The 121,896-nt window shown below is 45.1% G+C and overlaps 2 protein-coding genes across 3 annotated transcripts; both read left to right on the forward strand.

Moving 5' to 3' along the window:
* The first annotated feature begins 7,033 nt into the window (after positions 1-7,033).
* Positions 7,034-14,556, forward strand: LOC126540810 (uncharacterized). The gene is made up of 4 exons (XM_050187645.1): positions 7,034-7,241; positions 7,594-7,731; positions 10,142-10,256; positions 14,223-14,556. The coding sequence occupies exons 1-4, from the start codon at positions 7,034-7,036 to the stop codon at positions 14,554-14,556; spliced, it is 795 nt and encodes a 264-aa protein (XP_050043602.1).
* Positions 14,557-39,527: 24,971 nt separating this feature from the next.
* Positions 39,528-121,436, forward strand: LOC126540310 (beta-hexosaminidase subunit beta-like). Of its 2 annotated transcripts, none has more exons than XM_055075958.1 (14): positions 39,528-39,630; positions 83,453-83,594; positions 85,115-85,436; positions 86,054-86,169; positions 89,114-89,224; positions 92,430-92,531; positions 97,604-97,712; positions 100,173-100,377; positions 103,949-104,035; positions 105,019-105,091; positions 105,334-105,505; positions 113,142-113,232; positions 117,623-117,727; positions 120,972-121,436. In XM_055075958.1, exons 1-14 carry the CDS (start codon positions 39,608-39,610, stop codon positions 121,033-121,035), a joined length of 1,722 nt encoding a protein of 573 aa, XP_054931933.1. In that variant the 5' UTR covers positions 39,528-39,607; the 3' UTR covers positions 121,036-121,436. The 2 variants fall into 2 exon arrangements, with proteins under 2 accessions (XP_054931933.1, XP_050043064.1); XM_050187107.3 differs by lacking the exon at positions 39,528-39,630 and adding an exon at positions 75,778-75,877.
* Positions 121,437-121,896: the final 460 nt, after the last annotated feature.

Here is a 121,896-nt window from a genome sequence, read left to right on the forward strand (position 1 = left end):
TTGCTGCCTTATGATCCTTTGCAACATGGTCATCGTTACGCTGCTGTCCTCACACATGCATACACTCACTACCCACACACAACTACTCAATTTACAAAAACTCACTCATCCACTTGGTTTTGCTCAGTCAACCTCCAAAGAATGCTCAATCGGCAGGTAGCTGCAAAATGCTTTGCGTAACATCCGATTTTCACACTGAATGGTATCTGCACAGCTTTTTAGTAGCTGACAATGCAATAATTATATCACTCATATCTTGCTAAAGCTTCGAATACCACATAACTAGCATGCAAGGTCCTGGTGGTATCAAGATATAGTGGGAAAGCAATGACTAGACCTTCAAATTACTAGTGCTCAGAAATACTCACCCTTTGCTTGCGAGGTCCCAGCTGATCTTCAACCTTTATTAATCGGGGAAAAGGTTCGCTCATTTTTTTTATTTGGCGTTCAGGGCTTCCAGAGTGTCTAAAACCAAAAGAGCACCACAGTTCACTGGTTACATTTAACTGCAGTCAACAGCCAACAACATCAAATGCATGCAGCTACAGATAGATGTACAACCTAATTGAAAATTTAAGAATCGAACTGCAATCAGCTGGCCACAATTATATTTATGACAATTTCCTTGAACTACCTTTCTTTCACCCAAATTCCATGATTACCCAAATGGTTGCGGAGACTAACGGCCACTGTGCTTTTCAACTCTTTTTTGCAGACTGTAATGTACAATCAAGGTCAAATGAAATTGAAAGAACAAAATGTGTGGCCGAAGCGTACCTGTAGGGAAAGAGCATGCCGCTGGCCAGTCATAGTGCATGGCTGCTTACACTACTGCTTTGTTCAATGCTCGTTTTACATTTCCCAGTTCAGCAATGCCATTTTCACTTGCCAATATAGTTAGAGTGGATACAACTGTCACCACTCGTGCTGCGTGATATGGCTCGCACATGCCCTGTTTTTTTAACCTGCATCACTGCTTTTGCTCCCACAATCGAAGAGCTCCAAGTTTCATAGCACCAGGAATACATTCGCACTGCAAGAGCAGCAATGATGCAGGAGCAACAACGAATCATAACTATGCTTGTGCCACATGACCCCACGGTTCGCATTTTCCTCACTCTAAATAGTACCAATTAAGTTGTTGTAGTTGGTTGTAAATTATTAAGATAACAAAATGAAGAGAACAAAATTACTGCTGACTGCCTGACTGCTGCCAGTACAGTCTCCTGAACTTCAAGAGAAGTCAGTAGTCTGCAAAACAGCAATCTATTTTCAGTGTTGTCACAATCACAAGAAGCATAATGGCTGTTAGTCCCAAGGCGTGTGACAACAATCTGGCTAAACTATTTCGTCTCCTGCCATAAACACCAGACATTTGCCTGCTTATGTCCCGGCAAACCATACAGGTCACCAAAGATCTGTCAACAAATTAGCCTGAATTGTGCTTATTCATAAACAGCACAAAGCAGGAAATGCACGCCAGCGTTCGTGTTGTCCTTCTCTTCTCGTCCGTGTTTAATTGTGCGCTGGAACGATGTTTCATAATGCCAATCACAACCAACTGGCCCAGCTGCCCACACTTAGGAAAAATTGTAGATCTTACCAGGCCTTGACCTGCTTAGCAGTTACTAGCATTAACTCGGACAATCATGACAAAGAATGATCAAGCGGATAAAGATCCCAAGGCTAAAGAATGCAAAACAATGAAATATGAAAGATAAATAGAGAAAGTTTTGTTGAAAACATATCCGGAGACCTGTTTGCAACAACCTTAACGCTCAGGAATAAGGCATTGACGCGGAAGTCCTGTACATGCAGAATGAAATTCCTCTGACAGTCGTTTCGCTCAACTGTCCACGTATGCATGACCACATGAGAAAGCAGCGATTTCATGGAAAGCAGAAATAGGCTGGGCACGTCCCAAAAGATGGGCACGTCCATCTGTTGAGGCTACGCGATATTGCGCGACATCAGTGCAAGCAGACAATACCGCAGTGCAAAGGTAATACGTTAATGCCTTCCGGTACGATGCCAACACCTCTCTTGCACGTCAGGCGCTCCTTAATTCCATAAGAATGAGGTGCTACACTGCCGCTTTCGAACAAAATTTCTACTGGGCCCCTTTACTAATCCCTGCGGTGGTTCTCGCAAGCTTCGCAACTTTTGGTAAAGATAACAGCCCTGCCATGTGGACCAAAAAAGCTAAATATAGGCAGCCGAGTATCGATGGAAACTTCATAATACCAAAAAACTGCGCAATGTAATAATATAAACATCCGCAAGCAAGGCTTACTCACCTGCGAGGGCATGAACAAAGGCCGGCTAATAGCCTTCTGTGCTCCCATCTTCACTGCACCAGTGCGCTTGAAGTTCAGTTGCTTTCGAGAAATCTCGTTCATCTTCCGGCTCAAAAGATTTGATGAGCCGCACAGGTAGTATCGCTCGATAATTCTCACGGTATTTGACATAAGCAAGCAAGCATTGTAGACACCGCACGCTACACCACAACCACACAAGACAGCGCCACAACACACACCCTACACGGCTTCGGCTACAACTTTGTCTTCACCCGTCTACGACGCCACATGCATGGACACCCTTCAAGCGAACGTTGCTTCAACCCTGCCTTGATGTACAGGGTCCTGAATATTTCGCAGCACGCGTTCTCAAAAAGATTTTGCGCTCACCGCTGTACTGTACTTGCTAAAATTTTGCAGAGCGATTGCATTTTGGTGTCGACTTCGTTTAGAATAACACTTGATACAGTTAATTCACTAGTTTTGCAGAAAACTATACAAATTTGCCTGCGCGTATGAAAGCACAAGCGGCAACCGCGACGCGGCAAGCATAAATTTGTTTCGCCGCCTGCCGTCAGTTGCAGAAAGCAGCGTTTCAGGGAGGGCAGTCGCCTGTTCCAGGAGCGGGCAACATGTGGCCGCCCCTCCGGAAACGCTTCTTTCTGCGGCTGACGGCAGGCGGCGAAACAAGTTTATGCTTGCATATTGCTGGCAGCAGCTTGCATCCCCATAAACGCAGGCAATTTCGATTTTTTTTCTACAAACCAGGCAATTAACTGTGCCAGGTGTTATACTAAACAAAGTTGATGCAAAAATGCGATCGCTCTGCAATATTTGAGCAAGAACAGTGCAGCGCTGAGCGTAAAACCTTTTTTCGAACGCGCGAAGCGAGATATATTCTGGACACTGTACGTTTCTCTACTCTTGCCCTTACCCCTCGCTTACAAAAAATCAAAAGAAATAATGACATTTACTATGGTACCTGCAAGGTCTTCCTTGTTGTAAAATGCACTGAGGACTCCTCACATACTTGCTTATTGATTAGAGTGGTTTACGTATTGCATTTATGGGTTAATCATTTATGTAATAACCTCCAAAATTTGCTACGGCCCGCATCGCCATATTTCGGAGGATATGTTTAAACGCTTTTTCTTCGTTACGTGAAACCATAGTTTCATACAATACTAATGCTAGGACACTCTCTGCGTGAAATTGCTCGCGTGCGTTTTGACACACGCACACATGTGCATGTCGGTAAGGACATTGAGCATTTGACGAGTGCTTCGAAAGAATAACACTACTAAATACGTAGTTCACTTCGCGTTTGCTCATTGCCCATGCACCTCATTGTCATCGTACGCATATATTTTCGCTCTTGTGTATGATTTTGGCCGTCCATTTAGCTAGTTATAACGCCGCATATGCATAAAACCGCTCGACTATTTTTCTTCCCCGGCGCTTTCTGTAAAGGTATGCCGCCTCAGAAAGTACGACGATTGCGTTTCGCTGTTAAATATCTTCTTCCCTTCCTGCACCTTGTAAATCATCTTCCTGACTACCGACTGCAGGGTGGTAAAGCGAACTTCTTTCTGGTTATCATATGCCTGCCATTTCCTTTTGTTCAAGACTACAATAAATTCATATCAACCAACAAGCTTGACGTCTCATCTACATCTCCTCAGCCCCCTTATAACACATGCAATTTTATTGAACGGTACGTGTCACATCGTTGAAGCCAAACACCTGTACGGTTTATATATATATATGTAGGGTGTCTAAACTATCACGCACCAAACTTTAAAGATATGCAAACGCCACGTAGCTGGACAGAACCAAGGTAATGTAATGTGCCGTCGCTTAGAGATACTCAGATTTTCTGCATACCGCCTGATTCCATAATTAGTCTGAATTAATCAACGTCTTATATATTATGATTCCATTAAAAGTGTCAATGACAAAATTGTAGAGAAACACTGAAAACTCCCGATACAGCTTTCTGTTGCTGACTTCGTGCTACATTCAAGTTTTTTCCGGAGCATGAGAGAAGCCTGCGAATAGACTCTAGATGGCCGTGCGACTGACCGCTTGAGAAACTTTGCGTGTATTCGCAGGCTTCTTTCACCCTCGGAAAAAAACTTTCATGCAGCACGTACTGAGCAACAGAACGCTGTATCGGGAGTTTTCCATGTCTCTACAATTTTCGCATTGACACTTTTAATTGGATTATAATGTTATAGAAGTTGATTAATTAATTCAGATCTAATTATGTAATTAGGTGCAATGCAGAAAATAATCTCAGTATCTCCTAGCGACGGCAAACAACATTGTTTTGGTTCTGTACAGCCACATTGCATTTGCATATCTTTATATCTTGGTGCATGATGGTGCATGATGGTGCATGGTGCACGCTGTATAACCTTGTATAACCAACCAACTCAATTTCACGAGTAGTGCGAGACTTCTATCGTACACGGGCATAAAGCCCCCTCGGTGACACGGCATACGCTGAGGACAGAAAATAATGTTGCTGCGGACTGGCGTGTTAATGACAATTTTAGATTGTCAGCGTCCGACGTAGGTTATCGTCGTCTTACATCCGCCACGTTACAAATTTTGCTGAGATAACAAAAATTGAACGACCATGACCCAAGCTCAATGCCTATATATCTGCACATGACAGAAACATTCGTAGTAATGCAAATGTCACAGAACATTTCATCGCTGATAAATTACAATTTCGCGAAAATTCGGTTCATTGCATGAGTATCATGCAGTCGTGCCACATATATAGGCCTTGCCGCCTGTAAAATGTGCATTTCCTGGCATATCGTCTAAACGTGACACACACATGTCGTCACTTCGTGAAACTTAATAGGCTCCTCTCTGAAAATAATAGACCGTTCGGAATAGGTACTTAGGTCATTTTGCTTAAGATTTACCACAAAGGAAAGGCTCATTAATATGCGGTTAGCGATTTGGTGGCGCCAAATATACATTGTGGGGAAATGAATTCTTGTCAGGTTCGAAAAAACACGAATCACGGCTAAGAAGCAGGAGGTAAAAATACAGTGCTTCGTGGCACACGCCGCCCCTCTGTTATACAGAGGACACTCGTCATATCCGTCTACAGTCGCCGTTCTTGGTCGTCTAGTTGGTGTAGTGGTCTTAGTCACCACTTTGGTAACCTTATTGAGACATATAGTAGGAAAGAGCATCGCGCAACACAATTGAAGCCAAATTTGTCGGCCCAGCACGTGATAGCATGTGAAAATGCGCAATTGGTTTTAGTGTTCTTGCTCTTTAAGCAGAGCCACGGTAGAGCAGCTGAATAAGCGTGCACGGAATGAAAACTATTGGCATACTATAGCTACTGGCCACCAAACGTCTCCGCAATACTCGATTCTTGCTCCGTGATCTCGACTAAAGAGGTCACGTGCTGGGCCACTACTGAGCAAATGTATGGGCTTCACGGAGGGTTTGCTTGCCAAGGCTGGCTGCATGACGTAAAGCTCCCTAACTTTTTCTTCTCCATGGGTAACGCGACCCTACATGACCCGGCCGCTTTCCGCGTTGTTTATTGTGTGCTGGCGACCATTGCTTGCTCGTTTAGTGTTCTTTCTCAGCTTAGCGTGTACTAAAAGAAAGCGATGACCGAGACTTCCGCTAAAAAGCGGCGCAACGTATACTTAGAAGGGGATGGCTACTTCGATGTGCCGGACACTACTTTGCAGAGGCATGAAAAGGCGCACGCCGTGGCTATGGCCGCCGCACCGGCAACCCTACGAGCACAATCTACGAGCGTCGGCCCCAGTGCTCAATCCCAAAGCGCGACACAGGCTTCGTCTGACACATCGCAAGGTGGGTCGAATGACGGGGACGACAGTGAAATTTATTCGGACCACAACAGTAGCGACAGCTTCATACGTAATTGTGGTGAACCCGACAACGATGAAGAATCCGACGATATGAACAGTGCAAGAAGTGCAAGTGACACTTGCGAAAGTGCGGACAGCTTTGACGGTAGTGACGAATACGATGCCAACAGTTTCTCTTATCATAGCACGTTGCCGTCTTGGTTTGCGCAGTACGGCGGCGAAAGATTGCCTAACTCAAATGTAACGAAGGCGGCCGCAATAGCAGCAGTAATGTTTGCGGTTTCTCATGGGTTGACGTGGAAAGCCCTTGGCGACCTAGCGAAGCTGATAAACTTTATCGTGCGCACAAATGCATCGCCTCAGAGCAAATTCGCTTTTCGGGAGCTCTGGGCAACGGACATGCATGATGTTGTGCAGCAACACTTTTAATGTGAGCCATGCAAACGCGTCATGGCAACGCATGGCAATTCCTCTGAGTGCAGCAGCTGTCACAGTGTGAGAACTACCCAGTCATTGAAAAAGGAAGGTAGCTTTTTCTTCATTCTTAACCTTGCAACGCAACTCAGCCATATGATCGAACGGACTAAAGAGAAACTGCATGAAAGCCTTGAAGCACTTAAACAGCCGTCATCAAGAATCACTGATATTATGAAAGGTAACTGCTATAGAAGACTGAGGGAAGAACAGAACCTTTGCCCTGATGACTTGACACTGACAATAAATACTGATGGGAGCCCTGTATGGAAATCTTCGAAGACGTCAGTGTGGCCCCTGCAATTTATTGTTAATGAACTGCCACCACACTTGCGATTTAAGCACCCGGTTCTCGCTGGGCTGTGGTTCGGTACAAAACATCCAGAAATGCAACTGTTCCTTCAGCAGTTTGTGAATGAAGTGAACAGCCCAGGGGTAGTGAAGTGGGCTCACAAAGGCGACATTCAAATGTCAAAGCCTTATGTATTGTGTGTCTCCGTTGATGCACCTGCAATGGCATCAGTGCAGAATATGGTCACTTTCAATGGATATTTTGGTTGCACATGGTGCCTGAGTCGAGCAGAGCACCGGGAAGGTAAGGAAAAATATATTTTTTATTAGTCTCCAAAAATTCCCTTATGATGTATATTTCCTTAAAATTCAAAGCTGCTGTATATAATGCATGGTGTATGTTATGTACACATATATACAGATTGTAAAACATTAATACTTGCATATAATGCAATTATAATGTAATGTAATGTAATTATAATGTATAATATAATGTATTGCAAGTATTGCATATAATGCAATACTTGCAATAAGCATATAGATATGTACAATGTATGGTATAACGTAAGATGCTTACACAGGCTCTAGATGTAAGCAACAAAATTTTATCTTGTTATTTTCACTAATGTTATTGTCGCACTCTTTTATGTGCATAGGGAGCATGCACTACACATTGGTGTCACCGATTGAACAGAGAACTTCAGACCGTGTCAAGAGTGAGATGCATCTGGCAAGCAGGATTAAAGACACCATCAATGGCTTAAAGGGACCGTCGGCCTTGATGAATCTGAAAGGTAAGTAAGAAGCATTTATGCCATATAGCTTTTCCCAATGGCAGTAATTATATTACTGAGTCACATGGACACAAAGACCGTTGAGTCGGAGGTAATTGAAAGTGGCGAACTCTATCAAACTTCAAGGAGTTGTGTTACTGCAACACAGCACTTCTCAACGGCTATTGAGAGTTTCATTGTCATGTCACGAACGAGTGCCACGTTGGTTGCCACACTAAAGTTGCACAGAAAGCAAGATAAAAAAAGTTTACCATTTGCAGCACTATCAGCACATACATAAATTATTTTTAATTAGACGCTTGCAATTTTCGCTCAGCTTTCAGATAATGTTTTCATAGCAGGTATTTCTTTTTGATGTTGATTCTAAAATGCTGCTATGATGGCACGACTGCCATTGCAATGCCTTAGAGATTTTGAGGATGTTGCATTAAACTGTGCTGGCTCATTTTCTATCAAATCTGCCCGTGTAGCAGCACCCAAATGGCCTTTATGACCTAAGACTGTCGGTTCAAGAGCCTTAAAAGTGCATATGGATACTAATATAGATTCCTGGCTTCACAGCTTCGCTGCTTCTATGCCTGTACGAAGTGTAAATAACTCACTGCTGTACATGTGTCCATAGCATAAACCACATGCTTTAGTGACGATTGTCTTCAATGCGGAAATGTATGATTTAAGACAAACTGATAAATTTTGTCTGCAAACAATTCATGGTGCTAGCAGACATCACATCTTGTGTGACGTCTGAGTCAATATTTATGTATAACGTGATTTCGCCAATTCACTTCCTATGTAGCAACATTAGGGGCCATGTATTGGGTTTTCTCAGGTGCATGGCAGAAGACCTGTGTGCACAGAATATGTATTTGTTAAAAGGTGTTCGCAAGGGCCTTCAAATGACACCAGTTCTGAAGAAAGCAGACTCAGAAGTCGACGTTTAAACTAGTGCGACATGCACAGGGCAAAATTAAGCCACAGACAACACGAGGGCTATACTTTACAATTGAAGTTAAAAGGAAGCCCTCCACACCTGGTTTACAGCAATGCATGCCCAAAAATAACCTCAATCACTAAAATTTGGATGGTACAAGCTGATAAAACACAAGCTTAATATGACATGAAAGAAGGACGAGGTATCTAAACTTGGAAAGAACCATGAACATGGCCCAAAAATCTGTTTCTTTTTTTCGAGCAAGAAAGGCTGTCACCAGCTGAGCAAGAACAATTCCTTCTCAATTATTGACACAGATAGCATACTAACAGTTGTGTCAGGCCCCTGCCTACTCATCTGCGCTGCCGCAATTTCATCACACGAACATTCTACATCACACCAAAGAAATCGTCTCCACTGCACAATTTTATCATGCAAACGTTGTACACCATGCCAAGAAAAGGAGGCAACATCAGGTCTTTGAGCGGCTCCTTTTCGTGAGGAAGCAAATTAAAAGGAAATGTGTAACCAAAATATGCATCTTGTATCTTGTATGTCACAGCAAAGTTGTCTACTTGATCAGATGGGCATGTACAAAAGGCTATTTTAAAAGCATTCAAATTTCTTAAGCGATAAATTGCCAATGATTGTAGCAAGTGCAAGTGTCATCCTGAAGATTTATTCTTGGACGACAACTTTCAGCGATTCTATCCCTTTATGTGATAGAATCAGACGCAGTATCAGACATAGTACATGGCAAGTTTGATGACTCGAGCAGTTTTACTCATCCAGCCAAACAGTGTATACTCTGGAATATCTCCGGAAGTGACCGTCCAATAATATGTCCTCAAATTTCGACTGGTTCCTTCACTGTACAAAAATATTGTGAGCAGAGCACCTGGAAAAGGTTTGATGCATTTTGGTACACAAAAAGGCTTCATTGTAGTGCACAAAATCTTGGTCTCACAAACACAATCTGAAAAGGTGACGGCCTTCTTTTGTATGTTAAAATATTACAGATAAGACACAGTGAGTTAGCTTTGACGTTCATATTACGAGCTGATGCAGAAAGAAAGAAAGGGCAAATGTAGGCATAGAATGGTAATGGAGACTCCTGTGTGACGACTCGCCGAGGGGCAATAAACCAAACATCAAGTTTTGGGGCGACAGCAGTCTTTATTTCAAGAAGCATGAATGGTACACAGCTCGCACAAAAGGTGGCTGCCAGTCTGTTCTGATTTTCATGAGACAGCTTCCTTCAAGCCTGGGAGAGAGGGCCAGAGCAGGCATTAAGATGTTATGTTCGAAACAAAACTAGCGGAGCCCTCTCAGTTTAAGCTGAGGACATGGTGCCCATTGGGCATCACTATCCAACCTGGGAGAGTGCCTTGCCACGTGACCATGCGTTAAAGTTCATAGTAAGCATGATAGTAAAATTTCGTGTTGTGTGTATGCTGACGCAAAATTCTGTTTGTTCAGGTCTGGACCTTGTGAACGGATACAGCGTTGAATATATGCACTGTGTACTACAAGGTGTTGCAAAGCAGCCGACGGAAACAATTCTATCAAGTTCGAACTCTGATCAGCGTTTCTATTCTCTCTGGTAAATTAACCTTTTCCATTCCCATTTATTTTGTATTATACGGCTTACAAGGTGAACCTAGAAGATGCTTGACTTGTAGAATATGGTGGATTCACACAGCAGGCAAAATCAATTGGAATTGTCTGAAAATGCGTTATGGGACTTTGCATCATCAATTTGATACTTCTGCATCTAGTTCACAATTGGCATAAATACTTAGGTGTGTTTTCATTGGATAATTTTCATTATCATCATTTATTTACCCTTAAGGGCCCCTGGTGGGGCATTACATAAGGAGGGGGTGTAACAAATGGTAAGCATGGGTCACAAAGATAAAACTCATTAATACAGATTGCAAGAACTGGTAAACACAGTAAACACGTGAAAATGAAAAAGCCGATAAAAGGGCTTGCTACTGGGGCTGTGGACAAAACTGGTGTAATAATAAGAGTTTAAATTCTACAGAATTTGTTTCACTGACGATAGCGGCAGGAAGTACATTCCAATCTGATATGGCAGTCAGCAGAACTGATTTATTGAAAGCGTTAGTTCAACCATGAATGCGTTGAACACTGTGACAATTAAACAGACGTGGTGCATAATAGTGCCCTAGTCTTGGCTGCAAGCATTTCTTTGACATTCAAAAAGGTGCATTGTTGTCTTCATTGCCTTTGCATGCATCTGTTGATATGCATACCTGACAATCCTCCCTGGATCCAGACACCTGGATTCCGAGCAATCCCCCTGATTCTATGGGCACACGTATAAATCTCCCAAAAAATTGTTCCCAACCTCACTGCAAAAGAAAAAATGCATCATGCAGCGCAGCCACTACGCAATTACAATGATTTGCTAGGTAGCTAGCCAACATTATATTTAAATACAAGCCGTTTCTGTGTAGGCAGTGTAGGCTTTACTACCGTAAAATTCCGAGCAAGCGCCCCCCCCCCCCCCCCCCAGCAAGTCGAAATCACTGGCAAAGTAGGGGGGCGCGCTATCCCGAAACGGCGCCGAAATTGAATATGGCGGCAACATTTTCCCGCGAGAACAAAAGAAGCACAGTGCACATGCATTTAACATTTTGTTTACTTCTAGGAACATGAACTTTATTTGAGCGAAAGATTCATGATTGCTATGTCAATCACTTTCAAAACCATCGAAAGACTCCTCCGAGTCAGTCGCAAAAAAAGGTTCACAGCATTCTGCTTCAAGCCCACCCTGGTCTTCTGGCGCCACGGTTCCAACATCTGCCAGTCCGCCATGCAGGTCGCCGTCCTCCGAGCCATCGAGTGCGTTAGTAACGCTGCATCCCTTGAAGGAGCGTGCCACAGTCTCCTCGGGTACAGCAGCCCACACCTCGGCAACAAAATCGAGAGCATGCTGGCGCGACGGCTTCTTCAGGTTTCCTTTGGCCGACCTGTCTTCTTCGCGCACATATTCTTCCCACAAACGCCGTAGGGTGGTCTTGAAAGGCTTGTTCCAGTAGACGTCAGCCGGCTGCAGCGTGCTTGTGCAGCCAGCAGGCACATAGAGCACGTCGGTATTGGGCGCCTCGAAAGCATTCTTGGCAGCTTACGTTTTATGGATGGGCGCCTAGTCCAGTACCAGTAAACACCACATGTCATCGACGTTTGGGCCCCAGATCGTCGACAGCCACTCCTGCATCTCTACCGATGTCACCCAGCCCTTTTCTGTGGCGCTGAGACGAACGTTTGCTACGAGTGAAAGAAAAAAAAGTCAGCGTTTTGATAGAACGAACGTAGCGACATCGTGTGATTCCTCACCCCATTAAAAAAAAACATTCTCACTTGGTATGCGAAGGCTCGCGAAGACCCTGGCTGGAATTTTCCCGGTTCCTTGAAACTAACGAATCCTGGGAGCTTGTGGCCGGTGGCACGCGCGGCTAGGCGAACCGTGAAGCCTCTTCGGGCACATCCAGTGTTTGCGATCTGTATGGTGCTTTCGCCGACTACGTTGTTTGTCCTGTTGGCTGGGTTGTCTATTTGGACCATCACCTGGTGCATATTGGCGATGTTGTACAACATGTAGTCGCTGCGCCGTCGCAGGGAGTTTGCGGCAGACCAAAGGCACTTGCTGCCTCCGAAAGCTCTTCGGGCGTCTTCTGGCTCTCGTTCGTAGAACGGCGCATTGACACGCCGAACTGCTGCTTCCATCTACTTATGTAATGGCTGGAAGCTACAAAGTTTCCTAACTGCATGTTGTTGGCTATTCTGACAGCCTCTTCAGAGAGAAGCCGGTTACTAACGGCATGTCCTGCCGTTCTTTCCCGCTCGAAGAACTCGAAGAGCGCATCGTCCACGCATTCACTGAAAACTGGGGCGCCGTTACTCAGCTTTCTTCGACGTTTTGCTCTCCCATAGTTTTGCTGAAGCAACTTCTTGAAATTACTGTCCCATTCCCGTATCCGTTCGCGGTCGAGCTCGAAATGTTGGAATGTTTGGTGCACGTTTCTTCCGTTTTCTCCATGCCATTGTACGACCTCAACTGTCTTCGCCCCTGTGTACAAATGCATCGGCATCGCGAACTTCACAACGCCAAAACAAGACGACAAATGGTGCGTGCGAACGAGCATGCAAATGGCTTGAAAGGAAGGATTGGATTGGATTAGCTTCTTGGACTTGATAGGGCAGACCAGTGTTTCTCAGGCGCGGCGCGTGATAAGGGCGCGGGCGGGGGAGGGGGCGCTTTCCCGAAACGGTGCGGAGATATGAAATTACAGTAAAGTTAGGGGGGGGGGGTCCTTGCACACGTGGGGGCGCTTGTTCGGAATTTTACGGTGGTCTAACTGGGTTCACTTCATATCAAGGAACACATTGAGGATTGCGCATGTGGCAATGGTGGAATATGTGTTGTGTTATAGCCGCGTTTTCTAAAGTCAGTGTTGCCGCTGTATATGAGTGTTATGTGAAAACACAGAAGCAAAATATTGCAGGGAAGCGTATCAAGACGGGGAAGGCTCCACTGTTGCAGAACATGGCCAGTGCTCCTTAATGTGCATGCACATATGCACTGTTTTCAGTCACAGTATGAGTGCTGAAACTTCTAATAACTGTACTGCCAGTCATTCAGGCGAGTCTGTGACGTTACTGTAGCCCTGAAAAAAAATTTGACTTTACTACTCTTTTTGTCGTCGTTACTCCACCCCCCCCCCCCACACACACACACACATTTCCCCTAGGTGAATCTCCCGAATTTTGAAGTCCATAGGTTGGCAGGTATGAATATGCCTGCAGTGTTTATGAGCCACAGCATTAGCAGCACTGCCCACTCAAGCTGTGGTATAGATGATCTTTCATTTCACAGTAATTTATTCCTAATTAAGTCACTTTCTAAGGATTTTTGCACTTGTCCGGATTCACACTTACAAAAAGTGGCAATTCTTAGCGTCATAACATGTGTGCGACGCTACCTTGCGAAATATCCAATCAACCTGGGCTGCCGTATTTGTTTGTACATGCAGCTCTTTCGGAAAACTGAAATGAATAAAGCAACCTAAAAGGTCACCATTGCAATGGCTTAGCTTCAGGGGCGTAGCCAGGGGGTGGCACACTGCCAACGCCCCCGGTTAATACGGGGCCTGATCCTCGATCAAGTTGGGGCCCTTCCTCCCTGTCCCCCCCCATAAAAAAATTCTGGCTACACCACTGCTTAGCTTCGTTTAACATCCACACGAGCACTGCTGCAATCAGTTACTTTTCTTTTATAGTTTTTCATCTATGTTTTCCACCAATTCACTTCCAACCCCAGAAACAAATATATATATATATAACATACAAAATATCTCTTAACTGAGCCCTAGCTAGTTTTAATGTTTTAATATGTCCTCAGAATCAAATATTAGACCTCCTTATGACAGTTTTTGGGCATGTAATGCTGTTTATTTTGATCTGTTTTGAGCACTTGTTGACCCACATTTGTTGTGACACTGATAAAATTAACTTTCATGGCATTGCCTTTTATAGGTGCACCATCAGCACTTTCCCGAATACATCTGCGGCTGCTGTCCATCAAGCCACCTCACTGCATCACACGACTGCCACGGTCCATTCAAGAGAGAATCCATTGGAAGGCATCTGAATGGAGACACTGGCTCCTTTTCTATGCCTTGCCTTGCCTTAATGAGATTCTTCCTCAAGAGTACTGGAGGCACCTCTCCAAGCTTTGCGAGGGTATATATATGCTGCTTCAAGAGGAACTTACCAATTTCGAAATTGACAAAGCCGGTAAGGTCCAAAAGCAAGTGCCAGTGCATGCATACAAGCCAAGTTGGAACTCAAAAGCCGATATGTGAGAACATCTTGTTTTCACGACAGACAGAAGGCAGGAAGAACAGGACAGTGCTGAACTCGCAACTTTATTAGAAAGTCTACACATGCTTAAGTACTACAACCTATACCCACGTGCTCTCCCATCGATGGCATCATTATCAGTGCACAGGCAAACAGAAAAACCCTGTAATCTAACGCTAGACTATGAAGCGGTTTAAAAATGCAAATTCACTGTCATGCAAATTTAATGAACGCATGCTTACACAATATGATCCTTTTTTCCCAATATCGTAGGCCTTAATAGTCTCCGTCATAGTGTGATTGCTACGTGCGGAAAGAGTCATGGTGTTTTCATAGATTGAAGCCATAGATCTATACTCAGAAAATAGTTTCACAGCAATAGACCTGGAGCCTGCTAAAGTTAAAGAACGCGCACTGTCGCTGCTCCAGTCACAACCTTGGGCAGCTAGCTTCATCAGTATAAAAAGGGAAAAGGCTTAACTTGGATATTTTCTTCGCTGCAAAGACTCACAAACTTGACATTCCAATTCAAATATAGTTGCAGGAAGGGATATGTGGAAGCCGATTGTGTAGGCCTATTTGCAAAGGCATTTGCAATCATTAGTGATCAGATACCCTTTTGCGGTCTCATTAGCTATGATTTCGTTAGCTTCATCATTCAATCTAGTCCTGCTGATTGTAACGTTCTTAGCGTCAATGTTCAAGACCTATACTATAACACACCACATGATGATTTAATGGTAAGTGTTGAGCTGTGTATCACCGAGGACAACAATGAGCTCAAATTTTCTAGCGGCAGTGGTAACTCGAGATTGTCTTTTTACTTAGCTTCAACTTTTCTTGAATGGAAAGAAAGTTTATACCAACAAAAATCTGGCATTTGGATTGGCTCCAAAGTTGCTCCTGTGCCAACATTTTCCTAGGCAGGGTTGATACAAGTATAAAAATTAACCTAGATGACCAAACGATCAAAGTGCTAAGATATTTGATGATTTTCTGGTCTTTGTGAAGAATTGTAATTTCCAACAAACGGTTGATAACGTAGCTCCAAGTGTTCCATAAATGTGGCTCAGGGTTAGAATTCACACATGAATTGCCAGCTAAGAACCAACTACAATTTTTATATACGAGGCTTAAGCTAACTGATAAGCATGTGTGCTGCATGTATTGCCCAAAGTCAGAAAAACCGATTTTAAGTTTTAACTCCGCACATTCAAAGGTGGTAAAAAATTGCATTGCATTTTCGATCCTACTTTCCGCACTTTTGCAATCTTTCCACCAGACTTCTGAGAGTTCTTTAAAACTACCTGAGGGTTCGATAGCAGCAGTTTTCAGTAGCACTCCACCCGCGTGACCATGCAGAAGCTTGTTAAGGTGTAAAATTAGCAGCGTCCTCAAAAATGATTAATTCAGAGCCTTCCAAAAAAAGTAGAAAAAGTAATTGGAATTCCACATAGAGAAAAACTATCGCACAGCCTCATTAATGTAGCAGGAAGGTTTGATGCAAAGGTTCTTTTTTCTGCAGCTAACAAGATTAGAAACATTTGCAGTAAGATTGATAGGTAGTTGGCACAGACTGCCTCCACTGTTGCTAGGAAAGGCTTCACTGTTAGCACACGTCCCCGCCTGGACACTGTGAATGGTATGCACAAAGTTCATTACCGGCTTCTGTGTTCCTGCAGCCACGTCTGAATCGGCCAAACAAGTTGATGCCTGAACATTAGAATGTCGGAACATAGGCGCTCGCTAGCGGGTGATGCCTACTCACATGTCGCGCGGCATTGCTCTGAGTATGGGCGTGCTCCAATCTGTGAACCACCACAATTGTTTCCACACATAGCAATAAGACTATGAGGGAGAATATTGAGGCCTACCATATCAGGAAAAAAAGATCGCGTTGTGTTATCATGCCTTTATTAAATTTGCATGACAGTGAATTTGCATTTTTAAACCGCCTCATAGTATAGCATTAGATTAGAGGGTCTTTCTGTTTGCCTATGCACTGATAATGGCGCCATCGATGGGAGAGCATGTGGATATAGGTTGTAGTACTCAAGCATGTGTATGCTCTCTAATAAAATTAGTTGCGAGTTCAGCGCTGCCTTGTGTGTTTCCTGCCTTCTGTGTTTGTCACCTTGTGCTGCCCATTCAAGAAGTTCAAACAGTACCAACTTGCCCAAATGTCGATTCTTCTACGGCCTATGTGAGCCTATGGTACTGCCTGCAGGTACTCCATGCTGTACATAGACTATCAGCCTACTTCTTGTACTGCTATGAGCTAACCTGCTAACTTTTTTCGCTCTTTTATGACCAAAACCATGTGCATCATAATCACTGCTTTATTCAGAGTTAGCATAGTGAACATATACACGCGTCTGACGTGAGGAACCTTCTTACACATAAGAAATACACATTACAATTTAATTATATGGCATGCATAATGCCTGAGAATTTTTTTTCTGCAATGTGGCAAAGAAATAGAGAGGTCACTAATACAGGCAGTGGCCTTCTTTGTTGTAAGGTGCACCTGTACGAGTTCCCTGAATCGCCATAGTTCCACTTTTTGTTAGCATCTTGATTTCTCAGGAGTGCGACCGTGAACTACCAGACCGGGAACGTGTTTTGTAAATGTGTACCCCCATTATTCCTGATCAACAGAATGTTCTCCCGTGCACAAACTCAGTGGCCAGGATATTTAGGATATTCTCAGCAAATCCAATCGAACTGCTGAACCTAATATGTTAACTCGGTAACTATAACTGCCTTGCATTATGAATGGCACAGCCTCAGCAGCATGGACTCCATATGTAGAGTTATATTGGAGTGTATCTATCATATGGTAGCATGGTAGCAGACCTCTCTGAGCCCTTGTTTGATAACACAAACGAACATGTTCTCAGGATACCTCCAGGTTGCTGTACAATTATTGCAAAAGTTATTGTTGAAATAGCTCACCTATATATGAAAGTTAGTTGTGTGTTTAAAAATGATTGGAATTTATTTTTTGTTCGTATGTCAGAGTAAGTTCTGTTAATACATACGTAAGAACTTTGTAAGACCTTGTCCGCGTCAGCACAAAGGTTGAGAAGTTGCACTGCCTGCGCATGATAAGAAATGAACTGCAAATGATATTTAAAAATATTTTATTGGAACACACTGTGTTAGAGTTTGTCATCCGCTGTTGGAAAGTAAGAGAATTTTTTTATGATTTGTCATGTTTGTGAATTGAGGGATAGGCCGGTTGTGTGAGCTTGCCTTTTCTAGCTATCTGTTATCTTACGGTGTAGGGCTAGCGTAGTTATAAGGCGAAAGCATTAGACGGCTCACGGGACGAAAAATTCGATGTCCGGCGTTGTGCCGTCCGGCGGTGAGGCACCAAAATTCATAGGAAGTCGAACTCTTGCCCTCTGATAAGAGTCGAGCCCCGCACCTGTGGTGTTAATTAAGGCGGATTTAATTAGGATACACGACCTTTGGTGTTATTTAGGGCAAATTAGGCCATCAATTTATAAGAAAGCGTGAAGCCGAGGTGAAGAAGAAGCGTCAGCACGATTTGTGGTAATTAAGGTGAAGGTAATTAAGACACCGTTAATTCGGATAGATTTAATTAAGGCACTCGAACATACGACCTTCGGTCGAAATCTAACTCCCGACTTTCGGTGGTCAAACCCGAGCTTTAGTGTGAGTCGAACCCACTTGGAGATATGGGCGAACCGGCCATATCTCCAAGTTGGATGGCAATTGACATCGTGAAGGCCAAAAGTTGAGCCTATGATCTTTGGTGTCATTTAAGGCGAAGTTAATAAGGCTCGGATAAGTAAGAGAGAGGTAATTAAGACACTCCAACCTACGACCTTTGGTGGCAGAAAATAAGTAATAGGAAGGAACAACCCATTATGAGGATGTCAAGTAATGTAATGAATATGTCATGAGCGGGCATGCTTCCTTCATCCTCTTTAACGTATGCTAAAGTGACTGTAAACTCTTTGATTTCATGCAAAATGTACATGAACCATGTAAAGGTAACTGCCAGAAATTCAATCAACATGAAGTATCATCCACTCAAAATTGCATTGAATGCTTTTGACCGTTTTAGGATTCACGGCATTTTCATGCAACAAATTATAGTTGTGAGGGAGCATGTGATACTTGGTGGCAATGCCAGGCCAAGTTGATTTGCGAAGATTAGACGACAGAGTTTGTGCACTAGCTAGTAGGATTTAGCTACGTGGTTTCTGTCCTGGTTGTCATACCTATAAAAACTACACAAGGAGCAAGTCGAAAATTAACGTGGTATACTTGTCCGTTTGTCATAAAACGGCCTTAAAAGCAAGTAAGCTTGTATGTGAAATTTTAGCATTCCCGCTCGGTATGATGCAAAACTGTTGACGTGTGTTTTGTGATAGGGCTCACACCCCTCTAAGCTGGTAAACTAGCAAACATTTCATGGTGACGCACCTAGTTTAAGAGGACCTGTCGTCCTTACGCTGACCATTGAGCTTCTTATGACTTGGCGTGGACAGATTGCCTATGCCAAGCTGTCATGTTTTACAAAATAAGTAGGTCATGGTATGGGACCTGTGTTGTTAAAGTATGTGCTTTATTAAACAAAAGTTGTGAGACATCACTGACGTGTGATAAGCCACAGCTCACTGGTATCGATTGCAGTCCGTGCCTTATATTGATTTGAATTCTACGGCGGTAATATTCGCGAACGGGGTGGTCGTTCCCTTAGAGCAGCATCGCGCAGGTTGGTTTTAATTCAATGAAAATAATATCTGAGCCAGGTTATGCGGCCAACATTCGACAGCCGCCACCAAGCGAACGTGTTTATAAGCGGTGAATTTTTGCAGCTGCGGCGTTTCACAGGCATAATGGCTGCATGGCTTCCATCGTTAGTGATCTACCGCCTCTGGCCACATAATGACGTGTTTCTTGAAAAAAAAAAATTTGCTAGCTCTCGCGTAATTGCTGGAACCGAGCACCGTCTGCTTGGTGACAACCCCAAAAGCGGATTAACTTCGCAGCCTCTGGGCGTGCATCGGTGAGTAAAAAATGGCTGACTTAGCTAAGGTTAAGCCCAGGATACGAAGCATACTAGCCTTTATTTTAGTTGTTGAACCACTGTTTAGCCTGGTGAACTGCTGTTGCTTGGCTATATTTGGTTCGGCTAGTAGAAGGAACAACTCATGCGTTACTCTGCTTCGCCTTCAAGAGTGGAACGCGACAGCGTTCCCGTCGACCCGCCAAGGGGCGTAAGACAATGGGCTACGGCGCAGCGACTACGCGCCCCGCATTGGACGCGGTGAGCGTCGAGCAACGCAGCGTTCGGCGCGGCAACGAAATGTGCGCCTGAGCAAGCGACGCACGCCTGAGCCTTAGAAACAGCTCGTTTCTAAGGCAACACCGCATTAACTAGAGGCGCTTTTGTACCGCTTCGAAGCATCGTACTCGTGGCTCAGTGGTAGCGTCTCCGTCTCACACTCCGGAGACCCTGGTTCGATTCCCACCCAGCCCATCTTGCAAGAGTTGAGCCAAAGCCACCTAGAAAGCTCTAGTAATATGCTTCGCATAAAAGCGCAGCTGCTTATATACCGCCGCGACGCCGCGAGCGATGGCGCGAGTTGGAGCCCCGTTTCTCCTCTGTCGTGACGTCACGGTGTCACGTGGTATTGAAGGCGACACCACCGCGCCTGAGGAGCTGGGTTGAGCTCTAGTAATATGCTTCGCATAAAAAAAGCAGTGCTTTCCATTTCCAATTTCTTTGCATGCGAGGCGGATAAAACGGATTGATGTTGTCATTTCTTAAAAGAGGAAAATAACAATATTTTATCGTTGTTGCTCTTTAAAGGCAATTCCAACGAGGTTCTCGTTAATATGCCCCGGTACTAAAGTTCCTAATACGGAGCAAAGCATAAATAAAAATTACGGAGGATTCTTAGAAACTTCTAAGAATGTAAAACCGAAAGCATAGTTGGACCTACTGTTGATCTGCTGTGGAAATTTCTATTTAACTTTCTGTTGATCTTTCTGCTGATGTTCTGTTGAGCATTCTGATGAACAGCCTGCTGGTCGGCTGTTGAAATTTCTGACGAATGCTCTGCTGACCTGCTGTCGAACTTTTAGCTGGTCTTTCAGTAACATTTTATATTCTCATTTCGCTAAACTTCGTGTTATGCATGCGAAGAATTTTTCATTGACGTTCATATGCATTTTGCTCACAATTATACACTGTTGTATTGACGTTTGTAAAGTTTGAAGTATCGTTTATGTTACCTTCTGCCAGAATATGGAATTGATGCTGTACAACGATCACGTAGGTTAAAGCGCGCACGTTAATTGTGAAAACACTTTCCCTTTGCTAAGTTTCAATGAACTCAGACCATGCCAACTCTTTTGTTTACTTGCCTTTTTAATCGCACCCTATCAGATCCAAATATCCCAGTACACACTTCAATCACCACAGCACCTATCTTCCACATCCACGGACAAAGACATATAATTGTCCTCTTGACGCACAGCACAAGTCCACACACCATCCCCAGGAACACTTATCGGGCGCTCGGTATAGCCACATTCACAAGCAACACCTTATAATCTGTAAAGTAGCATGAAGTATAATGTATCGCTTTTACAGATTGTCGGTTGTGAAATGCCAAATCGATACGCATGCCTCTATTAGTAGTTGCCGCTGTCTTCGGAGTTGCCAATCCCAATCTCAGAGACAGACCAATCTTATCTAAGAAATGCGACTTGGTCTGGGCGTTTTGATTGACGTATCATAAGAGGATCATCGGGTTCTGTCTCATCTTAGAAGGTATGTTATGGATGTCCAACTCACTCGCCCGTGCTTTGCCGATGTTAGGAGCGACGTAGGAGCAGAGTATGTTACAGCCTAAAGGTAGTTGAATAGCACACATTTGACCGACATCAAACCTGCCAGTCAGTTCAGGCGGCGTTGCTTCAATTTCATTTTTTACATAGATAGCAATTCAGCAGCTACTTTAGTTTCCCTCCTAGCGGCACACACGAAGCGATACCCAGTAATTTCACTCGCGTCATCGGCTCCCATCCAAGTTTCAGTCAGAGTACTTGAGCACGTCCCAGATTGAGTTCATGCGCAACGACTGAGCGATGTTTGGCAAGTGAACGCACATTAACGCAACCCCCTACAAAGACCTGGTGTCATTTCAGCGCACTTTCCTGTGATCGTTTCCAGGTGCTGCTGCTCAAGACGTCTGCACTCATCTGTAAGGGACCTGTACGTGTTCTTTCCCATGATGGGGCTAAAAATCCACGGACTTGTCCGTAAAGTACAATCCTTGGATGGACGTAACTTGGCTCAGCGCCACGTAACCCAACTTCTGCGGATGATTTTTCGCATAGTCCAGGAGCGCACATTCGTACGTCCCTCCAAGGGGTTTGTGGATAGTGATGGCGCTGGCCTGCACAGCGGGGAGTTGAGTCCACCTCAAGTGCACATGGGAGACATTCCTTCCTTTCAGTTGGCAGGACACTTTGGTTGGTTCAATCGGAACCCACTTTAGACTTATTGGAGGATCTCCGACTCGAATTGAGCGTCCCTTTGCGCGCGCAACGTCGCCAGCTATCCGCAGAAACTTCATCCGCAGTCTGAGGACCTCTTCGTTGACATTAAGGACGACGACCTCTCCGTTGACATGGATGAGCCTCAACTTCCTCACGCTGCCATTCACCGGGCCGTCCGCCACATCTATATACTTAACGACCTCATATGGCTTTCTCAGACACAGCGTAAGATCCTTTACCATAGATGCGGTGTCGACTTTTGTCAGGTGTTCCGCGTTTACTTCGGCAGACTCTTTCTCTTCATTGCTTCCATGTCCGATAACGGCGTCCCGCCCCCTCTGAATGACGAATCCGAAGGCGTATCATTCTGCCACTCTTTCTTTATACATAGTCCTCAGCATCTTTGCTCGAGTAGTACAAAAGCACTGCATCAGGACACACTCGCTCGGCCCTTTCCACAGTTACGAACCTACTTTGCAGTTGTTGAATTTCTTCTGGGTCCAAGGCTTTTCCATCTACTACTTGGTCATTGCCGTTGAGAATGTCAGATCACTCTGGCTGACCACTTGTGTAAGTGGGTAGTACGACAGATTATGCCACGGTGTAATGTTCATCCCAAACACACTAGTCATGAACTTTGATCTTTTATATTACGCAGCGGTCGCACCGGAGAAAGTTGCGTCAAATCTCCACAGAGAATGATATGATATCCTCTAAATGGCTCATCAACTCACATCGAGATGCTTCAGAGGTTCTGATCAACGAGAAGAAGTATGTCAGTAGACATCATGCTGACCTCATCAATGATCACGCGGTGGATGTTCTGAAACGCGATCTGGAAGCTGTTCAACTCACTGTTGCTCAAGCCTCTGTCCCGGTCTTTCGTCGAGGTCGTCAGTTTGAAGGCAGAGTGTACTGTTACCCCTCCCAGAGCAACGGCAGCTTTTCCGGTTGTCGCACAGGCCACATAAGCATTCGCTGTCCGATCACAATCTGCTGTGTAGCAGCACCGATTATACAGATTCATGATCAGGCAAAGCATGAATGTCTTTCCGCACCCAGACGATCCAGTGAAGGTCTGTAGCGGTGGACAATCCAGAGTAGTAAGTCAGTGAATGACATCAGTTAGAATTTCAAACGGCCCGGCATTAGTCATACGCATCTTTTTCAAGAATGCGTCCATGGAAGAATGTCGGTTCTGGCCTGAACGGCGGGACATCGAACGGCGAGACATCGGTCATTCAGTTGAGAGGGACATTGAAGCAGTTTGGATGAAAACTAACTTAGGCAGTCGTACAGTTTTCATAGGTGGTGTAAACAGTTACAACTAGTTAGGGAGAGCAAGGACGGGTTTTATAGTACCACACTTAAGCAATTTCATGCAGGAGACCCCGGAAAATTTTGGCGCTAGGGGAATCTTAAGAGTAAGCGACCACACGTGAATTCGAGCCAAAGTAACGATAAACAGGTTCACGGCTTCATGCATTTTTCATGGTCTGTTCTCACGCGAGATAGCGGTACGGTTCCGCACTTTGTAGATTCCTGCGATGGGGCCCCAATAGAGGATATAGTAATTAGTGAAGAAGGAATTCTTAACTTGCTCCTCAACATTAATATGAAGAAATCACCCGGACCAGATGAAACACCCAACGAATTCTTGTACAGGTATGCGGAGTGGGTTTCGAGATATCTTTCCCTTATAATTTACTCATTTATTACTACCGCCTGTTTCCCCAGTCCCTGGGAGCGAGCCAATATTGTACTCATACACAAAGGCGGTTCAACAGCAGACGTCAGGAATTACCGGCCAATTTCCCTAACCAGCGCGTGTTAAAAATTACTGGAGCATATTGTATCAAACCATTTAATTAAACATCTGGATTACCATAAGGTCCTATACAGCCGTCAACATGGGTTCAGAAGCAAACTTTCTACGACAACTCAACTTATAAAAATTGTGCATGACCTCTCCCAAACTATTAACTCATGTGGCCAAACCGACATAGTGTACCTAGACTTTGCTAAGGCGTTTGATAAAGTTTATCATCCTAATTTACTACACAAAAAAATTGGAGGACGCTTAAGCTTCGCCTTCAAGAGTGGAACGCGATAGCGTTATCACACCCCGTTCGCACCGCCCATTCATTCGCTCGGCATGCTCTTGAGTCACACAAAGACATAGTCTTCATATACAACACTTCTGAGTCCACAGCACAACTTCTTTCTAATTATTTGTTCCAGGAGAATCACGCAGACGCATGACTCCTCGCAAGCAGCACGGCACACATCGCAGGGGACGCTTTCCCACCAGACGCTCTACGGCGCAGCGATCACGTCAGAGGCGTCCCGCATCGGACGCTGCACCTAGGAATAGCACTGTGAGCAGAAAGAGGAGCCGCGTCGCCTAAACACGAGAGTTCGAGTGACGCACGCTGAAGTTGGAAGGGGAGAGAGCGAGAAAACTTAATAAATGCAAGGGTATTGGGGCATCCTTGCACCGGTCCCCGCACGGCCCCAATGCGCTCAAACGAGACGAAGGGGAGAAGCGGGCGAGTGGCGCGCCACCTGTCGGGGCAGCGCCGTACATTGCGAGGAGTGGGTCTTCTGTGTTTGCCGCAAGATCGCTCTGCGTGTGCGCCAAGCGCAGAAGAAATGTAGCGGAAACGTACTTCGCTACTCGTTTAACTGCGACTTCTGTAATTTACATGCTCATAATTATCATACACCGCAGTATAACTTTCTACGGCACGTTTCTAAGGCAACACCGCATTCACTAGAGGCGCTTTTGTCACGCTTTGAATCATCGAACTCATGGCTGAGTAGTAGCGTCTCCGTCTCACTCCGGAGACCCTGGTTCGATTCCCACCCAGCCCATCTTGCCAGTTGTTTGCATTTATGAATTGCCTCCTCAGTGGCTATGGTGTTAGGCTGCTGAGCACGAGGTCGCGGGATCGAATCCCGGCCACGGCGGCCGCATTTTGATGGGGGCGAAATGCGAAAACACCCGTGTACTTAGATTTAGGTGCACGTTAAAAAACCCCAGGTGGTCGAAATTTCCGGAGTCCCCCACTACGGCGTGCCTCATAATCAGAAAGTGGTTTTGGCACGTAAAACCCCATAATTTAATCAATTTAAATTTTTTAAAAAACGAATTGCCTTCCAGGATTTTTTGCTCACGCTCAACGCCGCCGACGCCGACGACACCGGCTTTTCTGCGACACGAGCTCCTTAACGCTGTCGCGTAATAATAGATACCGTATTTAAAAATCCCGCAATCACGAAATGGTTAACGTCTTACCTTCAAACACAAGTATTTGGGTCTAACCTTTACATCAGATTTACGCTGGAATGCACACAGAAAATCTGTGCATTGAATCGTTTAAAGCACTGTGGTCTTTGAGGGGGAACCTCAATCGGGCACCCCCCCAAATTAAATGTCTTGCTTACAAAACTCTAGTTAGACCAATTATTGATGCTAAAATTGTTTGGGACCCACACACCATAAGTTACTGTTCTAATCTTGACCGAATACAGAGGCTAGCTGCCATGTTTATGTTTAATAAATAGCGTCCCATCCATTCTCTAACGCAGTTATGTCAATTAGCTGATTTAGCACAACTTAAGCTAAGAACTAAATACGACAGATTAAAATTCCTGTTCGAAGTTATTCACAATCAAGTTGATATTAAACCCAATGATTATTTTGAGCTTCCTATGAACGCGTCAACGAGGCATCGTCATAGTATGTACATTCCTCCTCCACTCGCCCGCAGTGATTGCTTCAAGTTCAGTTTCTTTCCTAGGACGATAAGACAACGGAATTTGTTACCCGACTCTCTTATAAACTTCAATGTCCTTATCTGCCTTTTTAGAAGGTGCTAAAAGCAAGATTTTTTCTAATACCACGTAATGAATTGCCCAATATATATACATTATCTTTTTTGCGTGCATGTCTGGTTCGGCGGGCCCGGGAGACAGCAAGAGCCGCCGGAGCCCTGGACTAAGGGCGCCCCCCGCACAAGCAGAAAGACACCTGCTTGTCCTTTCTTTTTTTTAAATAAATGTTTCTCCTCCTCCTCCTCCTCTCTTATTGTGTCCATGACGACACGGCGCCAAATTGTGAATGATTTCTTTATTACTTTCCCATGTATGTTGTATTTCATACGTCTTTTCCATTCTAAGACAAGCTTTGGGAGTCAAACCATGTAACTTGGTCGCATTCGATGTTTATTTTTCTTCTTTTTATTCTCCAATTCTGTAATAGCCCTAAGAGGGCTGACAGTATAAATAAATGAATGAAAATATATGAAAAAGGGCGTTTCATTGTCCCTGCGCAGTATCGTGCGTGATGTCTGTATTATCTGCCATATCCACTAGACTAACTGCCTCCATTTCTTCAGTATGTGCTTTCACTCGGGCGTTTTCATTCGTAGTTTGTAATGCCTCGGCGGATTGAGATCGCTCTCCTACAGTGAATCGTCCGCAGGCAGCCTGTAAGTCAGCCTCGGTGATGTCCTTAGTGGGATTTTTGCACTCCATGATTTCTGTAATGTTCTCGTCAAAGATGTCGACAGACGCATTGCAATACAGGATATCAACGACCCTCCGAAACAGGTACAAGAGCATCACATGCTCTCGTTTGAAGCTCAGAGTGTCGTTTTGAGGATATTGGTGACACCGCAGAATCGCCCTTTTTCGTTGCTGTGTTTTTCCAGGATGACGTACTTTCGTAGCGTACTGAGCCGAAGCCAGGTGCACCAGTTCTTTCCAGTCTTTGTAGCATTCTGATCCGGAAATTGCGGATAGTAGAGAGCACCACTCAGGTTTCGTTTTTTTTCAAGTCCGCCTCGAACCAAATGCGGTCACACACATCACACACTGCACCGAGGGGATTGTCCACAACGCCTTTCTTGTACTTGGCCGCCGCTCTGCTGTGTCTCCCCGGCATCATCTCCACAGCGGCCAGGCCCGTAACGACTTGACCAGCACCCTGAACAGCACCTTCCGAAGCTCGTTCCACTCGCGTGCCATCAGAAGAAGCCTCCTGATCGCCCCCGTCGGCACAACCACCACTAAAGTCTTGAACGTGCGGCAGCGGCCTTTCTCTCCACCTACTGTGCATTCCCAGAAGGCCTGCGACGCATTAGGACCGCATGTTGCTCTCGTCGGGCCGATGCCGCAGCTTCTTCCATTGCCGCTTCATCCCGATGGCGGTTACGACGAGCGGCATTTCTTGCTGATGTGGCCTCTTCTGCCGTAGCGTACTTTCTATGTCTTTTCAGCCCGTGACTAGGACCTGGTGCGTTGTCACCCATATGGATGACGAATAAAGCTCTCAGCCCACGCGGCGATGAAGGCATGTGAACGCGTGGCGAGCGTGCTGCCGGCGTTGCCAGAACTAAAGTGCCTCTATGTCGTCCTCACCCCGACGGACGAGGAGGACGTCGAGGCACCCTATCAAGAATTCTCTACGGGCGCCCCCGCTGACATTGCCCTTCTCCTCCGTCGCCCTTTCTGAGAACCCTCCACCGGCGCTGCTGTTTCCCTTTCCCGGTGCAATCCGTTTTTCTGTACATCAGAACGCGACCTTGAGACAGGGATCTAAGGCTTTTGCCTTAAAATTCCCAAGTGTCCTTGGGTATCGCCTAAAAGACTCGAAGTCGAAAGCCTTGTCAAGCCTACTGTCAATCACCTTAATCCACATTAATCCACGTTACTTCTCCTTCATCCACCTTAATCCACCCTAGTTCATCCAAATCTATTTTAATCCAATCACTAGTCAATCATTTGTTAACTTTGCTTATCATTGCCATATTTTACGTATCACTGGACATGCTTTGGTTCGCTTCTGGCCTTCGTTGGGTCACGTGATATTTTCTGTACCTCACAACATGATCGCGAGACATTGAGTTCTAAGGCTTTCGCATTAAAAATAATGAATAGTTTTGACTGATTCTGCATAAATCAGACAACGCGATAAATGTCTCTGTATATTAGTGGCAAACGCCCTTCCAGAGATACAGTTAGATTGGGTACATTTCATAAATAACAAAATGGCTGTTTATTACTACTATCTTGCAGAAACAACTGTAATCTAATCGAGGCTTGACTAAGCAAAGCCCACACAAGGACACCCTTGAAAGAAATGCGCACGCAAAAGAGGGTTGTGTGTGTGTGCTTTTTTATCATGGAGTGTTTTGTGTACTGTTTGTCACACTCATCCACACTTTCACCATAGTAATTGAGGCTCTCTTTTCTTTCGACTGCAGCGTCCAAGATGCTACTCATTTTTGTTCACCCCTTTGGACTACTGTTTCTGGACTTCTGGACGTACAAGTCAACAATGAATGTGTTACCAATGGAAGTAAGATCAAGGGCCAGAATCCTCACGAAGTATCTTTCTGAACACTTCACCTCGAACTGTGATTTGTTCATTTATTCGACTAACTGTTTCACAATTGTTGCTTGTATGTTTGTCATAGCTTCTCAATTTATTATTTCAGGAAGATGAACAAAAGCGAGATTATTGGTCTGCAAGCCCCCCACGCCAAGCCATACGAAGCGCAACGGTCACTTTAATGAGAGCAGGTCCTCTTGAACTATGTGTCTAGCAATGAAATGTTTGCAAGTTTACCACATTAGAGGGGTGTGAGCCCTATCAGGAAACAGCAGTCTACAGTTTTGTATCACACCGAGCGGGAATGCTAAAATTTGACATACAAGCTTACTTGCTTTTAAGGCCGTTCTTGGTCCGACGGAGAAGTAACATGTGAAACTTCAGCTGGTTTATTTTCTTGTCATTATAGCCATGATGACCGGAATAGAAATAATGTAGCAAACTCCTGTCTCCTAATGCACAAACTGTGTCATTTGCTTTTCGCAAATCAGCTTGGCGGGCATTGCCACCAAGTATCACATTCTCCCTCACAGCACTAATTTGTTACATGCAAATGCAATGAATGTTGAAACAATCAAATACGCTCAATGCAGTTTTGAGGAAATGACACTTCATTGACTAAATTTCTAGCAATCACTCTTACATGCTTCGTGAACAGTTAGCGTGAAATCATTAGCTGTACTAGCTCACACCGGCCCACTGCACATTTCACAAGCATGACAAATCCCAAGAACAATTTCTATGTCTTCTTACGGCACATGACAAACCTGAGCACATTGTGTTTCCAAAAAGCTTTTGAAATATAATCAAAGAAGAGTAAGTTTGGCTTAATATACAGCCAATCAACAGTGGACGAGCAAGGGAAGTCTTAGCGTCGAAACTTTTCGTCACGGCCCTCACAAATATGGTTGCTTGTTGAAACGTTGGCTCCAGTGTGAGGCTTGCCTTGCTCACCCTTCTTACTTAATTGACGCGTTCATCTCGTTCCAATCTACTTGCCTTTTCTGAAAACATAAATCGAGATTTCTCGTTCACCATGGAACCGTATTTTGCATTTTCCGCGGATCTGTGACCATTAATTGTACTGGCGTATATCTATATTTAGTGTCCTCGTTTATTTGCACAATATTTGCAGAACCCCTTGTAAGCACTGTTGTCTCCGTAACGTTCCTTGCTTTCCTGTGTGCGCGCGACTTGTCTCAATACATTTGATGCCTCACCTAAACATTAAATGTGCTGAAAGAGCATCAACAGCAGACAATATGTGCTCGAAAATTTTCCAGAACCTATTTTCCCATATATTACGTGCCTCTCGCTAATATGTATGACATGAATGGCACATAGCAGCCCGAGCTTATCTTGCTCACACTATATCTTTGCCACAAAAATTGTGGGCATATAAAGCTTCATTTACCATTGACAATAAACCATTAATCTTGCGTGTTTGAAGTACTTTTTATGCTAATTAAGGCCTCTGCGCGCCTGGCGAAATAATAAATATACATCTAGTCATGTTGAGTAAAGTACACACGTATACAGCCGGCACAGCGGTAACAAAACGCCCTAAACTAGCAAGCCGGCAGCAAGACCAGCTCCACCAGCCGCCTCTGCAGTTGCCACACTACTCACTACGTTATGTTGAGAATAGTAGTTTTGAGTTTTGACAGCGCCATCTCTCGGCCGTATACTTTAGTTCATGACGCCACCGCTACTCTAATTTCCGTTGCATTATGGAAGGTACAGTTTCGCTGCTCTATTAGGGTGCTCTGCGGCAAAGCGCGCACTAAGTCACGGCCTGACAGGGCGGATTCCGGCCGTGGGAAAGTTTCACCCCTTTCGCTCTGGCGGCATCGCAGTCCTGCATCGCTTGCCGCCGCATCTACACCATGGCCGACGCGTCGCCTTCTCCTTCGTGACAAATGTGGCATGCGGTCCTTGCGGACAATGCTTCTGGGTCAGAAAGGCCTTCGTTCGTCTCCTTCGGTGCGTCCGATGCGAGCGAAATGAATGGAAGATGCACTACCGGGAATGATCGCTTCAGAGTATCGCCTCTGAATGAAACTTAGCTTTGCTTTTCATGCGCCATTGAGGCTTCTAGTACTTATAATCAAGCAAAGAAAGCATTTTCCGAGCAGATCTTGAGCGGGTTAGTGACTGTGCTCATGAAATGTAGTTTGTGCAATTTCGATCGTCAAATGTAGTCTACATGCTTTGCGCTCGTTGGCTTGTCCGCGTCGCGCTTGCCTATTTCGGCGCGGTGCACGCTTTTACTCTGAAATCTGGGACAGTAAATGTGTGTTTGGGCTTCCTTCGCGCAGCGTCTTTTACTGCACAACCATTGCTCGTGTTCGACTACGTGTTCGAGCACCAGAACTGATAGATCAGCAGTTGTATATGGTTCTGAATCTATCTCCATATCTGCATCGCTGCCGCTCACCTCCGGGTGCACACGTCGTCTGCTTAGGCGCTATTTAAATTCTGCTCATAAGAAGCGTAGACAAAAACGAGTCCTGTGGTTTCGCCAAGATTGCATTATAAGTTGTTAAGCATATATAGGCGACTTAGCCCAAGTGAGATTTCGTTGCTGTTGGCCTTCAAGAACGTTCGTCGCCGTTTTTCAGCACTGTGGAAAGGCTTTTACACAGGCCTTTAGAAAAAAAAAAAGATCGCCACACTTCAAAAAGTTTTCTGCCCTAACCAGTAGAACTGTTTCGCAACAAATAATGCCATCTTCTCCAAAGCATTCTTTTTTTTTGCGTTGCACACAGCACCTATACGTTCCATGTGGTGCGTATTGGCTGACGGGGCTTTCGAAATGCAAGTGCTCACGGCACCACTTTCTGTCTCCTGCGTGGAGCACAAAACTTCACACAGCAGGTGTCAGGTACGTTACTATACCCAATGGGGGAGTTGCAGTGGAGGTGCAGGTGTGATGAGGCACGAAGGGGAAGATGAAATGGGCGGCGGTAAACGTTCAGAACACCAGTGCGCATCGTCGAAAAAGAACACCCGCCGGAAACGCAGAGTGTACTTCGGCTAAAGTGAAACGAAGATTTATGCTTTCTCTTGAAGCGTAAGCGTTGCTCCTGACAAAGGGCGTAGGGTCTTCGGGGGAATGCCTAAAACATGAATGAAAGCTTTATTGCTTCAGTGAAAGTGGCTACCAAGGCGTAGATAGACACAATGATGGGAACGAGAACTCGTAAAGTGCTGTTAACATAAATGCTTCGAGTCAACACGCCAAGTGAACAGTACAGCAATGTTTTTGCTTCGACAGATATGAACAGTTTGGAAAGGGCTCATAGAAGTATATCATGGCTGATTGCTTCTTCTGTGGACCATGTAAAAAGGAACGTTTCATCAACCAGTTGGCGAGTTTGATTATTAGTTTCATATTCGTTATCACTTTAAGGTAAGTCATTATGAGCATTTCATGCTTTCCTTTACTTCAGGGCGCTAAACAGGCGTCCGTACATTCAATGTCGACTCAAGAATTCAGGCCCGCACTGGGGCTTTCGAGATCATGCGCGGGCTGCTTGTGCTCCGTGTTCACGCATATTTGCTTTGAGCTGTGAAAACCACCGCCATGTACCCCATATACTGTTTGTTTTTAATGCTAATAAATCATTATTTGTTTACTTCAGCCGTTTTGAGTCTATCTATCTATCTATCTATCTATCTATCTATCTATCTATCTATCTATCTATCTATCTATCTATCTATCTATCTATCTATCTATCTATCTATATATCTATCTATCTATCTATATATCTATCTATCTATCTACTAGCCTGCGCCTCTAGGTAAGTTCCCCTGGTAGTGATGCCGTCGGGGTAGTTCCGTTGTCGTCATTCCAGCTTCGTGATATGTTACTCCCGTCATGCCGCTGTCGTCATGCATTCTACACCGATCCAGTTGCCCAAGTTGTGTAATAGCTTGAGCCACTAGATATGAGCTCTTGGTCGTGATACTGTTGTGGTCGTTCCACCGCCGCCATTCGAGTTTGTCATCCGACATCGTCATGCCGTCATCGTCCAAAGGGAATTCCTTGACCGTGAGTGTGGCCACAGCTGCAAGGTGTGTGATGGAATGTGGTTTGATCACTACCTCACGGAACTGAAGAGTGTGCGCAGTCCGGAACTGAAGATTGAATCTAGCAAAACGACGAAAATGAGACAAAAGACTTTCATGAAGTCGCCCTGAACACGAGTTCAAACTTGAAAAAACGACCACCAGCTTCGCTGCTTTGACAGCTTTCGCGGTGTGGAGCTGGCTTTACTTTTTGTAATCATGTTAATCACGTTTATTCGAAGCATTCAGCTTTTTACTGGTATTCTAATTTTCATTATTATTTTTACCCTTACTATCGTTAGATCGGCAATACGTGTATATATTCCAAATTATAATTGTGCCACTGTAGCCCTCCTGACGATGTTTCTTTCCGAACATCTACATTAGCGTCAAGATTTCAAATCTGCAACAGAAGAAGAATATAGCCTGTGGAGTCACATTTACGAAAATAATTGGCCCTCAAACAGTAAGGAAGCATCACGTAAGCTTAGCATGTATTTTTGTAAAATGCATTGCTTGAAATACATCTTACAGTCTCAGTGAACACTATTTCAATGTTGCAGTGATAAAAATAGCTGGAAAAACTTGCACCTAACTGTTCACTGGTGCATACGAGATGTCAGGGAAACCACATGTCATCGAAATAACACCAACTAGTACTGCATGGTGGTCATGCAGGTTATTTAAAGCTTTGAAGAAAGACAAGCATAACGAGAATAAAGAAACAAGATATTTGCGTAAAGTAGACTGCTTGCTGAACTGAAACTATGCGGGATGGTATCATTGAATGTGTGTACCTGTAGTTTGCGTCGTTCACTGCGGGCAATGACTTGTTAAACGTATATTTGTAATTTAGGTCTGAGCTTCCGGAGTTTGACGGACACTCAGCATTCACATGTTTTCCGTCTATTGCACCAGGCAACGTGCACATGGCCCACTTTTTTTCAAGCTCTCACGCAACCTGTGGTCAGCGGCACGAAATTCAACAAATTCAGACAAAGCCACATCTTTGGAGATGCGGGGCAGAAATGAAATTTCTTTCACAAACAAATTTTCTATGTGTCCTGGTAATAGGACAATGTAACAATTACTTGTGCGATGAAGTAAGCGTACAGTCCACAGACATTAACCATACATAGACTACAATGAACTAGTAGTTAACTTCAGTCATTCAGTTGGAGTTGACGACCCTGATACGTAAACCGGCGCAAGTACTTCCGAAATCGCCTCGCATACTTCGGCGACAATCATGCAAGCCGCGAAGCGACCAGAAAGAAAACTAACTGAAAGATGAGGAGCGTAGTGTTTCCCCCGAAGCCAAGAACCTGCGCCAAAAGACACGTTAAAAAAAATGCACGAAACAGCCCAAGAAACATGGAAGCAGATATCTGATGTCTAAAAGATGTCTTAATTGCCTAATTCCAAAGTCTTGTAGCTGTCTTGATGTAGACATTTTGTAACCGTGGACTTATACAAGTACTTCAGTAAACCCTGCTAACGTTACGCTAAAGTTGGCTAACGGACATCTTGACAAGAACAACGAAAGACTTTTATTAGACAGTTCCTCAAGTTTTTTCTGGTAGTGGTTACAGTAACACAAAGTTTGCACACAGTTAAAATTTATTTTAATTGAGGCACGGAGTTTATATAGGCAAGTAAGTTTATATTGTCGGATTGGGGGATGCACAGCTAATTTTTCCAGATGTGGACCATGGTTATAGTGTAGCGCGGCCTGATTGGTCGACTAGTGCATTTTGTTTAGACCACTCAGTTAAACACTTCTTGCCACAATTATTTTGCAAATAAAACAAAATCTGTATTGTATGCTGATATTGTGTCGATGTGCCCCCATTGACTGAAACAAAGATGGCACCTCTGCATGAAACACAGCGTTGTTAACAAACTTTGCCCTGCTGGGCCTCCAGCGAACAGAAATTTTTAGCAGGGAAACATTTTGGCAGTAATGCTGCGGTTCAGGCAGACATTACATCCTGGTTTAAGTTACAGGCGGCAGGATAGCGTGACAGTAGTATACGAAGAGAACGCTACGGTATAATGAATTCTTCAAAAATAAAGGCTAGTTCATATCTGGAAAAACACTGAGCGCGCCATTGTATCCGGGAATATATTTTTTTTTTGCTCATGTCCATACCTCACTTAAAAGTAAATTGTAATTTACTTTGTGGGTGCCCCTTGTAACGCATTGCCATATGCTTGCAAAGCATCACGTAGAAATAATGACCAGTTCTTCGGCATAGAACCCATTAATGAAGTTTTTGCACGCTGCATGTTAGCGAAAGTGAAAGATAAATCATAATGTGCGGTTATTTTCTTTCATACGCTGTACGATGTTCTGTTCATGCAGTGCATAAACCATCATTGCAAGCTAAAATGTAGCAAGACATCTACTTCACACCATGTGACAAAGCCAAACTTTACTTCCTAATAAATTAGAAAAGATGCAGTATGTGTAGTTAAGAAGAGTGGCAAATAGCAACAAAGGTGGCCATGCATGGATCTTGAAGATGAGTGCCGCCGCATCCAGAGCAGGCCAGCCTTCGTGGGAGAGCACTGTCTGCCCACAAAGGCTTGCTGTCACACGTGAAGGCTCTTGTAAACAAAGGCAAGCAAATTCTGCACAGAAGATGAAAAAAGAAGCGAGCCAGGAAATGAGATTGTGCAAATTGGAGCTTTAATTACCAATATGTGCCAAGCAAGAAGTTTGGCGCACATTAAAAATAAATTTGGGCACTCCTTCCTCTTAAATTTTCGGGCTCTTAAGGCACATATGTGATGATGTCTAAAATTAGCGTTGTATTTCCTGGCATATGCAGAGCAGTGACACACAGTCAGCCTTGAAATTATTATATGGTCTTTTTTGGCTAAAAAGGCACTTATCAACTTGTCAGAGAAGTCGGAGAACCCCACGGCCAAATATTGTTACTGTCGAAAAAGAGCACAAGGTCGTCGACGGTGAGCACGCGTACCCCGCACGTCCACCAAAATATCACGGGTATAAAACTATTTACACGATGTATTTACGAGCCGTATATGAACAGCAGCTGAGAATTTCGAGATGCTGTTGCCACTTCGTCGTCCTCACCATCGACGACCTTGTCCTCTTTTTCCACCGTGACAATATAATCGGTTTAAAGACTCATCCATGCCGCAGGTAAATGATGGACTCTCTTGATTAAAACAGTTAAATAGCGTTTTATATCGTTAAACAAAAGGCAAGTTTGGCATTTTGCACTGTCTAACTGTTGCCTTTTTTCTTTCAGTTTAATCATGAGGTAGTACAGGGTCAGCAGGTAGCATAGAAACGAGCGGTGATAGAGTAGTATTCCAAAGAAACGCTTCTGCGGCGGGGTCAATCACTTTTTTTATATATATTTCCATGTGACCCTAGTTGGCTTAGGGCAATACTTCACACCAAGATCACATCGCCTTGGATGATATTTCACACAAAATTGAAAGTATCTCATTGATGTGATATAATGAGAACATTGCCCCTTGTTTTAGAACTGTTAACATGCTGGTTGCGCCAGAAAGTGCGAAGTAATTCCTAGATGTAGCAAATTCATCAGTGCATGCATAGCCTCAGGTTTTTCAGAGCACCTGCACTGACCCGTAGTAGAGAAGACCGTACAAAGAAGACGTATTAAAGTAGTGGTCCATGTTGAATAATTGTCCACCTAGTGGGCAATTAGTTGGCCGTTTGTAAGACACCAACCAGCTATTTTGCCGCGAAGTGCTCTCTGGTCTTCACCCATATACAAAGCAATGGGAGGACTAGAGAAGTTACAGTACATTGGCTTACATTGATCCTATTGATGAGGTCCTTTCATCCAGCTTGCGCCAAGAGACAAGAAGGATGTACAGCCGTATATACAGTGAAAAAAAAAATATGAGAGCATCAAATCAGTTGCAAGACAGATGTATAATTACAAATCAGGTGAACCACACTCATTTATCAATAAAAGACAAGCAGTCATAATTGTACTCCCAGATGAAACACTCACTAGGCTACATGTGTTGCAGCTTATTTAGAAGAAAGCACAATGCAATTTACGCATCAGTGGCCGATTGCATTTGGCGATGTGCAAACCAAGTAAGTACTGCAGTTATATTTTTGTTTTGCTATTAAGTGGGAACAGTACAATTTATATACTCAAGGGCATGCGAGCAAAGCGCGTGTCTGTACTGCGTATCGGGCGAGTTATTGTCTCAAAACATGGATCCTACTCACGAGGGGTATAGGCCACACTAGATGGATTGAAACGTACACCCAACAGCATACCGAAAGAGATAAAGGCGAACATTCAGAATTAAGGATTTGGCCACTGATAATAGAGATTTCTAGAGGACTTATACATAACCTAAACAAATAAAAACTAACTAAAAACTGAAAATAAAATAAACTAAAATGTCCCACGGTCTGTACCTTAGCAGCGCAGCCTCACGCTGGTTCATGATTACGGCCAGCGCGGCCTCTTCCAATGCACTCCCTTCGGTTCATTCGTGCTACGTTAACCATAAAAACTAGCGAAACCCTCGCAAAATATAAATATGTCGAAAACCGGCAGGGCAGAAGAGCCAAACCACCAAGAATTGTCGCAGGTAACACCCAAATATATTCAGACATTGTTGCCGAAAACGTAAGTGCAGAGTGGTTCACTTACCGGAAAAAGTGATGTCCGAACATACGACGTACAAAGACGCATCGAGAACAACGAAGGCAGCGAACGCAGATCCCGCCATTGGGGTAGGAAGCCGTCAGCAATAACATGCAATACTGTCGATGTCTCGAAGCACTGACGTAAAACACACGGCAGACAGCTAACGGGCTCCAATTTGAGAAGTTATTTAACGAATCGAAACAAATTTGTTTAGATAATTTGTATTGCCTCTGACATTTTGCTTATAAAACGGGGTGTACCTCGGGGCTCAAAACTGGGCCAACTATTGTTCTTAATTTATGTAAATGATATTGTACGAATAACCGACTCACCTGACGTGGCAACGTATGCTCATGATACCAACATGTTTTTTACATCCAATGACACTTCTGAACTTTCTGTCAGCGTTAACGTGTATCTAAATCGCTTGTCAGTTTGGCTGAGAGAAAATAGTCTCCAGTGTAATACCCCTGTCACACGGCAAATCTAATGTCATTTCCAACAAATTACATTTGTGGCGATTAATGTCATTATAACAGCGCGCTGTCATACGGCGAAAACTAATGTCCTTTGAAAATGATGACAATGACGGTAGTAAAAAAAAAACAGGCCGCAAACCCACTTTTGTCCAGTATTTATTTTCCAATATACTAAATTCCACTAGAATATGTGATCGTTGCTTTCAAGCCGTAGCGTTCGATCACTAATTTGTCGACATTGCCAACGAAGTCGAGTCAAGCCAAGCCAAAGCTAAGGCAAGCAACAGGGCGAAGAGAACGATAGGCGCGACCGCTACATCTGCTAAAGTGGTACGAGAAGTGCAGTTGCATGTCATCGCCATTGTGATGTGCATGCGGGCTCCTAATATCCTCATTCTTGGCGCGTGCCACAGGAAAACACGAGCATGCTTTTACGCCAAGTCAATTGAAGCGGCCGCGGCCGATGCTCCGGTGCGAACCAACACGACTGCTGCAGCGAAAGCTAAAGATGGCTGTCTGGTCACTGGATTGAGAGTAGTTTTCTGTATTTACGCACGTGATGGACTTCAATGTCGTTAAAGCAATAATTAGGTAATAAAATTGATAGAATAATAGTGATTTTTGTTAAAACAAAAAAAGAAGCATGTACTGTTTGCGAAACACTGGTAAACTCGTGGTGTCGAGGATACACAGTCGGTTCCAAACGAATGCGAATGAGTTTGGCGAACTAATTCGTTTGTAAATGTCATTTTCGACGAATGTCATTACGTTTTACCGTGTCACTGCAAACAAATGGCATTATCAGCGAATGTCGTTCGTTGTAAATGACATTAGATTTGCCGTGTGACAGGGGTATAAGGCAGCGAAAACGGACGCTCGTCTGGTTGACCGTCCTGCTTTTCCTCTCGTTGCTTTCCCTCGCTCTCTTTTTACTGGGTTGCCTTGTAGTAATTATGCAGAGCCCACGCACATGTTGGCATCTTTATGATGGGAAAATTTCTTGAAGCGCTTAATTAGGTGCTCTAAATCTGCTCCTCTTCGGCACCGCAGTCTGCAGCCCAGCGATTGCCAGCCCGGCAAGACTGGAAAACGTGGAGACCACCAACACGCAACCTACGAGACTCACACGACCGCGGGATACACTGCATCTGTGATAGGCCCAGTTCGGATTACTCCCATCTCCGCGATCGGCCCACTTTAGTTCGCAAGAGACCGACAATGGGGACATGCCAAACTCCGGGGAACAAGACACAGGAAGCTTCGCCTCAATAAGGGAATTATGCGTTTGGAAATATGTATTCGTTGCCGTGAGAGTATTTAGGTACCGTGTATAGTTTCATTGAGTTATGCCGTGGAGAACAGCGTCGTTCAGCGTGATATTTTAGGGGCAGTACAAACAGTTATACGTGCATAAGCCGATTCGTTATAAATGTGCCATCGTCTGAGTAAGCCATGGAATGAGCTATTCGGCAAGAAAGCAGGCACGGTCAGCTAAGTGCGGGAGCGACTGCCAGGAAAGCTTGGCTTTTAAAACGTAAGAAGGCGCTGGTGTCAGAAGCTGCAACAAAAATTTCACTTTTTATTATTCTGATCTTCGGCAAGTGCTGTGTGCCTGAGTTATGCCACCTCCATTGCGGTTGCGCGTGGTTACGCATGCGCGTATGTGTCTGCCTACTCTCGACAACCCCTTACAATCGTCTGAGCGAAGCCGAAAAGTTTTCCTTCGTTATTAACAGTTTGTCATTTTATGACGCGCAATGGCAGGTGCTTCAGCAGCCGCGGTGCCTCCTCACGATGAGTATAGCGTAATTACCGCGCACCTGCGCGATCGTCCGCTGCGGAGGAGACGACGTTGATATGAAAGCTGTGTGTACCTCGAATGCCGCAAGTCTCCGAGCTCCGGCAAGTACATACGTTACTGAGCATATCGATAGTGTCAGTGTGACCGCTACCATCGCCAGCCGGCTGGGCTCCAGTGAAAATAGGACATTTCAAACAGAAAACGCGGCCACCTATCGGCCATATACTAACGCTAGTCGCTTGCGCGTTTGTGGAGTATGCACATTTCAGGCTAGGAGCTCTCCGAATCGCTAGACCGTATCTATGATCCGTAGCGAACACGAAATTGCTCGGGCTCCCACTTTTGGGTGCGCTGGCAACAACCACTGTTTTAAAAAAGAGATATTATGAAAAATACGTCGTTATTCGGTCTGATTAAGCGGAAAATTTACGCCTCGATCAGCTACAAAAGGAAGATGTTTCACTAAATGCTACTTTATCCACGCTGTGCTAAAGCGATGCTAACACATGAGCAAATTGTTAAGCGGGCTGCACATTGATGCTTCATGAAGAGGTACACAAAATATACCGACACTAGCTTTACCGTAAAGGCCCAACCACACGCGGTGATTCGTGCACGCCTGGCTACGCGTCACGCGTCTGCGAGGCCGTACGCGCCTGTCCTACGCGTCTAGAGAGGGCAGACGCACAGGAATCGCGCGCGTCAAGGAGGTCTTGATCTTGGGCGTCATTTTGAGCGTACACGACGGAAGTGGCAGCTTGTGCACCGACGTCAGGTGGGCCGCATGTACACTTCCGGTGGTTCGGAAAGGTTGTTGAAGTTTCAGAATCGTGCGGAGACGCCGGGAGTCGCTGCTGGTTTCGTGTCGATAGAGCACAGAGGCTATGGAGGTGATCAACAACCAAGCGCTGATCGCCTGCGTTGAGGCTCGACCTGCGCTTTGGTAGCAGGCGAAACACAAGCGCCGCAAGAACAAGCACTTGACGAGGTGGTAGTGGATCGTCATGCCTAACGCTGCCGAACAGGTGAGTGCTCGGAATTTTATACGGGCGTCATAGCGGAGCAGTTTCAATCGCGATCGAGCCCGATCGGGATCGGATTTTGTGATCATGATTGCCTGTACTGCGCAATCTGGGTAGACCCGATCGTGATCGAGAAGTTTGATCCTGCTCGATCGCGATCGAAAGCCCTATGTGGCACTGGTATAAGCTGCCTCTCTCATCAGCCGACTCGCAGATGTCGAAAACACGTTTCATCTGTGCAGATGACGTTATCACAGCGCTGCAGAAGTGATGGAAGTCCGTGGGGAATAAATTTCGGCGCCTGGGGAGACGTTTCAGAAAGAAAAGTGCCGCGCCGTGCCAAACGACGTTCAGGACGACGTCATCTGGCTGTTTGTTGACCAGATGATGTTCGTGCACTGCTCAATGGAGTGTAGACCGTAAGTGATTTTGGAGTTTCCATCTTAGCCGGCGTGTTAAAAATGAAACACGGGATTCTAGTTCTTTTCCTTTACCACGTTGACCGGCGATGCCGTATGTTTGTATTATAGCTGGCAATGCACCGCACTTATGGGAATCGACTCAAAATTGTGCTCACACAAGTAAATCGACGCGCAGTATGCATTATATTCAGCTTTGTCTAATTGGCGATAAAATATTTGTGCGGCATCGCTGCTCCACTTATCGCATATTTCGTTAAATGTGATCGCGAAAGGGAACATACAAGCAGTACAAGGAAAGCTTTGTATATTTATTTATTTAGGTACCCACAAAGCCAGGTTGGCTTTGCAGTGGGAAGCAGAGAAAGCAGAAATACAGGTACAAAATAACAAGTAAAATAGCACATAAAAACGTAACAATAAAGCATAAGACAGAAGTACAGAGAATATCACATACAAACTAGCAGGACGAATAATAAGAACAGAATGATGCACACACAAAAACGAAACACAAAAGATGCAAGTAGTTTCTTTTGATTCTGTGCACTGATCCTAGAAGGCAGCGTGCAAGTCAATGGTCAGTATTTAACCGAGTATTGAATGTTGCTATATTCACGTATGTCTTGGGTACTGCAATGAACAGCTTTAATTTTGCATTTTGTTGCGTGCCAGCAGTGTGAAAATCGGTGCTTCACCACAGACCCTCAAATATTAACTAGCTTGCTTAGGGATTCATTCGGTGTCATCATGCTGTAGGAATAAATACACCATAGTACTGACGACATTGTCAGCTGTGTAATTGATCATTTTTCTTTTTGTGTCTGCTCAGCAGTGCCCTTACTTAATTATCAGCCTGCGGTTATTCTGCAGATCCCAGGTGCTTTGGTTACTGGTTTAAGCGAAGCTTTCACTATGTTTGTGGAGAACGCTGTTCCTGCTTAGCAAAATTTCCAAGGAAAGACTAGATGATTCAGTTAAACACATTCGCACTGTGCAAAAAATGATTATTCAAATTTTACATGCCAAAAACACGATCTAGTTACATTATTATAATTGGTATTTGCACTACGTCCGGTACTGGTCACACGTGCAAGACAGTAGCCAGTAGTCAGCTGCGATGACAATGGTTCAACGACTACATTAATATCAGTATGAGGCATTCAGTAAGAGCTATTTGGCAAGACAGTAGGAGCAGCGGTGGGAAAATCCAGAGAAGAGGCAAAAAAAGCTTAGCTTTAATAAGCCTTCTGGAAGGGTTTGCTCGCTAAGATCAGCTTTACTGGGCCAAAGCACCATTTACAAGGCAGATGGCAAGATGACAAACATTATTATACGTAACTTCCTAAATACAAGCAACAAATGCACTGACTACTATGTACACAGCTTCACACTGTGTTTAGACGTACATTCAGTTAAGAAAAACAGTTTAGAATGAGATGATGTCTACAAAAAAAAATAGAAGAAAACAAAGTTACAAGCCAAGAACGTTTCAAGTAGAAAAACTAGAACAGGAGATAGCCTTATGCTAAAGCAAGACCTAACAATACTACTACTCTATGTTTAGAAAGTGCAAGCGTAGGTCTTTCAACATCAAATTTATTAAGTGGTTTTGCTGATGAAATGTAGTGGAATGCTTGCTGCTGATTACTTCAAAACTGAAACATTCCAAGTATTATGCACTGTTTTGAGTAGAAGTTATCACTATGCTTAGGCATGCAGATCTCATAAGAACTGCTTAAATGCATCACAAGCAAAAACAGAAAAGATACAGAAGCTACACGTAAGTGCATGCAGAAACTGTTCATTCTGGTTGTGTAGGCAAGCCACTTTTGTCCCTACAAAACTGACTCAGAGCTTCGGCGTTCTCTAATAAAATCCTACATTAAAACAAATGTGGTCGGATTTGAGCCTTCATCATATATTTTTGCATTCAGGCTGGCACATTATTTACACATTGACAATATGTGCAAACCTTATTACGCTCACATGCAGGATGTCCGCCAACCTTCCACCAGTGCCCCCATCCAGTGAGGAGGGAAGTGCTGCAGACATCTTAACGAAAAATGTGCCAGTGCCAATCTGGCAACACTTGAAGTGCCATCACCGTCAAGTGAAGAGTCACAAGCGCCAGCATCGACTCTGTCGTCGGTGTCGCATGGGTCTGTGAAGTCTCAGGACATTTTGGAATCTCTTGAATCACCGATGTTTCAAGAAGTTCTGGTTCCCGAGGCTTCTGAGGCACACCACAGCAGGCCGCAGTCACAAGCACCACTGGCTTTAGCAGGCCGTCGCAGGCTGGATACGTTAGGAAGCATTGCTTCTGAAGTGAGGTCAAGAGGGAGGAAAAAGAAAAAGAAAGATGAGAGTCAGTTAATATTAGAGGAATTAGGCAATGTTTCAAGCGCAATCAAAAGATGCAAACCACAGGATGACCTCAAACTTCTGCCGTCTCTCTGCTGCAACAAATGAGAGAGGTCAGTGAGGATAAGCATCTCGATATGAAAATTAAATTGATGCAAGTAGTAAAGTAATTCAAAGATTAGTGTTTTTTAATGCATACTTTTTGTATAATAAAGCCAAGAGCCAATGAAACAAAAGGAATTCATTGATGAATTTAATTACTTTATATCGAAATGGGGAAATAAGGAGGAAAATGAAAGTATATGAAAAGGTAACTTCCCAATAATGGTAGACGAACCCACAACCTTTGAATTATGCTTGCATTGCTTTACCAGTAGAGCTGCAGCAATGGCTATCCCTTTGCAAACTTTCTTGAGCCTGCATGTGCATGTACTAGATTTAACCCTGGTAGTGCTAGCCAGTGTTACTCGTGCAAGAACACTCCAAGAGTCTAAGCTAGTACACATAAACATCCTAAGAAATTGATAGTGGAATAGCCTCCAGCTGAATTGGTTTTAGGTTTAGCTCCCACCAGTGGCAAGTTATATTTTGTCCACTTTCATTTCCCTTCTCCTTGTGATGTCGACATTACAAATAAAACGACAACTATTTTCCTTCATGCTTTACTACATTTCCTTGTCTGTTGTTGTCATATCAAAGCCCCTCAGCTCTTCTTTTTTGTTCATTTTACATTGTCTTGTATCCATATTTTTTGCATTATTATTCAAGAAGTTCATAAAGTTGATATCTGTGGGCCTGGTCGGTTGGCCATTGCTGCTGTAGAGATGTGTGAACATGTTTTAGCAACACACCTACGATAGAGAAGCAAGCACTGACTTGCAACTAAAGGTTTGTTGTTGCAAGAGAGATGTTTATCGCTTTCATCTGTCTTTACTCATTCAGCCTGTCTTGCAGCAATGAACCTTTTTGAGTTCACCACCTGTGCACGTAGAGTTTGTGCATGCATCTAGAGATGCCTGTACATGCCTGTATATAAAAAGAAATGTAATGGACCTTCAACCACTCCCCATTGAAAATTTCGGTTATATTATGCTGCAAGTTGTAAAGCCTGTCGGGGCGTTCTAGCAGCGTAAGCACTTTTCAAATTGTTTTATTATTATTAGAAGAGGTAGAAGAAAGGGAAATGTCTTGCCACCACATAGCCAGGAGGCGAGGTTCACTGCCAACATAGACAACCTCTACCTCTCCCACAACTATCGTCCACAAGCCACATTCCTTGCATTTTTTTTTGTGTGTGTTCCGTGGCTCAGTTCCAGAGCTGGTTTTGCATGTTCTGCATTGGATGTTTGGCCAAAGTCTTTGTACGTAATCAGTGACATTGAAGGCAGTGTGTAAATGAGACATTTATACGTATGACCCTGCTTCTCTGGCAGGAAGCAGGGCTACCTGACAGGAGCCGTGAACAGCATGTGAGCTTTAAAAAAATCCTTAAGCTGAAAAAAATGTAAGGAATTTCTGCGGCTCTCATGCTGTTCTGCAGTTTTTTAATACTTTGCAGGCACGATCGCCACTATACGACTTACACACCACTGCAGAGTCTAGCCGCCTCAATCCCCACACAGTAAGCCAATGCAATGTCTTTTATGTCTTGCCCGGATGCCAAGTAGCTTGAATGCAAGTTGAAAAAAACTTAGTACCCATGTCTCAATTGTTTGCATACTAATTATGATGACATGACTTTTCTTGACAATGATCTGCATGGCTGTGGGTGCCCTTTTTCGGTGATATACGATCAAAATTCATTTGTGTAGCTTAGCTACTACCTTTGTTTAATACTACATGTACAAGCATTCCTCAGTGCATGTTTCACAGGTTGTGCAAGGTCAAAAACACTGAGGTAGCTTTTGTGCGATGCCATTCGATGGCAGTTTTTTTATTAAGTTAGCCATAACTGCTACAGTGGTGATGAACTAAGTTGAAACTTTGTCTCTGTGATCATGTGATCATTTTTCTTTCTGGTATTTCTTTTCACGCGCATTGTCAGTACCTTCATTACTATTTCTCGTTTTGTATCAATATATTGTGTCTCATTTTTATTTGTTCATGAGTTAATAAATATTTAGTTGTGTCTAATAAACTAGATTATGCATTAGTATTTTTTATACACGCTCATTGTCAGTCGTTTCATTCTTTCTTTTGTTTTGCTTCAAGGTTTTGTGACCCCTTCCTGATTTGGCTGCCAAATGGCGGCGCGCAGTATTATGTAAATAAAATAAAATAAATGATAGATTAAATGACAACGAAACGGTGTTCTGTATTCCTACAATCGCACATTATTACTCTAGGGGCAACTATCCTTTACAAACCTCAATGCTACAGCAAGTCGTCCTCCAGGCTCCAGGGGTTTCTCGAATGTGGTGCTGCCGTGTGAGGTCCTCTGCGACAAAGCTCAATAGCTTGTCAAAGAGCTGTGGCGTCTTGCGAAAGAACTTGTAGAAAAATCTGTGGTCATCCTGACGTATCCCCTGCATCTGTAAAAATTTGTGCATTATTACTTGGCAGAAGGACCGTGCCCTGCCCACACACACGCGCAGGTACCGGGAGCTGTACACTTTTCACTGACACACACGCATAGCCCCTAGTCATGATTAACTTTACCCCCTGCTTTGTTTACATGCTTGAATACAAACAGTGGTTCGGCAAAACAGGAGAGCCAGCCAACGGTATATTAAAGAAAAATCGTGCGGCCACTGCCAAGAAACTTCCGAAATTAGTTGCACAGCATTCAAAAACCTGCCAGGTCACAATTTAATTACATTACACTTCATATTCTACAGTCACACTTCTGAGAGACAGAAAATATACGAAATTGTATCTCATCCACAAGCTTCATATACGACAACCAACACGTGTAAAAAGGTGTTGTTGAATCTATGTGCTATACTAATGGCACAAATATAACTAGCAGTCCTCAATTTTTTGTAGGGGTGTGCTAATACCGAAAAGTAGATTTAGAATAGAATATTGAATGAAATGAAGAAAGAAATAAGCCGGATATCAAATAAAATATCGAATAGCAGAAAATATATTACAAAACTTAATCCTTACAAATTTTGTGCAAGAGGGTGCTACCCAAGATCTGTATAAACAGTGCGGTCTACTGTTATTAATGAAGGAAGCTCCAAATTAGTATTATAGATCGTCTGTTAAATAGAATCAAGGGCTTCTTCCCCTCTGAAGCTGAAGAATTAGTGACGGTATGTTGTACTGTATACACGGGTTAGACAGACGGCTGTTGAAACGTCGTGAGGTGTCGTCACCACGTATCCAATATACGATCTGTGTGCTTCCGGCGGCTAATCAGCCCGATCTTCGCCTATGCTTTCGCGCTTTCCGAACTTCACCCTGCTCTTGTCGTTCCCTCTGTTCACGTACGTCACGTGATCGTTTCGATCGGTGCTGTCAACCTGGACGAACCTTGTACCGACGACGCGATGCTGTTATGCGAATTGGGCGTCCGCGCGCTGCCAGTACGATCCCCGCATTGCTACTTTAACCCTTCTTTCACTTATGTCTCCTATATGCGTGCACTTAAAAACGCTGACAAGTAATTGCTGTCGCGACGAAGATAAGTCCCCATGTCCAAACACTGGCTCCTAGTTCTACCACTGTAGATCATCGAAAGGAAAGAAGTTACTCACATTTGTAAAGTCCTTCTTCTTTACGCAGTTGAAAGACTGCCCGGGCCATCCAACGTCGCCGCAGACGCTTTCTGCGCTCCCGCCGCCTTTGCGAGAGCAGCCGCAGCAAAAGCTTATTCTCATGTGGCACGTTGCGGGAAGAGAACGCTGATGCCGGCGAAGCAAGCGGCTAAGCAAAAGCTCGACAGCAACGTCGTGTGTGGTCGCGCGCAGATGTCAGCTGCAGTCGTGGACAAGCAGACGCGCGTGATGTTGATCTTTGATGTAACTTTTCTTGTCATAAGGATGTGTAGATAAAAGCGGCGTGCATTTATCAACTTAGAAACAATGTACTAGCTCTAACATTGACAAATTAAATAAAAATGGCTGGCCATAATGAAATTAAGGATAAATTTTTCTCAAAGCCAAAGACGAACGTTTCCGCCATCGCTGGTCTGTCAGCCAGGGTTGCCAGATTTGGCTACTTTGCGCCAAATTGGCTACTTTTCGAGGCTGTTGGCGGAAAAAAAGTGCCTTGGCTACTTGGCTACTTTTTTGGCTACCTTTGAAATAGCTTGACTATTGTAAAAATTGAATACAAACTTGTGTGGCTCATATTATGCAGCAACATTAGCAAATATTTAGGCCAATGCACGAAGACGACATTTCAAATCTTTTCAAGCTGGTCCATCATCATCGTCAATCTGACTCGGGCGCTTTCATTTCATGCAAAGGATTTCGCACTGGTGACGTCACAGCGTGTTCCATCTTCGCATTGACGTTCCGCGTGAGGCCTTCCGCACGTTAGGCTTCTTTGATTTTCGGAGTTCTGGCAGCCCGCTGGCAGCCAGACGGCAGCCAGCTAGTGCCGGTCCTGATGGGAAGTCAACGTGAGGTGGGATCCTAAGAAAACCCGAAGCCGCCCGAAGTTTGCAAAATCGAACACTCGGACAGCTGACCGCGGGATAAACGTAAACATGCTATACCAGCATGTCAGCGGCCGGTCTGGCAGGCGCGCTCTCGGCGTAGTCGGTCAATTTATGTGTTCCCAGCTTGAAAATATACAGCTGTATTCAAGAATACGATCACTTTTGCGAGATTTCGCGCGACTGGGCATCTCACTTTGCAAAGCGTAACAAAAGGCCTGCGACGCGTCCGATGCAAAGAAGCAAAATCGCACCTAAATAATCGCGAAAGCGATCACTCGAGGATGCCTCGAGCGATCGCTTTCGTCCCTTTGTTCAAAATTTTGCTGACATTGCTTGGCGCACATTCTTCGAGAAATGTGGGCCAAGATTAACTCAGACATTTACACCTGTACTAGGGCTGTGATTCTGATTTGTGATAATATTCTAGTCATATTACATGCTGATCAAAGCGCTCTTAGCTGTAGTCATTTATACACGTTTCATAATATTTTTTGTATGTTCCTACATTTACTAAAAGCAGCTTTAAGTGTTGGCTGTGATAATGTCTGATAATGTCTGTGATAATAAATGAAAATGCAACGTTTTTCCATAACATGGCCACTTTTTTGGCTACATTTCTGTATGTGGCCAAAGTTGGCTACTTTTCTGGCTACTTTCCCAGATTTTTTGGCTACTTTTCACATTTTGGACCTGGCAACCCTGCAGTGTCAGCCCTGTGCTATGCGCAGCGAAGCGCGCACGTGTGCGCGTATCGTGTGGCTGGCCGCCCTTCCCTTCATCACCCACGTACGCGCACGCAGACGCGTACGCTTACGTGTACGCGTAGCAAGACGCGTATACCGTGCTGCGTGTGGTTGGGCCTTAAGTCGAGCGAGAGCCTGCAAGCATGTCAAGTCGTTAGCGCCGACACCGGAAGGAGTGGCCATTATTTTATTAATGAGAAACACAAGGAACGCCCCTCCATGGTGACGTATAGCGGGTGGCCTATCGGGAGCAAAGGTCAGCCTTCCACAGTTCTTAGCGCGAGAGTTGTAGAAGAGCGGTACCGTTCCGTAGGATTCGAACGCTTGGGTAACAACTCCGCCAGCAGATAACGCATTGAAATATTTATTGCAGGAGGACATTCCAGAATTGATGCCAGTTAATAGAGAGAATTTAGCGTGTCAGTAAATGTATTGCAGTTTGCGGTATACAGGGTGACCGGAGACATTAGTGGTGAGCGTCCGCATTGGTGTCGCCATCTAGTAGCAGTGACGGTAACTAGAAAATAGACAACGATATTCTACTTGGCTGCTGCTATAGGGCCTCAGGAGCGCCGCAGTTGTTAGTTAACACGCAGTCTTTACCTTTTTTTTTTTTTTTTTTGGTGAGAACACTCATGTGACCAAAAACAATTCTACTTTGTTGTTGGACAGTCACAAGATGCTGTATTAACGTTGCTACTGCAGCCCGCGGCTCCGGTAAACTGCGGCTGCTACTACCGTTTACGGTAGCTGTAGAAGTCTAATCACCGGAAGCTACATAATTATACAATACCAAATGCATTTTGTAGCGTTGTTAAAGCGTTTTGCAGCTGCCCCCAAAGTTATTAATCTGTACCACTGTTAAAAGCATATTTGTTTCGAAGGCGTTCGAAAGTATAATCTACCGACTCATGCGGCGAATTAGGTGCTGCTGCGTGGGCAGCTATACAGTGGCCGTCCAGTGAACGGTAAACCGAGTCGACGGTGTTGTGCAGCTCTATCGAAGGCATTGGAGTGGCAAAGAACCCTCGTCGGCGGTGTGTTTAGACTGAAGAAAAATAAATTCCTATGTTTTGCGTGCTCACGAAACCACGATCTAATTATAATATATACGCCCTAATTGAGGACTCCAGGTTAATTTTGACCACCTATGCCTTTATCGCGCTCCTAAACCTAAATAAACGAGCGTTTCCGCGCATCGCCTCCATTGAAATTCGGCCGCCGCGACCTCGGGCTAAGCAGCGCCACTCCACAGTGACCAAGAGACCACGGCGGATAGCCCCGTCATTGCACTGAATCACGCCAAGCTATGCGTTCGACATAAAAATGTGAAAGTGAACATAGAGGACAAAAATTGACAGTCACTTTAGCTAACGCCAAAGATGGTCGAGGCGAAAGCTGGCGCGCTCAAGAGACACTCATATAAATTACTTAATATTCTCATTCGAATGAGTTGTTACTTCTTATTACTTGATTTTTTATTATTTGTCCATTCATCCTTTTATGACTTATTACTCGACGTTACCTTAATTAACGGTGTCTTAATTAACTTCGCCTTAGTTAACACCAAAAGTCGTGGGTTTGACTCCCACCAAACGTCGAGGGTTCGAGTACCATAATGAAGTGTAATATAATTAATTGTGCGGTAATTCGCCTTAACGCCAAAGGTCGTGGGTTCGACTCCCACATAAGCTCGAGGGTTCGACTACGCGCGAAGGTTGTGGGTTCGAGTGCCTAAATTAATCTTAACAAGATGATGACGGTGACCTGCACACCATCAAAATTGTGCCGTGAGCGCCTGCAAATAGTTAAGGCACGATGCGGGGTCGGTGTAAATTGCTACACCGAGTCGTCATCGTGTACAATTTCGGACGTATCAGGACGTATCACTCAAGGCTGATGGATGCGTATGGCTTTATTTTCAACCAGCTTGGTTTTTCCAGCCATGCAGCAAAAAGTATTCATTGAATGTGCATAGAATCTGGGCGCACGTGATGTATGTGTGTGCGTGCTCTCGTATACATGATCATTTTTATATATATATCTCATGGCATCACTACAAAATTATATAAAGTGTCTCTGTCACATCATTACTGTACAAAGCCATTGTGTACACTGCATGTATTGAACGTCATTTTGTATATGTGACAATTTTTTTATGTGTAACTGTGGTTTTCCGTGGGTCTATGTGGTTATATGTTAGCGAGTGAGGACTCGGACACTACTTTCAAAACGTGCCGTGTATACAGTCCTTCGTACTTTGTATATGTTATCGTCCTCGTGGAAATGCGCCGTGATTGCGACTCAGTGTTCGTATTGTCTCTTGTTGAAATAAACGTTTTCTGAACAGGACGTCGAAGGTCCACTGAACGGTGAGAGATATAGGGCTTTCGTCTGAATAATTTTTCGTATTGGGCGGAGTGCGGCGGTCCGTACTACGCCGGAATCGCGAACGAAGCATTAGCAGCATCTCTTTTTGTCAGCGTTCTCAAACTAACTAAATAAAAGTTAGCGTGGGGCTGTCAGTCAGTGATTTAACCTAAATAAGGTTTTCTAGCACTATCACGACCATAAATATCAAATGCGTTGTTTAAGGTGAAAGCCTTTCTAGGCTCATGGTGAAGTTTGTGTCCGCAGACCTCACCGCTGGAGTAAAGACAGATTAGAGAGAGATTAAAGAATGAAAAATGATTGATAGTGACAGTTAAGTGAATGGTAACGTTATAATAGAGACTGCTAGAGGTTAATAATGACTAGTAATGAGTAATTATGACTACTAATGACTTGTAATCAATACCAATGACTCTAAACTGACCAATATTTCTAACGATGGCTTTTAATGACCACAATTGATTAGAAATGACTACAAACCCCTAGTAATGAGTAGTAATGACTAAAATGACTACTAATGACTTGTAATGACTACAAATCACTACAAATGACTACAAAATGACCAATATTTCTAACGACGGCGTGTAATGACCACAATTTATTACAAATGACTAAAAATGCTTACCAGTGAGCAGTATTAACTAATAATGAATGATATGACTTGTAATGACTATGAAATGCCCAATATGTCTAACGACGAATTGTAACGACTACGATTGATAAGAAATGACTAAATATGCTTAGTAATGACCAGTAATTATTAATAATGACTGAAATGACTTGTAATGACTACTGATGACTATGACTAGCAGACTATGACAAGGACTTTGGAAACAACCTAGTGCTAGATGCACCAACATATTTGTCACCATTAACTAGCGGGCCCCCCCAACACGACAATGAAAACGCCCTAACCCTATATTTTGCTCACACAGACCTATTTATGTTTTCTTACTTCCCGAGAGCCATTAGGGAGTGGAACTGCCATATCAAAGCAAGTTACCAAACTGTCAAATAACATTTCTGAGCCTGTATTATTGTTGCTTTTTTCGTTGCTGTTTCTTTTGTATTTATTTTGTACTTGTATCGACCACACTGCTTGGACCATGAGTCCGCAGTGCTGTATAAATAAATAAAAAAATATGACCGACATGTCTAACGACGGCTTGTAATGACCGCAATCGATTACAAATCACTAAAAATGCTTAGTAGTGAGCAGTAATGACTTAAAGAAAGAAGAGAAAGAAAGCAGGCTAAGAGAATGAGGCAAATGATAAAGGAAGAAGAGTAGGCTTTCGCTGTTCACCTCTTAAGAGAGATGTTAAGAGACCCTGTAATTTTTTTGATAATTCTTTCGGTACCCTTACTTCCATAGATGAACTATCACTGGCGGCGGAACTATAGTGTACTAGCGCTTTTCTCGCTGTAACGGTAATGCCACGAGCCCTTGGTGTGAGGTTATATAAGGTGTCCCAGCTAACGTTATCCGAGCTGGTCAGAAATGCTATTTAGGGCTTTCAGACCTACATTGTATTGGTCATAGGTCCTCTTCTCCACGAGAATAAATTTCGTGTTCTAGTTATCCGAATAATTAGTAAAGAACAACTAACGCGTTCACACGTTGTATTGGGCAGACCGCGAACTAGCTCGCACCTTTTCTTTGGAGAGTGTTACAGACGCTGCCAATTTCGTGATTCCAGCCAAATTCCACACTTTTCATCTTGCCACTGCAGAGTTTAGAGCGAAGACGGAAAAAACTGACGTGGAAAAATGTTGCGCATTGAAGCTGGCCACGTAAGCCATCTCTCATTTTCTTCTGCGTTTTGGGAATTGTCTGCGGGCTTCGAAAAATTATCCACAAATATAACGACCATGTGAGTATCTCAAGATCGAACTACAACACCCGCTCTCACCGGGTGTCCTCTCTGTGCCCGAACTTGTGTATGGTCGCAAACGTATACAAAGCTTCACGGTGAACGCGTTCGGAACGCTCTGCGCAAAGTAGCCCGCAGCGAGGAGCAGTGCTTGATTCCGTGAGCTCACATATCTCTGAAGAGTTTGTTGCGCTGCCTTCCCCCTCTGTTTATAAGAATGTGGCCGATGCGTGCAAGCAATGGGTGGAGAAACTCCCGGAGAAATTGCATCGAGCAACGTCTCGGACGCCAACTTAAGGAACGACAGGAAAGATGACGTTGCCGGAGTTTAGTTTGTGAGTTCCCTTTGCATTGAAGACGCCGTCTTGCAAGACAGAATGTGCAAAATATATAATTTGCAGGTATCTCTAGTACTGCGGAAATGTGAAGGAAACTGTAAATGAAAGAAATTGTCTTTTCTCTCTCTCTGCCTTCTTCAGGAACAGCAACAACACTGCTGAGATTTGGGCTTATTGATACGTCATTATGAAATCCTTTCGGTGTAGCGCAACCAGGGGCGCTATAACGTAAAACTGTTCCAAACTTTTCTATTCCATTTCTGCTATCAGCCCTCCACGATTGGTCAAAAACTTTTTTCGACCACGCCCACTTCACCTGTCTGTCACGCGACGTCACGAAAACTGCGATACCTCCCTAGCTGATATGATGTGTACACACTGATTATGCATGATTTGACAAAAAAAAGAAAAACAGTTATTTCTGATTCGACCCCTTTTCGCCATTAGCCCTCGGCTATTGGTAAAAAGTTCTCGCGCTGCACCCACTTCACCTGCCTGTAACGAGACGTCACAAAACCGTACAAACTCACCGCGTCAAAGTGACGTGTGCGCGATAAAGATGCATTAATATGCCGAACAAAACTGAATTTTTTTCGGAATAGCCGCAGGCTGCCCCGTTCCGAAAGGAATAAAAGATCGCTGCCGCCGATTGCTGAGACGCTGGCTCCTCGCACCTGCCGGAGAGCATGGGTGTATTTGCGTATAATAAAAGTTCTTGCGTGGCCGTGTAACGTTTTCGAGCCCTTTCGGCACGTTTACCACCTCATTTTGCCAACTCTTCCTTGCTGAGGGTCAGCTTTAGCGTCATTCTTAAGCTTCCATTGCATGCCGCCGTGATTTACGACCAGCCACCACAAGCTAAGTAAAGGAAAGCCGACCAATCGCAGACGCCGGCACCACCCTCTTCATCCGGTTATCGATTTTCAGTGCACTGGCTCTGCCCCAGTGAATCCCTCTCCACTTGAGCGTTCTCCTCGCCTCTTGTCAGCCAATTAGATACGACAAGCCGCTCAGTGTAGGCAATATTACTCGTTTTTCAAGCAAACAAAAGTGACCTCCTATGAACGAGGAGAGCGTTTGATTGGTCTGTTCAGACAACCCTGCGGGTGACCGCCCGGTGCTTGCGTCGGTGGTTACGCAAATTTGACGTCAGGAGATTGGAATAGAAACATATTGGAATAGTGTTACGTTATAGGGCCCCAGTATACATGAACTCAAAAGACGAACAAGACAGACACACAGCGCTGTGTCTTTTTCCTATGCGCCCATGTGATGTAGTGCACTGCACTGAAAAACAACAATGCGTTCAGTAGACGGCCCGAAAGCCTCCTGAATGCGGATAACACCCCAATGCCGCACACTTTTCGGGGTACTTGCCCAAGTTCATCGTGAAAGCTTTTTATAAGGCTTTTCTTTGCGAACCTCATCGAGTATCGTGATCATTGGTGTCCCGGCCTGGCTGTTCTCTTGCCGAATAGGCCAATCAATCACAGCAAGTGCGCGCGCCGCTGTGTTCCTTGCACCAGCAGCTGTTGGCGCTCGCCTCCGCGCTCACGCAGCAGCGGCGGCGCTGGCCGTGTAGGGAAGAAGAAAAATGCGTGGACAATGAAACACTTCTTATGAGTTGTGAATGCGAAAGCATTATTGTCCAATTAAACGCCGCTGAGCGGTCCTTCGAGTTATGAACTCCTCGCGGGCAATCGAGCGTGTTGAGACGCTTCGCAAACGCCTCGTAGATGGCACAAGGCCCGGACAATTCGATCCGTGAGGTCATGCTACCTTGCCCGATTGCGATCAAATCTAATGGGGACGCTCCCGAGTAAGCAGCAGTGATTTTGACGTTACTGATTTCGTCACGCCACGTTTGGAATGGAAATTTCGACCCAGGTACATAGTGTCATAAAGCAGAGTGCACACGCCTTCTACCTAGGAGTCGCTGCTTTAGCCCAGTGGGCAAGACACTAGACTTCCGAACGTGGGTTCGTAAGTTCTAAACTCACTACCCCTGACGTTTTAGGACGCAGCACTTAAGCGCCTATTCCTGCGCTGAGGGTCGGCATGCCTCGGCGTCGGCGTAAACGAGCAGAGCCAAGGATGGAAAAGCGAACGCCGAGTGCAGAGGAGGATGAAAAGTGGAGAGCGCGAGGAGGAAAGCGGAGGAGGCTACAGTGAAGGCATGAGGCGGAAAGTGGAGCAGGAGTGTATGGAGAAAGCGTGAGAATAAAAGCGTAGTTCCGCTCGGCGGCTACGATGGCTATGAGATGGCGCCAGGGTAGCGCGCGTCTGCTGTTCCCGGATGGAATGTGGCGAGCACATCCAACGATACTATATATGAAAACAAAGCGCTGCCTTAACAAAGGTCTCTTTGTGGCAGCTGCGGAGAATCGCGCCCATGCGTCACCCCAGCGCTATATCTCGCGATCTCCGAATTGGCAAGGCAGTCGCGCCGCACTTCGTTCCGGCTGCAACGTGCCGCACGAGACAGATTGTACGCGCGAGCCAATAAATCGCGAAGTGAAAACACGTACAGAACTGCGCTCGAATTCCGTATTAAGGAGCATCGTAATCGTCGTTGATTTTTTTCCTTTCATATTCTTTCTGTCTTTTATATATTAATTTCTTTATAGCGATTACCGAACCAAAGTTAGAACTCAGGCGAGACCTTGGGCGGACAAGAAACGCGAATATAACGCAGGCTCGCGAGAGAGAGGGCGACGTGATGTCGTGGCGATGCCCTTTACCCTCACGGAACACCTGGCGCGCGAGCGTGGCAGCAGGGGTTCACTATTGGCCGCTCTGCTCCGTCTAGGCAAGCACGTGACGTGGTACTGCAGCCAATGGCAATCCGCCTTTTGCGATGCATTGTGCGCCATCGTGCGGTGGCCACGAAAAGCAATTTGGCAGGCGCTGCTGTGCGCCGCGACAGCCGCCCCACGCGAGACTCGCGACCAAACAAAGCGTGTGAAACAAGACCGAAACAACGTGTACGCGCCGTCATATTTTATCATCATCAGCTAGCCATCGAGCCCGCTGGTGAATGCACCCGAAGGTTTCTTCAGCGTGACGAACGGCTGGAAGAAGAGCTTCGGCAACGCTTTACAAGCTCCTCCTTGGCCTGAAACCGCTGCACATGTGGCGTAAAGTGAATAAGTAATAAAACAATGTGAGTACGCACATAAAACGCGTGACTCGAATAGGGCATGAGGTGTAATCCTTAGGGCGAATATCACGTTTCACCACTGCATGCCTTGCTTGATTGTGTGCCATGTGCTAGGTGTACATACAAACACAGGCAGTGGAGAGGCCAACAGAATGCCAAGATGCGTACGTTATTTACCTACATAAAGTCTGTGTACATTTACAAAAATTCAAAAAAGAAACAAGGTCATAATGACCAAAATTGGTGATACCCCCTGTTCGTGGGGCGCCTGTTTTCCTCTTAGAACGCGCCGCGGTACGAACATAGCGGTCGACCGCGTCCTTTCATTTTTTTGAACTGGTGCGTGTACACAAACAGAGTCGGTATTGTCAACTAGTGTGACGGCAAAGAACACAGTAGCAACACTGTGAATGACGAAACTAACTTTTATTGGCCGCACCTGTGCCCACAAAACAGGCCACACTTAAAGTACGACGATAGCAGCGAACACAGTCGGCGATCGCCGAAATCTGATCAGCGGGTCAAGCGCGTCAGCTTTTATACATGAGCAATCGAACGTTCGAGAGTAATACCTGACCGCCGGAGGCGCAGGAGGTGGGAGGCGCAGGCTGGGAGGCGCAGGCTGAAAAAAGACGCACGCCCGCTACAGCGCCCTGTCGTAGTGCCCTATTGGCACCAGGTTTCTCGGCGCCTCAAGAAGGTTGGCGACAGGTGCGGGATGCGTGTTGTGTTTTCAGCACCGGAAAAACTGGGACGAAGGTGTCGCCTAGTGAACGAATCCAAGAAGAAGCCAGCCTGCAAAATAAAGCATACCAAAGACCTCGTTGAATGTGACGTTCGTGCTGTGTATAGTATTCCCCTCGCCTGTGGGAAATGCTATATTGTTCAAACCGGGCGCTGTCTGAATGAACGCCTGCTAGAGCATCGGAGCAATGCTACTTCACTAAGTTGCGCAGGTCATTTAACCGACCACATTCGCCGTTGCTTGCACAAGGCAGCATGCAAGGCGTTTTTCGAACGAACACGTGTGTTACACACATTTAGAACTCAGAAAAACCGGGAAATTTTTGAAGCCTTTTGTGTCTCGAATGAAAACGATTACTGCGTCAGTGCTCCTTCTGTTGCGCTCGGAAAAAAGAACTTGATTATCTCAGGGCAAACGTGTGTGTCGAATCAGCTAGGTAGGGCGGCAGATGAGCAAGATTGTACTTGAGTGATGTGCCAAAAAAAGGATTTTTTTTAACTTTTTCACTTTTTACTTTATTTATATCCTTTTCATTTCTTTCTTTTGGTTTCGACGCTTCTGATGATTGTCGCCTGGACCAAGGAAATATTTTTGGGTATTTCTGCGCACTAGCAGCGCCCCCATTCTCCCCCTGTGTAATAAAGCCCTGTTTTCCGTGAATAAAATTCAGTTGTAGTCTTGCGTTCGTGTTGTCCTTCTCTTCTCGTCCGTGTTCAATTGTGCGCTGGAACGGTGTTTCATAATGCCAATCACAAACAACTAGCCCAGCTGTCCATACTTTGACGCATCTATAAGCAGCAGCCGCCGTATATACAAATAGATCTTACTTGTTCGTAATTGCTCGTAAGGGAAAGCTCCAACCAATCCTAATTCTGGGCCTATACTATTCACGAAAGCGGCTGGCCAATGGCAGAGAGCAGTTACGAATGAGGAGCTGTGAAGTTTTCCGATGTTGGTCCCATGTCCCGTATGGGACAAGGAACCAACATGATCGTAAGAGCAAATGCCCGTCAATTGTCATACTGAACAGATTAAATGTGAAGGCGACGTGCCAATTGCAACGTACGAAAGTTTTGTCAATGCTGCCTCAGACCCCCGAAAGAGTGCACTCATGCTTGGCGGTATTCAAGCATGTTTGTCGTGCACATTGCAGCGGCAAACGCTGTGTAGTCTTTTGAGCACATGTGTCCGTATTTCTGGCAGGGCTTTCTTTTTCCGAGAATGTTGTTTTCTTCCTTCGATATGAAATGAATGAATTGATATGAGAGACCAGCTTCGCAAAAGACTGTTCTTTTGCCATGCGACGATGGAGCTGCGGCCAAGGTGGACTAGCTTTATCACTGTGCGCGTAACTAGATTCAAAACAAAACAAGCACAACGTTCCATCGACAGCCGATTTCTACCAAACCGTCCTACTATCAGGGAACGAATTATCTCCTTCAGGGAAACTACAGTACGTGACTGAATACGAAATGATAACAGCTTTTATGTGGAAAAAAACTACGCATCTTCTATGTATTGTTACGGCTGGCGTCTAGCACCTCGTGCAGAAAGGACTTTCACCCACCATGCCTCGTCGAAATGAAGCCTGACTTCTCCTGTTACGGTTGGCACCTCTTGCAGAAAGGACTTTCACCTACCCTGCCTCGTCAAAATGAAGAGTGACTTCTGCCTTTATGGGTGGCACTTCGTGCAGGAAGGATTTTCCCCCACTATGCCTCGTCGAAATCAAGCGTGACTTCCTAATTCGCCATGGTCATCTCGAGTGTCTGCCGATCTGGCGGAAGCCCGCAGTGTTTTCAGGCCTCTTTTGTGTGTGTGCGACTTTATAGGGACCCTTTCCTGGAACTGTCAAGCTCTACAGGGGAACTTCCACGAACCAGCAACGCCGAAAAGAGAAGGACAAGCGTCTGCAACTCCCGGACCTGAGGTTTGGTATAACCGGTCGCGGGACGCCCTGCTCCTGGCAGCACGCTCGGTATAACCGAAGGAGGAGGGGCCCTCTTTCCGCGAATCAGACACTGTGCCGGTCACGTGGCGTCGACGGAAGCAAGATCCCTCTCACGATTGTAGAGAGCCTATTTAAGGGGCTCCTAAATGTACTTTTGATCAGTTCATTCTCTTCTCATCATCTTTCATCAACCTTGAAATAAACCGTGCAAGTTTCGCACTAGAAATCATCTCGTCCTTGCCCGGTTGCCATGGTCTACCGGATGCCTGCAGCTCGCCGACAACGCCACGCTACCGAACAGTAACGTCGGTCGAGCTTCGATACGCAGGCGTCGCTACAACTCGGCAGCAGTACGATACGCTACTCTGGAGCAAGCGACAAACTGACTGGCAGCGACTGGGATACGGAACCCGGGAGACCCCAACTTGGACGACAACTACGAGATCGTAGCCTCTTCGTCCTGGTGACAACGTTCGGAAGGAAGGGGTCTGCATTCATGACTGCATATGGTGAATGCACGATTTTTCCTCACTAAGATATCACCTAGTTTTACGTATTTTTTTTGTAAAGTAGAGGGCCGTGATCTTTCTTTAACCGTCGACGAAAGTTTTGAGTATGTGAAGGTTGTTATAGAGTGAAGAGTTAGCTGCACTAAGGGCAGCCATGAACTTGAAGGCACTAAAGAAGCCGGAATTGCTGAGCTTGGCCAGAGAGTTGGGCCTCCAATCAATGAGAAAGCCGGAGATCATAGAGGCAATCGAAGCGATCGGGGCAGACGACGATGAACTGAAGGAATACCTAGAGAGCATTGCAGAGAAAGAGGAAGCACGTAAGCGCCTAGAGAAAGAGGAAGAGCGTAAGCACCTAGAGGAAAAAGAAGAGCGTAAGCGCCTAGAGGAAAAGGAAGAGCGCGACCATGTTGCACACAACGCACTCGAAATGAAGCGCCTAGAGATTGAGTTGCTGAAAGCTCAAAATACTGAAAGACCTAGTACAGAGGCACGTGAAAGCGAGCGCAGAATAACAGACTTGATGGCACCCTACGCAGTACGAGGGGGCATAGGTCTTTTTCTGGTACAGTTTGAGCACACGTGTGAGAAGGCAAAATTCGCGAGAAACACGTGGCCGCAACGCTTGCTTACGTTACTGCCACGCGAGGTAGCTTATATCATCGCCCGCATTGGGAAATAAAAAGCAGAGGACTTCGATGAAGTCAAAGCGAATCTGCTTAAAAAGTATAGATTATCAGCAGACGCATTCAGGCGAAAATTCAGGGAAGTCGAGAAGACCAAAAGTGAGTCATACTCAGATTGTGCATACACCTTGGAGGTAAACATGAAGGAATGGCTCAGAGAAGAGGGTGCACTCGGCGACGCCGAAAAGACAATGCAGTGCGTTGCTTTAGAACAGTTCTACCGCTGGCTGCCAGTAAACATCAAGTATTGGGTTCAGGAAAGGCCAGGCGTAGACACTGTTACGAGAGCAGCCGATCTCGCTGAGGAGTACGTAACTCGCCGTGCGGACGAAGGCAACGAAGCTCCTGAGAAGGAGATGAATAAATACAGACCCGACAAGCCAAAGCGATGGTAAAAGTCGAGTCAGTATAAAACAATGGAAAGGTCAGATTCGGTGAAACCTAGTGACGAGGACAGCGAGGGAGAAAAGTAACCACCCGAACGGAGTGCAGAAAGTCAGAAGGAAAAAACTTTCGAGGCAAAGAACCAGTAGTTTGCAACAACTGCCAGCAAACGGGGCATATCTGCGTGGGGTGCAGAAATCCCAAACTAGCATTGATGTCACTAAGTAGTAACCTAGAAAATCTGAACTTGCTGGAACCATACATTCGAGACCATGTGGTAAACGGCAAACCGTGTGGAGTGCTTCGCGACTCAGCAGCCAGAATGCACGTTGTGCATCCGTCCTACGTAGAGGAAGGCCATTTCACGGGAGAATGTGCTTGGATAAGGGAAACCGTGGAAACCTCCAGTGTTTGTCTCCCTGTGGCCAAGATTTGTATCGAAGGACCTTTTGGAGTATTGGACACTAAAGCCGCTGTCTCGGTACATCTCCCGCCGCAGTATCCGTATTTGTTTTCTAACAAATCAGAGGATTTGCTACGACGCAAGGGAATCGGGTTTAGTGAGGGGACAGTGCAAGCCTTAACTTGTTCCAAGGCAAGGGAGCTCGCGGCCAAGGCAGTGTACGAATGTCCAGTGGTGGAGGAAACAGGTTTGGCGGAGGATTCAACCAGTACCGAACAGGACAGCCCTATAGGGGATAATGCGGAAAGTACACCAGCTAATGAAAAGGTCAGGAAAGCAGCGGACCCTGAAATATCTCGCGAGGCGGAATGCAGGAGAAAGTTATTGAACGTAAGCCCTGCCACAGTAATTGCTGAGCAGGAAATGGGTAAGGCACAAAGCAATGCTGAGCATTACTATGACAGGACGACTCGGACGCGACGGTTTGAAGTTGGGAAAAAGGTAATGATCCTGAAACCCTAATTGAAAAATAAACTAGAGGTGCAATGGGAAGGACAGGTTGACATAATTCAGAAATTATCTGAAACAAAGTACGTAATCACGGTACCGGGAAAAGGAAGGACACCACAAGTGTACCATAGCAATCTACTTAAGCCCTACCGGCAGAGGGAGGCCGTTGTGAACATATTCCTTAACCACCCTGAGGAGATGCCTGTCGAATTTCCCGAGTTAACAGCAGCGACGGAGGCAAAAGACATTCACGAGACCATTGACAAGCTAGTAGAGCAGGCGGAGTTGAATCCAAATCAAAGGGCCGAACTGAGGGAACTCGTGTTCGAGCTTAAAGACGTATTTTCAGATACACCGAGCAGGACCACCGCCATCGTTAACAATATCGAGCAGTCACGGCGATCGCACGCTTTTCTAAGCGCTTTGCTGTACATTCTCAGGTGCCGGCCAAGCTATATCTGCGAGCGGTTTGACTTCGGCTATCGCTGGACACGACGACCATCATCGGACCACGTACTTCAAGGGCATTTCCTGGCCTAGTGTACTGCGCCTGCGTGGATTCCTGGCGGAGAGCAGAAAAGCCGGCGAAGAACGCATCGACGCCTTACTTGGCAGCAGCAGTCACGGCGATCGCACGCTTTTCTAAGCGCTTTGCTGTACATTCTCAGGTGCCGGCCAAGCTATATCTGCGAGCGGTTTGACTTCGGCTATCGCTGGACACGACGACCATCATCGGACCACGTACTTCAAGGGCATTTCCTGGCCTAGTGTACTGCGCCTGCGTGGATTCCTGGCGGAGAGCAGAAAAGCCGGCGAAGAACGCATCGACGCCTTACTTGGCAGCAGCAGTCACGGCGATCGCACGCTTTTCTAAGCGCTTTGCTGTACATTCTCAGGTTGGTGAAATTTTGCCCTACTAGCCTGGGAGCTTTTTCGTTTGCCGTGACTGCTGCTGCTGCTGTTGCATACCAACTATCGCTTGTACTTGCTCTTGTGTACTGTTGTTGTCATTGCGTCATACCAACTACCATACCAACTGTCGCTTGTACTTGCTCTTGTGTACTGTTGTTGTCATTGCGTCATCCGAACTGCAAGCTTATTTTCCCCTTTGCCCAGTGGCAATGTCAAAGGAACTTGTTAAACTTTTTGAGGAATTGAAACGAGAACTTAAACAAGAGTTCCGTGAACTACGGGAAAGTCTCGAAAGGGACATAAGAAAGGACATCCGCGACATAAAGAACAGCCTAGGATTCATAAACGAGAGTTATGAAGAAATGAAAACGTCCGTGAACCGCGTTGAATTGGAAAATGGACAGCTAAGAACATCCGTAGTAAAACTAGAAAAGGAACGAGACGCTTTGCATGCTCAAGTTCAAGAGCATGAAGTGAAACTTCTACAAAATGAGCAGCACATGCGGTGTCACAACGTTGAAGTGAAAGGTCTTCCGAAGACGCAAGACGAGAATGTCATGGATATCACAAAAAATATAGCGAAGGCTATTAAGATGCCCCTTGAAAGTGGAGACATCGAGGTCTGTCACCGCGTCCGAACTACGGGGAATACAGAAGCGCCAAATATAGTGGTGCAGTTTGTTCGCAGATCAATCCGTGACTGCTTTCTTGAGAAAGCTCGAAAGCTGAGGATAACGTCAGAGGACATTGAACTTGAACCCAAAACCCCCATCTTCATTAATGAGCACTTGAGCCCTTCCATGAAAAAACTGTTCGGTGCGGCAAATGCAAAGAAAAAGGAGTGCCAGTGGAAATATATATGGACTCGGAATGGTAAAATATTTGTGCGCAGAACGGATACCTCAGCAGTCATGGCGATCACCAAGTTTGATGATTTGCGTCAAATTGTGTAGTTATACCTGCAGACACCTAAAATTTGTTTCTCGACATGGGTTATCAGCCACACGAAATTAAGCATATAGTGAAACCAAAAAAATCTGTTTTGTCAGTTTTTCATTTAAACGTCAGATCCTTAACAAACAAAGAAGATGAATTAACTGTTCTACTCGATACTTTCGGAGTGTCACTTACTGCGATCATGTTAACTGAAACCTGGTACACACCAGCATCAATTGTATTTCACCGTCCCGGCTATCAGTGCTTCTATCAAAGCCGCGAAGACAAAAGGGGAGGCGGCGTCGCACTTCTGCTTAGAGAAACATTGTCGTGCGAAATAGTCGTAGAATACACGACCACAACTGCTGATTACGAAGTGCTCACTCTACGAAGTTCTAACAAACTTTTCTGCGTTATTTACAGGCCACCATCTGGCGCCATTAATCACTTCTTTGAATTTCTTGAAAATATTTTTAGCTACGCATCTGATCAATCTGTAGATATGGTCCTAGGTGGCGATATTAACATAAATATGCTTTCATTGAGTCAATCCCAAAAAGAACTCCAGTATTTAATTGCTGCTAATGGTTTTTTTAGCGTAATAACAAAGCCGACGCGAGTGACTCTAGAAAGTGAATCTTTATTAGATGTATTCATTACAAATGTTGACAGTAATTTAGTAACTGCAGACGTAGTTTATACCGACATTAGTGATCATCTTGGAATCGTCATGATAGCTGATAAGGCTGTACATGTTAATTACAAAAGGCAAATAATTTATACACAATCTATAACGAACAAAAATCTTGAATCCTTTCTTGCTGCGATTAGCCAACAGACCTGGAACCACGTTTTCGAGGAAGATAGTAGTGATACCGCTTACCTTAACTTCATCACTACATTCAAGGCTATATATGATGCACATTTTCCACTAAGAAAGACAGCCACGTCATCAAAAGCACGGAAACCCTGGATGACGTCCGACTTGCTCCAAATGGTCAAGCATAAGAACCGATTGTACGCACAATTTGTACAATCAAAAGATGAAGAGTTGCTTCGGCAATTCAAAAAGTACAGAAATAATCTAACATCAAAACTAAGAATGGCTCGAGACGCCTATTTCACAAATGTATTTTGGAGCCCTGAAGAACAGCGGTCGGATGTAATCTGGCGAAAACTGAATTGCTTATTGCAACGAAATACCCGTGATACTTCCGAAAACTTTCAGCATGAAGGAAAACGAATTTATGGGACCTGTTTAGCTGACGCTTTCAACAATTTCTTTATTTTACAGGCATCTCAGAGTCAGGTAGAGTGCAGCCAAAATTACATTGAATTCATGAAGGGAAGCAGCTGTCCATCATCCCTTTTCGTTGCGCCCACGAACTACACAGAAGTTTTCTCGTGCATAAGTAATATAAAAAATAGCAAGTCAGTAGATGCAACTGGTCTCCAAATAGTGCCCATTAAACATGTTCTTCACCTAATATGCCCCGCTGTTACTCACATTTACAATCTCATATTATCTACCGCTGTATTTCCAAAGGCACTGCAAATGGCTCGAGTGATACCGGTTTTCAAAAGCGGCAACAAGAATTTGATTCCTAACTATCGTCCAATTTCTATACTGCCAGTGTTCTCGAAGGGTATAGAAAAATTAATGCACGGTAGGGTACTATCTTTCTTTGAAAAACATAACCTGCTCCTTGACTTTCAGCACGGCTTTCGAAAGAATCGATCCACTGAAACAGCATTACTGACTCAAAAAGAAATCATTATAGATATGTTTCAAAATAAGGAAATAGGTGCAGGCATATATATAGATTTTACTAAGGCTTTTGACTTGATAAACCACAGAATTTTACTACATAAACTGTCAAACTATGGTGTCCGAGGAAAAGCTCACGATCTTATAAAATCTTATTTGTCGAACAGAACACAATATGTTGACTTTAAAAATTCGCTGTCTTCAATACAAAATATTTATGCAGGAGTCCCCCAAGGAAGCATATTGGGACCGCTTTTATTTTTAATCTATATAAATGATATTGTACAATGTGTAACTGATGGAAAGATTGTATCCTACGCTGATGACACTTCGGTGTTCATAACCGGGAGATCAGAAAGTGACATTGAAGAGAAAGCAATTCAAAACACTGAGTGCATTAAATACATGGGCAAAATCAAATTGTTTGAAGATTAATTCTAAAAAGACAAAAATAATATTGTACTTTCCGAAAGGAAAGATAATTTCTAGGCCGTTGAACGTGTTCTTAAGCTCTGATACTGTTGAAATTGTTGATTCTGTTAAAATCCTTGGCGTTATATTTTCCAAGCATTTGACTTGGAATGATCATGTTGACTATATCAGATCAAAAGTGTCTTCAGCTGTCGGTGTCATGTTGCGCCTGCGCGGTATTCTTCCTCTAAATGTAAGGCTATTGCTATACAACTCATTAGTTCTTTCTCTTTTGCAATATTGTTGTACCGTTTGGGGCACTACGGGTGTCACAAATTTATCCAAGCTTCACCTTCTTCAAAAAAGAGCTGTAAGATGCATTGCTTGTGCTCCTTATTGTTCCCCCACACATGATTTGTTTTTAAAATATGAAATCCTGCCAATCTATAGTTTACACAATTATAGACTTTTAATGATCTATAAACGCTCTTCACAAGGTGATGAACATTATATTAATTATCTGGCAAAACTTCAGAAAAACACGCATATCCTGCAGACTAGACATAAAGAAATTTGGTTAGTGCCGACGCCTAGGGCATATTATACCGAGCAGTCTCTTTCTTATACTGTTCCAGTATTATTAAATAAATTGAACAGAGACTTATTTGACCCCTTTCAGCATTCAAGTGATGTTATTAAGCTATATTTTCTTAACAAGATTACGTAATACTGCACTCAGTTTAAACCTATACCTGTTATTAATTTTTCCGTTTCCCCATGACCAATTATTTGTTTTTCTAATGCCTATGTTTGTGCTGCAATGCATAGCGCTGCCTTTTACAAAGTGTCTTGTTATTTAGTTTCAGTGTTTATTTGGACAATCGATAATCTCTGCCTGTGTACTGTACTGCCGAGTTGATAAAGGGGGCAGGACCTCTGTCAAGCTTACGAGCTTTTAGTCCTGTCTCCTTCTCTGTTCAAGAGAAAAATAAAGACTGAATTGAATTGAATTGAATTGAACCTTGTCGGAGGACCCAGTTCGTTCGAAAGCTTATCGCGTTTCACCTCGTCAGCATGAAGTCATGGCCACTGAAATAAACAAGATTCTTAGAGCTAGGTGTAATCGAGCCAGGAGAGAGTGATTATACCTCGCGTCTTATCTCGGTTGAGGTCCCAGGAAAGGAGCCGCGACCATGTATCGACTACCGCAGGCCCAATTTAATCACGAAGGACCAGGCTTATCCAATACCGCATATCAAGGAAAGGCTTGAGAAAGTGAGCATTGATAATTTCATCTCTACGCTCGATTTAGTCAGAGCGTACTGGCAGGTTCCGTTGACCGAGAGGGCAAGCAGGCTTGCGGCGTTTATTTCCCCGATGGGAACTTTTCGGCCGAAAGTCCTGAGCTTTCGATTGATGAATGCGCCGTATTGCTTCTCTAGCCTTATGGACCAGGTGCTGCGAGGAATGGAGGACTTTGCACTTCCCTATCTCGATAACATAGCAATCTTTTCTTCATCATGGGTGGACCATATGCAACACCTGCGAACCGTGCTGTGTCGTCTACGAGAGGCCAACTTAACTGTTAAAGCCCCCAAATGCCAATTAGGGCGCGCGGAGGTAGCTTATTTTGGTCATGTAATAGAGAAAGGTCATCGTCGGCCTTCCGATTTTAAACTGACCGCAATAGACAACTTCCCGCAACCACGCACCAAGCGGGACGTCTGGTCATTCCTTGGCTTGGCGGGTAATTACCAAAGATATATCCCGCAGTATTCCGAGATTGCGAGTTCTTTAACGGATGCTCTCAGAAAAACAGAACCACATACGTAAAGTGGGATGACGCACAGGAAAGGGTTTTAGTATGCTGAAGAAAGCACTAACGAGTCAGCCAGTGCTGAACGCGCCCGACTACTCTAAGCCATTCGTTCTTAAGTGTGATCCCAGCGACAGGGCTATGGGAGTGGTGCTTTGTCAAAAAAGAAATGACGAGCACGAACACCCTGTACTGTACGCCAGTAGAAAGCTTTCAGTTCATGACGAAGCATACAGTGCCTCAAAAAAAGAATGCGCCTGCGTAGTATGGGCGGTGCAGAAGCTAGCTTGCTATATCGCAGGTTCAAGGTTCACCATAGCGACTGACCACTGTTCCCTCACCTGGCTGCAGTCCACGTCTACGAAAAAACGCCAGTCTTTTGCGCTGGAGCTTGGCACTTCAACAGTACACCTTCGATATTCGCTACAATAAGGGTAAGCTTAACGGCAATGCCGACGGTTTCAGTCGTTGCCCCTAGGGTAACGGAAGCCTCATGCTCACCCGGGTTTCCGTGGCACATTTACGTTCGTTCATACGTCTTTTTCCGAAGTGTAGTTGATTGTTAGCTGATTTTAATAACCACGTCTTGCTTGCTTGCTTGAAAGCTTTTATTCAAAACAGGAAGAGAGGTAGAGCCCTTATGGGGCTCCGCAATGGGTGGAGTCTCTATTCCGGGACCCGATTGGTACGAGCCGCCAGCTTAGCCCTCTGGACCAAGGCCTTTTGGGCCTGAAGGTCCGAGCAACCGAGCAGCGTCGCCTCCCCCTCCTCTCGGGTTGGGTTAGGGTTGAGGGGAAGAGCTGAGTTTAGCTGACAAGCCCAAACCATGTGGTAGTTGTCAGCCACCTCCCCACAGTATTGGCACTTGCCAGTGAAGGAACAATCGAAATGTTTCAAGATTGCCGGGCACAATAAAGTGTTAGTGAAAAGTCGAATCAAGATCCGTTCATTAGCCTTGCCAAGCCCTTTAGCAGGAGTTGGGTTTTGGCGATGCCTATCTTTGTAAAAGGTCGTGATATCTTTGAATGTTACAAGATAAATGCCTTCGGATTCCAGGTACTCACGGTCTAACTGGGACGCCCGGTATATGAGTGCTCGGGCCGCCGTGTTCGCGGCTTCATTCCTCGCTAGGCCCTGGTGGCTCGGAGTCCAGACCAGACAATGGGGGGTAGGATCAATTCCCCCGTTGCTGTAGTTCTCCAATATTCGTTCCGCTAGTGGGGTGATCCAACCAGCTTCATAATTTCAACAAGCCCCGCGCGAGTCGGTTATGATATATTGAGACCGGGGGTCAGAGGCAGCCAGGGCAATAGCTACTTTTTCTGCATGTGTTGAGCCCGAGGCTTTGAAAGTGAGCCCATCTACTTGCTTTCCCTCGTGAATGACCGCTGCCGTATACCACCCCCCGCGGCATGGACCGGCCACATCCACGTAGAAGACTCCGCGTTTGTTGCCGTAGTGGCGTTGCAAGGCGTCCGCCCTCGCTTGGCGACGACCACTGTGGTCTTCCCTATCCATTTTTGTGGGGAGGGGTCGAACTCTGATGGCGCGTCTCCAGAGTTCCGGCACTCGGATCCGCTCCTGAATGTGAAAGGTGCGTTTCAAGTGGAGCCGGTCCAACAAATGCCGTCCCGAGTTTGTCTGAGCTAGACGTGCGTACTGGCTGGTAAGGTGGGCTTTCTTGAGCTCCTGAAAGGTGTTCACTACTCCCAAAGCGAGAAGTCTCGCGTTCGAAGTTGTGACAGGGAGGTCAAGGGCCCTCTTCATCACTTTGCGGAGGATGACTTCGAGTTTGGCTTCATCATGTTTTCGCAGATAGAGATACGGGACCGAATATAGAATTCGGCTTGTTACCAAAGCATGAGCTAGCCGCACAGCGTCCCTGCTTCGTAATCCCCCTCTCTTGTTGGACACACGCCGGACCATTCGGCCCACTTGGTCCCCAACCTTGCGGAGCTTTTCTAGTGTTGTGTCAACTCTTCTTTGATTGTGGATAAAGAGTCCGAGGATTCGGAGCTCCTTGGCCTCGTGTATGGGACCACTAGCCAAAAAGAGATACATTTATGTAGTGTCCTTAGGTGTTGGTCTAACGTGCACAAATTCTGATTTGTTCGGTGCACACGGAAGTCCACAGCGCTCTGCGTAGCAATCCACTACGTGGGCGGCTGCTTGCAGGTTTTGCTCTATATGCCCTGTTTCCCTCTGTGGCCCAGATGGTGATATCGTCGGCGTACAGCGCATACCGCACGCCTTCAATACCGTTTAGCTGGGCCGGGAGATGCACCATCGCAAGGTTAAATAGCAGCGGGGAAAGCACAGCGCCTTGTGGCGTCCCCCTAGTACCCATTTCGTAGGGTCCATATTCAGTGTCTTGGATTTTGACGAGTGCGGCTCGAATTAAATGCGTTTTTGCCACAGTGGGTCTCACGGAGGTGTGCTAAGAGAGTGCTGTGTTTAACGTTGTCGAAAGCTCCCTTTAGATCTAAGGCCAGGACAACTTTGTCGTTGTGAGGGTGCTCCGTTGGCTGTAATATGTCGTGATTGAGTTGTAATAATATGTCTTGTGCCGACTTGTGTGGGCGGAAGCCGAACATGGTGTCTGCAAAAGTGTTACGCTTTTCCAAATATTCTGAGAGCCTATCTCGCACCATCGTCTCCATTGGTTTGCCCACACACGTGTGAGCGAGATGGGTCTCAGGTTGTCCGCATTAATTTTCTTTCCTGCTATAGGAATGAAGGTGACAAGGGATGTTTTCCAATCGAGGGGTATGGGAGTCTCCCCTTTCCATATGGCATTAATGTAGTCAAGAAGGGCTTCATACGCGCGATCCGGGAGGTTGGCCAGCAGCTTCACTGTGACCTTGTCCCGACCGGGCGCAGTGCCTCTTCATTTTGGCTAAGGCTGCCTTGAGGTCGTAGAGTTCGAACGACTGATCCATCTCTGGATTATCTCGGCCTGCATGGAGATATTCCTGACCTCTAGGGTTCTGTTTGGTGCAGAGATACTTGTCCCTTAAGGTTTCTGCCAGTTGTATTGTTGTGCCCTGGAAATTCTGTAAAGCACGTTGTAAGTGTTTCTGTGTTTCTCCTCGAGATTGTGCGGGATCAATCAAGCTTCGGAAGAGCTTCCATGTATTCTTCCCTGACATCTGTCGGGCTGCCGTGTTGTAGCGATCAATCCAGTTGGAATCAGCTAATTGAGAGGCATACTCGGCAGCCCGCTGGGTCAGGTCTGTTATACGTCTTTTCAGTCTTTTGTTGTGTTTTTGTCGTTTCCATCTTTTCGTGAGACTGCGGCGAGCTTCCCAGAGATGGAGTAAATGATTATCCACCGCTGGACACTCCTCCGCGATCTGTAAGCTTTTCACATGTTTCTTTAGTGTTATAAGATTCTGAGCCCACGAGCTGTACCCTTCCTCGAGAAGACTGGCCTGCGGCAGGGACTTACGGAAAGCAGTCCAGTCCTGCAATTTCGCTTGAGTTATTTGCCTTTTTAGGGGCCGGGTATGAATTAAAGTGTTAATGATGCAGTGATCGCTTCCTAGCGTGTCTTCGGTGTTGTACCACTCAACGTGTTGTATATGTTTGGAAAGCGTGAGATCGGGACAAGTGTCCCGAGTCACGGAGTTTCCAAGACGTCTTGGTTGTGCTGGGTCGGTCCGAAGGGTTATCCCTAGCGTGGAGATGAGCTCCGCTAGCTTCCTACCGCGCACATCCTCCTTCTTGTAACCCCACACCTTACTGGGAGCATTGAATTCGCCCAAAATAAGTAAGGGGTCCCGACCAGCTATCTTCAATGCCCGGGTGAAGATGTCTGCAAAAGTGATACGTTTTAGCTTGGACGGACAGTATATGTTAAGACCACGTCTTAACGCTTTCAATAAATGGCTCTTCTTAGTGTTCAGCCCCCCCCCCCCCCCCCCCCCCCCCTGGGAGCCTGCGCGTAAGGAATGGGAAAGGTGTAGCGGGTTTTCCTTTTTTTTTAAGCCTGGTGTATCTTGGAGGAGGGTGGCCTTGTGCTCGCTGCTTTGTGGTTGTGGGTCTGGCTATGTTCTGGGGTAATTGCTTGCCCACGCAGGAGACGAAAACTTGCGAGACCTGCTTACAATACCAATTTCACCGGACCGGACCAGGGAGAAAAGTCACAAGTCACGAGGAATGATGACAACTCCCAGGAATCTACCAGGTACGAACTATGGGTTCGTCACCTCTGAGGGGACGCCGATCTCTCGCACAGCGGCTGCTGGCCCCTACGCGTCGGGATCTTCCTCCCTCGCCGGAGACGCTGTTACGGCTGGCGTCTAGCATCTCGTGCAGAAAGGACTTTCACCCACCACGCGTCGTCGAAATGAAGCGTGACGTCTCCTGTTACGGTTGGCACCTCGTGCAGATAGGACTTTCCCCCACCATGCCTCGTCGAAATGAAGCGTGACTTCCTAATTAGCAATGGCCATCTCGAGTGCCTGCCGGTCTGGCGGAAGCCCCGCAGTGTTTTCAGGCCTCTTTTGTGTGCGTGCGTGCGTGCGTGCGTGCGTGCGTGCGTGCGTGCGTGCGTGCGTGCGTGTGTGCGTGTGTGTGTGCGTGCGTGTGTGTGTGCGTGCGTGCGTGCGTGCGTGTGCGTGTGTGTGTGTGAGTGAGACCCTTTCCTCGAACTGGAACCCACGACTACACGCAAAGTCCCTCGAGCGGCGCACTTTTCGTGTGTTCGTGGGCTCCTTTCACGCTCTTAAAAACACTTCTATGTAGCACGTATTGAGCACCAGAAAGCTGGATCGAGAGTTTTCCATGTTGCTCTACAATTTTCTCAGTGAACCTTTTAATCTAATGATATTATTTTTGTAAGCTGATTAATGAATTAAGACTAACTGCGCAATTAGGCGGTATGCAAAAAATAATCTGAGTATCTCCAAGCGACTGCAAACAGCATTACCTTGGTTCTGTCCAGCTACGTGGCATTTGCATATTTCTAAATCTTGGTGCATGGTAGTTGGGACACCCTGTATGTTATCGACGGCCATGGTTGTAGACGATGATGTAAGAAAGAACACTGGCGCAATAAAGCATTATCTGTGTCTTCCATACTGTCCACCCCCGAACGCCTCTGAGAAAAGGTTTATCGAAAACGGAGATAACAGACCCGCTGATAACTGATAATCCGCTGAAGTCGCTGATAACTTGTTCTCGCTTGTAGATGACGTGTGGGAAAGGCAAGCACACGCCGCAAGCATTTTCTGCCAGCGGCTCAAAATGCATAGTCGTCTGGAATTGATAAACTTGTTTTTCGATTCTAGGGTTTTGTGAACCAATATCACGATCTGGTTAGCAAAGTTATTCAAAATTTGCCGCAAGCTCATCCTCCACCCCACCCCTGGATTGCGCTGGTGGCCGCATACCCTGCGAGAAGTCTTTACCACGTCGAATGTAATCTACAAATGTGTCTCCGCAAAAAGAAAACATTTACCGCACCTGTTGTTAAGTTAATGCCTTTTCGAGTGAGGCATACGCACGACAGGTTTTTACACGATAACACTCGATAATTACGTCTCAAGGCAATTTTGGGGTTTCGAGGTAAGCTGCACCTGCTGGCTGTTCCTTGATTTGCATTGGGTGTCGACAATATTGCCGCCTTCACGCGAGAACCGTTGTGGAACTACTCTTTGCAGATTTGCTGTAAGATCAAACATAGAAAAGTTATTTCACTTTAGGGAAACAAATAGCCGGCAACCTTAAAGCGAGACAAGTTCAGAGGCAGTAACAGGCATCTCAGACGAGTGAGGTACCTTTTAGTACCTCAAAGTGTAGATTAAGATGGTCTAAGTTGCGAAGTTTAGTATAAAACCACTCGTTTCCCATATCAATTGGTGAATAATCGGTGTCCTACAAACTTCACTCAAAGGAACACTTCACAGAAGCACCTGAATAAGTTTAAATCGATAAAATAGTCTGGAAGAACTGTAGTTTCATTTTCGCGGTAATAGGTTGATTAGGAAGGAGAAAGAAACTATGGTGAAAGTTTCATTCTTGAATTTCGCGCCGAAAACCCATGACCAGTGCGTCAGCGTGACGTTATGGATAACCAAGTATTTCTTATTATTTTTCCCTAAATATTCTAAGAAAACTCCATAAGTTTAGCTTTTAAATGCTTTAAATTACAATGCAATTCGCTCTTACCGCTAAAGATTTGACTAGGTCCGAGCAGACAGCGTCAAATTTCATGACGTCATGGCTAGTTGCTGCAGAATTTTGAAGGCAGCGTCACCACCCGTCTTTCGTTTTTCATTCTTTTGTGACTGATAAAGCGTCTTCCCGCTATAAGAGCGGCTATTATGGTATTGTTGAAGGCTGATCTGGCTGAATTAATGCGCGAAAAAATGCGCGCATCGTTTGTGGTTTTCCTTCTTGTGTCCTGTTCTTTTTTTTTTTTTTGCGTATTAAAGGGGCCCCGAACCACCCCTCAGGCTTGGTGAAATAACGTAGTCCGCGGGTAGCCTACGCTGCTGTGAACACCTCAGCCAAGTTTTGCTGTCGTACGAGGTGCGCGGAACTCGGCAAGCGGATCGCGAAGTCGCCGTTCTCTCAAACGCTCTCTTTTCAACAGAAGGCCCTTCCTCCCTCTCTTCTGGACGCTTTATTTCGTCAGTCCTTTAGACGGCTGCTATTGGCTGATAGCTGACATGAAGCTGCGGTCGGCTACATGGCCAGTGGACTCGCCGCGGGGTGCCGCCACGAGGCCACTGGCTAAGCGCACTGCGGCTCGCTGAGGACAACCGAGTTTGGCTTATTTTCAGCGCGTCGTAGGCACCAAAGACGGACGTCGTGGCGTCGAGGTTAACATGCAACATGAAATTTGAACTGCGCGCCACGATGACATATAGCAAGTGTGGCGTTGTGGGCACGCCCCACTGCGCCGTACCCTTCGCAGTGCAAGGCATTGCAGCAGGAACGGGAGCAACGCAGAGGCTGTATTTTATTGACAATAACTACGCTTCTGCTGAATGCATTGAAGTATTTTTTTCTTTTGCAGCAAAATATTTCCGAAATAGCCTATTTTCGGTTCAAATGCCTTTCTGCAGTTCGATAAAAAGCGGTCCAGGCCCCTCATATCAGTGTCGTGCGGTCGCTTTTGAATGCGATAAGGCTTGATCGGGGCGCGTTGCCCGAGCCAGCACCGCAGGCTGCTGCTGCTTTGCTGGCTGGGCAGCACGTAGCGTTATGCAGTCTGAAGCACCTGCATCGTCGGAGTCCGCAAGCTCTGCAGTAGCAAAACGTGACCGTCCACGCGAGTACAGCGTAGACTAAGTCAGGGAGCGGAAGAGCGCAGCAAACCGGGAGCAGAGGCAGGCAGCGAAATCCACCATCGTCGTCGACTCTCCCAATACACGGCGGGCAGAACGACCAGCGGCGCAACAGGGGCCATTCGAAAGTGTCAGGCGGAAGCCGGTCGTCAAGCAAAGCGTCTCCAGAGGCAAGAGGACGAAGCCCTTGGACAACGCGAAGCCGAAGCAAAGCGTCGCACCGGACAGCACGAAGCATTAATGCTTTCGCACTCACAACTCATAAGAACTCCTTAGGTGTCCTCGGATTTTTGCGTCCGCTTGCGTGTGGTATGGTATGGTAAAACTTTAATGAAGTCCTGCAGATCGTGAGTCTTCACGAAGCGGGCCGCTCCCACGTGGGAACCGGAAGGCCAAGCCTCTCGGCCGCATCGTGGGCCTGCTGGACAGCCGAGAGTTGGTCAGCCAGAAGAGGGCTGCAGAGAACCGCCTCCCATCTCGCCGAGCTGTTAGCGATGATAGAGCGTGACCGGGCACACCGCCAGAGCATGTGGTCTAACGTGGCTATTTCTCCACAATCGTGGCAGGTAGCATTGGTGTAAGTATCCGGATAGATTTTATGTAAAAGCGACGGATTGGGATAGGTATTCGTTTGTAGTAGACGGAGCGTTAATGCTTGAGCTCTATTGAGGCGCGGATGAGGAACAAAGTAGGTTCTACGGCTGAGATAGTAATGTTTAGTAATCCCGACTCCCCAGAGAACAGGGACACGCCCTCCGCTTGCGTAAGTCGAAAGTTACCCGCTTCATTCGCCGCTCTCTCGCACGCGTTCTGCAGGGTGGAACGAACGCTGCGCGCTATCGCTCTAAATAAATTACGGATGCCGAGACGCGTTCGCTAAACTCATCAGGCTCTGCACGGTCTCGCACTCGCGACGGGTGCTGCGTTCCCTCCCTCGCACCAACCGCTTCCTCGAGGTCGAGCAGCCGTCACGTGCCGACCATATCGCTCGAGCCCGCCACAGACTGGAGTCAATCGGCGAAGCGATAAGTATAATCTGTGCTCGGCAGCAGCCTACGTTTGGGAGGCATTTCTCCCGTCGATTCAAGACCAGACCGGCCGTCGTGTGAGTGCACCATCCTTTTCTTACTATACACTTACAGCAATGTATAAGAGAAGCTCCTTTCGAGTTACACAAATGAACAGCAACTCACTTTTCCTCTATATAAAACGAACCACCATAAGCAAAGAAGTACTACTGTGAAACAAACGAAAATAGGCGTCTCATTCTCGTTACTTGTAGGTAATAGCGTCTCCTACACAAAAAAAAAAAAAAATATCTGCGCTGGCGTATAGGAATTATCAGGATTGTATTTAGCCATATGCATACCTCTAGAGGATTGAAAGTACGGGCACTAAGTTCTGTTACTTTCGGAAGCCCACTTTTCCTGGTTTGTTCCTATAAATTTAGAAGCAGTGTGCACTTCATAACAAACCATGGTTTAATAATGCGTTCTTTAATCGCGTTAGGCGCTAAGTATACCAAAGCAGTATTCTAGGCTCTATACTTAAAACCAGCTTTTATGGAAGCGGACTTCTTGCCTTATCACACTTAGGAAGAGAAAACAAAAGCGCCATATTTTGCTGCTACGATGTGCAACATGAGGTAAAAAGTCGTTTTCCTCCAGAAGCGGCATGGGCTCTCCGAAACAGCTGTAGAGGTTACTCACCTCTCATTTCTCTTTGACGACCGTTGTATTTCTGAGCGTTGTGTAGATTCCGTAAACCTTTCTCGAGAGCTGTCAATCATGTTATGTTAATCTTCTGTTTTCGTGTCCGTTTTCTGACACATCAAATAGTTATTGCGTCTTCGGAAAGTAGAAAGGCTCGTCTCGTCTTGAGCTCGCTTACACTTCTTTGTGTGCGTGCGTGCGTACGTGCGTGTTGTGTTTAGCTTTATAGTGCCACTAAGCGCTGCAATGTATTGCAGTTGGATATGTGATGGAAAAATTTGTGACACACTGTACTTTCGGTGCGCACTTTAATTTGGAGCCATGTATAATTAATGAGTTAACGTGTTTGACTGCAGGCCAGAGTCCGATTGCATAGTAGCTTCCTTCGTTTTTGTTATCGTACGTCCGGCAACATTTCTTTATCATACTAAACACATGAACAAAATAAAATGAGCAGTCACGTGAGGATGACAGATAGAAAACATATACTTGACGTTTCGGGACCGCTACGGGTCGCATGTCCACAGTGAATTAATTCGCTGTCAACAAAATACCTTGATGGAATCCACGTATTATATTACCCACGCGTCAACATCGCATGACGATGTTTCGTCGAAGATTATATTATGCTAAATATATGTGCTCATTTGTTAGATAATATTGCCAGGAACGCTAGGAACGACTATTACTCGTCTTTACAGCGCACGAAACTGCTGCTATGGTTCTAGAGATCGCTTGTACTCACCTGTCATTTCGTAATTAATTGTCTTTGTTTTTTTTTGTGCTCATGAAATAAAACATGTACTTGATGTTTTGGGGCCGCTACGGTCAACATGTTCCCAATGCATTCTAAACAAGGGACCCTGTAGAAATGTTTTTATACTGATCACGCGACACCATCGGACGATGAATTCTCATCGAGCCATAGACTATGCTAAATATATGTGCTCATCTGGTAGATGGGTGCTGATGAACAGGACTGTCTACCCTCCGCAAATATCAGGGCCCAGAAAGGGATGCAACATAACGAGGAGATTATAGCCTTTCTAACAGTGTCACATTTAGCAAAGCAGCACGCAACGTTACTATCGCTGTATTTCTCGACATCCAGGTAGCGTTCGATAACGTGACTATCGAGGCTATCTTATATGCTATGCTGTTTGTTGCAGGTGGCGGTCGTAAGTACTCATGAATCACAGATTGCCTCACTGATCGGTCAATCCGCAAAAGGTGACAGAGCTCCATAGCCCGCACACTTTGCCTCAACGTGTTCAACAGAGTTGTGTTTTAAGTCCTTCTTTTTTAACATTTCCCTCATTGAACTGGAGAAGTGCATTCCCAAGTCGGGCGTAATCTATTTATATGCAGATAACGTCTGTCCTACGTGCAAGATTGTAGACCGCTATCAATTCTATTGAAATATTTTTATTTGCAGCAGGTCTAACGATCTTACCAGATAAGTGTGCTGTCATTTATATCACTAAACAGGTCTGGCGTTACACGTAAAAAGTTGCCAACTCTACGATTCGGTATGTGCGGAGTAACACGTTTCTGGGCGTGACATTCGACAGTCAAATGAAGCGGGCAATTCTTGTTTCAATATCAAAGGAAAAAAAATAGATCATTCGCAAGCATCGTCCGTATACTCTTAGGCAGCACTGGTGGCAACTCCGTCACTACTCTGCTACGCATGTAACGGTTATCTGTGAAGGTCTCCTGCGATACGGCGTTCCTATACTACAGGGAATTTCCCAAACCAACATAAGAGCGTTCACCTGTACGGAAAACAAAACCTTTGAGGATGTGCCTCGGCCTATCGAAATACGCAACTGTAGAAAACCTTGCAGAAAGCAGACAATTTATCCAGTGCTTATACAGCAGGAGTTTCGTCGAGGTCATATTCGCTTGGTGCCAGAGTGCCGGGTCATCCACTTGCTGCAGGCAGTGGCCCTGTGGTACGGAGCATCCTCCCAGTGAATAATCAAAGCCTAACGGAGTTTTCCTTCGTGGTCGATTTCGTTTCAACTACCGGGCTCGTAAAAACAGAAATACTCCCGGGCCAACGCTGACATATTTTGCTCTAGAGCAGATTAACACAAGCTACAGGGCTCACCGTTATATTACACGGATTGCTCCGTTATTTCTACATCGTCGGCCATTGGCGTGTCCATTTCGCCTGCGAGTGTTACCATCTCTGCTCCTCACAGTCACTGCACTTCAGCTACAGCCACAGAACTGGCTGCATTGCGGACAGCTTTAGTTTGCATCATGGGCCATGGAGCTGAAACTTGGGTCATGCTTATCGACTGAACAGCGGCTCTGCAGCCCCTGAATTCGCCACGCACGCAGGAACAACTCGTCATGGGCATGCGACGCCTTTGCATCAAAGCCTTTGAAATGCACCACAGCGTTGTGCGGCAGTGGTTATCAGCCCACTGATGCAAACAAGGCAACGTCAAGGCTGACCGTGCTGCCAAAGCAGGACGCGACGTTTCAATAGAGATGGTCCAGGTACCTGTCACAAGAAAAGACGCGGCGACATGATATCCGCACACGCGTGGCGTTTACAGCCATCCCTCTGGACAGATGCAAGCCACCAGTGCACACCCTTATATATTAGATCGATCCATCTTGTGTTTTATACGCCGCGAGATCTCGACAGGTAAGACTAAACATGCCTTCACCGCATCGACTCAGAATACACCAACTACTTATAGTGCAAGTTTTAACTGACGGACTCACCTATGTGCTCTGACTGTAACGCCCCTGAAGCCCCAATTGGTGAGCAAGGTAATTTTTGCGATTACTGCCTCTACATGTCAGAGAGACGGCCTTTGCAGGCAGCGCTACACCTGCAACGGGACTCGAGCTTTGAACTTCGGCACATTCTCGGCGCGTAGCGACGCACCACCTGCGCGATGCGCACCACTTACGCACCACGAAAGCGGCGCTGCTGATGTTCGTGGGGCCACAAGCCTTAACGAAACTTCGTAAATATCTCTATAGTGTGTATGTGTGCGTGTGTGACTGGAGGTGCAGTGTACGTTTTAATCACTGTATATCATAATCATAACCCAGCAGCTGGAGTAGCATGTTAAGCCATCAGCCAGGCTAACAGCTCCATCATATCAACAAAGCTTGTATATTGATCTAATTTGTTAGACAATATTGCCACGAACGCACAGAACGACTATTATTAGTTCAAAAAGAGCAGGAAAGCGGCAGTATTGTTCTATACATACCTTATATCACCATGTGCCTTCTGAAATCATCGCCTTTTTTTATGCGCAAGTGTAACTGTCGAGCTAGTGAAATCGGCGAATGTATGTTTGAATCCGCGAAGGAAGCGAATCAGGAAGGCGCCTGGCGGTGAATAGAATCCCACGCCGGTATGAAGGAGCGCGCTGAGCGCGCAGCAAAGTAACGCCACCTAGAGGAAAGAGTAGGCAATGTTGAGTGAAGCGGGAATGGACAAACGAGGTGAAGTGTGGCGGAGGAGGAATGTAGGTGGAGGGGCGAAGCCTGGAAGCGCAATACAGAGCAGAATGTATCGATTGCGAGAGAAAATGAGTAAGACAGCTACACGAAGTAAGGTTAGTAGCATTATCGGCAGTATAAACTTCCAAACATTCGATTAAGGCTCACTAGGCCGACCCCACACCGATTTCGGTCTGCCGTCTGTCGTTGACAGTGTTTTTTGCTTCGTGTTGGCGCTTCTGTCACACTGCACCGACGCTGACATTCTGCTGATGGTCGGCGGAGAGCTTGGCGTCGGTACAGTGCGACAGAGGCGCTGACACGAAGGTAAAAAACGCTGTCGCCGACAGTCGGCAGACCGAAATCAGTGTGGGGTCGGCCTAGTGTGAGTGAGCCTTTATTTACTAAATTAACAGGCACGATGCCAACGCGCACAATCAAACATCGACACCTCGATGGCCGCCAACACTCGCTGTCAAAACGCCGCCATGAGGAAGCACGGCAGCAGCAACAGCAGCAAGCGAAGTGACGTCTGTGCTGGCTAACGCTTCAACGCGAACTCAGCGGCGAGAACACAGCGCCCATGTCACTATGAGTCGGTACACCTACACTCCGCACATCGCTTTCGAGGTAATGCGCGCGTGGAAGCAGAATACGCAGTTGCTGGCAGACTACAACGCCATCCTCCCCCTCCCTCTGCTCCTCCCGGGACCATGCCCGCGATGGAATACAGCGTGCCGCCTCTCCGCTTTCCTCTTCTGCGCACGCGAGATTTTGCTGGGATAGTCGCTCACCATCGCACGCTTTCACTCGCACATACAGCATACGGCGCGCGGTGACGATGTCATCGCCCTTGGACTTCGAGGCGACGACGAGAACATCGAGGCGACGACGACGGCAGAAATGCGCCTGGAGTGTCTATGTAATTGCTGTCGGGGCTATATAGGAATGGCACCCATACGGTTGCTCGTAACCCGCGTTCGCGAAGTGAAACGTCACTGTAATTTTTTTCGGGGGTTCATATGACGCCAAGGCTGAAGACGCATATAGGCGCGTATTAGCAGTTTTTTGTAGACATCACTACAAGTTAGTGCGGGCCCACGTAGACGAAAATGCAGAGAAAGCAAACGCAGATTAATGACAGCCAAGGCGGTTCATATAAGCAGTGGCCGTGTTTAAATGCGTAATAATTCGCGTGCAATGAGCAATGTGTGCTAATAGATAACAAGCCTTACTTGTCCAGATTATGGTAGTGAGTAGGTTAACGCGGTATGTTCAACGTAAACTCTAATATAGCTTAAAGGGCATAACGTAAATATCTTTAAATGTAGTGCTACCTGGCGGTTGTGTGGACGAAAACTATGGCTGCTCTGCACATTAGAATGAGTAGGACGGCAAGAAAACGCGGCTGGGAGGTGTATTGGGTGAGCTTAGAAAACGGTAGTTGGAAAACCTTCAGTGAGATGACTTGCACTGCATTCAATGGGGATGATATGACGGACGTGCCGTGCTATAGCTGAATCATAATATAGGCGCCGCAGCGGAAGACTCAGCAATAATTTGGTCCACCTGTACCCCTTTTTAACCTTTTTAGTGAGTAGTATTACCAAAATAAGCGTCGCGCTATATACGGCTTCGGCTTGCTTTTGCTGCTGTTGCGGCTGTTTTGCACATGCGTTGAGGGAAGAATAATGTTTACATATATGTATGCATATGTGTATGACCGTGGCCCGGTATTGAAACTTACCCATTACAGGGGGAGAATGAGAACTGTAAGCTTATTGTGTGCGTGCTTGACAGCGGTCAGCAGCTATGGCGTCAAGACGACTCATTGTCCGCGGAAACATTATGTGCATTGGTGCAAAACATTCTATGCGTCAGTCGAAAACTCTCTACGAACGGGGCTACGTGCCTACCTCAGCACAAGAAGGAGTTACTGATCACCTGTCCGTTGGTGTTATACATAAAGTGAAAGCAATAAGCGCCCATAACACCCAAGTACTTCTACACTCAAATAGACCAGTGCTCGGTATACTGGGACCAAACACCGAGGAGAGGAAACACGAGTAAGAAGTAAAAGACGCAGACAAGAGGGGAACAGAAGGCTGTACGTCTATAGAATGTGGAATGTGAAATACAAGACGACGTGTGTGTCTGCGCGTATATACGTTAACTTCAGTTCCATACACATACGCAAACATTACTCTTACCTCAACGCATGTGCAAAACAGCTGCAACAGCAGCAAAAGCAAACCGAATCCGTATATAACGTTACGCTTATTTTGGATCATTATCGTTCCGGAAAGTACTGCTATTTTTTTTTCTTTGCGTACGCCTATACTAAGACTATACGAATGTCTTTCGATTTCATCTTCGTCGGAATTTAACTGCGGCGGCAGGCGCAGCCATTCCTGCGTAAGCTGCACCTTTTCATTCGCAGTGTGCTTATGTAAAAACACAGTTGGCGACAGCGAAAAAAAGCTTGAGCGGCATATGCAGCACAGTCACAGCGTAAGCTGGAGGAGTGCCTTCGTAGGAATTCCATTTTCGGCAGCACGCGCTACAGGGTCTGTACCTTGCGAAGAAGCGCCATAGCATGCATCGAAGAGTAAACACAGGTATTGACAGTAAGCCGCGCACCCGTCACAGTCACTGACCCGTGGCACGATATTTTGCGGTTTATGATAATTTATTTGCGTCCGCTTTGAAGCACGGTGGTCAAAAAAAGTCACCTAGCCTGCTTGAGTTGACCAGGTCCAGCTACATGCAACAGCTACGTGCAGAAGCTACATTTTGACGCTACGCGACGCGCATGTCACATCGCGTATGCAACTGATTCTGATGATCATGATTTATTGGCATCCCCTTTGAAACAGGGCGGTGACAAACAATTAACTAGCCTAATGATTTAATCAGTTATGCCATATATGTTTTCCATTCTTGGATTTTTTATACATAGCAGCATGCATTTGCACCGTCATGCGGTAAGACCCGGATGCCCAGATACCTACACCAGGCATAACGCCCCGTCGCGGGCCAGTCTCGCTGCGGCCGACCTTGTCCATCCATCGCACGCTCGAGAGCAGCACAATAACAGTGCGCAAGCGCCCCATCACGGTGGTATCTTTTCATATTTCACGGGCTTTCTTTGGAACGCGGAAAAAAGTACCACGTGAGATATATCGTGTTGGAAACAATTTATTGAGAGGTTTCTCAAGGTACTCTACAACTTTGCATATCACACTTGGGGTCTGCAGCCAATACTTGAAAAGTTGATTAATTAAACAAAACTAATCCGTTAGTTAAGGGCAAAATAAAAACAAAAATTGTCTGAGTAACTCTATGCCAGTGCCAGCATTATGCATTTGGTTCAACTCGCGTCCGGGGTGCCTTTCATTTTTAAAGCTTTGGCTCAAGTTATATGGGATAACCCGTGTAATATAGCCCAGTAGCGAGGCAGCTTACACAAACGGGTCGCACTGTTTGCACAGGACAAGTGTGGTCACGATGACGTTCCGCTGCTGCGTTCCTTCGGCATTGCTTCTGTTGGTTCTGGCATGTTGCTCGGCCTTCGCTACGACACGGATGTATGAAGTTCCCACGGAGTCTGACCATTCCTGGAGGCCCCGCGTGGTAAGTGAGCGCGTGATGGAAAAAAAAGATGCTAATAAGACACTAAAACTGGACAAAGGTTCACAGGAAGGCTGAGATATGGAGGAATCAAGCCAGCTTTTCGGTAAGGGGGCTTGTATTCGTCAGGTCAGCAAGTGGTTTCCTCAATGAAAGCAGTTGATGACCTGAAGGAGCCAAGACACATTGTGAAATTGGTGGCTACAGGGACATTACTTTTTGGGCCAATGTTGATCGCTTTGAATCAAACAGAAGCGCTGGGCTGAAATATCCGTGCACTGTGCATTTTTAATCATCCACAAAAGCTGAACAACTGATTTACGTGCCCGGCTGTAATATGTGGAGCTAACCTAATACTTAAAATTAGCATCGTTCAACCTATGCATGTCCTTTTTTGCAAATGTAATATCTTTTGTATGGCTGAAGAAATACAAGACTAATTCATTAATGGATGAATTTAGGTTTGTTTTACGCATGGAGCAGGAGGATGATGTTTCGAGTGCTTCTATTGACGACTGCCGTGCATTGCAGTAATATTTTACGACGAAAGGTTGCGAGCGGGAAACTTCTTCCACTCTGAAAAGCTACTGAGGGCTAACAGCCTGCTTCACTGCTGGTAATAATGGCTTGTTCATTCATTGATTTGACTATGTGCCCAATCGATAGTAACATTTAACGCTGTAGTGTGATGTCGTAGTCAGATAAATGCATTGGGTAGCTAGCTGTCTCAGTACTTGATCTGACGTGCACTAGTTTGAATGTCATTTTAAGGTGCGCGTAGTATGCTACAAGGAAGGAAATGCACCAATGCTGCAGGCACTCTACAAAGCCGTGCACAAAGAAAATATATATCTCATTTCTTCCGCAATACGCTTTCTTAATGTTGACAATATATTCATTCCGCAAATGTGTTTACATAGAGCTTTAATAACGCAGCTTAAAGCCAACACAAGAAATTAGCTTGATCGAAGGTTATTGATGTATGATTGCGACAAAAATAAACAAGCTGCAAGTCGCGTTAAAATGCCATTCCTGTATTAAAGGTTTAGTGTGCTTGGAAGACCAAATATCTTTATAGCTTGAATATTTATTATATTCTTCTCATGGAATCATAATGTAATATGGCTGCCCCCAGTATGCTTCGGAGGTCTGGACAAACATTTAGTAGGCACAGATCAAGAAAAGCGTCAGCTAAGATATAACCACCAGAAGGCGCGTAGGTTTTAAAAAAGAATTATCTGAAGTTCCTTTTTAATTTGTTAATTTATTCCGGTTTCTTATATACTAGCGCGGAATGTTTAGGATTTTCATTAATATCTGCGCTGGTAGTGCTTGCTATCTGAATTGTTCCAATTTGGCACTTCAGCAGTGGTACCTAATTTCGAGGATGCCTGGAGATGGGTGTACGAGTATAACTTCATGTGAAGCGGAGAGCGGAATGTCGCCGGAGTTCATGTTCGCAAAAGTGCACTTGTATGCAACCTTTCTTGATTGAATGTGGCCTTAATCACGATCCTACGCAGGTCGTTCCGACACGCGGCGAGGTATGGCCTCGGCCCCTGAACCAGACCAAGAGCCGCAATACTCTCTCTGTGGACGCAAGCACGTTCTCGTTCCAATACGATGGCCCCTGCTTCGTGGTGCAGCAGGCAATCAGGCGCTATCGCCGTGGCATTTTATTCCAAAACTGCACGAAACCCGGCACATCAAGAGCGGCCGAACGCGCTCACGCTTGCCACGCTGTGAATCCCCACACTCCGCCATCTGATGGTCGCCTCGACGTTCTGCGAGTGATGGTGCTTAGTGAGTGCGAGGACCTCCCGGACCACGACATGGATGAAAGCTGTAAGTACGAATTCTTACTCCTGGCAGCTCCGTCAGAAAGAGGCTGCTTCGCCGAATGAGTCACTGCCTCGTGTAGCATGGATAGTCCAACAGGCGGCGGGAAACGACTTGTATGTTGTGGCCACCAATAAAGCACATAATAACGTTCGCAAAATAGATTCACCTAAGCGGTCGTTCAGAAGCGAAGCTGTCAAAACAATAGTTTCGGCCGGACATCCGAGGTGCAAACTTCGTGCTTAGCCAGCGATCTTAAATTGTACAGCGGTAAGCGTCGCCGAACTGCCAGGTAGCGAAAATCTTGCCGGACCATGTTTTTAGTCGCTGCTGTACGTCTACATTATTAAACGCTGCCGTTTCTGGTCGTGCAAGTATCTTCCGCAAAAGGATCCCCATCGTCTACTCACGTCGCCTTCGGCACTACCAACCAAACATGACAACATGTTGCATTAAGCGAATTCAATTTGCTAATTTAGCTTGTATTCAAGCAGAGGATGTTTGGGGTGATAAAAGAAAATAATATAAAGAAATTATGTAGGCTAGGTTAGTCATCACGAGGAGTATAAGCGTTTAGTGGAAATCACTCAGAATAATAGATACACAATGTTTTCATTTTTCAGACACACTTTCTTTATCATCTGTTGACAAGTCTTTCATCTCTGCTCGAACCGTTTGGGGCGCGCTGAGAGGACTGGAAACCTTTAGCCAGCTTTTCTATTCACCCGATGGAGTGTCGGTAAGTTGCACAAAGTGAAGATCCCGTGTCTCATCGCCTGCTCGTTTGAACCGAAAAGCAATAGATCATTCGCCGAAGGGACGAATGAAAAATGCATACGTGATTTTGAGACATTCAGAACTTTCAATACCCAGCTAAGCAACAACTATGTCGCTTGTTCCACGAAGTCAGTCCTAACATAATTAAATATTTTATAATCTCAGGAAAACACAAGGGAGGGCCAATAACTCTCTGTTTGTTTATTTAGAATATTATGAAAGACAAATTATGTTTACCGCTCAGCATCGATTTGCGTAGATGTTGGACCATGGGGGCCTTTGTGAATGACGGTGGCAAGGTAATATTCGCTTGTGCAATACGACAAGCACGAGGAAATATACAACTAATCAACCCCTGTTCGTGTCCTTCACCATTAGCTATCAGTGGCAGTTTCAGCAGTGAAGTTGGGGTGCAGTGTCCAGCCGCGTGAATGCAAGGTTCTGACAAGCACACGTGAGAAAACAAAGGAAAATAAAAAACTGTATCTTCAATACAATCGCAGTCGAAGCTTCCAACAATAACAACAACAGAAAACAAAACAAAAAACAAAAAAACGCGCCGATTCAACGTGACATTGGGATGTAAATGACGCGAATCTGACGCGTGTTAGCAGAAGTAGCGAATCAAGCAAGCACATCCTCACTGCCATTAGCTGCTAGCTGCTTGCATCAAGAGGACGAATGCGATGTATCATGCTTGTCGAGGAAAAACTGATAAGAAGCTTAAGCAAAAAAAAAAATTAATGAATGTCGATGTTAATGTCGATGTTAACGCGATTAGCACTCAAGCAATATAGTGACACAAAGCTACTCTCTCGCGCTTCCCACTGCAGACTCTGTGCCACCTAGCTTTGAAGCCGCGAAGTCTGCGCATGGGGTGGGTTCGATTGCGTCGAGAACCCGACACATTTTAAAGGATCTTCTTTTTTTTTGTCATTGAAGTTCGCCACATGCGCTGCGGCACATGCTCGCTTACGCAAGGTGTCGTCAAAGAAACTCGCTGACATACCCAATGCTCGATGTTGGCTTTAATAGGTTTCATTTAACAGTGGCACATACCCAATACCACATGCCTATTGACCAAGTTGATCTGACGGTTCATTTCGAAACACGTTTCATTATCACAAAAGCGCCAATGTGCTACTGATTAAACCGTGGACCACCCACTCCAAGTGCCCCAAGTTTCTGGGAAAAAGATAGATAGATAGATAGATAGATAGATAGATAGATAGATAGATAGATAGATAGATAGATAGATAGATAGATAGATAGATAGATAGATAGATAGATAGATAGATAGATAGATAGATAGATAGATAGATAGATAGATAGATAGATAGATAGATAGATAGATAGATAGATAGATAGATAGATAGATAGATAGATAGATAGATAGATAGATAGATAGATTTTCAAGAATGCTTACTGCATTGAAGTACGACGCATAAGTACCTAAACACACCTGACCCATTGTGTCGCAGGTGCACATTCACGATGGAGAATTGGCCCAGAAGGGGCAGGTACCAAGTGACCCCTTTTTTTTTTTTTTTTTGCTTGGCCTGAGAGAAGCCATCCGCGAATTATACATTCAGAAATCTACCGAGTAACCGAATTTGTCTATTACTATCATAATAATCAGCATCCGCGAATTATCCATTCAGAAATCTACCGGGTAAACGAAATGGTCTATTACTATCATAATAACCAGCAGCAGCAGCATATTTTTATGTGCACTGCAGGACGTAGGCCTTTTCTAGCGATCTCCAATTACCCCTGCCTTGCGCTGGCTGATATCAAGTTGCGCCTACAAATTTCCTAAATCCGTCACCCACCTATATAATTTTCTGCCGTCCTTGACTGGGCTTCCCTTCCCTTGACACAGAATATCTAAACTGTGTAAAAATGACGAACTAGGATATCGGCTGCCCCATTTGCTCTGTGATCAACACTGCTCTTTTCCTGTCTCTTAACCTTACCTCTAACACTATTTGTTTCATCGTTATTTGCGCGGTCCTTAACTTGCTCTCAGACTTCTTTATTAACCTCCAGGTTTCTTTCCCATATGTTAGCACTGGTAGAACACAACGTTTGTACACTTCCCTTTTAAACGGCACAGGTAAACTCCCGATCACAATTTGGTAATTCCTGCCACATCCGCTGGAACCCACTTTTGTTCTGTAGATTTCCTTCTCATGATCAGGGTCCCATGTGTGTATTTGATTTAGGCAAGCTTACTCCTGCACAGATTCTAGAAGCTGGCTGCCGGTCACGAATTTATGTTCCCCCGTCAAGCTATTCAGCATTATCGTTGTCTGCTCTATTTTATTATATATATATATATATATATATATATATATATATATATATATATATATATATATATATATATATATATATATATATATATATTTATATGTGTGTGTATATATATATATATATATATATATTTATTTCTATATATATATCCAGCGATGAAGATACGACGAACGCCAAACCGACGACAAGAGGAAAAGAAACTTTAGCTCCTGAATAAAAGAACAAAGCGGAAATTGAAGTTCCCAAACTATTAGAAAACGATTTTAAGAATGGGATGCAAGAGTAGCATACAATATCGTGGTCATTAAAGCTTTAGAGCGCTATTAGTTCAAAGAATTTAAATGACAAATAGCCCAACGTTCGCTTTTGGAACTTTGTTTCTTGGCCCTATTCTTCAAACAAGTATACTTACTGACTTGAGACATAATATCTGAGCACAGTAGGGCCAAAATTAGTCGCCCTACCTGGCAAGCAGGGTAAAGAAGCAGTCAGGTGTGAATAACAGGTCATTGTTCAAATAAGATTCCGCTGTGTAAATTATACGTCGCGGAAGAATTCATCGTCAGTGAAATATTGATTTAACATTTCAGTGGGTCGTGAATGAGACGGTGATCTACGACGAGCCGAGATTTCCGCACCGTGGCTTGCTGATCGATTCGTCGCGACACTTCCTGCCACTGGAGTCGATAATGGACACGTTGGTGAGTTGGCATAATTGTTGCGCAGCACTAATTAAGGGCGAATTTTCTTCCGGCTTTCTCGAATTTGCCCTCTGTAGCAACCGCATGCAAAAAGGAATCAGATAATTGCTTTGATAAGTAGCAATAACGACATTAAGGGGGCTCAGGTGCACCTGTGGCTGTATTATTGTGAAGAAAGCTGGAGTGCACGAAACAGACGCGACTGAGAACAAGCGTTCACTCGCTACTCGTCGTTCAGGTCGACAGCCGAACACTCACTGCTTGTGTTGGTAATTGTGCTTGATGTTAAAACATGAAAGAAAGTTAGTAAGCATTCGTGTTTGTCTCTCAGTGAGGCATTGCTACTTTTGTTACGATATAGCCTACTTACTGAGTCGACGCATGCTGCATGAACACAGTTCTTCCCGCAAGCAGGGGCCATATGGTGCAAAATTGGTTACGTCCTGCACCATGCCGGAGCTGAAAGGGCCACGCCAGCAGAGCGCGATAACAAGTCATTCAAGCGACTGAAAATAATGCGTGCAGGTAGAACCATCTGACCAATAGGCCGGTGTTCTCCTGTTTTAACCAGGAATGGGGAGGCGCCATACAAGACTACGGGAAATATATATCCTTTGGGTTGCGGCCCATAGCAGACCAGGAGAGAAGGACACAGAAGCACACACGATTGGCTGCTCCACGATAAAAATGAATGCATGAAAAGCTAGAAAGGAAATAACTTAGCACAGATTGAATGAATGAATGAAAAGCAATTTTTATTTCTCACTTAACAATGAAGGAGAGTGAGGAAAAAGCCTCAAAGAGACGCGTTGAAAACCCTCAACCCTCTGGCAACATAGGATATTGGTGGATTACTTTGTTCTTCGGTCATTCTTTCCGTATTATATGCCCGTCGTGCCACATTGTGTGATTACGTGCCCCTGTTTGGGCTGCGCTGCAGCACAAAGAATGTTCTAACAAAACAGCCCACAAACTTTGCAAAGTGCGAAACAGCAGGTACACAAGAATGATCAATGAAGACGCCTCATTTGCATCGAACAGCGGCTTTAATGCAAATAGGATGTGTGTATATTCATGCGACCAGCTTTCCGACCTTCGCCACTGCTACGTGCACATATTAATGAAGAAATATAACAGTTTACACTCACTTTAGCTTACACTAAAGAGGACGAAGGCGAAAACCTGTGCGCTCACGAGACATTCAATAAGTAACTTCACATTCTCACTTGAATGCACTGTTAATTCCTATTTCTTGTTTTCTCCCTCAAGAGGTCGCGGGCTCTAGTGCATTAATTAACACTATCTAAATACCCATGCCTTAATTAACGTCGCCCCAATTAACATCAAAGATTGCACTTTCGACCATCAATGGCGACACCATCAATATTCATGGCATTGATTTTTGGTTCCATAACGCCGGACGGTCAATTTTTCGATAACACCGGACAATGGATTTTTCAACTCATGAGCCACTTAATGCTTTTGCCTTAAAATATTTCGCTTGTAGGATATTTGAATTTTACGACACACACGTTTGTCGTGCTCGTTTTACATAGTATGCATAAAATATTTTTCCTCGTGTTACGTTCTTAAGCACACTTAGGAGATCCGTGGTAAAATTCACAAAGCTGTTCGTTCCTAAGTGCTTTAGGTCATTGGCCGCCCGCCTTCACTGATACAGTATGTCGGGCACCATGACTGGCTCAAATTTTCCCCTAAAAACAATTCTATCTTGACAGCTTTCTGTGAATACGGGCCCTGGTTTCTATGAACGAGCCGTAAGTTCACTTTACTAACAGTGGTTGATCTAATACCGCCCAGATTCCTTTTATTTTTCTGTAATTTATTACTCGAACGTTTCGTGATCATCATCAATAGCCTGGTTACACCCACTGCAGGGCAAAGGCCTCTCCCGTACTTCTCTAACAACCCCGGTCATGTACTAATTGTGGCCATGTCGTCCCTGCAAACTTCTTAATCTCATCCGCCCACCTAACTTTCTGCCGCCCCCTGCTACGCTTCCCTTTCCTTGGAATCCAGTCCGTAACCCTTAATGACCATCGGTTATCTTCCCTCCTCATTACATGTCCTGCCCATGCCCATTTCTTTTTGAAACGTTCTATGAATTACTAGAACGTTTCATCGAACGTTTCATCTCAGCATAACAGCGTGACTTTGTAACAATAGCCATGACTTACAGCATTTTTAAGGAAGGAGACGAGCGTCCTCCCCTCGAGCCGACTGCCTAAAGTGGCTACAGCGGTGTTTCTAACTGGCGACAATTCAGTTGAAAAGAACCATTTAATCAACCCATACGCTTCGCTGAAGTTCGCACATCAGGGACCTTGGCACATTTATAATGCGGACAGACAAGGCGTTCATTTGAACTATGAATATATTTTCCTATGCAAATCACAAGAGTGGCCGCTTCCTCAGGTGTCACCAATGCATGATTCGACCGTGGTTCGACGCCCCCGGGCGCGTCCCGATGCTGGGGCATAATACCCATGGCCACAGGCGTGTCATCTGCGTCAGCTCCATGACGACGCAGATGGCTCTTAGAGCTGAACGAAACGCCTTGGCAAAAGTGCGTGCCTGAGACCATTTAAATATGTATATCACTTTCATTTTGCTCTCTTATCTGCTTGAGTATCTACGACGGAATTTTGCACCGATATTGTTGCAATAGATACATAGTGTGAAACAGACAGGACACGTTTCACGTGTGTTTGCCGTCGGTGTTCTCACTTCGTGGACAATTATTCGTCCTTTATATCACAGACAGTATTCTACTTTTCTACAGATACTGCTCTTTTACACGTAACCAGGCAGACGCACACAATAATGCTACCTCTGAGCTACCGATTCTGAACTGCATAGCGCCGGTTACGAGGCACCAAGCAATAATATTATCAATATAGAATTCTTCCACGCACAGCTAACAGGGCGCGACTGTGTTCTTTTCTCGTTTTCTTAGACTGAACTGTATAAGCAATAACTCCTCACAGAAGAATACACATGCTACATTATATTTACAGAAGAACGGTCGGGACGTGCAGCTGTTGCAATTTAAAAATGTTCCGCGCTTTGATAAATTAAAACTCTGAAATAGCTCCACCCTCAACAGTTCAAACTTATACCAACAAAAAGGAAGCACCTGGAGCGTTCTTTGCTTAGGCGCTCAATGCAAACATTGTTCTTCCAGGACGCAATGTCGTACAACAAGATGAACGTTCTCCACTGGCACATCGTGGACGACGAATCATTTCCCTACGTGAGCAAGGCGTTTCCAAGTATGAGCAAAAAGGTGAGCTGAAATTGGTTGTCCTTTCTTCGTTCATTCTTTCTTACAGGCTAGCGCTATGAAGCAGCAAAAAAATGTAACGGTCCTGCCCGAATTTCTGAAATCTGTGGACCTATATCATAGAATATGAGAACATATTCTGCTATACCTGAAATGAGTGCGTGCTTTGCGCGCCCTGTGTGCTTCGTGTTTCTCTATTTCTTTCTTGTTTTCATTCTACTCCTTTCTCCTTTTCTTTGAAGAGTATCTAGCCAGAACTACTTATTGTGAGGAACCTTCCCGGCTTTCCTACCGAGTGCTTTTTGGACCATACAGATTTTTTTTAATGAAAAGGCTACGAGTGTAGCAAACGGAGCGTTCTTGCAACGGAGTTCCTAGGCAAGGCAGATATCATTTGCCGCTAAGAAAGTGAGTTTCAGAAGAAAGATTACCAAGAATTTTTCAATTAACCTTTTCAGAGTTTTCCTTTTCAATTTCTTCATTGTACTCCTTTCGCCTTTTCGAATGAAAAGTAGCTAACTAGAACTACCTGCTTTTCGTTAAACCTCCTGCTTTTCTAGCGGCAGTTCCTTTAGACTGTACAGATTTTTATAAAAATGCTGCAAGCTTAGCTAGTGCAGCGCGCAGTGCTGTAAAAGGCAAGCTTGTGCAATGGGCCCTGATGATTTCATGTGAATTGCGTGCAGTATGGAACAATATGGCGATCTTCTACGGCCTCTCATGACCAAGTGCTGATAGTCAGTAATGGGTGAAGTTTTCTGCAATGGCCTAGTTAGAACTAAGCTCGGAAATATTCCAGAATAAAATTCAGCATTTTGAACACACGAGAACTTTGGGCCGAATTTCTACAACAAATGGAGCACAGAACACGCCTTACGTAAAGTTCAAATGTCTTGGAACTTCGCTTGCAGACAAAGAAATGAAGGTTACGTTAAAACGAGCTGCGAATGAAACGCGTCTTCAGAAAGGTTCCATGAAGTTCAGCGAGAACTGGTAACTCTACGAGCCCTCAATTTACATTTTGCAGTTCGTGTAGCGCTCCGTACCGAGGAATATTTGTACAATGTTAGTGTTTGCATTTGTCTTTAGCATCTATGAAAATAATAGGATCATGAACCCTACAGCCTCCCCACAAAAACGCTGTTGCTCGATTTATGTGAAACCAAATCATATTCTACAAGTGACAATTAGGTAATTTGTTCCGCGCCAGGTCAATTAGGGTTCATGCTTTGCTTGCTTGGTCCTCGGTTACCAGTGAGTGAGTGAAAACTTTATTGTAAATGTCCGGCGATTTGGGCGGGGTGGGGCCATAAGCACCCCAGCCTCGGTGACGGCCTCGAGTCCTTGGACTCGGGCGGCTTCCTCGGCGTGCCGGACGGCCCACAGTTGATCAGCGAGGTGGTCGCTGAGCAGGGCCGCCTCCCAATGCGCCCCTCGGTTGGAGACTGCCATTTCTACCCCGTTCGTCGGGGACTCCTGCTGCTCGCTACCGGTGCATGCCCACAGCATGTGTTGCAGCGTCGCTCTGGCTCCGCACGCTTTACAATCGTCGGACGAATAAATGTCGGGGTAGCAGAGGTGTTTACCAAGTAAAAAAAAAAAAAAGAAGAAAAACATTTTGCTTTCGCAGCTATGGGAATTTAACAAATGAGAGTTTCTCAGAGTAGGTGGTAATATGCCCGTAATAAATATAAGACGCCTTCATCTGCCTTTACGTGAAAGAAGACAAGTTGATCTATATGATCTAGATTAGCCATGCAGCAAATGTGAACAGTGCCGAAGCAAGTGGCCGGGCATTAAGTGTAATTGGTTTTAAATTTTCAGCTCTATAAAAGTAAAACTGTTGATTTGGCTTTGTATCATGATAGGCCAAGACCTGGATTGGGAAGAATTGGGGATGAGAGTTAAAGGAGAATACCTTAGTAACTTGCGATTCGCTGATGATATTGCCTTGCTTAGTAACACAGGGGACAAATTGCAATGCATGCTCGCTGACCTGGACAGGCAAAGCAGAAGGGTGGGTCTAAAAATTAATCTACAGAAAACTAAAGCAATGTTTAACAGTCTCGGAAGAGAACAGCAATTTACGATAGGTAGCGAGGCACTCGAAGTGGTAACATCTACTTAAAGCAAGTAGTGACTGCGGAACCGGGTCATGAGATTGAAATAATCAGAAGAATAAGAATGGGCCGCGGTACGTTTGGTAAGCATTCTCAGATCATGAACAGCAGGTTGCCATTATCCCTCAAGAGAAAAGTGTATAACAGCTATGTCTTACCAATACTCACGTACGGGGCAGAAACCTGGAGGGTCATGAAAAGGGTTCTACTTAAATTGAGGACGACGCAACGAGCTATGGTAAGACGAATGATGGGTGTAACGTTAAGGGGATAAGACGAGAGCAAGTTGGGTGAGGGAACAAACGCGAGTTAATGACATCTTAGTTGAAATTAAGAAAAATAAATGGGCATGGGCAGGGCATGTAATGAGGAGGGAAGATAGCCGATGGTCATTAAAGGTTACGTACTGGATTCCAAGAGAAGGGAAATGTAGCAGGGGGCGGCAGAATGTTAGGTGGGCGGATGATATTAAGTTTGAAGGGACAATATGACCACAATTAGCACATGACCGGGATAATTGGGGAAGTATGGGAGAGGCCTTTGCCCTGCAGTGGGCATAGCCAGGCTGATGATGACGATGATGAGGCGAAGTTGAACATTTTTTGATGAGCTTTAGACAGTGCACAAATTAGAACATGTAAGGAGTACTTATGACATATCCGAAGTGCTGGCGTAGTGGCTTTTGCGTATCGCTGCTAAGCGCGAGGGTGCGTGATCAAATCTCAGCCGCCGCGGCTGCATTTCAGTGGAGGCGAAAACGCACGCACATCGTGCATTGGGTGCGCGTTAAAGAACTCCATGTGGTAGAAATACTTCTGAAATACATACTGCGGCGTGTCTCACAATAATGTCATGGTTCTGGCTCGTAAAACCCTAGAACTGAATTTTTTTAGTCATCCACAGGTTATAAGGACGTAAGCGACGCAACATGCTAATTTAGCGTCAGATGGTACATGTGGTGAGAATTCATTCATGCGGGCATATTTGAAAAGTAAGAGACGTTTGCATATATGAAATATTGGCGATTCAGAAGAAACTTGTACATATGCAGCGTCGTCTGTTGATTGTTTACGAAATAATTTGAAGTTATTGTTTTGATTCAGTAGTCGCTTGCTTGCAGTTGAATGCAGACGACAGTTTCTGCGAAAATCCTTGCTTCCGCCAGTTGCGAATTGCTTGATGTGATTCGGTATTTGTCTGCGAAAAGATCTTGAGCTGCCCAAATGCGTCGGGAGTTTTTCCTAGTTTATGGACTTAGAGCAAGGAGTTAAGGATATGTTAAACAATGGTGCCGAGACTTGAAAAATGGCCGTAGAAATGTGCATGAGAAAGGGCGGAGTGGCAGGCCCAGTATGCAGACCGATGAAATCCTTCAACAAGTGCACCAATAACTACGACTTGATCGACGACTGACGGTTAGTGCTCTGGCTAATAAATTTCCTCTCATTGGACGCACCACTATTTGCACAACTGCAACGTAAAAGTTCGGACATGACAATACGTGTGCAAGGTGGGTACCGAAAGATGCTTGCCAACCACCACAAAAAGAACGAAAAATTCCAAGTGGACGAGAGTTTTTTGGACCGCTATCGACAAATGACCTGTTTCGCCACATTGTTACGGGCGACGAGACACGGATTCACTCACCAGCGCAGAAACAAAACAGCCGTCAGTGCAGTGGCGCCATTCATGTTAACCAAAAGAGAAAAAATTTAAGCAATCTTCTTTGCTAGAGTCACAAAATGATGACTACTGATTTCTGGGTAAAAAGGCCGTTCTTTTCGTTGATTTCATGGAACGTGCGGCAAGAATTACAGCTGGTGTGTACTACAACACGCTCACCAAAGTGAGACGTGCCATCAAAAATCGATGGCACGGGAAAATGTTATGCGGAATAGCCCCCCTCAATGACAACGCGCGTCTTCGCATCATCGCCCGAATCAAGGAGAAGATTCAAGATTTTGGTTGTGAACGTTCTGATCACCCGCCCTACAGTTCTGTCTTTTCAGCTAGCGACTGTTCCCTTTTCGTGCACTCGAAACGGTGGACAACGATTTGAAGACGGCGGGGACCTCACGACCACCGTTGTCAACTGGTTTGATTACCAGGCGGCGAGCTTCTATGCGAATGGATTAAATGAGCTGGTGCAGCGGTACGAAAAGGGCTTAGATATTCACGGCTATTATGTAGAAAAGTGAAGCGGTTGGTACGAAACTAAAACTGCCAATAAAGACATTTGCTAACCAACACATTTTTTTATGACCAGGTGGCCCGTAATTTTCGATTATGGTCTTTAATTCCATATGGCGCGTTTAAAAATTAAGGGGTCTTACGTGCCAAAACCACTTTCTGATTATGAGGCACGCCGTAGTGGAGGACTCCGGAAATTTCGACCACCTGGGGTTCTTTAACGTGCACCTAAATCGAAGTACACGGGTGTTTTCGCATTTCGCCCCCATAGAAATGCGGCCCCCGTGGCCGGGATCATATGGCACATTGCGAAGTCGCTTCGAAATGGTGAAAAGTTGGGAACGAAGGAAGAAGGAAGGAGCTCAAATGGCATCAGGAGTACAGTGTCAAATGAATGTGTCCGTGAGACGCCTGTACAACTTAAAATTTTTATTAAATCGTAGCATTTATTGTGTGCGTGTAAGTGGGAAGAAGGTGCAAGTGAAGACAGACAGTGAAAATTTGCCTGCCGTTAGTGCGGTATTGAAGCCATTGAACGGGGCCGAGGTAGTAGGCGGGCTTATGAAATCGCGCTGCATCCTGTGTTATGCCAAATAAGTAGATTTTAATCAGCTGCGAGAATTTGTAATCGTTAGGTGGTTCGGTTGCTCTAATAGAGTACTTCGTAAGGCTAACCACAGCCAAAACGCCAAGACAATTACCTGTCGTATAGCGTACGATAAAACAAGATTATAGAATGTATTGAACATCAAATTCTCTTCGCAGGGTGCCTACGACCCGTACATCCGCGTATACCGGCCAGCAGACGTGCAACATGTCATCAGTGAAGCTGCTGCCAGGGGTATTCGCGTCATGGTGGAATTTGACACGCCTGGTGAGAACCACTCAACAAGAAAGAAAGGAAGAAAGAAAAGAAATAGAAAAGAGAGAGTAGGGTATAGCAAAGCTGGGGCCATGTTTTATGGAGATTTTACGTTATTTTTCTTTTACTGTACTTATACATTTTACTCTCCCATTATTTGCGCACTTCATTGGCTCGCACCATGCCGCAATCCGCCTATCGTCAATATTGGCAATTTGGCACCACGGATATTATAAACTAGATATAATCGAAGGCATAGAAATGCATAAAAAGTGCAAATACAGCCCTTACAACCAGCCCTCATGGATTGCAAAACAGAAGAAAACTTATGTCATCCCATTGTAGAAGCCCAACTATAATTGTGCGAATTACACATGGGCACTGAACGTAATCTTTGAAAACGATCCCATTGCTTAAAACAAAAATTTATAAATGTATGTTGCAGCAGTTACGCTGAGCTCTTTGGCATGGTTATTACAGGAGTGCGTACTTAGCATAAATAAAATTGCAAGTTTATTTGTGCTGGTTTTCCGTTTTTCGCTGGGGCGTACGTGGAGATACGCGAAGCACATTATGTCAGGCCAGCCCTCGTAGCAGCCCCCGTTGGCTCCCCATCCACTAGATTTACATTTCTCCCAAAATTTCGAGGTTTGCAAGGCCAGCACGACCAATTTCAGTGGCGGCACCCATCGCGCAGGCCTGTAGCCCTCCAAGCGACTAGACCATCGAATAAGTACGTATATTGCCACTGAAGGGACGACTTCCTGTAGGAGCAGGCTTTTGAATGAGACTCGCTATTCCGGCCTTGTGACCATCGAAGTCGTCGTCGTTACGGTGGCGAGGCGCGTCGGCATTCGATGTTCTTGTCGCTTCGAGTGCTAGGCCTACCGGACGGGTGTCGCCGCAGAAATCGGTCGTCCTGGCCTTGCGAGCCTCTTGGTTGTCGCTGGTGTTGCGACGCGGTCGTTGAATCTGGTTGGCTGCTCCGAGGGCTGGGCTGACAGGATGTGCTTCGCGTATCTCCAGGGACATCCCAGCCTTGCGAACCTTGCGGTCATCGTGCTGAAGGGCAAGGTCAGCTAAGTGCTAAGCGCACGACGATGCGTGCAGCGGCGTCAGTGCGTGGGTTAGTAGTCGCGGTTACAGTCCAGAATGCAACGACACTCCTGAGCTTAACCACCGAGCGTAAATAATTGATACGTACGCCATGACTGCCGCGATCTTCTTTTAATGGAATACCTCATGTAAGCGATGACAGTAAATGCTCATAATGCGGCTGTCGTCTTTTATTTTCAACAAGAACAATGCTCTTCTAGCATAATCATTCCGCGTCCTAACAGGAATTGCCTAAAGGAGCGAGAATCAGCTGCAGAACAAATAGCAGAATTCCAAACTGTAATCAACAACGTTCGACTAAAAAAAATCAGGAAATATGTTTTTATCGTGGAATCGAAACAAGAAGGCACCAAGCCATGTCCATTGAGCGAAAATCATGATATTGGCACTAGTTCATTTTAAATACCTCCACTAAAACTAAAGTGAAATCTTTTTGTGACATTCGTCACCAAAGCTCCCGAGCGATTGCCTCGGGATTTCACAAAATATTATGCTAAAAAGCCTGTGTGGAATGGTTTAGAGGGCGGTGTGGTGTCCGTTTTGAAGTGTTGCCACCTGGATATGTCTTTACCAGTCAGCCTATGTTCCACAATTGTAACAAGCACATATCCGACTTGTCCCATGCAATTTGATGGCAAGGTGTCTAGCCAAAAATGAAACGCTCAGTTCATTTGCACACGTCGAACTTCGAACTTTAGAAAGCGTCAGAGATGCTTCTGCTTCTGATTTTTTGTTTGTGTATCAAAGCGGCCTTACATCGTAGTAAAGAAAACACTAAAAAACCTCTGAGTGGGAATCAACCACGCATTCTGCAGGAAGTCCAGTAAAGGTATTGTGCTTCGTAAGAATTATTCGCAGCCTGCATTTTGTTTGAACACAGAATCAGGGCACAAGTTTTTGGCACTGCGCACCGCGCAGGAGCTGGCGTGCGCTTTGAAAGCGGAGTTTTACTAGCTAGACATCTACTGTACGTATGAGCTGTCTGTTTTCGTTAGGCTTAGTGCCACACAAGAAAAGTCTGAAAACTGGCTGTACACTGGTTTAGAAAAAACTTGGAACAATTTTCCTAATGCATCTAGAAGGAAGCATCAGGCCACTTACCTGACAAAGCCCAATGTATATCTTGTTTGCTATGATGAGTGTTACAACTTAAAATTCTAATTGAACCGATAGAAACCTAACGTAAAGCCCAAAGTAGCTTTTTTCATCTGCTGGAGCAAGCACCAAAAGCATATGAGGAGGTAGCACTATTAATTCTTTTTACTCAGCCACTCCACTATTTACTTCATTTGAATACCTAAATAAATTTGCAGTGAAAACACGTGCGATACGTTCAAGAGTTGTCTTTCGATACAGGACACACCCGATCGTGGGGTGCGGCGTTTCCCGATCTCCTAACCACTTGCTACAAAGGCATGGAGCCCGACGGCGATCTCGGACCTATCGACCCCACTACAAATGACACATACATTTTTCTTAAGGAGCTGTTCACTGAGGTGGCCGGCGTGTTTCCCGACCAGTATATTCACTTGGGAGGAGACGAAGTCAGCTTCGACTGCTGGTACGTGTAGAGTCATCGAACACAAGGCAAAATCTTTGCTTGTATTGAACATATGCTGAAATTTGTGTGTGGCATCCAATGATTGCATGCTCGTACCCATAGAGTTAGTCATGCAAAAATTCTGGCAGTCGTTGAAACTCTGGCATCAATGACTACGACAGCTGCGGTTGTGATGGCTCAGGCAAAGTGGAAACGAGTAATAAAATTGAATTTCTCTGAAATTCGCCCTTCTCTCTTCAGACGGCTTACCAAATTCACTATTTTCAACAAATTAGTGCGTCACAAATGAAATAATTGTCAACGATTATGTATGTGTGCAGATACTTTTGCCTTGCTATGTTTACAAAACTTATTGATTGGAATTTTCGAAAGACAAAGCGCAGCTAGTAACAGTAGAATAAGCGCTGACGTCAGAGATTAGCGGGATCCATGCATGCGCTGCGAATAGCTCTCCTGGTGCCTGAACGATCGTAGAGCCGCATTTCCCTCTTTTATTGTCTGTAAGAAACTAACCAAGCTTATTGATTACCACCTTGATCCCTCGGCAGGACCACGCCTTCAGGTGACTTAGAGGAGCATTGGTGAATAGACAGTGAGCTTTATTGCGAAGATGCCTAAATGGCTTCCGTATTCGTATAGACGTAGTGTTCTCGTCGCTGCTCATGATCCTTACATACATACATACAGCGTTTCCCGATAGTTTTTGAGAGGCTTACATAAAACACACCTTATTTGGTGACCTTAACATATGTAAGCGTTTTCGCAGATTCATAAATGTCATCGGTAAACAAGGCATCGCTCTATGAAATGTCGCGATGACGCTCTTCGGTGTCATTGATCTCGAATAATGGCGATCTTGCGTTCGCTATGGCATACGTGCGCCTGAGGAGATGCATCGACATGAAAACAATACGTTGGATGCTAATAGATTCACATAAGCGCTTTCGAGACAGGGACCTGTATTGAACCTGGCCCGCTTACATTATTTTGCGCCTACTTTGCCTTACAGCGAGCATTCCTTAACTCATGTTCAGCCTAAATCCCCGAAATATGTTCTTCCTTTAACGTACACGTAAGGCCCCGTGCTTTATTCTCAATCCATTTAGTGGCGCCCTAAGCATGAGGCTTGCTATCGCGAAATTGAATATCGCTTGCAGCGGCAGAAACATTAAGGAATCAGGCTAGGACAGGGAGGTACTAATAAAGAAGCTAATGCTGATGTTGTGAGACATGCGAGCGTCACAAAAAGGGTACGGACTCTGGTAGCTCATGCAGTTGCTATGGCATTGTACTGCTTGGCATGAGGTCGCGGCTCTGATTCCCGCCCGTGGCTACGACAATAGAACAGGGGTGGAGTACATAAATTATTGCATTCTGCGTTCTTGTTACATGTTAAACTCCAGGGAAAACACGGGGAAGGCGAGAGTTGGAAATTATAGACGTTGACCAAGACGAAAACAAGGTGAAAGCAGGAGCCAAGGTTTCGACAAGTGGACTTGTCTACTTAAAGGCGACATATGTTTTCCTCGCCACAGTATATATGGATGGGGTTCTTCTAAAGGGAAGAGGGCGTAAGGCTGGTGGGTGTGGCAACGAGCGAAGGTGTGTTAGCGGCGAGGGTGTCGAATTCAGGATAAAGGAGTCTTGTGCACAAGGCCAGGGACCCGGCCGTCTGTCAATCACGTGTCAACGCCCGTGTGTCAGCCGGCGTGCCAACGGCATGCACAGCAGCCCTGTATTACCTGCTTTGCTGGTGGTCGTGGGCTATCGTGTCTCTGAAAGAGATGATAGAAGGAGCAGCACAAACTGGTGCTCGTGAAAAAAAAATAATGAAAGAATACAAAATACTGAAATGGAATACATAAATAAATAAAAGGAAGAACACGGAAAGAAGATGAAGAAGAAAACGCTAAGAAACCAAACTAACTGTTTTCTGTTTCTTCTTTCCGTTTTTTTTCCCTTTTATTTATTTATTCCATTTCAGTATTTTCTATTATATTGCTATTCTTTCTTCCACGAGCCTTCACGAGCACCGGTTTCTGTCGCTCTTTCGATCATCTCTTTCAGAGACACGATAGCCCACGACCACCAGCGAAACGGGTAATACAGGGCTGCTGTGCATGCCGTTGACACACCGGCTGACACATGGGCGTTGACACGTGATTGACAGACGGCCGTGTCCTTGGCCTTGTGCACAACACTCCTTTATTCTCAATTCGACACCCTCGCCGCTAACACACTTTCGCTCGTTGCCGCACCCACCGGCCCAACGCCCTCTCCCCTTTAGAAGATTCCCACCTATATATACTGTGGCGAGGAAAGCATATGTCGCCTTGAATAAGACAAGTCCGCTTGTCGAAACGTTGGCTCCTGCTTTCACCTTGTTCTCGTTTTCCTAATCATTTTAAACTCCAGGCATTTAGGCTTAATCAGAAATCGATACACTATGGCAAACAACTTTTGTTACACCTCAGTTACGGGAGGACAAGCTCATAATTTTTATAATTTATTTCTCCTGAGGGTTAAACCTCATCGCGAAAAGCGGAAACATTTCGAACAAATTGGTCTTGAAGCACTCAGAACTAAATTAGAAGGGCTCCGTATATAGCTCCCACCTATTGGTTATCTAAGTTCCGTAGCTCATTTCTTCTCGTTGTAGTAAAACTGCAACATTCACTATCGAAATAGACAGCCCAGTGCCGTCTCTTTTCCGTGTAAAATACAGACTGACGTAAACTACATAGTGTTAGTCGTCAATGGCTCAAGGTGCGAAGATCAAAATAAATGTCGCTTATATACGATATCTTGTAGTGCATCGCTAGGCTATGTTGACTAAATTATTGTATAGGACGACCCCAGAGATACACATGTTTAACTTCTATTTCATTACGCCCAATATTCTTGCCGTCCACAAGGCCTAATAATGAACTCCTTGGTTCTACGTGACTCAAGCTATAACAACGCGACTTCTTGGGAAGAGATCAACACCGACGAAGGAACAAGAACAAGAGCTGCGCTGTCCATGCTTGTCCTTGTTTGTTCTTCGGTTGTGTTCTTGTTCAAGACGGCGTGCTGTTATACTTTGATTGCACAAGGTGCCCTCGCCTCAGTCTCTAGGTTGACTAATTCTCTATTATTCAAAGAACAAACATTCCTATGCATTCAACAAAATAATAATGACTGACATTTGACTGACACACTTCTGCGATGTTTTACCACTACATTAGTGCAAATTTGTTTTTTTTCGCCACCGTTTTATTGTGAGGATAATTTACTTGATTGTAGTGAATGCTTTAGGATGCACACAATGGTACTGACACCTAATTCCATGTTCTGCAAAAGAACAGCGGCTTTCTTTGTAGTCTAGACTTTGTTTACGTGTCAATGGGCCCTAAATGTCAAAGCTCATCAATCAAACACCGTCTCGGAAAATATTTTTTCTCAGCTCGAGATATTCCAGATTACCGTGAAGTGTCCGGTTTCAGCCGCTAAGGTATATTACTAGACAGTTCCGCAAGCTCATTCGATTGCATCTCTTGAAGTGCTCTGCTATATAAAATTATGCTTCCAGGAAATCCAACCCCAATATCAAAAATTTCATGGCCATGATTGGTATTTCCGGTGACTACAAGAAGCTCGAAGAGTTTTATATACAAAGGTGAGCTCGTTCGAACTCGTTTTGCTCTTATACTGCTTCAGCGTCCCTGTTGCTATAGGATTGTCTTACTACAGCACACTAACATCAAACAAACACGTGCATGACAAGTTGCTTGCGTGTTCTTAGTCTCACATATTGTGGTTATGATTGCTGAAATAGTTGTGAAAATCATAACAAGAACCAGTAGTCAACTATGCCAGAGAGCAACAAAGCATAAGTGTACGTTCGGTGTTTAAAATTACAACACCGTAAACATTATTTTGAACCACCCGCATTAAGAGTTACTGTTTCACTATACAACTCCTGTCTACGAAATTCACAGAAGTGACATATAATTAAATTAGAGCATATTTGTTAATGAATGGCATGCATGTTGAATTTCGAAATTAAGAGACAATAGTGGTTCACGCTTACTACTGGGGAGTAGAGAAATTCGATTCAAAGATAATGGCATTTTATCTTCATACCGAATTTCGCTCACATGGTTAACTTACCACAGCTATAAAATAACTGCAAATCACGAACTTTTATTGACGTTCGAGTGGAGGAATATTTGACATAGTTTCGTGGCCTAAAACCTTGTATTTCTACAATAAAAGGCAACGCATAAGTTAGGTGAAGGGAGTCATCAGATAATTGTCAAGCTTGAAGGTCGTTTATTCGAAACGTTAGGCCTGGCGTTTTTAATTTTGAGCTAAACATTGACATCACAAATCAACTACTGGCTGAAAGCAACCTTGCAAATTTGTTTATGTAATTTGAGAAAAATGCTGTACATTACTTTTCAAAATCCCATAAGACAGCCTTCTTACAGAGATGGGATACTCTCTGCATACAGCCACTGAAATGAAGTTAAGCTAACGAGGTGCCTAGATAAACATGGACATTGCTTACAAAGCTTCAGTCAAGTGTGTCAGCTCGAGAGAAGCAAGGAAACGCACGCAGGTTTTCGTCATGTCCTGTTTCGTGGATTACGTTTTCAGGTTGCTGAAAATTGTGCAAGAGGTACGGAAGAGCTACATGGTGTGGCAGGAAGTATTCGACAACAACGTTGAGGTAAGTGAAAGCATCCCATCGGGCTTCGAAAATAACGCCGATACTCAAACTAATTCATTGAAGTAAATATCTGAATAGCACGCGCACGAACCCGACTTAGATAAAAGCAACCATGAAACACAGCGATGAAGTTGCAACAAATCACTACAGACAGTGGGTGGGTGCTTTAATCTGGTAGGCTCGCAATCGACTGGTCGACTCATAGGCCTCAAGACGACTTGACAGCGTAGTGTCTTTTGCAGATTGCGCCTGACACAGTGGTACATGTCTGGAAAGACCCCTACGAGAAGGAAATGAGTGCCGTGACGGCAGCCGGGTTCAGTGCGCTCTTATCCAGCTGCTGGTACTTGGACTACATCGGCTATGGTCGCGACTGGGAGAACTACTACTCCTGCGATCCGCATAACTTCACAGGTGAGTCTGGGCATATATATATATATATATATATATATATATATATATATATCATCAGCCTGGTTACGCCCACTGCAGGGCAAAGGCTTCTCCCATACTTCTCCACCTACCCCGATCATGTGCTTATTGTGGCTATGTTGTCCCTGCAAACTTCGTAAACTCATCCGCCCACCTAACTTTCTGCCGCCCCCTGCTACGCTTCCCTTCCCTGGAATCCAGTCCGTAACCCTTAATGACCATCGGTTATCTTCCCTCCTCATTACATACCCTGCCCATGTCCATTTCTTTTTCTTGATTTCAACTATGATGTCATTACCTCGCGTTTGTGCCTTCACCCAGTCTTCTCTTTTCTTGTCCCTTAACGTTACACCCATTATTATTCTTTCATAGCTCATTGCGTCGTCCTCAATTTAAGTAGAACCATTTTCATAAGCCTCCAGGTTTCTGCCCCGTACGTGAGTACTGCTAAGACACAGCTGTTTTACACTCTTCTCTTGAGGGATAATGGCAACCTGCTGTTCATGATCTAAGAATGCCTGCAAACACACCCCAGCCCATTCTTATTCTTCTGATTATTCCAATCTCATGATCCGGATCCGCGGTCACTACCTGCCCTAAGTAGATGCATTCCCTTACCACTTCCAGTGCCTCGCTGCCTATCGTAAACTGCTGTTCTCTTCCCAGAGTGTGAAACATTAGTTTTCTGCAGATTAATTTTTAGACCCACCCTTCTGCTTTGCCTCTCCAGGTCAGTGAGCATGCATAGCAATTGGTACCCTGAGTTAATAAGCACGGCAATATCATCAGCTAATCTCAAGTTACTCAAGGTATTGCCCATTAACTCTTATTCCCAATTCTTCCCAATCCAGGTCTCTGAATACCTCCTGTAAACACACTGTGGATAGCATTGGTGAGATCGTATCTACCTGCCTGACGCCTTTCTTTATTTGGATTGTGTTGCTTTGCTTATGGAGGACTACGGTGGCTGTGGAGCCGCTATATAAATATCACAATTTTTTTTTCTTACATACGGCTCATCTACACCCTGATTCCATAATGGCTCCATGACTGCTGAGGTTTCGACGGAATCAAACGCTTTCTCGTAATCAATGAAAGCTATATATAAGGGTTGGTTATATTATGTGACGACAGCAGCAAGGCGAGAACGATCGGTAAAAACGATAGTGTGAAGACTCAGTTCATCGTACTCCGAACAATTAGCGTTATAGTGCTGTGTCGTACAGGTTACAAAATTATTCTCATGCAATGTTTATGTGTATATGCAGCACACCATTCACAAACTATGCCGAAATGCAAATGTAAAATCAGGTGGATACGTCGACGAAGTGATGTCGCGAGGCATATACGATGATTATGGGCAGAATGGCGATGGTATGTGTTTGTGTATACACAGAGAAGTGAGACACACGTCTAGCTACATTGTCTACATTGTCTAGCTGCACATATTTTGTCACTATGGCACATTGTAGACACGCCCAATGGCACGTATGTATTGACACACAGGTTAGATTAAGAACACGATAGGCCAAATGTAAGAAAATTTAATTCAGCATTAATGAAGTTGTTGAATATCATGCGCGGTTCTTATTATTTTATTTATTTATTATTAGTTTATTACCGCCTATGCTCTTGCATATATATCTCTCTCGATGAGCTCACCATACCTGACAGAAGGGTGGACAAAATTGTCAAGGGAAACACCAACTCGCTTTTCTCGTTCGTGCTGTAACTTTCATACCCATAATTATTGCTCAAGCTGCACATGCGTTTTTTTTTTAGAAAACATTTCGTTTTATACGTAGACGACACGATGCACTTGAAGCACCGTCAGAAACCTTCCGCTAAGCTGTGCGGCTTTTAGTGCTACGACAAGAAAGGCAGTCTTATTTTCTTTCTTTTTTCACATGGCGCACTACTGAATGAGGTCCCGGACTGCCCGTATAACACGTCTACGTTGACGGCGAAGGCGTATAGCTATAGATTTTTACATTTAGCCTATTGTGTTCTTTATCTACTAGCGCCTGTCTGTATGAAAGGGCCCTATAGTTAGAATCAACGTTAAGTGAAGATTTCGTAGAGCTGTTTTACTTAAATGGCGATGCGAACGGACTCATGATGCGTGCAATGTTATATTATGTAGAAGGACGCGCAAGGAACTCACGACCTTCACCCATGGCGGAAGCTTTGAGCAACTTGGCGTCGTGATAACGCACACGAAACTTCTTATTCTGCACCACGTTTTTCAGCATAGCACCCACGTGACCCACGCGACCGCAGATTACAGTGTCTGCGGGTTGCCCCAGTTTGCACGGCACCATCACCAAAATCAGCCCTCTTTGCTATTAACGCTGCCGCTGCGATGGGCCCACATGGCCAGAAAACGACCGAGCCGATGCACCAAACCCCGTAAAGGGGTTTCGTGCATCTGCTTTGGGTCCACCCGCAACATTGCCCTGCCCCGCGGGGTAAGGCCATGACGACTGTTAAATGAGGTTTACTAACGCAAAGGACAAATGAGCGAGATAGTCCCGTCTGATAGCGCCTCGACGCATTAGATGTTAGGTTTGTCGAGTGATCTGTACAGTGCTAACGTTTTAACACGTTACACTGGCCATGGCGCATTACATATGTACCATTTGACAAAGCGCAGAGCGTAGTTTTAGGCGTTCTTGCGGTAGTCATTCGGGATGTTCCTGCCCAGCCACTGGGACGCCAGTTTGATCTCTTGAAGTGAGGCGTGTATGTTGCCATAGTAGAGCTGGATGGTCGCTCTCATGCTCTCTCTCTCTCTCTCTCTATATATATATATATATATATATATATATATATATATATATATATATATATCGTAAGAAGCCAAGAAAGACACCAAGCACCACACAGGGGACATTACTTGTACTTACTTATTGAAATAAAGAAATTATAAATTAATGGAATTGAAAGTGGATGAAAAAGCAACTTGCGGCAGGTGAGGAACGATCCCACGTCTTCGTATTACGCGTGCGATGCTCGACCAAGTGAGCTACCGCGGCGCCGTCTTCCCAGCTACTTTCTCAATGGGAAGACGGCGCCGCGTTAGCTCAGTTGGTAGAGCATCGCACGCGTAATGCGAATACGTGGGATCGTTCCCCACCTGCCGCAAGTTCCCCACCTGCAGGGCAAAGGCCTCTCCCATATTTCTCCAACAACCCCGGTCATGTACTAATTGTGGCCATGTCGTCCCTGCAAACTTCTTAATCTCATCCGCCCACCTAACTTTCTGCCGCCCCCTGCTACGCTTCCCTTCCCGTGGAATCCAGTCCGTAACCCTTAATGACCATCGGTTATCTTCCCTCCTCATTACATGTCCTGCCCATGCCCATTTCTTTTTCTTGATTTCAACTAAGATGTCATTAACTCGCGTTTGTTCCCTCACCCAATCTGCTCTTTTCTTATCCCTTAACGTTACACCTATCATTCTTCTTTCCATAGCTCGTTGCGTTGTCCTCAATTTGAGTAGAACCCTTTTCGTAAGCCTCCAGGTTTCTGCCCCGTAGGTGATTGCCGGTAAGACACAGCTATTATACACTTTTCTCTTGAGGGATAATGGCAACCTGCTGTTCATGATCTGAGAATGCCTGCCAAACGCACACCAGCCCATTCTTATTCTTCTGATTACTTCCATCTCATGATCCGGATCCGCAGTCACTACCTGCCCTAACAAGATGTATTCCCTTACGACTTCCAGTGCCTCGTTGCCTATTGTAAATTGCTGTTCTCGTCCGAGACTGTTAAACATTACTTTAGTTTTCTGCAGATTAATTTTTAGACCCACTCTTCCGCTTTGCCTCTCCAGGTCAGTGAGCATGCATTGCAGTTGGTCCCCTGAGTTACTAAGCAAGGCAATATCATCAGCGAATCGCAAGTTACTGAGGTATTCTCCATTAACCTTTATCCCCATTTCTTCCCAATCCAGGTCTCTGAATACCTCCTGTAAACACGTTGCGAATAGCATTGGAGAGATCGTATCTCCCTGCCTGACGCCTTTCTTTATTGGGATTTTGTTGCTTTCTTTATGGAGGACTATGGTGGCTGTGGAGCCGCTATACATATCTTTCAGTATTTTTACATACGGCTCGTCTACACCCTGATTCCGTAATGCCTCCATGACTGCTGAGGTTTCGACAGAATCAAATGCTTTCTCGTAATCAATGAAAGCTATATATAAGGGTTGGTTATATTCCGCACATTTCTCTATCACCTGATTGATAGTGTGAATATGATCTATTGTTGTGTAGCCTTTACGGAATCCTGCCTGGTCCTTTGCTTGACAGAAGTCTAAGGTGTTCCTGATTCTATTTGCAATTACCTTAGTAAATAGTTTGTAGGCAACGGACAGTAAGCTGATCGGTCTATTATTTTTCAAGTCTTTGGCGTCCCCTTTCTTATGGATTAGGATTATGTTAGCGTTTTTCCAAGATTCCGGTACGCTCGACGTCATGAGGCATTGCGTATACAGGGTGGCCAGTTTCTCTAGAACAATCTGCCCACCATCCTTCAACAAATCTGCTGTTACCTAATCCTCCCCAGCTGCCTTCCCCCTTTGCATATCTCCCAAGGCTTTCTTTACTTCTTCCGGCGTTACGTGTGGGATTTCAAATTCCTCTAGACTATTTTCTCTTCCATTACCGTCGTGGGTGCCACTGGTACTGTATAAATCTCTATAGAACTCCTCAGCCACTTGAACTATCTCATCCATATCAGTAATGATATTGCCGGCTTTGTCTCTTAACGCATACATCTGATTCTTGCCAATTCCTAGTTTCTTCTTCACTGTTTTTAGGCTTCCTCCGTTCCTGAGAGCATGTTCAATTCTATCCATATTATACTTCCTTATGTCAGCTGTCTTACGCTTGTTGATTAACTTCGAAAGTTCTGCCAGTTCTATTCTAGCTGTAGGGTCAGAGGCTTTAATACATTGGCGTGTCTTGATCAGATCTTTCGTCTCCTGCGATAGTTTACTGGTATCCTGCCTAACGGAGTTACCACCGACTTCCATTGCACACTCCTTAATGATGCCCACAAGATTGTCGTTCATTGCTTCAACACTAAGGTCCTCTTCCTGAGTTAAAGCCGAATACCTGTTCTGTAGCTTGATCTGGAATTCCTCTATTTTCCCTCTTACCGCTAACTCATTGATCGGCTTCTTATGTACCAGTTTCTTCCGTTCCCTTCTCAGGTCTAGGCTAATTCGAGTTCTTACCATCCTGTGGTCACTGCAGCGCACCTTGCCGAGCACGTCCAGATCTTGTATGATGCCAGGGTTAGCGCAGAGTATGAAGTCTATTTCATTTCTAGTGTCGCCGTTCGGGCTCCTCCACGTCCACTTACGGCTATCCCGCTTGCGGAAGAAGGTATTCATTATCCTCATATTATTCTGTTCCGCAAACTCTACTAATAACTCTCCCCTGATATTCCTAGTGCCTATGCCATATTCCCCCACTGCCTTGCCTCCAGCCTGCTTCTTGCCTACCTTGGCATTTAAGTCGCCCATTAGTAAAGTGTATTTAATTTTCACTCTACCCATCGCCGATTCCACGTCTTCATAGAAGCTTTCGACTTCCTGGTCATCATAACTGGATGTAGGGGCGTAGACCTGTACAATCTTCATTTTGTAGCTCTTATTAAGTTTCACAACAAGACCTGCCACCCTCTCGTTAATGCTATAGAATTCCTGTATGTTACCAGCTATATTCTTATTATCAGGAATCCGACGCCTAGTTCTCTTCTCTCCGCCAAGCCCCGGTAGCACAGGACGTGCCCGCTTTTTAGCACTGTATATGCTTCTTTTGGCCTCCTAACTTCATTGAGCCCTATTATATCCCATTTACTGCCCTCTAATTCCTCCAATAGCACTGCTAGACTCGCCTCACTAGATAACGTTCTAGCGTTAAACGTTGCCAGTTTCATATTCCAATGGCGGCCTGTCCGGAGCCAGTGAGTCTTAGCACCCTCTGCTAAGAATCACTGGCTCCGGACAGGCCGCCATTGGACAGGCCCGGACTCCCTCTCCCCTAACGACGCTTCGCCATGCTCCCTTACGGGTTGCAGAATCAAGCGTCCTTCGTTTCTATATATCACTATCTGTCTATCTCTCCGACCGTGCCGATCGCGACGTTTGGCTGGCGTACATCGTTTCCCCCTCCGATACACCGAGTTCTTTGGTTCGTTCCGCTTGCTCAGGCGCACGTTTCGTTGCCGCGCCGAACGCTGCGTTGCTCGACGCTCACCGCGTGATTGGTGGGTGCAAAGTCCGATGCGGGGCGCCTCGTAAATGATCGCTGCTGCCGTAGCGCATTGTCTTACACCCCTTGGCGAGTCGACGGGAACGCTGTCGCGTTCCACTCTTGAAGGCGAAGCTTAAGAGTCCTCCAATCATTTTTCCTCCACTTTCAATTCCATTAATTTATAATTTCTTTATTTCAATACGTAAGTACAAGTAATTTCCTCTGTGTTGTCCTTCGTGTCTTCGTTTGTTGGCTTCTAATGACATGATTAATAAATATCGGCGCCGTCGCTTAACTCCCTTCCTTCCCGTCCATTATATATATATATATATATATATATATATATATATGCAGTCAAACATCTGTGTCACCTACCGAGTTTGTACGAGGCATCCAAGTACAGTAGAAACTTCAAGATGAAACTTGGTGGTTGCATTATTTATTCATATATTTCCATTTTCTTATTTGAAGAGATAGCAATGACAATGCTAATCATATATTCAAGGTTCCTCTGGTAAGGCATGAAGTTTATTCCTGTTCGGCACATACCCAGTCTTACATTGTTACCAATTGCCAAGTCGCCACCAAAGGACTTCTTCATTCAACAGTGGCGCATACCCTGTGCCGCACACCCAGTGACCCAAGTTGTTGCGATTTTGGTTTCGTACCATGTTCGCTCAGCACAGCAGCACGAGACGCTACACGTTCGACCATGGACTACCCAGTAGCTCAAGTTGGCGAGAAACCGTTGTAGACGTTGAAAGGCTGCCCCTGTAAAGAGCGAAAAGTACCCTAAGATGCTCATCGCATAAGTAAATAAATAAGTAAATAAATAAATACTGCGATGGTGGGCTGTCACGTGTTTCTAAACGCATTAAACATATTGACTGAGGTACTGCTTAGCAGTGCACTTCAAAACCTGCACATGGTAAACAATGTGTGAATTTCACGTCGAATTATGCATAATCAGCAAAGCTTCCTCGACTCTTTTGAACGTTTTACGTAGTGCAGGGTTTGTCCTTCGAACTTCAACTGCTCTTAGATCGGTGCTTAAGGTGACGCAAAGGGGACGATTCGAATATAATGCTCGAAGCAAGTTATCGCAGCGGTAATTACATCTTCGGTGATGACACGTCAGTATGCGACTCAATAAATAATAAAAATGATCAAAAGTTTGCTGCACATGCCATTATCTAAACCCATGGTGTGCGTCATTTTTCTTGTTTCCCGCCAACCCTGTAGTATATAGTGAGGATTTCATGCACTCTCCGGAAAGGGTTGGAAGCACGAAGTTATCGAATAAATAATTAAATGTAAAGCGATGTAACAACCCTGTTCTATATATGCAGGGACGGCCAAGCAGAAGTCTCTTGTGCTGGGTGGCGAAGCCTGCATTTGGGGAGAGTATGTGGATGCCACGAATCTGATTAGCCGCACCTGGTAAGTTAAGACTGACATAATAACGTGTTGTTACTAGAAAATGCCGTAAGGTATATGGAATCGTCTAGTATAAGTAAGCAGTGTGTTCAAAGGGGCTGGTTGGTTCATCTTCGGAATAAAAACAGGAACAGCGCAACACAGGACGAGCGAGTAAAGGCACAGGACAGAGCGCTGTCCTGCGCTCTTACTCGCTCGTTCTGTGTTGCACTGTTCCTGATTTAATTCGGTAGTATAAGTAAGATTCTATAGAAAGAATGTAATGGACGATTCATCGAGCAAATCTCATCTACATTTAAGCCTGTCTCTTAATGCGAATAGCATTCTGTGCCTACTTCAGCCGTTTTGAGCCTGCCTGCCTACATCTATCTATCTATCTATCTATCTATCTATCTATCTATCTATCTATCTATCTATCTATCTATCTATCTATCTATCTATCTATCTATCTATCTGTCTGTCTGTGTGTCTGTCTGTCTGTCTGTCTGTCTGTCTGTCTGTCTGTCTGTCTGTCTGTCTGTCTGTCTGTCTGTCTGTCTGTCTGTCTGTCTGTCTGTCTGTCTAATGATCCATCGGTTTAGCTAGATGGATGGATGGATGGAATTTTTTTTTTGTTCATTGTTGGACACTCCTAAGATTTCTCGCAACTTTTAATGCGTGCAAAGCACATTAAAAAAAACGTTTCTTCAGAGAACATTTTCTACCAGAGTTGTTATAAGCGTGATGCTTCAGCTGCTGTCAGGCCCCCGTGCTCCTTAGACCTTCGCCCTTTCGTCGTTCTTAGTGCACAAAACCTGCGTGATGCTGCCACGCTTATCAATCGTAAACCCGCTGAGCACGAGGAGGTGGGTTACACTCCCGGCAACGCGGGCCACCATAATTGAATTAGTAAATCTGCGGTGTTTGCGTGACAAAACCGCGATCTGATCATAAGGAAACTTCACAGTTGCCTATAAAAAGCGCGCCGTAGTGTGAGATTCCGGAACAATTTTCACCACTTGGGTTTCTTTAGCGTGCGCACAGTGCACGGTACACGAGTGTTTTTGCATTGCGCTTCCACAAGAATGCAGCCGGCACGGCCGGTATCCAACCGGCGACCTCGTTCTCAGCGGCGGGACCCTATAGCTACCGAGCTATCACAGCGAGTGGCGGCCGCATCAGGGCAGGGGCAGAAGGCAAAAACGCTCGCCTACCGCGCATTGAGCGCACGTTAAAGAAACCCAGCTGGTAAATATTTATGCGTAGTCCCCTACTACGGCGTGCCTTCTATGACCCGTTGTGTGTGTGTGTGTGTGTGTGTGTGTGTGTGTGTGTGTGTGTGTGTGTGTGTGTGTGTGTGTGTGTGTGTGTGTGTGTGTGTGTGTGTGTGTGTGTGTGTGTGTGTGTGTGTGTGTGTGTGTGTGTGTGTGTGTGTGTGTGTGTGTGTGTGTGTGTGTGTGTGTGTGTGTGTGTGTGTGTGTGTGTGTGTGTGTGTGTGTGTGTGTGTGTGTGTGTGTGTGTGTGTGTGTGTGTGTGTGTGTGTGTGTGTGTGTGTGTGTGTGTGTGTGTGTGTGTGTGTGTGTGTGTGTGTGTGTGTGTGTGTGTGTGTGTGTGTGTGTGTGTGTGTGTGTGTGTGTGTGTGTGTGTGTGTGTGTGTGTGTGTGTGTGTGTGTGTGTGTGTGTGTGTGTGTGTGTGTGTGTGTGTGTGTGTGTGTGTGTGTGTGTGTGTGTGTGTGTGTGTGTGTGTGTGTGTGTGTGTGTGTGTGTGTGTGTGTGTGTGTGTGTGTGTGTGTGTGTGTGTGTGTGTGTGTGTGTGTGTGTGTGTGTGTGTGTGTGTGTGTGTGTGTGTGTGTGTGTGTGTGTGTGTGTGTGTGTGTGTGTGTGTGTGTGTGTGTGTGTGTGTGTGTGTGTGTGTGTGTGTGTGTGTGTGTGTGTGTGTGTGTGTGTGTGTGTGTGTGTGTGTGTGTGTGTGTGTGTGTGTGTGTGTGTGTGTGTGTGTGTGTGTGTGTGTGTGTGTGTGTGTGTGTGTGTGTGTGTGTGTGTGTGTGTGTGTGTGTGTGTGTGTGTGTGTGTGTGTGTGTGTGTGTGTGTGTGTGTGTGTGTGTGTGTGTGTGTGTGTGTGTGTGTGTGTGTGTGTGTGTGTTTTAATGTCAAGTCGTTAAAAAATATCCGAGCGCGTTTCACTCAGCATAGGGGCGAGCTCTTGCGTCCGAGTGGTCTCGATATCATGTGTCGTGAACTTCCGTCGCGTCGCTAATGATGGATACCATTATATCGGACAAGCTCTTCCCGTTCAGATGGCGCCGCCACAATCTGGAAGGTAAGGGCGCCGGACGGGTTGGTGGCAGGGACCAGAACGATTCAGGGATAATCCGCGGGTGGCGACAGAGCGAACGCACCTAGACCGTCCGTTTAATTGCAACCGCAATTGTAAGCGTTGGGAGTTTCGGGAACGTTTCAGGGAAGCACGTGAAGTTTTGGACTTACAGCTGGACGCACCGGAGCTATAAGTTAACTACCATCTTCAAGAAAGTACTCTCTAACATGTAAGCTAGTTCATCTGCCGTGATTAAATATGTTATCAGGCCCTCTAAAACACAACACACTGCATCGACGTCAGAAGGGATTGCCGTAGGAACTAAAGCTGTACTCTCCTTCCGATTTTTGCGAAGCATCGGGGCGTCGTGCAGTTTTGTTGGGACACTGACCAGCGGTAAATACTGCGAATTGCAGATTTTTCGAAATAGATTTGTGTTATGATGTAAATGTTTTCGATCTGTATTTCAAAATTAAGTAATTTTGCGCGTGCGTGCGTGCGTGCGTGTGTGTGCGTGCGTGTGTGTGTGTGTGTGTGTGTGTGTGTGTGTGTGTGTGTGTGTGTGTGTGTGTGTGTGTGTGTGTGTGTGTGTGTGTGTGTGTGTGTGTGTGTGTGTGTGTGTGTGTGTGTGTGTGTGTGTGTGTGTGTGTGTGTGTGTGTGTGTGTGTGTGTGTGTGTGTGTGTGTGTGTGTGTGTGTGTGTGTGTGTGTGTGTGTGTGTGTGTGTGTGTGTGTGTGTGTGTGTGTGTGTGTGTGTGTGTGTGTGTGTGTGTGTGTGTGTGTGTGTGTGTGTGTGTGTGTGTGTGTGTGTGTGTGTGTGTGTGTGTGTGTGTGTGTGTGTGTGTGTGTGTGTGTGTGTGTGTGTGTGTGTGTGTGTGTGTGTGTGTGTGTGTGTGTGTGTGTGTGTGTGTGTGTGTGTGTGTGTGTGTGTGTGTGTGTGTGTGTGTGTGTGTGTGTGTGTGTGTGTGTGTGTGTGTGTGTGTGTGTGTGTGTGTGTGTGTGTGTGTGTGTGTGTGTGTGTGTGTGTGTGTGTGTGTGTGTGTGTGTGTGTGTGTGTGTGTGTGTGTGTGTGTGTGTGTGTGTGTGTGTGTGTGTGTGTGTGTGTGTGTGTGTGTGTGTGTGTGTGTGTGTGTGTGTGTGTGTGTGTGTGTGTGTGTGTGTGTGTGTGTGTGTGTGTGTGTGTGTGTGTGTGTGTGTGTGTGTGTGTGTGTGTGTGTGTGTGTGTGTGTGTGTGTGTGTGTGTGTGTGTGTGTGTGTGTGTGTGTTTTAATGTCAAGTCGTTAAAAAATATCCGAGCGCGTTTCACTCAGCATAGGGGCGAGCTCTTGCGTCCGAGTGGTCTCGATATCATGTGTCGTGAACTTCCGTCGCGTCGCTAATGATGGATACCATTATATCGGACAAGCTCTTCCCGTTCAGATGGCGCCGCCACAATCTGGAAGGTAAGGGCGCCGGACGGGTTGGTGGCAGGGACCAGAACGATTCAGGGATAATCCGCGGGTGGCGACAGAGCGAACGCACCTAGACCGTCCGTTTAATTGCAACCGCAATTGTAAGCGTTGGGAGTTTCGGGAACGTTTCAGGGAAGCACGTGAAGTTTTGGACTTACAGCTGGACGCACCGGAGCTATAAGTTAACTACCATCTTCAAGAAAGTACTCTCTAACATGTAAGCTAGTTCATCTGCCGTGATTAAATATGTTATCAGGCCCTCTAAAACACAACTAGGAACTAAAGCTGTACTCTCCTTCCGATTTTTGCGAAGCATCGGGGCGTCGTGCAGTTTTGTTGGGACACTGACCAGCGGTAAATACTGCGAATTGCAGATTTTTCGAAATAGATTTGTGTTATGATGTAAATGTTTTCGATCTGTATTTCAAAATTAAGTAATTTTGCGCGTGCGTGCGTGCGTGTGTGTGCGTGCGTGCGTGTGTGTGTGTGTGTGTGTGTGTGTGTGTGTGTGTGTGTGTGTGTGTGTGTGTGTTTGTGTGTGTGTGTGCGTGCGCGTGCGCGTGCGTGCGTGCGTGCGTGTCTTTGTGTGTGTGTGTACTCAAATACAAAGCAAAATGTTGACCACACTTTCGACTTTCTTCTTTTAGGCCTAGGGCGTCCGCAGTGGCCGAGAGACTCTGGAGCCCCGCCTGGGTGAAGTACTCAGAAAGAACAGCGTCTCGGTTCGAAGAACAGCGTTGCAGGATGCGTAGGTGAGTGTACAGTTAAAGAGTGCGAAGAAAAACGAATACAACCTAACAAACGTGTTGTTCAGTAGCCTACAGGCTACGCGCAAAGGGAGTAGAAGTACATCAATAAATATGTGCCTGCCGCTCTCAAGAGTACATTTGTGCATATAGATGTATAGCATTCGTGTATACTCAAGCTCACAATCTGACTCAATATTGCGTTCGAAACACGGACATATTCGTTTGCGATGTTATATTTAGTTTTCGTTATGGCACACTAGCACAAGCAAACTGCTCGTGCTCGTACATAAACATTATAGACCTCCAATTCGCGTGTTAGGTGCTCGTTTTTAACCATATTTATTTTAACGTTCTTTAAGGGTAATACAAACATTTTGAAATATGACGCGGGAATCGGAATGAGATTCACTAACTGCACGCAAATTTTTTTGTGATTTCTTGTCACTTGGTTCTTCGATGGGTACTTACTATTTTGTGTACGTCATGCTTGAATTCTCAATGTGAACACGCAAATCATCGGGCGTATGCATTCTGTAGATCTTGAAGCAAAGCCTGCAATTAAATGGTGTTTCGTTGCTCTCAGAATATTGGAAATGTTTTACTACTTTCTGCTAGCAATGTTTGCCAAAAGGTAATCCTTTTGAAATAAGAAAAATATATCACGTTCTTGTGGAATAGTGAATAAAAGAAAAAGACAAAAAGGAAAACAATACCTGCGAGTATCAAACTACAAGCTGTTGTAGAAACCAGGTACATTTCGTAGCTTGGTTTCTACAACAGAACAAAGCCGTACCGTTTTGTGGGACTGCTTATACCACTGACAACACATGGGATGATACTGCTCAGAACAGGTACATGGGCATATGGTGCATAGTTTCCCGGAGTGAGACCCTCCATTCCATTCCCACTCCATTCCGAAGAGTGGGAATGTCCGTTAATTCCACTCCTTTTACCTTCTGGGAATTGTGGCAGTTGGACCATTCCCAGTCCTGGAGTGGTTGAGCTAAGCCATTCGATTCCTTAAATTCCAGTAATGAAACGCCTTGTCTATATTTGTTTACTACACGAGAATGCGTGTCTCCTAATAAAAGCGACTTTTCTATGTCGTAACAAATTTTATAAATATTCTCACGAACAATTTTTTTATCGCGCGAGGAACGTGTTCGACCCTGTTTTCTCTGCAGCGCGCTGTTGCCTCTGATCTCTATTATCTTCTGCTTTAAATCGAAGCCTTATTTGCAAACCATCCTGGATCTTCCTCAAGGCGGCTGGGTGCTGCTCTCTTGCAGAATATAGCCCATAAAAAAGAAAACTGCATTACCTATGCGCTTCTCAATTACATGCCTCGTGGTGGGATCGAACATCGGGCTGTGGAATCTAGGTTCAATACACAACCGCCCGATGCTCCAACCATTAGGTCGCAATCAGACGTACACTTTTATGGTACCATCCCCAACTAGCTCATTCAGATGACTGCCACGTGTATGATATTGCGTAGCTACAGGGAACGTGAATGCATATGTGCGCTCGCCAGTTTTCTTGACACCAAGGACGCAAATGATGAAATGGACAAATTTATAGCGTTTTTATGAACCGCTTTACAACAGCGTCGCATCGCGCAGATTCCAACATGTGCGTTGGACCTGCATAACGTTTTTAAAAGACGCGTTTTTTGGGAATGTTTCGTTGCCGCAAAAAATCTATCTTCCAATAGGGCTACGAAAAGGGCCATCAGCTTTCGAAAGAAGCATTGCCCAAACAGTTGGATGGTAGAGCATATGCCTCGGCAATGCATTATCCATGGATAAAAAAAATACTAATTTCAGAAACACATATACAAGATTCACTGTCAAGATAGGACTAGACAAAGAAATGCATAAAACAGTATTAAGTAAATTTTATTGCCTGACTTATCAAATAGCGTCAACCGACATATTCGCTACGCGGATTCGAAGTCACAAACATGATGCCAAAATGACTCCAATTTTACGCCACCAAAACATCTCGAGAAGCAATCAATTAGTGGTGACAGCCATAACTGCAGTCCCTTTTCCGAAGTGCCTCCCTCTTTAAATCGAAAAAAAAAGTGCAGAGACAGAGAAAAGGGTCACAACCACCACTTCTAGAATTGCCTGTAGTAATAGAGGCCTTCATAAGTTAAATTACGCCTCGTCGATCGTACGTTTATTTTTTATTTTTTTATTTCAGAATTAAGGCATACCCTACAATCCTTTCTGATATCCTGGTGCAGCAATTTTTCGTATACTAGATTCTATACCTGCCATATTAGAACCAGCGAAGTTAGCTTCACTTTAGCTGCACATGTGTTCGGCGTTTCACGCACACATTACAGACTGTGATACAAGCAAGGATTCCGTTTTAAATAAGACCAACCATTTTCATAAAATCTGCAATTCATTCGAAACTCAATCACCTAAGGCAAAGCAGAAAAAAATTTTCACTGTTGTGTATGGCATGCGTTGAGCTAGATTATATGGTAACTTTGACGACTAACATAAAAGCGAAACGCATTGATATGTCTTGCAGGGCGATTTTTTTTTTTTTTTTTTTCACGTGTACTGGCAGATTAACGGGTACCAAGTTTTCAAGGACACCTGTCTTAATTCCTGTTACCGCTTGTCAATACTCAACAGTGTGCTAAAAAACGTGGCGCGCATTCTAAATTATCGTGGACTCGTGCAGGTTACAACCATTAGCAACGTCGTATTTGGACCCCATCCTTCTGTCGGAAGGTCCGGTGTGCTGTTGCTAAAGCGAGTCGTTACGCTTGAAAACTAAAAGTTGCTGTCCTTAAAGGCACTTCTATATTGCCACGCAAGAAGGTTTCCATGTCTACAGAATTGTGGAATGCGCTGAATGAAGCGGCAGAGGCATAGCCACTAATACGTAGATACTGATAGAACCAGTAGGAGAAATGCAATGGATAGGCAAACTCTAGTTTAGTCTGCATGGCAATTCGGCTGTTTGGTTGCTTCGCTCAAAACGAACATTCATCGTTCCAGGACTAGGTGCCTATTCGATTCCCGTTTCACCTGTTCGACTTGTGCCATCATTCCATTCCCATTCAATACGGGGTATTTAATAAGGTGGAACGATTCAGGAATTCACTCAACTCCAGAGTTGCCACTCCGCAACTCTTATATGGTGTCGTCGTATGTATTCACTGCAGTTTCTCGAAATCATTTGACGCAGAGGTTTATAACTGTCCTTTTTTGTGTGTGTGCAGGCGTGGCCTCAAAGTTGAACCAGAGAATGGGCCTGGTGTCTGCGACTGCGACTATGTCGTTTGAAGAGAAGATATGACGTGGAGCAAACCGTTCTCTACGATCAAGAATGAACATAAGGGCCGTGTTCGTTTTCACAGTGGGAATGTTAGTACGGAAAGGAATGTGCACATAAACTCCCTGTCTGAGCATGCCAGCTGGCGTGAGAGAAACCGCCACCTTCGTGGCGAGAACTTGCTCTGGCCGACATTCTTTGAACAAATTTAGCCTCGTGCACAGTTTTTCAAGAGCAAGTACGCCTAGTAAAGCAATGAATGGGGCTAGTTGGTGGACGTTCATGATTGTATTGCGCTTAGTCAAGGAGTACGCCACTACGTAAAATCTCAAAAATAAAAATTTCTCGCATGAATTTTTGTGTTTTCACAACAAATAAAGTCGAACAGCTCTTATATGCTACAAAATGCTTACATACTTCGCATGAAATTCTTACTGCATTACTTAAACTATGTTTCGGCAGCGCCCTGTTATGGGCAACCTGTGTCTGAAAAACATCTACGAATGGCACCTGTCCATCAAAACTGCCACAAACTGTATGAGGTTTACATTATTATATCAGGCTGTTTATGTCATTTGTCACTCATGGTTAATATTTCCTTCGGGCATGGGACACATATTGTCATTTAATTATCGCTTCATTTCATTCATCTCGGATATTGTTGTGTCTTAATAGAGCGCATCCCGTGCCACTTTATTTATTTATTTATTTATTTATTTATTTATTTATTTATTTATTTATTTATTTATTGTATATTTTAAGCATATATTCGGCCAAAGGGGCAGTGTAGAGCGAAGGTGTAGGCGCGATGAAAAGCACTTGAGAACAATAAATACAAGAAGGAAAAATAAATAAGGCTGGTTTTCAATAAC

This window comes from Dermacentor andersoni, chromosome 2 (assembly GCF_023375885.2).
Source record: "Dermacentor andersoni chromosome 2, qqDerAnde1_hic_scaffold, whole genome shotgun sequence".
NCBI lineage: Eukaryota > Metazoa > Arthropoda > Arachnida > Ixodida > Ixodidae > Dermacentor > Dermacentor andersoni.

Excerpts from the sequence above, each read along its gene's own strand:
- LOC126540810 (XM_050187645.1), top strand. The coding sequence starts at position 7,034 with ATGCAACTGTTCCTTCAGCAGTTTGTGAATGAAGTGAACAGCCCAGGG. Across the intron at positions 7,242-7,593 it reads TCGAGCAGAGCACCGGGAAG|GGAGCATGCACTACACATTG; the intron begins GTAAGGAAAAAT and ends TTATGTGCATAG. Across the intron at positions 10,257-14,222 it reads AACTCTGATCAGCGTTTCTA|TATAGGTGCACCATCAGCAC; the intron begins TTCTCTCTGGTA and ends GGCATTGCCTTT.
- LOC126540310 (XM_055075958.1), top strand. The coding sequence starts at position 39,608 with ATGCCGCAAGTCTCCGAGCTCCG. Across the intron at positions 85,437-86,053 it reads CCACGACATGGATGAAAGCT|ACACACTTTCTTTATCATCT; the intron begins GTAAGTACGAAT and ends TTCATTTTTCAG. Across the intron at positions 105,092-105,333 it reads TATTCGACAACAACGTTGAG|ATTGCGCCTGACACAGTGGT; the intron begins GTAAGTGAAAGC and ends TGTCTTTTGCAG.